The sequence below is a fragment of the Diplotaxodon limnothrissa genome, linkage group LG10 (assembly GCF_057381915.1).
Source record: "Diplotaxodon limnothrissa isolate DT_005_m linkage group LG10, D_limnothrissa_male_GT1.1, whole genome shotgun sequence".
NCBI lineage: Eukaryota > Metazoa > Chordata > Actinopteri > Cichliformes > Cichlidae > Diplotaxodon > Diplotaxodon limnothrissa.
The window spans coordinates 24,310,150-24,436,154 of NC_140605.1; the positions used below are offsets into that span (position 1 = coordinate 24,310,150).

Consider the following 126,005-nt stretch of genomic DNA (forward strand, 5'->3'; position numbering starts at 1 on the left):
ATGTTTTCCTTGTTTCTTTTGGGGATGCTTTTACATTTAGTTTAATTAATGTGTTTACCATAAATGACTATTTTAAGTGTCTTATGCAATCTCATTCTTCAGGCTGATGAAAGAGGTGATGATCAATAAGCAGCATTATACATTCATGCTAAAAAAAAAAAAGAGCACTACAGATGTGCTGTTTGCTTTGAGTGTTGATGGAGAAGAATAGAGAAGGTCAGACTGACCTTCACAGTGTTTTTGTGGATTTAGAGAAAGTATATCACACGGTGCAAACAGACTAACTGTGATATTGCATAAGAAAAACAGTAGCGGAAGAGAAGTGTGTGAGGGTGGTACAGGACATGTATGAGGACAGCGGTGAGATGTACAGTAGGAGTAACAGATAGGTTCAAGGTCTGGATGGGATTAAATCAGGGATCTGCTCTGAGGCCCTTCTTGTTTGAGGTGGTGATGGACAGAGTGTCAGATGAGGTCAGGTATGCAATCGTAATGAACTGTGATGTTAACAAACAACACTCTGATCTATAATGGGGGTAGAGAGCAGGTGGAAGACAACATGGAGAGGTGGAGGCATGCTCTGGAGAGAGGAGGAATGAAAGTCGGAATGAGAGGGGCGCAGGTGTAACGAGGAAGCCACCAGGAGCAGAGGTTTCAGTAAATCTAGAGGTGACCGGCCGTTTGCCCTGGCTGCACCAGAGTTGTGGAATAATCTTCCGATTGTGATCCGGGCATCCGATTCTATCCAATCTTTTAGATCACGGTTAAAAGCCTATTTGTTTAATCTCGCTTTTCCGGCTTGTTAATGCTCATACCTGATTCTTAGACTTACTCTACTTTTCTTTATACATATTTTTTATGGCTTGTGCTTTTACTATGTTTTTACTCGATATGCATTTTATACTACCCCTGTGTATTAGTGGCAATGACCTGTGAGTATATTTGATACTTTGCTGAGGCCTTATAATACTCATGTTACTTTTCTGTCTTTTATGTTAAGCACTTTGGTATACCGCTGATTTTTAAATGTGCTCTATAAATAAAGTTTGTTGTTGTCGTTGTTGTTGTTTTGAGGACAGAAGAATATGAAAACCTGGGGTTAACGATCCAAAGTGACACACAGTGACGAAGAGAGAGCAGGCAGTGTGAAGATGAGTACTGGGGTGATTTGTTACATAAGAGAGCAGCAAGAGCAAAAGGGATGGTTTACAAGATGGTAGTGAGATTTGCAATAATGGTTTGGAGATGGTGACACTGACAAAAAAAAAAAAAAAAAAAAAAAAAGGAGGCAGAGCTGGAGGTGGCAGAATTGAAGGCATTAAAGCCCCTTTTCCATTAGTACCTACTCAGATTGACTCGGTACATTTCGCTATGGTTTTCAGGTTTTTTGGGGGGTTTTTTTAACCATTAGGTCATAGTACCTGGTACTAGGTACTTTTTTTTTAATTACAAGCGATATTAATTTCATACAATATGCTGCTGGTACTTTCTCCTATTAGATTAGTGGTGCCTCCTTTGTAAATGCAACGATCTGTGTCATGTGTTTTATCTGTTTGACTGAGTGCATATCAAACATGTCTGAGCATGCTGTAGAGTACCATATGTGAGTTTATTCAAGTGAAAGGGAAATTATATGCATATGTGCATGTCTAGGTGGACCCTGTGTCTCAGCAAGCCACTGGTACACTGGCTCCAGTCTCTGGCAGCTGTCTCTCTGTGTCCCTGTTTCCAGTGACAAGGTGGTTCCTTGTGTCATATCATCGTAATGCCTCAGTGCTCTGACACCAGTCTTCTGGCTCAGCTCTGCACACTGAGACTGGGTAGATCTCCCCAAAGAAGGAAAGCGTTCCAGAGATTAAAAAAAAAAAGAAAAAAAAAAAGAGGAATGCCTATTTTCGCACCAGACCTGGGAGATGTTGAATGTGCATCTCCAGCTCTGCATGTGTGAATTTGCATGGTTGAATGTATGTGCTCTCTCCTGTATCATCCCTCCAGTATTTTGGCATAGCTGTCTCAGAAGCTCACTGCTCACAGTGGGATAAGCCAGAAAAGAAAGGAATTCACTTCTATTTCTATACTATCTTTCCCAAGGGCATACTGATATAATGAATACATCATTCTGTTATCTGGAGTGAGCAGTATACTTGCCAAATGATTTCAGGGAAGTTTCACATTAAAAAACATGTGCAGTCCTCCTTTTGTACACTTAAGTAGTTTATCTGTGGTCCTCTGAATTTCGGCTAAAGAGCAGCACTATGTCAAGGTCATCCTTACTGGTTGTGCGCATGTGCGCGTGATGAGACAAAAAGTCTTTCTGAAAGTGAAGTCATATCAAGGCTCATTTACTGATAAAACAACTGAGGGATTAGCTTATTCTTTGCTCAGACAAAGGTGTGACTTACACTTTCTCCCTCAACTTCCTATTAAAGTGTATCCAGGGAAGAAGGCATTATAGATTTACTGAATTTGCATGTGCATGTAATGTTCACTCCACTCCACATTCAAGGTTGTACGTCCCCTCAGAAAAAAAAGCAAAAGAAGAAAAATCATGATCCCAGCCCATACATTTTTTGGCTTTTTATTTGATATTCAATTTGAACACTTTAATTTTGCTCAGTGCCTCACACGATCAGAATACTGCAGCCTCTTCTTTACATGGTCAGTTTACTATGAAATTGTTTCTTTTTCTACCTCTCTAAACTTTTCTGCAAAATACAGAACTTATCTTGTGACACAGAATTTCTATTTACATACAAATTAAATTTTGATGAAAGCTTTTAAAAGTAAAATAGTCATCTGGTAGGGAGAAGGCAGTGGATGATGGGGTAAACCTCAGAGAAACTGGCCCTCTGGGAGGGAGAAGACTAGAGACTGGGACATCATGCAATTCATCAGTGACTGAGAATGCTGTGATCCGTAGCAGCCACCAGCATGCTAATGTTCTTCCCTTGACTGGATATGTCACTCTTTTTCCTGATGTTAGTGCATGAGGTGCTACCTTAATCTCATATAACAGATGTTTAGAGGACAGCTATAGAATTTAACTTTCTTCGTGGCATTGATAAACAAAGTTGTCACTTGAATCATCAAGGTTGCACGAGAGCTTATTCAAAAAAACAATTCTCACTATTTGGCTAATCACAACCTTTAGCTAGCTGAGATATAAAACACAGTAGTCTTAGAAATGGCAGTGTTTCACTCCACTAAGCTTAAATGCTAAGATTGTCATCGTCTGGGTTCAGTGTCTGCTTTGCTATCATGGCAAATTGGCCTTCGTGTTTTGGTCTCATCTATCTGCTCCTTGGCTCACCAGTCGTTCTTCTGGTTTCTCTCCCACCACGCAAGTGCTAAATACTCACCTGCCTTTTTTTTCTGCTCGACACCTCTGCTCAGTACCCTGGAATTAGCAAAGCTCGGACATCTCACCTGCCTGCCCTCCTGCTAACACTTACCTCCAGATCACTGCAAAAGAGAGAAAAGGTCAGAAAACTTGGTTCACTCACTTCACCTCCCACCTTGACACACCTGGTTTCCCTCCACCCCGGAGTTTCCTGCTCTCTGCTTTCCAGGTAAGCATTATCTCAAGAAAAGACTTACCTTCCTTTCAGTATTCAATGCCTGACAATAACCCTCCTCTCCCTCTGCTGTAGCACCTGAAACGCTTATTTCCTGCGATGCCTTAATGATTAAGATTTGTGAGTTTAGTAAAGCCTTTTTGGCCTTCTAACAAAGATCCAAATGTTTCCTTGTAGAAGAAACACTAAAACCACTGATTTTTCAATTCAGAGACCTGACATGCACCAGCCTTTTCTCCCCGTTTCCCTTCCTTGAGAATGAACAGCCACTCTTCCACTGAGACCTTTTCTTATGAGGCTTTGGGGAATAGTAGATTGATGAAGAGCCAGGTGCATCTCTCAGGTCCTGTGTTCTTAAGGCTTGCTACTTCTACTTTTGCCCTCCACTTGTCCTGTTTCCTCAAATATTTAAGGACAGACTGCACATTATGCTGAGCAATATGTATTTGGTTAATAGCTCTTTAGAAATCACCTTGTTGGTTAAAAAATAAAATAAAATCATCAAACTGCAAATTTAGCTCAACAAATAGGGACAAATTATCTGTGCGCCTAAAGATGCCATTTAAAATTCTTATGGGGAGACACAACACTGGGTCATCCTTTGAGTTGGTTGCTTTCTCTATGCTAGAATTATTCATGGGTCAGTGTTAGGTGGCATAATAAACAAAGAAATGGTCAGGTACAAGGATTGCACTGGAAATTAGTGAAAAAGGAGGCAATGTCCAAAGAACACCTTCAATAGATCTTTAGAAAGTCTGAAGATCAACTGCTTTAAAAAGTCTGGTTTGAAAACTCACATTAATTAAACAGCTGAAACAAAGTAACCTTTTCTGGATTTTCTTTTCTTTACCGTGGAAGTATACTGTAGAGGAATTTTCACCAGATTGCTTATTTCCAGCTCTAGTCAAGTTCAGCCGAGGCTGACAAACTCAAATGTTACACAAGACATTACATGCTGAACACTGTGATTATAACTGCTTGAAGAGCACTTGAAACTGTCCACACTTGACATCTGCCACTCTCCTATTTTGGTGTGATCCCGTTTCCCCCATGAGTACAAAAAGTAATCTTGTAATACATGCAAGTCTACATACACACCCATTTACACCCTTGTTTTCAGTGTAGTCATGCCTTGTGAGTGCTCAAGAAAAACAATGAAACATTTTCAATGTGTTTCTTGTCACCTGATCCAGTTCCACTGCTACTTGAAGCTTTTCCTTAAACCAAGCTGAATCTGCTCTTCTTACCTACTTACACGACTTAAGATCTCTTGAGATGCCAGTTAGATAAAGCTGAAGTCTCTAAATGCATTTCCATGTCAAATGAGTCCCTGCACAGTCTTTCCTCTCAAGACCCTCTTGAATTAAAGAACTTATTCAAATCAAACTATACACAACATTGAGTAACATTCACAGACGCTAGTGCTAGTTTATTGCAATTACTGTCATGTTTCGGCTGTGTGCAGGCAGGAGAAGGACACAAACGCAAAAATCACCACACAGGAATTAAACCCAAAAACCTGCTTTATTGCAGAATGGCAAAATATAACAAAGCTAAACTGGGACATGGATAACTAACACACAGGGAAACACAGCCATGAGGGAGATCGCAAGACTGACAAAAAGAAACACAGGGCTGAAATATACTGAGGGATAACGAGGGAATGAGACACAGAAGGAGAGCACAGCTGGGAGTAATCAGGCTGGACGAGACAAGGGAAGCAAAACTAGAAACACTGACATGAGACACGGACCTTCAAAGTAAAACAGGAAACACACTGACTGAACTCTAGACATGTAAACTTAACAGCAACTGGGGAGACAGAACATAGGAGCCTGAAACATGGTACAGAAAGGCACAGTAGACACAACATGGAACACAGGGAAGCCATATTACAAAACCTAAGAAATAAACCTATGATAACCATAACTGAAACCTAGGGAAATAACAAACACAGTACAACAAAGGACTCAAAACATAAACCATAATATAAAAACACAAGAACTCAAAAAGCTGGGTCAGAAAGACCCAGAACCGTGACAATTACACTTGTTGGGTTAAAGAGCCGGTGTGGGCTGGGTCATGGGCCAGTGGTTAACCCAGGGGTGGGCAATCTCAGTCCACGAGGACCGGTGTCCCTGCAGGTTTTAGATGTGTCCTCGAACCAACACAGCTGATTTAAATGGTTAAATTAGCTCCTCAACATGTCCTGAAGTTCTCCAGAGGCCTGGTAACGAACTAATCATGTGATTCAGGTGTGTTGGCCCAAGGGGAGATCTAAAACCTGCAGGGACACCGGCCCTCGTGGACTGAGATTGCCCACTCCTGGGTTAACCCCACAGCAAGCTACTTCCTGGTTTGATTCTCCAGGTTGGCTTGGGCATATCTGTTTGGAGATTAAAAAGTCTCACTGTGCATGTATGTTTTTTTCTCTTTTTACTCTGGTTTACTCCCACAATTAAAACACATGCATGTTAGGCTAATTCTAAATTGGCCATGTATTTGAGGTAAAATGTGTATAAATGTATGTGTGTGGTTAAATGTGACTTGTAATCTAAAGAATAAGTGTTTTTAAGACTAGAGAATTGCTGTATAAATGCAAGTGTGTTTTACTTTGATTTCGATTAGAATTTTTTGTGACTGCATGTTCCAAATTGGTATTCTATTCAAGTCTAGGTAAGACATTCAAAATGCAGAGGGCGAACACAGGGCAGGATTTATGAGAATTTGCCACATTTTGCATCACTCGTTTACTCAAATGCTTGGCAATTATGTGACTAGTAGGAGCGTTATAAAACAGTGCAAGTGTTTTTGCCTCGAGCAACAAATCCTACACATTTCATTGAGATTCTGCACAGATGATGGTATTATTGCTTTTTTGCGTATGACTAATCAGCGTAAACAAAGCAACACAACACAGAATGCACCATGCTGAGAACTTTGTGCAGAAAATAAATATGCAAACATGAGAATTAATAACAGTTTACCAATTTTTAGACTAATCAAACAAAATATCAGCTTCATTTTTTTTAATTTCTGCAAAAGGAATCAACTTTATTTGCTAAGGACCACAATGTTCAGTACAAACATTTATTGGCTTGGATACATTTTTTACTTAATTTGACGTAAATCATTGATTGAGTGAATACAGGAATAGATCCCCTTAATTACCGTAGGGTAAATGTATGAACTCTTACTTTTTGGCCAACTTATCGTGACTGTATGAAACATATGGCATGTAACTTTTTACCAAAAGATTTTAATAAATAGTAGCCTTGAAATTGATAGGTTTCTCATCTAATAAGGTCATACATAAGCTACAGCATGACCTTATCCATGTGTTATTCGTGCCCACACCTTAACAAACCCAGATGTCTACCTTATTCAGTTGTATGGATCTAGAGTAAATAAGAAGGGAGGGGGGTAATCAGATTGTTCAGCTTTTCCTATTAAGTGATAAGAAGGCCATCTACTGACAGGTCTGCATTTTCAGAGACTTCCCATTGACAAATAAAACATGGTAAATCCAATTTCTCTTGACTGAATTGTTCTTCATCAAAGGCAGCCCAGAGGTGAGGGCTATATAGTAGAATGTCTAATGACGTGTGGACCCAATCAGTCCATTTCTGCATCTGCTTTTCTCAACAAACTAAATAGAGTGGGGCTTTCATTTCCCATCTGCACTCAACGTATTGTGTTAACATCTCAAGAAAATAAAGGAATTACAAGTAAACTCACTGTGAAACTGCATGCGCTATATGTATATGCGCCGAAAAGTGCTATATAAATGCAATCCATTATTATTATTATTATTATTATTATGTACAGGAAATACAAAAACTGAATTACTTACATGGCACAAACTGGGACTCGGTCAGTTAGAGGGGAAATAAATATCCAAGGTAGAGCCACCATTCCTCTTGCACTTCCTTTGGACAAGACATTTTCTGAAGACATCAACAAATACTCTCCATACAGAGTTAAAAAATATTCTGGCCCTGAGTGAAGTTCAGTGGATAGAGGGCGTCGTCTCTTGTTTTGGGATTTTATTAGCATTTTAGCTTGAGTTGGACAGTATACATGTCGTTTCTCCAGTTCTGCTGCACTTTCCAACCATTCATTCGTCCATCCATCCAGTTTCTTCCACTTATCCATCTCCAGATTGTGTGGGACCTGAATGACCCAGAATCACAACAAAGCATGTCATAGGCATGCCGGCCCACTGTGTACATTTTACACTTTGCCTCTCCAAAGCGTGAAATGTATGGATGCAGAAGTTACATTAAGCTGGAGTACCAGCAGTGGGGGATTTCAAGCCAACATGCAAATAATCATTGTATTCTGACACCAGATTGCTCTATGAAAAACTGTCAACGTTGGGCATGTGTACAGTTTTATCAGTTTACTGAACTGGGTATTACGCAGTGTTCAGCAATACCAAGCATGAACAAAATATGCCGTGCATTTGGAATATGCAATAACAAAAGAAATCATTAACAATTTAGTAGTGAAAGCCAATACCTCGGAAGTACACTGTTTGTTTCTATTCAGAGGATTTATTCATAAAATGATTTTAGCAATCTGTCAAAACAAAGTTTATGAGTGAGTACATAACAGTGAGCATACAAGTATGTTACAAGATTAGTAACACTGAACATCATTCCACATGCCCTAACTTTCCTGTTGCTCTTGAATACCACAATGTTATGCTCCAAACTCCTCATACACATGTCTAGACACCAGACATGTGTACAGATATTCTGGCATATGGCCTGGGTTGGAATTGGTCCCCATACATGTGATCAGTGTAGCAGTTGACAATCTGACGGGGATCTTGACCATGCCAGGACATTTTTCCAATTAAATGCTTAAATGCTGGATACTTTGCTTTTCTTAACTGGACTGAAAGTATAGCTTTATTTGTAATCTACAAACAGCAGATTAAAGACGTACAAGAATAAATCATAGGAATTAACCAAATGGGCCTTGTATTTTATTGGGCATTAGCTAGCACCATGCAAAAATACATACAAAGGTTTTCTATAGTTTTTTCTTCTATGCTTTTTTACTGATTTTTATGTTTGTTGTCCTTTAGTGGACATACTGAATTTAAGGTGTGCAGCACTGACAGTGTTCAAAATTATTAATGATAAATAGGATGCTAAGAATACAGCTGTGGCTTTGCAGGCAGCAGATGTGACTTGACTTTGGGCTGAAGGACTCATCCTTGAATTTAAGGTCACTAGCCCCTGTTGGTCTGTCGGCCTTAATCGCCTTCCACATTAGCATGTTGGCACTGCTGGAGCTCGATCGCCAGCCCACGCTCCTTATGCGTTCTGGCCCTTGTTCAATCACACATGTCAGATTCAAACCAACTTTAAATTAGTTGTCTTACAAGTGGAGGAGAAGCACACCAACCCTGCTTAATCAGTGTTATAAGTGAGAACATTGGTAATTGATCGATTCCTTATTCTCTCATTACAGGCTTTTCTATGGGGGAGAAAGTAGAGCTACATCAGCTAGAGATAGGTATATCCATTACAGCCACACTTTGCACAATTTTCACTTAATTTTCTTCAGAACTTAATTTAGTCTTTCTGGTGTAATTGTCTGTCTTTAAATTGCATCCATATGGGTGGTCTCAATTTAAAAGGTGTGACTTTGTGCAACCAACAGAAATTAAGCTAGAAAGTGATATGTGTATAATGGAATTAAGTCTCCCTAGGGTCTTGGGCTATGCATTTTGTGACATGTAACTTATTTTGAGAGTTTCTTGAGAATTCATTTGCAAATGCTGTTTTATACCTCCACACATTACTTGGCATTGATTTTGACAGTCTCAATGTATTTTAGCCCCCATATGGCTGTCTCACCATCTGCTGCATTCCAGCTCTCTAATTCAGCCTACATACATCCACCTGTCAAACGTGCACAGGCTTAGACAGGCTTCCTAATTCATTCACATATGGTTTAATTCCTTCTAAATTATTTTTAAGATAGTGTGGAGAAATTAAGCCATTGCACTAATGCAATGGCTACATTAAATACTACATGTTACATGTATGTTGTTATGTTTTGCTTTAATTTGGGGTCTTAGAAAGAAATTCTCCACACTATGCTCACGTCTGTGCACACGCTGAACGGTATGCAATTGCATGTTTCAGCGTGTAATATAGGGCACACTTTGTGTGTTTTAATGAATGTTTTACATGATTACGTATCCTTGTGTTGTATTAAAATTTTCACTAATAAGCTATAGTTCCTGTCATACCAATAATGATCCAAAAACAATGTCTCAGTTTCTTTTCTATAAGCATGACTGAGTTTGTGTTTGCAAAGTGCCACCAACAAAATACACACAAAACATATTTATGCAATGCACATTCTTATACGTGAAAATTAATCTGAATAATTTGGTTCAAATACTTTTTGAACATTTAACATTCAGCATACTTTAACCACATGGTTGAGATGAACGTCAAGCATTGCATCTCCTCTTTGACCTCTCAGACAAGAGTAGAGTTTAGTCAACTTCAAATAAAATAATGTATAATTATTATTTTAGATTTGCAGAGTTCGAGGAGTTTTAAAACCAGCTGTTTTTTTTTAAATAAGTTCAGAGTATAAATTTAGATCTGTGTGGAATAGATTAGAAATGTGTGCAGACTGCACAGAAGGTATTGTTAAATCCTACTGTCAAAAGATTACCAATTTAAAAAAAACAGACTGCAGATGAAGTGTATACAGAGGGGTAAGCAGCCAGTTATGAATGCAGTACTGACAGATATTTAAAGGTATTAAAAGTTTTATGTGCTTCAGTAAAACTTTGGATTGTACATATGTACAGACAAAAGGCAGAAATTCAGCTCTTATATTATTATTTTTTTATTTAGGAAAAGTAAGATTCAACAAGAACTAATTCTTGCAACCTGGCAATAATGGATAAAATCTGTATGTGTTAATGTGGTTTTCTTACCACTTATTTCTGTCTAGAGCAGGGGTGTCAAACATAAGGCTTGGGGGCCATAATCAGCCTGGCAAAGCCTGTCTGCCCCAGTGGATAGCTTTGGAAAACATGAAGGACGGCATAAATCTCTGGGCCTAACTGCACCAAAGTAGCTAAGTAATAGATGTTAAATGACTGAAAGGTCTGTGTTTTTCACTGTCTACTATACAAATAGTGGTTTAAAAAAAAGTAAATTTTCATAAATACGAGAGACTGGGCAGTGAGCTACCAGAACTTCTTTTGTAATTTTACATATTCATCATGTAGAAAAACAGAGAAGTGCTGTTGAAATTGCACTTTTATTTCTTATATTAAGATAACCCAGGAATTAAATGTGCAGTTAAACATCTTTACCCTGACACAAAGTGGACTTTCACTAATCCTGCCCACTCAAAATTAAAGTGTATGTGGCCCTCAATGTAAAATGAGTTCGACATCCCTGATCTAGTGTACTTGTTTACTCCGTAATCGCAAAGATTTTATCACTGTGTTCATAGCAGAGATTCATTTAAATGTCAATGAGGACATCCTGTGACAGTAAAACATAAATGGCCAATAATAATGTGCAATGGCGTGCACTTTTCCTTGAATGCTTACAACATGCAGGGTGTGCTAAAGTCTAGAGCTCAGTGTGTGTGATTAAAGTTAACTGTCAGGCTCTGATATAATAAGCAATGTCAATATGGGATGCATGGAAGCATCAATGTTCCCTGTAGAGAACCAATTAGATGGAAGCCTTGGGAATGCTCGGAGCCATACGTTGGCTTGCCAGCATGTAACAGGCCAAACTTGGGAGGCGGGGCTTTTACTTTCAACACACACACACAAGAACACACACAGTCACAATGCACAAACACTTGGAGAGAAAATGCCCATGTACGCAATGCACACACAGATATATATAAAAATAATAATTTGCATACACAAATTGCCATTTTTAATCCAGCTGCTTTCAAATAGCAATTTGAAATGAATCACATCTGCGCGATGTTCTTCTCATCTCTATATTTTTGATGTTTGGAAGGTGCTTCTAAGGTCAAGAGCACTCAAGAAACAAAGTATTCAGTCTACAGTTGTGTTAGAAGCTGGAATCTAAATGAAGGCTGGAGAAAAAGGAAATTAATCAAACTAAGCTTGCTTTATTTTCCTCAGTACTCGGTATTTCCTCTTGAAAAGCTCAAAGTTCAATGTTACAGGAATACTTTGTATGCACTATGCCTTACAACAAAACAAACATTAACTGTTCAGTATGGCAAACATTTGTTGGGGGTACTTGTGTTTCATCATACTGTTTGATTAAATATGTGGCCATCAGCACTGGCTTCAATCACACACAGGTCCACAAAGCCACATAAGTTACCACCAATCTGTGCTTCAAACAATCCATTCAAAGGATCGATCACAGGTTTCTCTGTTTTTCTCTTAAGTTCCCCACGATTTAACACCACTTAGCTCAGTTTTGTAGATGTACACACATGTTAAAAGACATTACACAGCATTGTCTTTCATGCAGTTGATTTGTCGTGGGCTGGTAATTAGTCAAGCAGGTGGGAAGTCGTTAAGGAACAGACGCTCTGTTCTCACCAGAGGGAAAAAAGCAGGAGCAAAAGAAGATGCTGATAGATAGATAGATAGATAGATAGATAGATAGATAGATAGATAGATAGATAGATAGATAGATAGATAGATAGATAGATAGATAGATAGATAGATAGATAGATAGATAGATAGATAGATAGATAGATAGATAGATAGATAGATAGATGGATGGATGGATGGATGGATGGATGGATGGATGGATGTATGTATGTTTTGGAAACTGCATTTATTGAGAAACTATCAAGACAGTGGTAAGTGCTTTTTTGTAATCTAAAAAGAAACATAGCTGTTCAGGACAAAATGAATGTGAAGAGCATAATCATCTCGTGCAACAGAATTCAGCCCGGGGACCAGTCATATTTTTTTCATGATTACCTAATCTGGGATGGCCTTTCAAGGAAACCCATGCTACACTTGTCCAAGGTTTACTTACTAAATATAACACATCTTACTTCCCCATGGATTTAAATATTCATAGATTTTGAGGGCAACATGGAGACATCAGAACAAGTTGTAAATAACATCTTTTGTATTTTTTATGGAAAACACAGAACAGAATGAGTATTTTCTTTTTGCATTGGAAAACTGCTGTGATGGGGTTATTAAGAGCAGTGGCAATGAATCTAAATGATAAAAAACAAAACGGCTACAATAAAGCACACAAAGTTAGAAACACAGATTTTCTACCTCAGGGTAGATTTATAGCCCTCTGTAGAGGGCATGGGGCTGTGTGCTGCCAGGATATGGAGACTGGCTTGCTTAGCCTGACATAAGCAACATAGATGGCTGGTTGAACCTTCACAGGACCAGCAGTGAATCCTTCTTAGAGCTGCACGCCCTATAGAGCCTGCAGCTGATAGCCATGAGCCAGCACTGAATGTGAATCAGTTTACCTCACTGACATTTCCTTCCTGTGCAACATGCTGCAGGCACTAAGGGAGATAACGCTAACTCACATTGATCCTCCATTTCAGCTCTTTTGTTCGCTGATTACTGGTGAGGCTTGTGGCCACAGGCTGTTCCAATGCAGAGGCCCAATGTCAGGTCTGACTTAGAGCAAGGCAACAAAAACATATTATGCACAGGGTTTCTCATATATGCCTGAGCATAGTTAATATCTAATGTTGCTCTAGACATGAAGGAGGCTGAAGGCAATTTGCCACTGAGGTTCCATGAATCACCATTATACACAGAACTTTGCATGAGCATTGTCAGATGCCATTGTCATATGTCTCCCAAAATGGCCAGCAGTGAATAAGATCTTGCACTGGGATACAGCTGAATAGAAAGGTCATACAGAGAAACGCAAAAAGCTCATAGATGTTATAGTCTTTCACTTACACCGAAAAGAAAATACTTCTGTTGGCTGGACTATATTATTATTTATGAAGAGTATATTTAGATTTTGCTGTTAAAAGGAGATTGCACAGGTGTGCTATGAAGAAGGGTGCTGTTCACGTTAATGATGTTGATTTATTTGAGGGAGCAATGTGAGATCCGTCTTTGCTCTCTTTGTATTTAATTGCAGTACTTTCTCAGACTGAACAATAACCATTTCAAATGTTAATGACCTCTGAAATGGTCCAACCACAGCCATTCTTACATTTTGAAGACAGTGAGGAATAAGAGGTTGATGTATTAGGGTGATTTAGTTCAGCTTTGTGTCTCTTTTAGGTCTTCCTACAGTTACCAAAATGGGAACATTTTAAAGCATTTTTAACCATGAAAAACAAGAAATGACCAACATATTAAGAGTCTTAACTGATAAAACTCAAGTCAAAGCATTTTTGACTTGAGTCCAATATCACAAATTTGCCTGTTTGACAGTTTCTAAAGCCTTTAGCTTCATATCGTGTCACAGCAGGCTGTTTTAAACAACCAAATAAACCTTTTTATCTGCCCAGCAACAGTAGCAGAGGCAGAAACCAGCTGATGGGCAAATGGGCAAATGTGCTAATATGTGGCCGTAGAGTTGTTCACTTCAGTTTGATGTTTTTTGAAATCGAAACAGATTTTACACCAAGATAAATAATGGCAGATTAATACCAATATTGCTCAAGCCTGTTGGATGTGTAAGACAAGCTAACTAACTAATATTTTCACAGTAATCAATCAATTAAATGATTGCCTGTATTCATTTCTTTGTGTAGCCTCTACGTGACCAACAAACTTTATGAGCTCATCAAATTTGTTAAAAAAGATATTAGGAACAAAATATGTCAATAAAATTAGGTTTCTCTTAGCATTACTACATTTCAAGTTCCCCTAAACCAAGAACAGAGCAAAATATTTGAGAAGGTGATTATGTCTCTCTCTTTTCTGCCTTGGGAATCAAATAGGACACAAGGAGATTTAGCTAGAGGGGAATTTAATCTTCCAGAGAATGCTCTCAAACTATCGCTTAACTCGCTTTAGGGTCAGACGAGGAGATGGGACCTGTGAATTGAATTTTGCCATTGCTTGTTTTTCTAGGCAGGACAGTTGAATGTCATGTTGCTCAGAGCTGTGTTTTCACTTCATCGTCCCCGAGCTTTCAGAAAAACACTTTGCTGATGAAGCAGGTGATACTCTCTGATACCTCAAAGCAAATCCAACATCAGTTTTCCATTACACTGAATAGAATTCATGAATAAATGTTTTTCAATCTGCAAACTATTTTTGTAATACCCGTCTCCAGCCTATGTCCGTGACACACCAAGAGAAAATAATTATAATGGCTCAAAAGAAAGTGAGAAAAATCTTTAATTGAGCAAAAGTGCTCTTACATTAGTGCAATTAAACTTCTGGTATAAAAAATAAAAATACTTTAGTAAAGTACAGGGTACTTTTGGTGACTTTCTCAGCACTGCTAATAGCAGGCATTCTTGCCGTACCAATACCCAGAAAAATATCAGTACATTTTATGATACCACAGGGAAGCATTTGACCTGCGAGAACAGACATAATGGTGAAGAATGAAAGTTCAAATTTGTTCATTTTTAACAATTTTGTTAAAATTGTTCATTTTCAATCAATATTCCCAATTATAAATTAAATTCAGCAAAATAAATATTTAATATTAAGTTTGGAGGTTTTACATATTTTGGAAATTAAAGTTGCGTAAAACATGAAAGGCAGAATTTAATGTAAGTCATTTCATTTCAGATTATTAAGGTAAAATATATTTTAGGACATACTTAATGAACAAGGGGTACAACAAGTGATGCAATACCTACCAAAATAATGTAATTATTGTAAAAGAAGAACATTATGGAAAAGTTAAAAATAAACTTTGGATAAAGTGTTGTATTAATTATGCTAAAATTTAGAAGATGTAAAAAACAGCACTCACTGTGATAGATTGAACTGATCACTGCCTGCATTTTAAAACTGACCTCACAGCTGGCTGCAGTACAACAAAATAAGAAACACATCTGCCTGCACCATTGCTCTCGCCCACCAATCGCGCTGCTCTGCCTCGATCTGCAGCTCTTTACATCCTCAGCTGTGCTCTTTAGACCTGAAACCATCTGATTCAATTGCTTGGCTCCAGATTTCACTTCACCACACTATGGACACATAGTAGAAACTTCACCTATCGTTCCGTCACTGCTCTGCACAGCAAGCAACCCACCAGGACCCTCACGTGTCCGTTATCCTAGCTGGATCGTAGCTGCTAGCCGCTATGCTAATGATAGCAGATGGCTAAATTGCTAAATCTGGTAATTGTAAATAGTAAACAGTAAGGTTAATATTTATGATAATCGTTTAAAACTTCAGTGTTATTGAAACAATTTTACAAATTTTGCCTAAATTGTTTTGACTTCAGCTGTTAGTGAGGGGAGGAGCTGGGTCTGTGTGCAGTGATGCAGCAAAGCTGTGTGTCAGATGTAGTCGCTAATGCTACAAATGAGCATCTTAAAACCCTCATAAAAGTTTTGGAAAGTGTAAACGAAGAACCTTAGTACTGAACTGTGATTTTAAAAGTGAAAGGAACTCCACAGACTAATGTACAAATAATTAAATAAAACTTAAAGTGCCTACTAAATGTTTCAGAGGTGTGCTATAATAGCAGAAAACGAATAACTGAATAATTTCTACAGAAAAGCATCAGCAACTGTTTTGGTAATCACTTAATTGCCAGCTTACATCTGATATTTAAACCTTTTCCTCTGTGATCTTTCACAGCTTTTATCTGTTTTCTGTCTGTCTAGGCACAGCAGATTGAAGAGCAAATGATTAATCAAGAAAGTAAAGAACGGGCCTGTTAATATTCAGAATAACATTTAGCTGTATCTCTGATCAGCTAATCTCTGAGCTCAGTGAACTCTGGCAAATCTCACTGCTAAATTGTGATAAACTGAATAGACTGCGTACAGAGGTCAGACCAAGGTGAAAATCAGGTGCTTTATACATGCAGATAAATGCCAGCTATACATATGTATTAAGGCATAATGGGATCAATGTGGTAGTGGTGACAGTGCAAGTTTGATGACTGCTTGCTGTTTGAGAGATTTCACAGCAGCTGTATCCATAGCAACTGAGTGGTAAAGACTGCCTATCTTTCTGGTCCTTTTATGCAGCCTCACGGTGCTCTACCCTTTTAAATTCACATTGCCATGCCGGGCAGTCAACTTCAGCATAGTCTAAAATCATAGTCTGTCAACATTTAGGTTTAGGAAGTCATTCTCTATCATGCAGCCTTTTTTGTTTGTCTGGTTTCTCTTTTATGTTTACTTTGATGTCCATTCAAATCTTTTTGCCCATCATTTGTTCATTTGATATGCAGCCCACATCATTTAGAACCAAGCTCTGAGCACTTCATTGCGTGCCTCATTGCATACTGCAACACACAGTCCCATTGCTTGATCCCAATGCTTGTCAGCTACAAAACCTCAAGAGACTCTCCTGGGCCTTTGTTATATCCACCTTCTATGTCAGACGCAGCTCTCATCGCAATCTGTCTCTTAAGATGCGTCATGACAGCATCTTCTGTCTGCTCTGGACAATGTTCCCTGTGATGTGAGAGTGAAGGATGTGGAGAGGTGCCAGAATAAAGAAGTAGAGAGGAAGATGATGTGAGACAGCAGATACAGACAGACAGAGATGATGCTTTTGTGTGAGATCTCAGCCCTCTATCCATTAAAAAACGTGAAGTGGAAAAGTGGTGAACATCACAAAGGCTGTATGTGAGACCCGTACATGTCCATGCAGAAAGAAGTTTTTTGGGGAAAAAAGACATTTTTCATTCTCTTTGGGAGAGAAACCTTATGTTCTTTTTATTCCACCGAGGTTTCATTTGATGAAATTGGTGAGTTATTGGACTTACCATCACGTTATCAATCTTACTTTGCTGGTTAAAGCTTTTGGGCCCTACTCTCTCACAAGTGACAAGAATACATAAACACAACTTTGCCATAAAGACGGAAAGACTATAGCTTTCCAACGATAGTTACATAAATTGATTTATATTTTTTGTTACTACAACTTTGTAACTACTATAACTAAATTGCAGACAGAAACAGTAAATGTGAAGAAAGAAAATCCTGGATTGCTGTCTTATTTTACTATTTACTGGATCACACTACAATACCAAATAAAAGCAAAACATAAGTGTACAGATTTGTAGACCCAGCCACAGTGATCAGTTTGGTGATTAAAACTTTGAATAAATACACAATAATTACAATAAGTGGTTCTTATTTCACTTATACTGAGGCAGCAGCACAAATAATGGCCCGTAATTAAAGGGATAAGCCTGGGTCACAAAACTCTGAGATAGCCTGATCTGACACACTGTGCTGACTGACTACTGATTGACAATTAGTGTAATGCCAAATCCACATGTACATGGATATTTTTAAATGTGGATTTTCTCCTTTTTTTAAAAAAATTATTTTCCATGTGAACATACAGAGGTAAAATTAATACTGACTTCAACTGAATTCAGCTAGCCAGGCAAAAGGCTACAATAACAAGATTCAATATGATATCAAAAAAAGAGATTAAGGCAGTCACCTCTCACATTGTTAAATGGGTGAAACTTTATAATAATCATAATCTAATAATCATAATCATCATTAATAAATAGCAAACTGTAAGTTAATGAACCTTTAGTTTTACTTTTGTCTGTTCTTAACAAACATTAAAATTATTAAACAATAAATATTAAAAAAAATATTACCATAAATGGTAAATATTGGCTTGAAATTAAGTCACGATGATCATCCATATAGTGTTCTTTGAAAACATGTTTCACTTTTTAGGGTGCTATATTTTTATTTTATTAGTTGTTAGTATTAATATTTATTTTCTTGAGTATTGAAATAGTAAAAATTGTTTGGGTTAAAATAGAATGGAGAGACCCTACTAGATGGCACTGCCCCTGGGATCACTGAGACACAAAAAACCCTCCACCACGGTAAGGATGCAATTGACTGAGGGGAGTAACTTTTCATTTAATAAAATTTATAAATGAAAAATTATACTAATTATCAGTAAAAAGTGTATACTGTTTTAGATCACTGATTAAAAACAAACAAACAAAAAAAAAAGATATATTCCAAATAAGTTGAGAAGTGTTTTTCTTCTTGCATATTATGTATGTCCATTCAGGGGCATTTCTCCTCACAGGTACAGAGAGCAGTACAGAGTAAACCTCTCTACAGAAAGCACTGTTACAAACATTGTGGATGATAAATACAGGATTACAGGATACATAAGATGAAATAGGAGCTATAGGGCAGATTTATAAACGCAGGATTATTGGGGGGAAAGGAGAAGGGTGACAGAAAGAGAAGAGATGTAAGACTTGGGGGGAGTGAAAAGAAGTGGATTCTTGTCAGAAAAGTAAGTAAAATAGTAAGAAAGAGAAAGTAAACAAATGGTAAGAGAAAAAAAGGGTCTAAAGATAAGTGATTAAGTTTAAACAAAAAAGAAAGGAAGGCAAAGATATTAGGAGACTGACATAACAAGATATCGTGGTTACTGAAAGAAAGATCATGAGATTCATTTACACGTAAGCACACAATTGTGCATTGGTGCAAGCACTGATCGATTTGACACTGGACACTGGCTGACATGTCATCAGGGCTGTAAAGCTAAAATGACTTTCATCACTTGCTTGAGGACACTAAGCAAAGGTAACCGATTAACCTTGGACTTTTCTATGCACATAGAATTTGTGACCATTATTCTGCCCTTAAATACGTGTCTTTGTCATCTACATTGTCATGCATATAAATACTCATAAAAGAAAGAGGTGCTCTTACAAAATCTGAAAATTCCAATGAGACAAGTTTAAGGTGAGAAATTGGGTTTAGGCAGTAATGTTATACATATTTTTCAGTCTGAAAATTTTCCTTCAGGGTTCTTTCATGGTTACAACAAGCTCAACATGTCAACAGCTGAAAACCAGGTCAGAACAAAGTTCAGTCGATATCATAAAGGGAAAGTATGGTTAGCATGTTCCCTACAGTCCCAATGGAAGATAAGCCCCAGTGTTAGAGCTCACAAAATACATGCAGTCGATAAAAGTTAAATGTCAGTTTTAAAAGCCTGTGTCTAACCTTAGACTATGTGTCTTTCTGTGTCTATATCTGCTCATCTACCAGCGTATTCCTTTGTGTATGTGGGTGTGTGTGTGTCTTTTTTCCCTAGGATGTGTGAATGGACTTGTCATGTTCTAGGTAGCCTCAAGTGAGCAAGCCAAGACACGGGTCTTAGTTTTTCCTTTTTTATTTTTTATTTTTCTCTGTGATTCGCCCCAGTGGCTGGTGAAAAGGGTGACATGAGCTGTCACGATCCTTTCCATCACTGCACACACACCTCCAGAATATCTCAAACACAATCTAAGGAATATAAAGTCACAGACAGGGTCATCCTCACAACACAAGGATGTGTGTCTCAACATACAGACGTAACGTTCACACATTGGCAGGAGCTATGTGTTACGGTGTGTGAAGACATCAGCAGACAAATGCAGATACCGTACAGCCACATACAAGCCATTTGGGGCCACAGGTGACTGAGGGAGATAAAATTAGAACACAAGTAAAACGTAGACAGTGAGGCTGCTGACTGACAGTTGGTCGTCATTCTCAAGGCATTGAAAACTGTCATTTTGTCAAACCACTGGTGTCTCATTTCTATACAGATGATGTGTTATTTGGCACTTTGATTCACAGCAGTGGTGACACCAATTACGACCACTTCACTGCATATGGGTGGTTGGTCAGCACCTCTAGTGTCCCATTTGAATACACTGGGTAATCTTAAGCGTAATTTAACTAACACCCACCCCACTGTTGGGACCCAAGTCAGTTTGCTGAACTCTGATCTCAGCCTTCCTCACCAAGCATCAATCTATTAGCGAGGGCACCCATTAAATCCTTTAACTTTTTTATAGTATCTACCATGTCTTGATAGTTGTTGTTTTTTCTTCTTTATTAGACAAGCCACATCCTAGTGAACCCAGGAATCAGATCTGAATGGAACATCACCAGTTTTGTAAGCAACCCTTGAATGTAAAGCCCACTTTCATTTAATTCTACTGGTCTGACTAAACATAAGTCCATCTTGTTTCGACATTAATGAGTTCAGCAAGGCTCTCAGAAAGCCTGATGGCCTTACCTGATGTTTCTTAGCATTGCATTACCATTCAGAATGATGTATTTATAAATGCACGCATTGAGGGTAAACCTTTTTCACTTAAATTACTATGCCAAGTTGAACATTTACTATATTTGTTTATTGCAAGCAGTAAATGTACTGCTTGTTAGAAATAGTACAGATGTGTACTCTCTGTGGAGTCATTTTACTACATAGTTCAGAAAACGTGACATCCATTGACACAGCTTGATTGTGTTTTCAAATGTATAAAGGCCTCCTAAAGAACAGGCAGAAACAGTGTCTCAGAGAAAGAGGCTGGCTTATGCTGTTGTTGTGTATAATTAACTAGTTTGTGATTATTTTTCATTATTTATTTTGTGTGTGTGTGTGTGTGTGTGTGTGTGTGTGTGTGTGTGTGTGTTAGAGGCAGGTGTTTAAATTTAAAGTGAGAACAAATTAATCAAGAGTAAAAAAATAAATGGTCGTCCAGGAACTTCATTTGTGGTGTTTTCTTCCAAAGCCTTCACACTTCTCTTACATGCACAAATTATTTGCTCATCTGCTATTTTGACTTGCATGTTATCTTTTTTTCCTCCCATCCTCCTTCAGTGGCCGCAGCAGATGGCCGCCCCTCCCTGAGCCTGGTTCTGCTGGAGCTTTCTTCCTGTTAAAAGGGAGGTCTTCCTTCCCAGTGTCGCCAAGTGCTTGCTCAAAGGGGGTTGTTTTATTGTGATTTGGTGTTACATGAGTAAAATTGAATGGAAATTAAGCATATCTATAATCTCCTAGCTTTTAAAGAGCAACAGACATGTGTAGAGATTAGTTATGACCAGTGATGGAAATAACAGCATTACAAGTAACGGCATTACTTTTTTCAGTAACGAGTAATCTAATTACTTTTTCTATCGTTACAATGCCGTTACTGTTACTAACAAGAAAACGCGGCATTTTTTGAAGAAGTAACTAGTAACTATAATTAATTACTTTTTCAAAGTAACTTGCCCAACACTGAGTAATCTCTACAGATTAGTTATGAATACCGCTAAGAGGTATTAAATCATTAACAGTTGCATCCATTTTCTGTGCTTTATGTGTACACCGTATGTATTTTACAGAGTTGGCATTAAAATATTTCAGTTATTTTTAAAGGAAATTGTCCTTTTAGTGCATGGAACTTGATTTGACCCCCTTTATACACCCAATATCACAGCAAAACATGTAATAGACACGTTGGTCCACCATGGCCATTTCACACTCTGCCTCTCCAAAACATGAAATGGACACGCATGCAGAAGTTGCATTTACCAGTTGGGGGAGATAATATATTTAAAACCACGATTGTCCTCACACAGTGTGCAAAAAACATATCTAGTACATTCCAGTGTCCTTGATTACTGGAAAGGATTACGTTAGGTGGCTATTTACGTGTAAATGTGTTAATAATGTCTGTTTAAACACTTTCCCGTGATTATTTTTATGTTGTCTTGAAATAAAATATCGCCCTCTGCTCTTACTGTAGATTACTGCAAATTTTGCATGCGTGTCTATATCCCACTTTGACTGTGTGTCTATTACATGTTTTGCCACGACACTAGGTTGTTTTATATATGATGATGAGGATTTTAAACCATCAGATCGATTCCATCTAGCATCTCTGATTAGTGAGTTTACAGGATAAAAAGTCTTATAAACTTGCTTTAATGAGATATTTGTTTCAAGTAAGAAATATTTGCATACACCTAACATTTGATGCAGCAAAGTGAATAGAAATTAAATAGCTTAAACAATACAAAATGATAACCGAAAACATTGAACTCAAATCCCCTTACATGCACCGACACGTTTCCTCAGTGTCCTCTACTTTTCCTGCTTTTTACCTTTTTCAAACTTTTTTTTGTACCCTGAAATACATCCGAGGCACTCAGCTGTCATGCAGCTTGTTCTTTTGTGACTTTCAGGGTTTACTGCAAAGTTGCCAAGTCAGAAGGTACACACACTGTCAAACTTTACAACTTTAAATAGCACTTGTCCTTCTCAGCCTCCAAGTTTATTTACTTTAATGGAACAAAATTAAGAAATGCAGATAACATCCAACCTTTTGCAAAAAAAAAGAAGAAGCTGTGAACATTTTGTGTAAAGTATCTATATGATTACTCAAACAAAACAGTATACTAGAAACATAGAGCTTATGAAGATGTGGGTGTGTTGTGCTCAGAATCTTTTGTTTCATGCAGGTTGACAGACCCTTAGGGAGACTGAGCTCAAAAGTACTCCACACAACCACAAAGGTACCAAAAATAGACACAGAACTGTTCCACCACTTTGGACAAAAGTTAAAAGTAACGGGCCCACCCCAAGATTGTGTTACAATTAAAACAGTCAAGTATCAGTCCAGTTTTGCCAGTTTTCTTTCATTTTTTCTTCTTCCAGGACCTCCCAGCAAATTACTTCACCCATGACAGAATGCATGTGAAATCTTTGCCAGTTTTTACCAATTAAAAAATGATATCATTTTTGCATGCATTTCAATTAACTTTCTGGGCATAGTGATACAAAGTGCAGGACTCCAACACAGAACATCTGTCCTGCTTTCCCCCACTGATGTCAGTATTGAATGCACTTGTAAGGGACCTCAGTGCCACAAAGACTCAGTAATGCCCTGCTGAGGACAGTCCCTCTGCGGTCACATGGAAAAAGCAAGAACCCATTGTCAGTGCAAAGGAACTTTATAGCCCCAGATAAAGACGGAACATTGGCAGAATTCCAGCAACAAAAAAGCAGGAGATAGGGAAGCTGTAGAGGGAGTGTTTCATTTAGAAAGTAAGAAAGAAGGAAGGAAAGAAAGAAAGAGGGGGGAAAGGAAGCAAAATCTTACATGTCTTCTATCTTGAAGTAGGTCGCATACACAGTGCAACATTTGTCATAAGTGACAGCCCTATTAATCGTGGGAGGGGCAATATAAATGCCCAGTAGCTTTACTCTCCAGGTAGGTTGTCCCACTGGATGTCAGGGCTCCAACCTCTACCTGTGTTCTCTCCACCTTACTTCTCTTCTTGTCCTTGTTTGTTAAGCCAGTTGACACTAACTCGCCTAACCAGTGATAAAACAGTGTTGTGCCTACACATAACAGACAGCTTAGCAAAGAACCAGTTTTATTTTTAGGCACTTTGTCACTAGCAGCTATCACAAAAACACATAATTCGTTCCATGTCTTTAGATGACTGTGCAAAAAATGCCAAAGGGATATGGAACGTAAAGTTTAACAGGCAGGAAATAGTATTTTTGCATCAACAAGGTGATACCAACACACATGGATAGGCCTTTCCAGAGCCTTAACCTCAACTTTGTTGAAGCAGTGGGGGATCATTTTGACACCGAATGCATCAAAGAGAAGCCAACATCCAAGCAAGAGCTTTGGAATGTCTATTAAGAAGCCTGGAGACCTATTCCTGAAGATTACGTAAAGAAATTGCAAAAAGACTTGACTTACAGAGTTTACTTTCAATCTTGGTAGAATTGTAAATACCCTGTCTTTCCCTTAGATACTGTATTTCCACTGCACCTATTTCCCATTCTCCTAAATATAAAGAAATGAGGAGTGACTCAAGACTGTTATACACAGTACTGTATATGCAATTTATCTGTCAGCATTTTGCAATGTTAAAAGCTTGTATTTAAAAGTAATTCTGTCAAGGTAGCTTTTTGTTACTTTGACAGTTTACAAGCTCGGCTTGAACGTGTGGAGGTTTTTCTGAAGTTTGCTCTTTGACTCAAGTCTGTCTCTGTTTAGTGGAGAAACTGATGCATCACATGTTAGCTTGGAGCAAGGACCAAAGGGCAAAGTAAATAGCATCCAGTAGAAGGACAGACGAAGAACTGTTGTGCCAGCTATAAATCACAAGTTATTGTGCTGAAAGTATATGTTGAGTGATACCCACAGAAGGTTATCCAATGGCCCTGTTCAAAACTGGAGGGGGATGTAACCCGCTTAGTTTCACAGTTTCTGCAACAGCATTTTACACTGTTACTATAAAGATCCAAACCACAACAATGCAATTTATTCTGTGATATAACACTTTTCACAACTCTCCCACTGCACACGTGCGTATGTAGGTGAACGTGCGAAGGGTTTGCCCATCAGTGCTGTTGATAGTGTTACATATTTCAGTCATATTCCTCTGTCATATATCTGGGTGTCTTTGAGACCCAAGATAAGGAGGGATTTATGAAGGGAGCCCTCTGCTAAGTCAAGGTGAACACTGAAGATATGAGCTTTCTCCATGTGAATATATGAGAGTGTGTGTTTGATTCAGTGTTTGCAGGAGGAGCTCAAATTTATGACAGAATCTGAATATGTGTGCACCATATGCATACATGTCTAGATGATGATGATGTGTGTGTTTGATTTGTTATTGTGTAGTTTATGGTGACATAGTATTCTAAACCATCTTTACTCTGTAAAATCCCATTGAAGGATTTGATACCTTAAGGTACCTGAAATCCATCTTTTCAGAATATCTCCATAATTATATTCTTACTTTTTTTTCCTTACCAACTTAATCCTTTTCACGGTCACCTCACGTAAAGCTTTTCCCTAAAAGCATTTGGCAGAAGGCAGAAAGATTCAAGTGTTTCCATGCTAATGGACCAAATTTTTGCATAACTTATCAGACGGAAGAGCACTCGTAATTTGCTCATTTAATTTATGGACATCGTTCCTATTGCTTATATTCTACTCATCCTTGAGGTTAAGGATGAGTAGAATATAAGTAACAGAGCTTTAGGTGCATGTGGTTTAAAACACATGCACAAAATAACCGAACATGATTGTTGTTTCCAAGCATGAAAAAGGAATCAGATTTTTAGTTATGTAATGGAGCAATGTCTATACCAGAGGAGAATCATTTCAATTAATAATACTCTCTATCTGATGAATGATTATATTAATGAGGTATGGCCTTTTTTATTTTTAATTTCTTAGTAGTATGTAAAGGATCATTAAAGAGTTTGAGACTCACTAACTTTGTCATTTTATATAAATTAGTTTATAATTTGTTTGCCTTCAGACAACCTCAACTTCACCAGCTCACTGTAACATAAACATAAATAGATTCTTATAACTGACCCTGGATCAAAAAGCTCCAGAGAAAGATATAATACTCCAGGTCATCGCAGGTTCTACTCACACTGGTAGTAAGCTTTGATCATTTTGTTAGGGCTACTGGTTATCTGTGAATCTGTGAATGACATAATACCAAACGTGTTTTTCGTTTGTCCATTAGATGCGTGTCTTTCATGTTGAAAAAAATCCATAAAAATAGGATGAATTAAGTATTTATCATCTTATTTGTTTTCTTATTTTAAATACAGATCAAATGGGCTTTTAGAATCTTTTAGGTAGTCATTTTGTATTCAAAGCAATCAATGTTTCCCCAGTCTGGTAGCTCTTTTCATCAGCAAACCTTAATAAATCTGCTGCACACCACCTGGATATGAAACAAAGTTTGTCAAAAATTGTTGTACTTAATTGATGAATTATCCGTCCATCCATTTTCTTCAGCTTATCCAGGGCCAAGGAGCAGGGCCAGCACCCTAAGCAGAGAAGCCCAGACCTCCCTCTCTCTAGCAACCTCCTCCAGATTATCCATGGAAACACCAAGGTGTTTGAAGGCTAGCTGAGAGATATAATCTCTCCAGCGTGTCCTGGGTCTCCCTCAGGGCCTCCACCCAGTGGGATATGCCTGGAACACCTCACCCAGGAGGTGCTCAGGAAGCATCCTTGTCAGATTCCTGAGCCACCTCAACTGGCTCTTTTTGATGTGGAGGAGTAGCGGCTCTTCTCTGAGCTCCTCTCGGATGGGCAAAGTCTTCACTCTATATCTAAGGGAGAGGCTAGCCACCCTTCAGAGAACGCTCATTTCCACTGCTTGTATCTGCGATATTGCTCTCGGTCATTACCCAAAGATAGTGCCCATAGTTGAGGCTAGGGCCGTAGATTGACTGGTAAATCTCTCTTCACCACGACAGACACTGGTCGCATCACTGCAGCCGTGACAACAATCCCTATGTCGATCTCTTGCTCCCTTCTTCAAGACCCCCAGATACCTCAGTAAATCGCCTCCTTATCGTGGTAGAGTGGGTTGTCTGTCCCAGTGATCCCAGGGGTTATGTTGTTGGGAGTCTCCTGGCAAATTGGTCAGGGTGAGGGACCAGACAAAAAGTGATTCAAAAGATGCAGAAGAATCGAAAAATCTAGGGAGCAGTTCCCCATGCCAATGATAGGGTTACCAGGGCTGGAGCCAGGCCTGTGGAGGGTGTCTGAGGGTGGTCGGGCCTCAGCCCGTGGGGCCTAGCTGCGCACAGCACGAAAAAGGCACACAGGCTCATCTTCCCGTAGAGATTTGGGGTTTTGTAGAGTTATGGTACACTTACAGGGTCATGTAGATGTTTCAAGTATTTTAATGATCGTATGTATTTACAATGTTTCAGTTTTGCCAGTTTTAGCAAAAGTCATATATTATGTGTTAGCAGTGAGGTAACTTTTGAAGGATAGCAGTGGAGACAATGGTGCAGGGGAAAGCAGTGTCTATGATGTATGTCACTCCTTACTGGGCGGCCCTCTAGCACAGCTACCCACTCACTGGCATCCTGCTGTCTGAAGAGGATCAGCCTGCACAGCACACAATGACTCCTGTCCCCTTTCATTTTGTTATTTCATTGAAAATTCTTTTTTTAAGTTTTGCTCAGAGCTCTCAGAGCCCTTGTTTTTTTGTCACATAACTTTCTTGTCTTGTCTTTTTGTTGTTGCTGTTGTTGCTTTTTACTGCCTCCTTTCTCTCAGACAGAAATTTACCTTTTACTTACATTCTTCAACACTCAGTCCCAGTCACAAGAGCCTCTCTGCATAGATATAAGATTATAGGATGTTTTGTGACATGCTTAGTCTGACAGTAACTATTTAAAGCTAACCCTCCCCAAATAAGTATTTTTAGTAATAGTTTTTAACCACAGCAGTGGTTTGATTATTGTGCAGTGGGTGCACTGGGATGTTCCGACACCATGAGGGTAGAGGGTGTCGATGACCATCTACACATGAGTAAAGTTGGGTGTGTTCACCACTGTGTTCCCCTATTCTCCACATTCCTGTCTCTCTTAATTTCACAGTGTAACTATGGCAAAATAATAAAAATAAAATACAGATACAAATAAAGCTGTCTGGCTAAACTATATTAAGAGTGAGTCACTACTACAAAAATATCTTAATTATATAATCAAAATTATTTCCAAGATCAACACAGTAGCTTCTGGGCATTGGTGCTCCTATGATTTGCAATTACGAATGAACACGAATGACTGTTACCTTATTGTTGGGGTCAAATTTTACCCATTTTGACACTTGAAAATTATAAAAATGTTATTATTTCACCATGAAATTAAATAACCTTTCCTAAACTAATCCAAAACAGGATTAGTTTGAACAGGTTCTGTTGATCATGTATTAAATTGATTGATAAACAGATCTGGCCTGTATTTTTTTAGATTAGTTTTCAGTGTGACAGATGTGAAACTTTACCTGCCACGTTTATGTTTATTTTCATGGATCATTATGGTTATGTTTCCATGTCTTAGGTAAAACAGGACATGTTATTGTGCAATAGTCGATGGTTTTCTCTAGAAACATTAATTAAAGATTAATCATCTATTTGTTAACGTTGGCTACAGTTTCATATGTACTAAATAGATCTGTAGTTGAAAACTCAGATTCTTATTATGGTCTGGGTCACCACTTACCTAGACCATACTGCAAATGCATTGAATTGACTGATAATAACAGAAATCTGAATCTCTGAATCTTAAGATATGACATATGAATAGTTAATCAATCTGTAAATATAGCTAAACTTTGCATGTTTTAGCTGTTTAGTTGCACTTTACTCAAAATGTGAGGCAGCATATATCCCCAAAACTAAATCGCTATACCACTTTTATTAGAAGATTCTGTAGGGGTTTTTTCCCCAGTGTCCGTTTGTGAAAAATATTCAAACCATTTTTATTCGAGTGGCAAAATGCAATTTTCATCAGGAAATGGGGATAAGAAAAGAACACTGCCACCGTGGGAGTATAGTATAAATGGGTCTCCCACACATACTGAGCTTCTTCAACAATTTGGTCAATGCTTTCTGTGCTAAAAGGTACCCCTGTGCATTCCTGCATTCTTTAAACTATCTGGCTGTGGGGACACTACTTGTGTTAATAATGGTCATGCTTCCAGCCAATGATTATAGTTTTTAGGTCCTTTTTAAGCAATTGTAGCCTTGCTCTCTCCAATAGCTATCATCCTCACTTTTCCTTATTGCTTCTGTTTAATTATGAGCAGCCATACAGCCATGTAGCATAATTAAACAGAAAGATGCCTGCAAACAAGTGCAAAGTGCACATTGCATATGCCAACCACCAACAAAAACCTTCCCCACCACCACAAGAGCATATGGCGGCGTAATAACTGAATCTACACCATTTAATTCTCATGAGTGATGGAAATATGTTTTGCAAAAGTATCATATTTGCAGGAATTCAATTCATCTTTATGTATAGTCCCTCATGAAACTCAAAAGTAATTGAACATTCTCCAAAGAGATGACGACGTATGTGAAGAAAGCCATCATTAGGTTGAAAAATTAAATAAACGCGTTTGAAAAATAGCAGAAAAAAATAACTTCGGGAGAAGCAATTTCAGTTGAAGTACTGGTAGGCAAATTCAAGATCTCGGTCTTTTCTTTTTATATCTTTTTGAGTTAATGTGTGACTTCGGTTGTTTAAATTTGTGTTATCAGCCTGCTACTGTAAAGCATGGAAATTCCTTGAAAGCCTTAAAGTGATTATGGAAATCTTATTTTTACCACAGTCTATTGATTTGTCTGCTGACTCTCAATGGACTTTTCAATATATTTAAAACAATGACCAATCTAGAGCTGTGATGCAGCAGGTGGAAGTTTGACATTAGAATAAACTGTTAGATGTTCCTTTGAATGTTTTCTTGGATATTCTTCAGGCTTACAACATTAAACATTTACTCCTTCATTTACTTTATTCATTTATTTATAGCATGACGCTCTCTGTTCTCATGAAGTGCTACACAATCCCGTCACGTGGCGACTCTGATTAGATACAACTCCGTGCTGTGTTTATGTGTGTAAACATTGTGATTGTGAACATTTCATCTGACTTACTACTTAACCTCCTTCAAGATAAGTCAGTACGTTTGTCTAAATTGACCCACCAGCTTTCCCAGTCCTTGTTTGTAATTATGTGGACAGTGACAAGAGGAAAAAGAGGCACTGAAAACTGTAACAACAAATCAAGCCAAGGTGATTATTAGCAAGCAACACAAAAGTTTTCTTTTTTTTCTCTGTTTAGGTTCTCTCTCTCTTGCACACATTTTCTGTTTATCTCTCTCTCCCGATCTCTTTCTGTGCTTCTATCAAGTTAGATACTGTTTGAATGATCACGTTCCCTGGCATGAGAGTGCTATGTAATTAACCTATGAGATTCTTGCTTTTGCAACGTGCTTCCTGCCTGCCTCAGAGGCCTAGTCTGGTGGATTATTACTGCCATCTTCTGGGGGGGAAAGTATTTAATATGAATATCCCTGCAGCAAACAGAAAAATGTGACAGAGGAAGGAGCTGACAAGTTTTTTTCTGAGATCATGGATAGCCGAGTCAAAAGAGACCAACAGGTAACTATGCAAAATGCAGTTTCTGTCCCTCTCTGTCCTATATCGCTACAGAAGCAACTACAGCCTGAGAAAATTTGATGGGGCCACCATGAAAAAAAGAAAGAAATTCACCAGTTCTTGAATGTAACCACAAGCCCCTAAAATCAAACATTTATACACACATCTATTACAAATAAAATAAAAGGCATCAGCTGGTTTCAGTTATTTACTTATTCAGCAAAAAGACAAAACCAATAATGAACCAATCCCGCTAACACATACTGTAAGCCACTGCTCTTCTATAGACTTTAGCAGCTGGATAAAAATAGCACATCAGTTAGCTTTACTCAGTTGTAGCTATAGATTCATAATAATCACTCTTCTTTCTCGTGGTTCTTGAAGCTGCTTAAAATACATCTCCTCACCTTGCTCATCAAGATGAGATATTCTATTTCAGCTGCAAACTGAACATCATGGGCAGGTAGACCCAAATAAAACAAAGCCTTTTGCAGGTTTATGTCACTCCACCTGCATCTCTTTAAGCATTTACTGCATGAGCCCAACAACACATTTTTCCATAGATTTTTTGTTTTTCACTGATACATGATGGGACGGCTTTCTTAATATCACATCTCTCTTTTAAAACAGAGTATTATCCCAACAGGGTTTCAGTGTATAATATTCACAGACACACATTGTCTTGCAACCATCATATCTGTGAAATGGTTTATGTTGCAACTTGGGGATACAATAGTACTTTTTTTCCCTTTGCCCTGTTACACAGGTGTATTAGTATCAATTTCTCTCTAATTATGTGTGCAGTAGGAGCCTACTAATGCTAATTATACACTGAAGCTACATTAAAGGAGTTTTATCTTGGAAGCGTGATGTAAAAATACTGTAATTATAGATAATGTGGGCGTAATTAGGTACCTCTTAATGAACAGACTTCAAGTGAGATGTTGTTTAGATGAGAGCAGGCATTAGATAGGAACTTACTTGAAATGTATTGTCCTCACTTACACAAATCAATTTCACCTATGCGAGTTTGGAACAACAATATTGGACGTGAAAATAAGGGTTATCTGGGCTGTCTGCTCATCAATGCAACCTCACAGAGCAGGCTAATCAACCCAGTGGCTTCTCTGTCTGTGTCTGCCACATTTAACACCTGGGATCTGCTTTCTCATAAACACAATATGTTTCTCAATTTCTTTTTGAAATAGAATTTCTAAGTACTGCTAAGTGCCGAACACGAAATTTGTGAGGGTTGTGTGATTGCTCTTCCTGCATGGCTGTTTTCAGCCGGTGCAAGTCTTGGAAAGTTTTATATAAAAGGAGAGACCCTGAATCAAACTCTCTCTAAGAAATCTCTCCTTTTTTTAGTCCCCAGCTGGGATCAGATAATGAGAGACTGACTTCCAGGTTTTTTTTGCTCTCTCTTCATTCATTTTTTTCCTACTCGGCCCCATCTTGTGCTGCCTACCTTTGCCTTCTTCCCGATCAAAGCAAAGGGATGTGATTCAGACATCTTTCTTGCTGTGCCTGATATTCTCTCCCTCCTCCGCAATGATCTATCAATCACAGAACCGTGTCTTGATGCATACGTCGCTGGACGTGGCCTGTGAGACGTCCATCCTCTTGGCCTATCACATTCTGTTGTTGTGTCCACTCATGCACAGTTCAAAGGCTCCAGTCTGAGCCTTTGAGCTTTCCCTTCCTCGCCAGTGAGCTAGTTTTACTTTGTCATCTGTGACTTCAACTTTTCTGTCCTTCACATCTTTTATTTGCTGTGTCACGGGCTGTGTTAGTTCTCTGAGAATGAAGGTTTTGAAGCAACATGAAGTAAATTTAGGTGTCAACTGACTATTTGTTTCAGCACAAGTGCTACTACATGGCTACCTTTTGGTAAATTTTTACTTCACCAGACAGCTTCATTAGAAAATAAAGAGACAGACAGACGCTGGTGAGTTTTTAAAGAGTCTATGGCTCCTTCCACTGTACTTTGATAAGATTTTTGCAACCATATGGTGTAGTGTAGTGTCCCACAGGCTCTGTGCATACACCGCATTATATGATTACATTTGTAGAATAACACTGCAACCATATCATGTAAGGACGCACCTTTGAGGTAGCCGAGGCTTAAGATTTCAGTCACATTCAGTCTCTTGCTCCATTGTCTCACTGCTTGTTACGGCTTGTGAAAATTCACAAGACAGATGAAAAACATAGATGGACATCTGTATATGCTGAAATGTCCTGTCTGGCTAAATGCTGTTGGTTTGTTCCCTACAGATATGGGCAGACTTCAGTTCAATGCCCTTTCAAACATAGGAAATGCTTTTAATAGAACAAATTATTAAGACTTTGGTGCCCCCTGTCTGCTGCCACCAGCACCATCAAGTTTATCCCACACCCTACAGCGCTCTGTTTGTCTGCTCAGGCTGGCTAAATACCCGCTCCCCAAGTCCCATGAATATGTTTACAAATCGACAGAGCCAAGTTGGTGTGACTGGGCCGCTGTGTTGCGAAAGCTGATTTAGACCCTCAAAGCTGTTCCAGGCCATAAACAGACCACAGAGTCTTTTCACAAGCCTGCTTTTGTGAGATGTTCTTTCTACCTAAGCAGCAAAGAGGTGCTAAAGAAATCAAATGAAAGAGTAAGAGTCAGGCTCATGCACATTAACCGCTCACCGTGTAAAAGGTAAAATATTGCTGCATTCTTTTAGTACTTTGTCTGCCAACACTTCTCAGTTGCAGTGCCTTCAACCTTCACAGGGAATAGCCTGGCTGTATGCTTTTTCTTTACAGATGACAGCGGCCTGAATGTCATTTGATGCAGGCCTGGCAGCGTGCTGAAGGGAACTGGAGGGAGAGGGAGGGAGGGTCAGGAGAATTAGAATGTATTTCAGGTCTAAAGCAAGTGCTGCATTGCTGCAACTCGTATCTCAGGGATGGAGGGAGTTCTAGGGGGAGGCGAGCGGAGGAGAGAAGGTGGGAGGAGGAGGAGGAGAAGGGTTTTGCAGTGAACTGTTGCTAGGAAACACTTGTGGCATCTCTTCTCTGTCTCCTTGAAATGCCAGAACTAACTGACAGAGAAGCAGGAGTGAAATGTCAGTTCTGTCCTCCCAGGAGTTTGAAGAATGTGATACATGTTTTTATTTAAGCAGCCATGTTTATCAAAGGGTTTTCACTGAGTCAACACCAGCCTTTCTTTCATGTTTGAGATGCAGATAGGCTAGCTGGAATTTCTGCTGCTTCATTCTCATTTTCTATTTGCCCAGTCGAGTGTCTTTGCTATTTCTCTCACTTCCCTGTGTTTTTTTTTCACTTGTTCCCTCCCTCACTCGCTCAGTCTTGAGCACTACCACTTCAGCTCTAATTATTCTCTCCTTTTCTGTTCCCTTGTCTTTTATTAGTCTCCCTAATTCCCTCTCTTCTTTTTCAAATTCCAAGCCATATGGTCTATCAGTGTAATCCTCTGCCCAGATATTTGATTATCAAAGCTGTCTGGCTGCAAAAGGCTCAACTCTTTACCGGCTGCTATTGAATCCATTCCTCTGCTCTCAGTAAATTGTAAATTCAGAGAGAGCAACCAGCTGACCACAATACATCAGTAGAGAAAAATACACTTGGACGTACATACAGAGATATAGCCCTTCATTTTTGAAATTAATTTTGATTGGTTGCTGCAACGAAAGAACCACACATTTATCTCTGTGACTCATTTAAACAGATGTTTGAGTTGTACATCTGTTAACTCAATTACTAATTATTTATTATGAATCAACTCTAAATTCATCACAGCAAGGCCTATTCTGAGGGCTTTTATTAGTTTTTGTAAGTGCAGTAACCACATTTTGGGCATTCCCAGTTACTCAAGACAGAACACTTAGCTCCTTTCTTTGGCTAGAATACAATGTGTGTAACCTCAATTAAACCCTTTTTTCTCATCTCTGGCTTTCCCATTCTCTATTCTGCACAAAGCAATGTCTAAAATAGCCTACATTCACGTGTTTATCCATCCATCATTCATCCATGTACGTCTTTTTCACTCTCCCGGAGGGAGAGGAAGAAATTCATCATTGATTAACTTCCATTGCCTCGCGGAGGCAAATTATGCAATGAAAGATGCCAGTCTCACGGTATGAATATAATAATTTTTCTTTCTCCTTTTTTTCTTTTTTCTTCGTTGTTGTTGTCTCATTAAGCTTGACACAACAGTCAAGCACCTGCTGACTGCACCACATATACTAATGAGTTTATTGGAGGGGTGTAATTGGAGCCATGCTAGGAGTCAGAGTTCAGTGCAACTATGCATAACCTAATAGTGCCAGCGGTTGTTCCCACTACTGTGAAATTGGCAAAACAGTATAAACTTTATTTCTTGGAGACAATAAAAAGAACTTTAAAACAACATTTTTTAAATATTATAAGCATTTCATTGTTATATCACCTGTTGTATATTTAGATTAGCCATAACAGCTGGTGCTTTTCCCAAGTTACTATTTACTGTCTAATACATAAAATGAGTTTTTAACTGAAAGTTCTCAAGTAGATTTAATGTTTACTGAAGCCAAGCTGTGTGTGTGTGTGTGTGTGTGTGTGTGTGTGTGTGTGTGTCCTAATCTTTAGCTTTTAGTGTAGCAGTAGAAAGTAAGTAAACTTGAGCTTTTTGAGCCAGTAAAAGGGTATGCTTTCTAGCAGCCAATGTCAATATTGACAGTTGGGGGATGTCCTGTGGCTCAGGCGTGTAGCTTCCACAGCAGGCTGGTTTTCCAACAGTCCCTTCTTTGTGTTCCTTCCCACTGAGCTGGGAGCCACTCTTCAGCATCTGCACATGACTGGTAAGTCTAGTTCAATTTTCTATCTCTAAAAAGTCTCAGTATTATTCCATCATTTCCGTGTGTTCCTTTGAGATTTGAGACAGATTTCCTAGTATTATATTTTTAAAAAACCAAAACCCAAGCTATATTTTTAACTTTTTTTATTGAAGGATTTAGCCAGATAGTTGATATTGATACAAAGATTACATTTATCGGACACTTGTTTGATTAGATTAAAAACATTTTCTGTTGTTCATTCATCATTCTACAGAGTTTTTTTTTTCTGACCTGATGATGGGAAGACTGTTTAGGATCTGTGTCATATCTGCGCTCTTATTATGCTGTACGTAAGTCACTTTCGTATAAAATTGCCACCTGCAAAATGCACACTATTCTAGCGTGCATCATAGTGTATGGAATATGTCTGGGATATATTAGTAATTGTATTAAGTAGATCATACAGAAATGGACACGTGCATTCCCACAAAATACTTGAATCCACATGCTAAAAGTATGCATTAGGGTACATAGGACACAAATTTTCATTCAGCAGTGTAATAAGATTCCCATTATGGAAACAATAAATGGTGCATAAACATCTGCTTGGCCCTGCAAATTACCATGAACTGAGCCCTATTAGGAGACTGTAAACTCCTGTAAACATGAACCTTGGGGGGTTCGAGCCTATTGCCAGAGAGACTATGAGTTGGCGCAAGTGGATGACACATTTAAAGCATGACTGAGTGCTTAATGCAACATTACATCATTGCATCTAACTAAAAAGCTTAAGGCACAGTAACTCTGGGGGATTGCTGAGCGACATGAAAATGAGACAGCCATCTTTCTACTGAGATGAAAATGATTCGTGCACCACAGTGGACACAACCCTGCAGTTCCATGAGAGGTATCCAGTCAAGTGGAGTTAATGGAAATGTGCTTGCCAATCAGTGCTGTGTCTGTCTTTGCATGTGTTCATCTCTTCAGGTTAACTGTTAGTACCTTAACTGTTAACAGCCTAACACTGCAGCTGCTTTAAAATGTAGTAGAAGCCTGGCAATACATAAACAAACATTTAGTAAAACTGCAGCAAACCTTTAATGCTATCTAATTTTGCTGAGGCAAAAGGCACACTTGCACATGTCAAAAAAATTTGGTCTTTTCTAATTTAGTTCACATGCTGAGGAAAATTGCTTTTCCATGCCACAGCCACAACCATTCTGCCCACTCATTAAGGCCTTCTAGTGATAAGCAGCTTCTTTCAATCACTGAGCCCAATGTGTGTTCTTGTGCCAGGGCAGTGTGATTGAAATATTTTATGTGCTTCTGAGGTTAATGAAGATCAAAGACTCATGCCTGGGCAGGATAATTAGTATGCTGTCAGAATTAAACATACTATGAATAACTGAACTATGACTCTGTCTGTCTATATAGACAAGTAACACCATTCAACCCTGAAAAAAGGCGTCCTACAGTGTGTTAAGACTTACTTGGTGACTTTATTAACTAATCAAGAAAATGCAAGAAAAGTTTTTCCCTTAATACCTAAAAACTGCAATTTTGAAGGTGATCCTTTTAAAATAGTGTTTTTTTGTGGGGTCATTTTGAAGCAAACATCTATGTGAAGTATGACAGAATGTAACTGGTATCCCTAATATCTAAATCTAGTTGTAATATAAATAAACAGTCCAGTGAAAAAGTATTTATCCCCCTTCATGATTTCTTCTTTTTTTGCCATAGTTGTCACTCTTATGTGTTTCGTATCATCAAGCAAATTTTAATATTAGACAAAGGTACAAAACAGTGGATTGGACCGAACAGGTTTGAGCTGTGAAGTGATGTGAAAGACATTGTGGATTTAATCTGGGCAGTAGTCAGATGGGACTACAGGTGGGACCGAGGGTGAATGGGAGTCTGAAGAAGAGGGGAAGGTGGGGAGCTGGAGGACTTATTTCCCGCTAAGCATTCCCTAAGAGAGACTTTATTTCCCAAGCCAAGGAACTGATGATGCAAATAAGTGGAAGGATGGTTTTATTCTCTGAGGTGGAATCAGAGGTGGAGAATTAATGGGACATTGTGTCAGGCTTTAAATTATGGGAGCCAGGTCTGTAAGTGATGGTTAGGCTGAATCTGGTAAAAAGCAAAAGTTTAGATGTTTGGTGGTCTGAAGGTAATGGGGGTTGTCATGGTCGGTAAATACAACAAAGAGATGCTCAGCTTGCTCCATCCAGTGTCTCCGTTCTTTGAGGACTAACTTGATGGCCAGCAGTTCATGGGCGCCAACAATGCACTGAGTGAATTTTGCCATTTTTCTGTTGAAATAAGACAACTCCTACCTCAGAATCTGACGCGTCCACTTCCACAATGAACTGCTGAGATGGGTCTGGTTGAATAAGAACAAGGCCATGGCAAAGAGTTTCACTGGAAGGCAAACTTTGGAGAAGTCAGTAATAGACAAGGAGGTTTTCCTTAGGTCATGGATAGAGTGGCAACATTCAAAAAGCATTAGAGCTCTTCTCTCCATTAACATACAGCTTCTCCAGAAGGCATTGGAGGAGCTGCTGGACTTACAGTGTTCTGAGATGGACTTTAAAAATCAAATTGTCATCCAGGTAAACAAGAATAAAACAAAGAAAATCACATTTCAGAAAGTCACAGAGAATGTCATTGACAAGCATTTGGAAAACAGTAGGACCATTGGTAAGACCAAAGGGCATTACCAGGTATAAGAAGTGTCACAGGTGAGTACTGAAGGCTGTTTTCCTTAATGCACAACAGACAGTGTTGGGAAGGTTACTTTTAAAATGTATTCCGTTACAGAATACAGAATACATGCCCCAAAATGTATTCTGTAACGTATTCCGTTACGTTACTCAATGAGAGTAACGTATTCTGAATACTTTGGATTACTTAATATATTATCGTGCTTTTTACAACAACGTGAATGTACTATTGCTGTGTGATTTATTACTATTACTGAAGGTCCGCGACTCCGAACTGTAGTAAAGGGACCTCTGACTAATACGGCGGGGTCCCTGTCGGCTCGTAGCCGAAAAATAGCTTTACTTTGTTGTGTGGGTCAATTTTTCTTGCGAGAGACAGAGAGAGGCGTTGAAAGACTGCTCCAACGGAACTTATTGTTTTCGGAGGAAAACACGAACACGGTGTACAGTCGAGTCTTAATAGCTTACTTACAACTGGGCTCGTCAGGCACTCTTCTTGGCTGCAGTGGTTATTATTATATTTACATGCTTCCAGCTCCCGTTTTTCCTCGACGACAACTCGTACCTTTCCACTCGCCTTTTTCTCCCTCCTCGCGCTCACAGACACATAACGTGTATGGCAGTCCATTCTCCCTGCAACACGGACTACACTGCCCATGATGCTACATTCTTTAGAGCTATGCTTGTAGCATTCTGCCTGTTAGCTTAGCACAACAACAACAACGAAAAGGCGCTCTCTCACCCAGGAAACACACAGTCGCAGAAAGAGAGAGAGAGCGTCGCCCTGTAACCATGGCAACCGTAACGCTGCCGCCTGGAACGAAAGAACGTAGCTGTCAAACAAAACCCAAACAGTCCTGACCCGCGACAAAATGAAACAGGAAAGTACCGCAGTGTAATCCAGTTATTTCAACAAAGTAACTGTATTCTGAATACCACCTTTTTAAACGGTAACTGTAACGGAATACAGTTACTCATATTTTGTATTCTAAATACGTAACGGCGGTACATGTATTCCGTTACTCCCCAACACTGACAACAGATGTTATGCATTATGGAGATCCAGCTTGGAAAAAAAAACTGTAGCCCACTGCAGGAGTTCAAAGGCAGATAAAAGGAGCAGTAATGGTACTTATTTTGTGCAAATCTCTGAAATCAATGCAAGAATGGAGAGTTTTCTCTTTCTTCTCGACAAAGAGGAAGCATGCGCCAAAAGGAGAAGAAGACGGATGAATACTTCCATCTACAAGAGAGTCCATGATGTACTTTTCCATTGCTTCACATTCTAGTTTAGTTAAACTGTAGAGTCAACTAGTGGGCAGTGAGGCTTCTGGAAGTAAATCTGTAAAACAATCAAAAGGATGGTGAGGAGGGAGAAAGAAAGCTGGATCGTTTCCGAACACTTCTGCTAAATCATGGTACACTTCAGGAACAGATTATAGGTTAGGTGGTTCAGACTGAGGAGAGAGATTTGGAGGTGAGGCATACTTTAGGCAGTTTTGGTGACACCGTGGACTCCAGCTTGAGATACTTTGCAGCCCCGGTCTATATTGCAATTATGAGTTTTGAGCGACTCTGAATTGGATAAGCAGATGCAAATGGATGTAGCAAAAATGCAAAAAAAAAAAAAAGTAGAAATCAGGAAGGGAGCATATACTTTTTCACAGACTGTAAGTGGTATTAACTGAACAGAAAGAAAATCTGCTGCTTCATATTCCAAATACTGCATAACTCATTCCAAATATCAGTCTCAGAAAAGTTTGATTTAATCCTTCAACCTGGAAATTTTCTAGCCATTCTCTTTTTTAATCCTTTCTCCATTACACTCTTAACTCTAACTCTCATTTCATTTCATCTCTCCCAAGATGTGGTGTTAAGTGGCGCTTTAGAACATGGAGAGAGAAAAAAGGAACAAATTCAAAGCCCTGACAAGAACAGCAGCAGACTCAAGGTGAAGGGAAATTTCACAAGTTCTAATGACAGGAGGCCAAAGGCTGTGACTCCAGGAAAGAAAGTCAAATCAGGAAGCAAGAGAGTGTTCATGGGACCTAGAAGTGACATCAGCTGCACTAGATTGGGAGGCATCTGCCAGCCAGTCCGTTACATCTGCCAAGACCGATACCTCAAAGACAAGTGTTCAGGGGCCAAGACGCGCCAGTGCTGCATGCCAGGTATGATAGAAATATGCATCTGCCCATATCGAAATGTTACAATAACACAAACCTCCTGCAAACTTCTTCAGATGGTCACAAACACACAGCTCATTCTTTTTTTCTGCCAAGAAGGAATTAAAATGGATTTGCAGAGTTTTTTTCAAGTCTGACTCATGAAAACGTTATTGTGGGAGTGAGGCTGTATGTGTGGGTAACACAAAACTGATGGAGAAGACATCAGTAAATGACATTTGAATAGTGCCTTTCTGCTGTAATTGGCCTTATTTCCACATGAATAGAGCATGAGTCACAGTCAGTGGATGTTAAAACATATTTTTAAAAATATCGTCTTTATGCTTGGCCTTTTGGCGTGCAGTGCTGCAGCTTTTAATATGGTGCCTATTTTGGAAGGAGAAGTATTATCTAACCTATTTCATTTTACCTCTCTCTGTAGTCCAAGCCTGGAGCATGCTTTGTGCCGGTCACCACAACAGAGTGAGGGCTTGTGATGCGTACGGCTGTGGAGCTTTTAACTCCCAAAGGTGACTAATCCTGATCAGATCTTTATCTCAGAGCCCACAGAGGATTACTCATACTGCAACATGCAGACGCTGATACTGCCCCATGTCTAGTTTTGTATAGTATCCAAGCCTGATCCCTACAATGACAAAGCACATTTTTACCAAACCACTTGGAATTAATGATGAGTGAAGCTTTGTCTGGGTAGAAGGCTGACTTTCTGTAGACAAAGATGATGTCCAAATAACTAATCAGACATTTTTGTTCTGGCCAGATTAAGATGACTAATTGAATCTAGCCTTTTCTGATGGCAAACTAATGCCAGTCTCCTCTGTCACATGTCTTTTTACAGAGGTAATGGCCTTTATAAAGCAGTGGACCTTGTATGTGATGACTATTCGATCATCAACACAATATTTTCAGGCTCTCTGGCCGGTCCAGTGAGTCGGAAAGACCCAGCTGGTTATCAGTTTGATGGAGTCAAACTCCTCAGTGATGGTAAGAGGGACAAGATGCTAGCACAATACCTGAAAGTTAGCAAAGCAAGGAAAATTACAGTGTTTTTAAAACTGTAGATGTGAGTCTCAATCAAAATAAACAGGACAAAGACTTTGCAGGTCTTTACCGATTCCTGTACCAGATAAAGACCTATTTCAGTAGATATTTAGCACATCATTAGGATGAATCAGTGACTGCATGAATAGCTGTACCCAAACATACGTCAAATCATCCAGTACTTGTCTAAATATTTCAGTTGGAACCAAAGTGGCAGACCAGTCAAATGGCCTACCAGAATATCATTCAAAGACCCATGTTGTTAGTATGGCCATAAGTCGGTGTGCAAGTCTGTTTCAATTTCTAAAAAATTCAATTTAGAAGTCCATTGAGATATTTTTATAACTGAAAATAAGCATAAACCAGGTTTAATTAAATCCTTGTAACCTTGTAGTGTTGCCTGTGAATTCCTTTAATCTACTGTATAGTTCCATGGCTAGGGCAAAGGCGAGGCCATGCTATTATGGTAGAGGCATTGCATGAGAATGAAAAGGAATGATTTAAAGGGATTAGTTAAGGTGCTGAAACGCGAGCGGAGACTGCATTGACCTCCTGATAGCCCCTAAGATCGGGGTCTATGTGAAACCCCACTAAAGGCTGTTCATGAGTAATGACCCCCCATAAGGGCCATCATTAGAGAAAAAAGGGAATGCATCTGTGTATGTGCCTAAAATACCCATGTATTCCTTTGCGGTGTATACCTATTTGTATGTGTATATGTGCTCATGCGTGGTAATGTGTTTTGAGACCATCCTGAGCTGATAAGGTGCTGGAATGATGAGTAAACATCATTAGTCCTCATTCTGCCTCTCACCTTATAATTGAAGTGTATTATCAGAAGAACACATGTACTGTCAGCTCCTTTCATCTCCGGGTAAAGCACAGACATGATTAGACATCACAGAGACACATTACCTCACCGTGATGCCCACATTAATGCTGAGACACTGATCATTAAGTGCTTTTAAGATTTAATGATGTTGGTGAGTTTGCTGTAGAACTACTTTTAGGTTGTTTGTTTCTAGGTTGGTGGATGGTAAAGGCGAGATCTAAGGTTTTTTTTAGGGTCTTGAGCCTGCATTTGTAACATTTGTAAACGCTGGAAGAGGATTTTAGCTGCACAAGTGAACTATTCATATGCCAACGATAAAGTGAATGCTAAACCCACCTTACCACAGCTATATCCTTCAGCCAAACTAGGGAAATAAGCTAACAGGGTAAAACCACAAGTTGAAAGTCTTGGAGTTTCAGGCACGAGCTTATTACCAAGCCAACCTTCTTCCATCTTGGGAATATTGCCAAAATCCACCCTTTGCTCAGTCCGAAAAACTTGTTCATGCACTCATCTCTTTTAGTTTGGATTACTACAATGCACTTTTTTTCTGGTCTGCAACTTAATCAGAATTCTGTTGCAAGCTTAGTAACTAAAATGCATAACAGAGGGCACTAGTTTTATTAGAGCTACACTGGCTTCCCAATTCTACAGACTTGATTTAAAAATGCTCTCACTTATATAAAATCAAAAAGCCAGACTCACACTCTTATCCCCCACACCCATCTGTCAGATATCCAATACTCCTCACAGAGAAAAACTGGAAATACAGCCATTTTGCTCTCAATTTCTGGATCAGACTGCTGGAAAACATTAAGGAAGCAAACTCTACAAATAACTAGAGTTAACAAGCTCAAAATGAGGCCGTCACATTCATACAGAGCATTTTCCTCATCAGTTTCATATGATTTACATGTGATTGATAGCAAGTTATAAAACAGTAAACTCAAACTCTTTGGTGTGTAGTCAATAAGCACTTTATTCAGCTGAGTTAGCTTAAGTCATTGATTTGTCTGAGCATTTTTTTAAGGGTGATATTAAGGAATTAATGCCCACAAAATAATTGATTTATATTTGTTTTGGTCCCATTTAGTACACTGCGTGAAGATCTTCAACATCCGTCCTTATCGTTACTCCGGCCCGGTAACTCAAGGAGAGGCCTTGGGCTATTTACTGCCACTGCAAGAACAGTTCCCTGGCATCACATCACACCTGGAGCTGCAAATGTGTGATGGTACTGATCCTTCACCCTTCATATAAACCTTTATTTCCATGTGTTATACAACTGAGGCACCATGCGTCCTTGTCTTTTTTACGTGGTGCATGCCCCTGCACATAAAATCCCTAATGCTAATAAGAATTTATATAGACTTATTTGCTTTCCGATTTCTTACTATGAGCAACTTTTACTTGGCTACTCTGACACTTTTTGTAAGTGTTAATTCTTCTTATTCTCTATTATAGCCATAAAAAAATGTTGGTCTGTATTTTTACAATAACTTAACAAAGATGCATTGTATTGTTTTTCTTACAATAACACTTATTTAAAACACATTTCTACAAACTTGTGATGACCAGCGTTACTATACTTGATAACTGTCTGTCTCCATTTCTCAGTTTTTACAACCATTTAAATTTTTTGTAATACTTTATATCGAATACAAACAAAAGGATGTTTTCTAAAAAGTTACGAGTCATATGTTTAACATTTTCCTTCTCCTTTTCTGTGAAAAATGTCCCATCTCACATCCCATCACTCATAACCGTGACTTTATTTTTCAACAATGGAATAAATATAAAGTTTCATTTCTTCTTTTGTCTGAAGTGCTTTCTATTTCAAAGTTAAAAATGAGGCTGTCAAATATTTTCCCCATCTTAAAAATAGCAAGTTTATTCAACACAAACTTTATTCAATTTTTTTAAATTATATTACCAATATCTTCCATCATATTCATCTGATATCTACAGATGGGGAGATTTCCACATGTACAGTACTAATGTAATGAGTATGGCACACCAAAAGATGGAGCTATTTTAAAACAAACCTGACACTGGCCCTCAGCAGTCATCCTGGTGACATATCAGCAAAGAAATGTTGACCGTAACTGCAAGTATTCTGAGTTTGTACAAATCTAAATACTAAACAATAAACCATAGAGTGATAGTGTTGTGTTACCAGGATGGAAAAATAAATATTAACACATTTCCAGTTTACTAATCACATCATCTTATGACTAATAATCACATCGAGACACAGGATATCACTTCATGTTTTAAAGTCTGATGTGTGCGTGTTAAGGCATTTCCCACTAACATATGACTCATTCAAGCATTTAAGAGTTTCTACCTTTGCATTAACAACTTGTTGGTGATTTCCAAAGAGCAGTTAAAACATGGCCTCCCCATGTTTTACACCTTCTCTGTACCTGCTGACAAGGATTTCATACAAAAGTGTTCAGTTTAGGTTCATAATGCCATAAGGCCTGCTACCACTGGTTTTCAGAGTAATTCTTGTGTTATTTGGCATCCCTCAGCCTTTTCTCCCCCGGTGCTCTTTCTCACCCTTCCACTGAGATCATTTCTTGTGAGACCTCTGCAGACAGTAGATGTATCAAGTGAGGGCCGGATGGATTTCCCACGACCTGTGTCAGGTCTTTTATGGATTTCTTTCTTTTTTCCCCCCTGTTTCCTAAAGACATAACTTTCAGACACTCAAGTCTAGATATTTCTAGGCCTAACACTTCAATTTTGTGTTATCTTTGGCAATTTTCAGAGATTTAACTAAAGAAATGGAAGAAAATTATGTTTTGCTAGTAACTAAGTGTCTTAAAAATACAATTTAAGGGGGGGGGTTGCTAAGTTTAGTGTTATATATAGACAGCACTGGTTCATCCCAAGAGTGCCTATCTCTTTGATGATTGACTCAAGACTTTTGCACAGCACTGTATATCTGAACGATGTCCTCTGTAGTTTGTAGTTAGCATATGAGTTGAAAAGTAAGCTCAGACTCAAGCCATCTGATTCAGACATCTGCAGCTCAGCTGTACGCACAGTGAGACAACATCCACTCTTAACTGTCATTTAAATTGCATCAGTGTTATTATATTGCTAATGGAGAGCGGTTGGTCGCAAAGAAGGCGAACATTCAAAGTTGCGACAGAGAATTGAAATAAATAGAATTCCAATTTAGTGAGAAATGGGCAAAGTTCGCTCTCCTTAAGTGCTCTTGAGCACGCAGTTTTTGAGTGCTGTCATATTGATTAAAGCCTAACATCTAGCTCTAAGTGTGCAGACTGAAGCCCGAGTGTTCCTGCAGACTGTGGTTTTGCTCTGAAGCTGGAGGGTTGGTCCACGAAGCGTCCCAGTTGCTCAAATGGGAGTAGGCGAGCTGGGATAGGCTGGGAGTTTGGTCGGGGCAGTCAGCGGGTCGGGACAAGGCATGAGAAAGGGGGGGAAAGGAAGAACCGATTATTAACTTCTGGCTTGCGAGAGTCTGAATGTTGGACAGGAAATTTTGACGTGGGCAGCTTTACGGGGAGAAAAAAAAGGCATTTGTTCAGATCGATCCCAGCCATTCGGATGACAAAGAAGCGTCGCAGTGTAAACTTTTTCAGCCGGGTGTGATCGCTCGAAAAAAAACCCGACAGGGATATCTGCTTTTTTTTCAACGGATCCGTAAAAAGAAGGGGACATCATGCCACGGCGCACCGTGCAAGAAGTAACTGTTCAAGATGTCCAGAAGCGGAGGAATCCGAACAAACACTACGTAAGCCTTTTGTGTAATTACCACAACCGTGTGATTTGTTGCGTGAAATGTGCAACAGATCGCGGATATTCCGCAGTCTCCCCCTTTGTCCTGTTGGGAAAAGTAAAAAACAAAGAGAGTGTCAAATTACAGCTGACCAAATCAGCCGAAACGGTCAAGCAGACTTTATTAGAATATGATTTCTGAAAACTTCAGGTCATGCTCAGACTATTTAAATCTGTTGGGATCTTTATTCTTAAGACCAGTAACGACCGACATCAAGATTTACGCTGTTATATTTCAGCAACCTGTACAGTGACCCAAAGTCAAAAGCTCTTGTGTTGTTATCGTTTTTCAGATTGTTTTTGACCTAATAAAATGCTCATTTAAAAAAGACGTGAGGATATCATTAAGAAGCATTCGAGTGGCCGACTCACGTGACCTATGACCCCTTTTCTCAGTGTGCATTTTTTTTAAGTGACTCCCAGAATCACATGCATGTGACCGTAGCCATTGCAGCACCTTACCACTGAAGCCTGCAATGGTGGAAGAGCCCAAGAAACATAATATACAGTCAGCCCAGTCCCCTAACTATCCACACTGGCTAGTTGCCACTGGTAACCAGGAAGTAGGCTATGACTAACATTGTAGGCTATGACAAGTATGCTATGACTGTGTCAGATATTGTCATTTTTTTTATTACTATTTTTAAAAATATATATATTTTTAGTTTAGAGAGTTGTGTGTTTCTTTTCCAGTCAACAGTTGGCGAAAGGGAGGGAAAGAAGACGAAGAACTTGGGAATAATTTTCTTTTCTTAATAACCAGACCTTGTGTGGGAGATGAGAATGTCATCAGGACAAAGCCTCTTTTTTTCATAGACAGTAGAGCTTTTATTAGTGACTAGTGAGAGCTAAATGTGGGTGTATTTGCCTGCAATCCTGCACTTAGTATAAAGTCACACATATGACATCACTTGGTGTAGTTGGCCAGAGAAAGAGAGAGAGTCGCAGCCAAGGCCTTAGCAGGTGTTTGTGTTAGTTCCGTGTACATGTTGTGTCACTGTGTGTGTGTGTGTGTGTGTACTTGTATGCATCCATATGGGTGTGCAAATTTAAACCGGGGGCTGAAGGACCAGCAGACCTTGTACCGCTGTGAGTGTTAGTGGTCAAGGGCGCAGAGTTCTTGTGGTCCTGTGTCTTTTCCATCTGTTCGTTCAGTCTCTGGTGTACTGTTATTTTATGCCTTTTCTCTCTTACACAGATCTCAAGGTTCCGGGAAATTTAAAGTCTCAGGTCTGAACATGTAGCTTGAATAGCAAAAAGCTGCGTAAGGCTTGTCTGCTCACCAGAGTTCAGTATATCCTATAGAATTTCTAACACAAAGCTCTAATTCTTAAGAGATATCTGCAAATATCTAATGGCTGAAGTTTTTTTTTTGAACTTGGAACTTTAATTAGGAGGGTTAGTTATGTTTTTTTGTATCAGCTCCTGTTTCCTATGAGTTGTTGCAAATTAGTTTGGATAACAAATATTTCTTAATTAGTTTTATCTGCAGCAAGGACACAACAGGATATCTTTGCACTGATTAGTTTTTCTTCTCATTGATGAGTAATTTAATTCTAGTAGTTGGTCAGACAGAACCTGAACTAGTCTTTTTGGGGAATCTTCTTTTGTTTAATGAAGATGGCCTTGCTGCTTGTCTGTATAGCTCCCGTAGTTGATCAGTCCATCGTAATATCGGATTCGAGTCCACCGAAAAAAGAGAATGAGGCCTGAAAGGGTCTGGGATTGGGGCCAGCAGCATTTAGCCAAACACAGCAAGCCGCAAGGGTGTTTCCAATCACCTCCCTGCGTCTCCCCTTTCATTCTTTAAAGAACCAAATCAAAATCTGCTGCTGTCCTAGGGCTGGGCGATATGACCCAAAATTCATATCTCGATATTTTTTAGCTGCATGGCGATATAAGATATATATCTCAATATTTTTTTTTAAAAAGCCATAAGTTAAGAACAAAAAGAGAGTTCTTAGTCACACTGTGTCCCAGATGTCACACGGGCATTTTCTTTACATACAGCGTAGATGTAGATGAAGAAATTACTCATAAATAAATTATCAGCATTTATTAAATAATCATGGTCCATAAATAAAAGAAAACAATGTTGTTTTTGTGCATAACAAAAAGCTCACAATTGTGCAGTCAAAATGTAAACTAATAGACGCTGAGCATAATAACAAAGAGACAGATTTCACAGCTGCACCACGTCTCTGAACAGGTGCCATTTGTGGTCCTTATACACACACAGTACGGTAATATTACGTTGAAGCACAGTACGTATCACTCCGCGAGGCGGCTCCATCAAGCCGTGCAGCTCCGTAGCTTAGCAAAGTCATATTAAAACATTTTTTGACAGATTGCTGAGCGCTGTGCACCACATAAAATCGGTTCGCGGTCAGTAAGCACAACCAGAATTCATACATAAGGCGCACTGTCGAGTTTTGAGAAAATGAAAGGATTTTAGGCCGTGCAGCCCCTTCGGGCTGCATGTCGTTAGCGCGGTTAGCTCGCTAACACGTTGACGCCGTCCAGCCCCACGCACGGGGCGATCCGCGGTAACTCGCTAACGGAGATTTTCCGCTTTCATCTTGTCATTGCCTGCAGGTGAAGCTATGGGGGAGGCGGAGTTGTGTTCAGTGAAGGAGAGGCGAGGCCGAGTAACGTTTCGTAGAGACAAAAGTGGACGAAAGAGAGGCAAACCTGCGGCTCCACAACGTAACATAGACTATATCGATATAAACGATATTGTCACATCTTATATCTCGTATGAAAATATATCGATATTTTTAAAAAACTCGATATATCGCCCAGCCCTATGCTGTCCCCAAACTCTTGACATTATTTAAAGTGCATTATGATTTACTGTTTTAGATATATGTCTGATTGAAGTTGCAGCTGCACCTACACAGTCAACCTCTTTTTATCTAACCTAGTGCTGCCCATGTTAGAAAGGTAGCACAAACTTTGTGGGTTTTTTATGATTATTATTATTATTATTTCACTCTTCTGCATGTATACAATTATGACAAACAATTATGTTTTCTACAGCAGGAAGTGATGTAACTGCACTAGGAAGTGAAATCATATGATATCCTTGTTCTTTTCATGTGAACGGATGATGACATTGGGGGCTTTTCATTAGCATGACTCCTGACTTCCCGCACTCAAGTCTGTCTTAGCTCCTCCCAGCTATGGCATGTGGTAGATGTGATGGAGGAAAGGAGAAGTTGGTGGTTTCAGGGTGTTTTAAGTGGAGCAATTTGCTCATAATGGATGGAAGTGTGGCATTTAAATGTCACGACACAAGACTGGAGACTTCTGTGTAGGATGCACCTGTATTTCCTTTTGCAAGGTTTCTCTGAAAGCCTCCTCTTTCTTTATCTCCTTGAGGTGCATTTAAGGGACCGGAGAGCAATTCTTGGGTCGCTGGAGGCAGTGGGATGTGGGGAAGCATATGTTACAGTAATGAAAACCACTCAGTGACAGCTGCGTGATGCTGCCAGAGAAATGGGATGTCTGCTATATGCAGCCCTCTCGAGGATTCATAACACTCCCAAATAATGGTAGTGACTGAAGAGTGATGCCCCAAGGGCTTTAGTTTTTCACAATAATAGCTGTGCATTAGTTTCAATGTTATTTTCCTTTATTTTGCTTTGCCAGGTTTACATCATCAAAGTGTCCTGGAGCGATGGCAGTACAGAAGCCATTTACAGACGCTACAGCAAGTTCTTTGACCTGCAGGTGAGTGAGCCACTAACTGTGTGCGTGTGTGTCGTCATTTTTGAGTTTCTTTTAATAGTTTTAAATGTGTTCTTTCACTTTTGTCGTTTTGGGGGACTTTTTTTTTTGTTTTGTGCTAGCGGACAAGTGCACAGGGCAGGAAAGGCATGGAAGCACTGTCTCAGTCATACAAGACTAGTACTTGTAGCCAGCCTCTCCCTGCTCCACCCTTATAACCCTGGTAATTATATTGTGCGAGACGATTCGGAAAATTCCAGTGAAGTTAATAGAGGACAGTGATGAATGCGACTGTGGCACTGATGACCACAGAAATGTCTGAATCATTCTCAGACGTCATGGTGATGGTGCACGCTGCACAATGAGGGAGTCTTATTAGTATCCTAGTTTCCTTTTGTCTTTTTGAAGGTAATGGATCTGAGGGAGGTGGTGGTGGTGGGGGGGGGGGGGGGCGGCCCTGGCTGCATCAGACACCAGAACATGGACTCCAGGAAATTCAGAAAGGCAATTACTTTTAATGAGCATGTAGTCAATTTCGAAAAGGCGTACTGTCGGCCCTAATTGGATTAAATTCCTTTTAATTGATTAAGATGGTCAATGCATGGGTAATGAAGTACAGAACTATAGTGCCTCACTGAGTTTTCTGAGGCTGCGTGTGTAGCATTTAACATATGGATGTGAAGTATTCATTTCATTCATTTGACTTGACCCCTAGTAAAGCTGCTAATAGAACCATTATCCATTAATTTTGTTTAATCCATACCACCTTTCTGTTGTTGACACAGTATAAAAGCATGGATAAATATGAGCATAATATTACAGATAATGTCGAAAGGCTGCTCTTTAAACATCATCTGTATTGTATAAATGACTGTATATATGTTAGTTGCATTACAGTTGTGTAATTGGTCAACTACTACACACAACAGGCAACACTTTATTTATAACTCAGACTGTATCAGATCAGTGTTTTAGAATAAGAGCGTATAAGATGTGTTATACATAACAGATAATGGCTCATCTTTTGTATCTCTGTATGGTTTGGTACTAATATATAAAAGCCACATTAAAGTTTTGGCATTTCTTGGAGACAAGTAGAAAATTGTAATACTCTGAATATCATCAGTGTCACTATAAGTTTTATATGCAAATAAAGAGTCACCAAGTGCAACTGCAATGGGTGATTCCAGCTTTTTAAAGTCACCATGCAGCATTTATTCCAAGTTTTCTTTGACCAAGTTTAAACTGTACATTTTGTCCACAGCTGCATCAGGTTACATGACCTGCTGTCATGCTCCATTTTATTGGGCTGACAGTTTTTTTTTATACAAATAAAATAAAAAGAAAAAAAGAAAAATGAGCTGCAGAATATTTCAATTTCTCTACCATCTGTTATAATTGCATTACTCTTTAATTACACCCCCAAAACACTAGTTGGTGGTGGTATTATTGGGATGCTGTGTGGAGTATCTTAGTGTAATTCTCAGTGTTACAATGCTGACTAAGCTAACCTTGTTGAAGTCGAATAGCTGAAATTACTATAACACAAAAAGAGAGCAGATTTGGAACAAGCTGGGTTTATACATGGTGGCAGTGCTATGAAAACAGCAGATGGTTGCCCCAGCAGATTACTCACTGCTGTGCAAGTGTCAGCATTAGCAACATTAGGAAGCCAATCAGTCCCAGCCCATCACATATTAACATGCATTGTGTTTTAAGGAAGAAAGGTCTCTGTGGGTATTAGTATGCTTTATATTGATTTCCATGATCACACGGTGTCGGTGTATTTGTATCAACTAAAGCAATCACACTAGCTGTTGTCTGCATTGCAGCGTCATGTTGCATAGCTGGAGAGGTGCATGTCAAGCTGCAGGACATGTTAATTAGATTTCCTTGAAATTGAATATATCCAGTGACCAGTTGTGGCTAATCAGCTGGCTTATTCTGATCACTAGCACACTGATACATCCCCCATGTGTCTGATATATTTTTATATTATGTTATCATTTTTCTGTAATCTGTCTAACAGGTTCCTTCATAATGTCTTTCATTATGTGGCTTTGGCTTGTCTTGTAATGCAGATATTAATACATCTCTGGTCATTCCACAGCCTTAGTGTTATGCAGGAAGTGCTAGTCACCACATCCTGTCAACATAACTGCCCTAAGCAGCTGATTCTCTTTCTGCAAACACAGCAGCATGTGCTTTTTGTGTGGCTGGCACAGACTTTGTTGATTTTGCTTCACTAAGGGCTGAAACAAGATATAAAAGCAGTTTTCTCTATTATAAATGTAAGTCTTTTGATGCATGCGCAAAATCAACAATAGCAAGGCTGTTATTTACATATTGAAAATAAAGAACAAATCTTAGGATTAACCATGCAGCAGTAACAAAATAGCAAGTATTTCTTGTTCCTGGCATTCTATCTTTGATCTGACAGATCAATAGCTCATTTCTCTAAGGAAGAGAATAGCTGAGCAAGAGCCAGATGTTCTTGTCACTGAGGATATTTCTGCTACTTTTTTTTTTTTTTGCACCATCTAGAAATGGAGAATTTTTCTGTTTAATTAACAGCTTTTTTAAATAGATTTTTAACCGTGTTCTCATCAGACAGATTCATCATACTCACAGTTTAAAAACATCAGCTGGGCTGTGACTTAAGCTATATTTACATTGAAAATTGTTACTCAGAGAAAATTAGAAGCCACAGAAAGCCTTTTTTTTTCACATACAGTAAACATCCTCTGTCTGGGTAACAAACACTGAGCATGTGCAAACAGTTACTCACTGAACAGACAGAGGTGTGCCTCCGACAGGAGAGAAAGGCACTTGTGCTGTTTTTGAGATTTTTTTTCCTCAGAAAAACAAGAGGGTAAAGTTGTTCCAAAAGTTAGTAGTTGGCAGTTGTTCCAGAAGTGAGAGGAAGGCCAGAAACGTCAAAAACATGTTTAAAACTAAAAATTCTGTTTATTCTATTTAAAATCATGAATTGACCTAAATTCAGTCCAATTGTAAGAAGCTTAACATTCAACCACGAAACTTAATGTTTGTGTTCGGGAATGCAAGTAAAGAACTTATAACGCATCTTAATCATAAATAACAATGTGCTTTACGCTTGTTTCTCCGCTTTTTGTAAAACATTACATTTGAAAATGTACAGATAATAACAGTTATTATGTTTTAGCATTAAACAAAACATTAAGCAAAACATCACTTAGAGTGTACTGTCTTGATCTTTGTCAGTTAGTGTGTCTGTGTGTGTCTTTGTGGAAAATATCATCCTGGATACACAATACAGTTTAGGGGCTTTTTTGTCTGTCTGTGGATACGTTTTTGTCAACATGATAGTGTCACAGCCATACAAGACACAATCTTGAAACATGACACATCTGCAGCTGAGCTCATGATCAGAGGGGGTGGGGGCACTGGGCCTGGTGTGAGCCCATCCCATGGTGGCTTCTAGTTTCTCTCTTTTTTTTTTTTCAGTGCATTCATCCTAGCAGCTTTTCAGTTTGCTTCCATGTCACAAAGAACAGTTTCCATTCTGCACACGTGTCCATCGAGCTCTACAGGCTTCCTGCATTCCCGCTCGCCTTGGATAGTGGATATATTTCTACTTTAAAGCTTAAGGGGGGAAGAAAAAGAAAACATTATTTGCTTATTCAGAGTTGCACAGCTGTCACATATTTTCCATCTGCAGTAATAAACTCAGCTTCTTGAAACGGGGGTTGGGGGGGGGGGGGGGCAGATTATTTGACTTTGTAATATGAAGTTGCCTCTTGCATTCATTTCACAAAGCAGCAACAATGTGATCATTTCTGTGTACTGTAACTATGGCGATATTTTTAATGTCCTCAACAGTTCATTTGAAAGAAGTAAACTGATGACCTGAGAGAATGAGATGGCTAAAACGAAAGAAGAAAAGTTTCATAAAAATGCTGAACTGAGTGTATCAGGATTATCTTGGGTAGATGAAAATAGACAGTTTTCATGTATATAGTCTATATAATCTTCCGGGATTCAGCTAAATGAATGCTAACAAAGCTATACCAAATGTTATCATATTTGTTAGCTTCATTATGTTCTTGTGCAGATTCATCATTCTTGAGAATGGGAGAGGTTTCTTTAGCAGCATGGCACAGATCTCCAGAAAGTGAAGCTTTGAAATGGGAGCTCTACTCTGAACTTTCACCCCCTGGCTTCTTGTCCACGTTGTTGTCTGCGAAATCACTATCTTTGTTCAGGATTACTCATTTTTGAAAAATGGCCTATTGTTAACTGCTGAAGAGATGACGAGCACAATTGAAACCATTTATTTTTCCCATGTCGTGCATGTTTTCACTTTATGCATTCGAGAAACTGAGGGATCAGAAACCAACAGATCCTCTGAAAATTGGTATTGCTGTAAATTATGAATGTTTATAAGGCATTATCTGAAATTTGTTATAATTTTTTTTTTAAATGAGACACATCATGGTGAACATTGCATTGATACTGCACATACCTTCTATTTTGCCCATTGCCATCTTGATGTTTTTGACAAGCAAGACGAGGATCTGAATGTGAAGCTGCATGTTCATTGAGTCAGTCACAAGTGATAGGAAGCAGAAGTTACAATCATCCTTTATATTGCTTATGGCTGAATGGTAAATGGTAAATGGCCTGCATTTGTATAGCGCTTTTCTAGTCCCTAAGGACCCCAAAGCGCTTCACACTACATTCAGTCATTCACCCATTCACACACACATTCACACACTGGCGATGGCAAGCTACATTGTAGCCACAGCTGCCCTGGGGCGCACTGACAGAGGCGAGGCTGCCGGACACTGGCGCCACCGGGCCCTCTGACCACCACCAGTAGGCAAACATGGGGTTAGTATCTTGCCCAAGGATATTTGGCATGCAGCCAGGAGGCAGCCTGGGATCGAACCACCGACCTTCTGATTAGTGGCTGACCTGCTCTGCCACCTGAGCTACAGCCACCCCTAAGGCTGAGAGTGCTAACAGTAGCCAGAGCAGGTCTGCTGGGTAAACTAAGCCATCACACATAGTTACCGCATAGTCATTACCCCAAGCATCTTTTTCTGCATTAGAGAACAAGTGTTTATCCGTTGGGATTCTTCATTCTTCATTTGCCAAGTTACTGTGTTAATATGCTTTCGTCTAATTACTTAGTATTAATTAGTCAGTGTTAGAGCTAATTACTATCGCATAATACCGTGGTTAACTTAAATACTTAAAAAAACACCAACAGGTTAAAGAACTCCACAAATGTGAATGGTAACAGTATGTTGCCATGAGAACAGTTTCCCCACAAAGGGTTAAAAAATGGTTTCAGGCTTAATTATGCAGTGAACTGAGTCAGAGAATGTCAGGACTATTGAGACAGGCAAAGAGAGCAACAATTGTTCATGGACCTTTTTCATGCTCAACAGTCTGGAGCTTCTTAGGTCTTTATTTGGTTTTTGATTAAATACTGGTGATGTGGTTTAAAGGGACATAGACAAGACAAATTACAGTCCCTTGAAACATTATGTGACTGTAAATCTGCAAGCAAATGCTGGATGAAATAACAGTGTTTAAAAGATTGCAGGATCATAATAGCCTGGGAATGTAGCATGTAGACAATGTAGAGTTCTGTTCAACTGAGACCTCAGAGCACTTGTGATGCTTGCAGCCGTTACTGGTGTGTTAGTTTACTATTAATATTATTATTATTATTAACAGGGAGTCTGATTTAATAGCTTAAGAGGAAGCCTGTTACACAGTGGTCTGGATCTTGCAAGATATATTGGCATGATTGTCTGATCTGAGGGGTTCGGGTGCAGAATAAGGCATTAAGACTTTGGAGCTACAAAGTGGGGCCATTTCATCTAATGATTTACAAGTAATCAATGAAAACTTAAATGCGTCTGTGTTGTGAATGGGACGGCAGTGTAATTCTGCTAGGACTGGAGTAATGCGTTATCTGTCTTGCTGGCTGCATTTAACTGAAATCCGTTAAATACATCAGTTAGGCACGTATGCAGTGAGTGGCAATAATCAGCAAACAGGAGAAAATGGTGCGGGGTTATGGATAGGATGTTCAAGTATGTCATTGAAGAGTATTGGTCTGACCTTGGAAATATTTCTAATCTGTACCAAAATGAACGTAAGATATGTTGTTTGGAGTCAAAGTGTAGACCAAGAGAGTCAAACTGTATTCAGTGTTTCCATTAAAGAGTTTCTTTACAGAATGTTTGCAGGATTTTTCCTTAAATTGTGGAGAATCATAATATTTTCTAAACACCTTTTATCAGGTGAAGAAGCACATAGATTTGGTTGGGGGTATTTTAGATTTTGAAATGAACTTTTAAGTAAATAAATGAATATATTCATTGTATTCCGAGTGCAGTGGAACAGGCACAGAAATAAAGTGCCTAATGTAGAATTTTGGACTTGCATATGTTTATCTATACAATACTAACACATGACTGAGATAAACTCCATAGCACATAACTGAAAAAACCACATTTTAGAAAGTTAAAACCATATGCAGCTTTCCTCTCCTCTGCCTTAGCCTGTCATCCTCACCCCTGTCGAGGATGGATATTTGATGTTGAGTGCATGATGTAAATGGTATGTTGAAGAGATGACTTGACTCGCTCCATATGCCTTTTCTTGTTTGACTGCCTCTGATTACAGAGCAGATACAAGTCTTAGAGTAGACACAGGGACTGGGGCGTGTCTGCACTCGCAGTCAGACACATGGGAACAATTACAGTGTGTGGGGTACTGGCTCCTCTCTGTTTCTCTGTCTCCTTCCCTCACTCTGTCTCTTTTGTCTATGTCAGGCCATCTTTTTGTTTATACAATCCTACTCAAGGTGGTACTGATTCACCGACTAAGCATCTGACTATTTGTCTTGTGATGCATTTCAAGAAAGTACGGAACTCCAGTAACTTGCTTGACTCATGTTCTCTTACTATTCCTGCTTTTGTAGATGAAAGGGATCATTTTTCGGTTCCTTTTATTCGTTTTCATCATATAAAATACAGATTTAGCTTTATTGAGTAAATTAGTTAAATTGCTGTAGCACAGTATTTTGATTTGTAATTAAGCTTGTATTTTATGAACCAGTTTTTGGACTGACCTTCTTGTGATTTCAGGTTTTAACTTAAGGAGAAAAAAAAGCTATAAGAATAGGCTGAGTTTCAGTAAGGTAAATATAAGACTGTTGAACTTCTTCGCTGCCACTGCTTTCTAGCCTTTTAAAAATCATGGCAAAGGAAATGTTCCACTATGTCAGCGGTGGTGCTCCTTAGCTACAGCTACAGCAACATGTGAAGTAGAGGGGGGAAAACCATACCATCTGCTCAGTACATTTATAATTATTGGCAGATCTGCATTTATTGGCCAAATTCCTTGTTGGAACTGCTGATTTGTTAAAAAAAAAAATCATCAGTTTCTCTTAACCACCCTCAGCTGTCCTGTGTATGTATCCTGCGTGTGTGAGAATGTAAAAACCTTACATGCTAATAACTTTGATTAATCATCGCGTTTCAGATGGAATTGCTGGACAAATTCCCAGTGGAGGGAGGCCAGAAAGACCCTAAGCGCCGGATCATTCCATTCCTGCCAGGTAAGAGTTGAACACACAGTCCCTCAACGACCAATCACAGAAAAAAAAGAAGTGGCACATAACTGGGCATTATTAGGAATAAATGGAGAATACACCATTTTTACAGGCCATCCCAATTAAACTTACCTGATTTAAATTTGTCTAATCTTCCCTTCAAGGCTGTCTTCTGAAGGCCTTGTGATCCACTTCTAGTGCTATTTTTAGAGTCCTTCCTGAAAATCCCATCATGACCACTTATTTTGGGTGCTCTGTGACTTCGTCATGGACCTCAAATGTGTGCAGACAGCAAAAATTTACTTTCATTCAGCAGTTTTCAGTTGAAAGGCCCACGTTTCCCAAACCACAGTGTATCAGGAAACCAGGGTCATGCTCATCATTTTGTTTGACATTCACTGGTTGTGCAGCGTGAATTTGTCCCTTTGTGTAAAGCTGAAGGTGTCGAGCTCTACTTCAATGTCCCGAGGCGTCCTTAGTCCATTAGTTTTCCATTTATGTCCTGACGAGTCTGGTCACGCAAACCTGTGTCAGTTCCTACCGGCCCTACTCAACCAGATTTGCTTCCCTGTCACTTTCTCCATAAAATCAAAATCACATTTAAGGATCGCTGTCTTGACATACTGACAGAGATTCAGCATGCAACACAGAGGTAAAGTGCAAAGGCACAGAATGAGATGTCCATAAAGTGATTGAGGGAAAAATCGGCCAGAATTAAATCAACAAAGTTTAGATTTTTAAGGGCTGATTCACACAGAGCGATTTAACCACAGCTCATGTGCTTATAATACGGAAAGGTTTTTGAACTCCTGTGTCGTGTCCTTGCTGCAGTGTCACGTCCTTGTATTATGTGTGCTCCCTTTGATCCTTCAACCAAACACACTGGGCAGCAATGACTTACTGATGATGACCTTTAAATGAACTGGAGGAAAGCCGAGTTAATCTTTTACACGTGCGCTTAGAAACCAACTAGAACAACCTGAAGCAAAGGTGTTGGGCATAAGCATATTGTTTCTGCCACTAAGCAAGAATATTTTAATGCATGTACTTTTTAAGCATTGGACTAAACCACATTATCCCAGCAAATGGCCTAAAGACACATTATACCATCTATGTGAATCAGTGCTGGAGCCTTTTAGAGAAACAGACTATTTGCCAGTGTTGCATGTATTTTTAACAGAAATCTGAATGTTATACTCCATATTCATTATGATAATCCCAACTCAGCTCCATCATTCTCCTGGCTGAATCATCATTGAGAGAACTGGCTAAAATATCTTCTTTTTAGTTTTCACTATTTTTTTTTTCTCAAATACAAATGGCAACAAAGTTTGTTTTGAAAAAGGGGCTTTGGGTGTACTTGACCAACTTTTGAGATCCTGCTGAAAGTAATCCTTTATGAAAGGAAGAAAATCCTTAATGTCAACCCCACCCACATCTCCCCCACCAGGCTTGGGATGTGTGGGGGTTAGGGTTTTTTTTTTTTTTTTCTTTAAATGCCCATGCAAGTCTGGAACTCATTGAGAGAATGCTCATACAAAAACACACACGCATTCACCCCGTTTGATGAAATCTAAGTAGGAAAGGAAGGAGAGGGAGATTTTTTTTTTTTTTTTAAAGATTGCTTTTCATACCATCCTTTTTACATCTAAGCACTGCATACTGATGCATTAAACATCTACATTGAACTCTGAGCGTGTGCTTCCTGTTTTTATTGCCTGAATAAATTTAGTGCCACTGAGGATGGCACTAAAGTGCTGCTTCTTTGGTGCTGCTAAGGCACCACAAGTAAAGGTCTGATTGGACTCATGGACATTTGCATGGGACGTCCTCTAGGAATGCTGCTGTGAAGCTGTTTGCATGCTATATGAAGGTTTTTATCCTGAGTGGCTGAATACATGGAGATTCAAATGAAGGCCCATTACTAGCATCAGATCGGACCTCTGTCTGAGAGGGATCCCAAGCAAACAGTCTTCTGAACTGCACAGTATTCATTGACAGCCAAGGGGAAATAAACCCTAAAACATTCACTTACAAAGCAAAAGTCTGGAAAAAAGACGGGGGCCAATCTCACAAGGTACGGAAGTGGTTTTCCCTTTCTGGTTTGGTTTGTTCAAGGCCCCAAGTTGTTTTTACTCCTTGGTATCTCTGCATCAGCAAAGTGGTTTGTCAGTAAGAGTACACACTGTAGAACTTGTGCTTTCTTCTCTTTGACAAGCATTGACAGCATTTTTACTCTGAGGTCAGATTTTGGCCTTTGGAAGGAATATGTTAGAAGTCCAATAAATACATAACTTTATGTATTTTTCATTTACGAAGTCAACTCTTTATCTTTAGATAGATGGTGCCATCTTGGTTTTGTAGATTGATTAATAAATGACATAAAGATAAAATGATACATTTGATGTGTTAATCCCACCATTCAGAGTCAGGTTGAAAAATAGTGAAAATAGTGAAAACCTGTGGAGGAATGTGCACCTGTGTAGTAATTACAACATAGGCGCAAATCAGTATTTCTTCTTATACTCCGTACACGCCTAGACGTTGTGTTATTTAAAACCTTAGTGGCCAAGTCATTTTGTACAAGCCCGATTTAATTACAAAACAAAAATAAGTCACAGAAATATCCTCAGTTTTCTTAGCAACTAAAGTGATATAAGCCATGTCCAAGCAAAGTCCAGAAAATTTCCATGTAGTATGAAAACACGTGGATTTAGAACATTTTCTTTCACGCCGTTGGTGTGCATAGGTAGAGAATAGTATTTATTTTTTAAAAATTAAAAATATATGCCTTTTTGCTGCTTACTTAATTTATTTTTTCCTCAAGACCGACCCTATTTTTACTAAGTCCCGACTGTAAAGTCAAGTAAAATCCGAATACGGTCTCGAGTACACAGTTTTGTCACAAGATCCCAAGTCCTTTTGTGTTTTGTGAAAGTATAAGCAGCTCAAAATCTCCCCAAAAAGGCTAATTGGGTTGGTGAATGTAGTCATTAAGATGTGAGGGATTCTGAGAACAGCTTTCTTTGGGTGAGGTAACAATAACCTCTCTATGTATGGCCATCTTAGCCTGCCTTTTTTCTCCATCTAGTTTGCTCAGTTTTCCCAGGAAACAAAAGCTGTTTGATACTTTTGGTCACTACTGACTCTGAGATTTGCCAAAATGTCCACCGTGCCTCAGCCATGGCTCCAGGGTAGCAGCATTCCACCCTGCCCAAATAAGCCCTTTTCATCGGCTGCATCCATGAGCTGCCGTGCATACAAAGTAGGCAGTGTTGAGTCAGTGCTTCTCTCCTGACCCCAGAGAGCTTTGGAAAACCTTCAAGAACACTTTCTTCTTGAGGAGTGATGAGGGGAGGAGAAGAAGAAAGAGACAGAAATAGAGAAGGAGAAGTGTGTCTGAGGGTTGACTTTCAAATCTCTTTAGTTTTTCAGTGCTGTCCCGACAGCGTCCCCTCGACTGCTCTGGCAAGAGCTTGCCAATGCCATAGAGATTCGGAATGTCTTCTCTAATTCTTCTTCTAGTTAATCTCACTTGTAACAGTCTCCCTTATGTAGTATGATCTTGTTGTCCTTTGCAGTGTGGTAAAATATTAAAGTCTACTGTTAATCAGACCACGCTCGTTGACACTAGATTTCATGTCTTTATTTATTGTTGCAATGCATTTATCTGCAGTATGGGAAACAGTAGTAGCATAATAGTTAACAGCCTTGGTAAACAAACATTATGGATGCATTGCTTATTGTACACATTTTTAAACTCTGCCCAAACACTGAACCTGTGGGATTCACCGAGAGAGATGAACACACCATTTTTAATGTAGACTAAAACTTACAACTGACCGTTGGCATTACAGCAAAAAAATTGCCAAAGTTACTATGCTGTGGCTATCTATTAATTATGTACAGCTTCCATACTGTCCTCATGGGCATGAATGTCGTGACAAATTTAGGATTTTTAATGAATTCTCTGAACTGTTCTTTCTTCAGAGTGGAATGATTTTACAACAAAAATTGGGTGGACAAGCTTGTGTTTATTTTGGACTTTCTCTAATCCACACAGGGTCAGAAAGAAACGTATATGCTCAAATATATACATACATTCACTTAAATCTTTTTAAAAAGTGGTACTATTCTACAATGTCTTTTAACTTGACTAGATCAACTAATTGTTAGTGATCTTGACTGACTATAGCTTGTAGCTTGTCTATGCCAACATAAAAAGGATTTGTTTGGCAGCACTCATTGGATTGACCAATGCTCACTACAATGGGGAAAGTCCAAGGAACTCTGTGAAGATCTAAGAAGAAATTGGAAAGTTCTAAACAACTGCGGATTCCAAGATCATCAGTCAAATCATTCAAACAATTATACATAAATACAAGGTATTTGGATATACAGTATTACCACTTTGCCAGGGTTGGGAAGGAGACCCAGGCTGTCTCTGATGAGAGGAAATTGGTTGGGATGTTTCAGAACAACTGAGGAACCACCAAGACTCAAGCCTGTTATGAACAAGAAACTGTTGGACAACCAATTTTCAATGAAATTCAAATTCACTGACAGAGGCGAGGCTGCCGGACACTGGCGCCACCGGGCCCTCTGACCACCACCAGTAGGCAACAGGTGAAGTGTCTTGCCCAAGGACACATCTGGTAATCATACCAAATCACAACAACAGTCGCCTAAAGACGCTTTAAATTGTAAGGTAAAGTTAAAGTAAAGAGCCTACAATCATACAGAGAAAACCCCAACAATCAGACGAACCCCCCTTTACTTATTATTCCCTGATGGTTAAATTAATATCCACACAAATCAATTTTCCTTTTAACTGACATCATCCGCAGGTTGTTTTTTTTGTTTTTTTTTATATTATAGTAAGCTTCACTGTCTTACTTTTGAGCTTCCTTTTATTGTGTTATTTATACAATATCCTGGGGGGGCTTCCCATTTGTTTTGTCTACCACCTGAGTCAGCTTGTAGGTTGTAGTGAGAGCAGGGATAGTTTGGTAGGGTGTGGAGGTTGTTTCTTTGAACGTTGGGTGTTGGTAGTTTTCTGTAAAATGTGCAAGATCTACTTTTTGTTTGGTGTGAAGTCACCACAAATATCTACTCCAGTCAGCAGTATACACTTGTACAACCTTTTATACTTCTGTCTCACCTTGGCCCTTCCTTTCATTATTACTTCTTTTCTTGAATGCTTCAGATTCACAGAACAAAGAGAAAAGTATTAGCATAAACAGTTTTAAGCTGCGTGGGTTAAAGAAGCAGCCACTTTTTTTTGTAACAATAGAGCTTTTATATATGGATGGATGGATGATGTGTCAGCAAGTCTGTTTCAAAAGCAAACACCAGGACTCCTTGATGGCGGTAATATTGTAATCTGTCACCTGCATTTAGGATCTCATTACATACACAACCTTTTGCCCTGCTATACTGTATTTTTTAATTAATATGTCTCAGTGTGTCTATTGTCAAATGAGAACGAAGAAAATATTCACTCTTAAGTTTTTCACATGCCTTTGAATAGAAAAGAGGGCTATTTGTAGCCCTTTCTTGTTATTGTTATGGTGAACTAGCTTGCCCGTGCCTGTGGTAATGCGTGCCTAGCGATAAGAATAAGGGAGCAGTGTTTAAACTGTCAAACGGGCACTCTTTGCCTGTCCTAAATCATTTATTAACTTGGAAAGGCCAGCTATTCACCCACCTCCTTAGCCTCCTCATTGTGCTGTCACTGTTATTGATGATGCGACTGTGTTGTGTCTGCATGCTAATTCACTAACTACATTTTGGGAAAAGCCACGGTTTTCACTGTCCTTCAGTCTACCTGCAAGTTTTTCTTTTAAGTCACTACTTAAAGAAATCAATCAAGGTTTTGTTTGGGTGGGGTTTTTTTTTGTTTTTGTTTGTTTCGTTTTTCAATATAGCTTTTGTGTATTTTATATGAACACTTGCTGTGGAAAAGATTAGAATTATTATTTTTTTCTAAGGTATATGCACATGTTAACTTGACGTATGTAAAGGTAGGTTGCAGTATTTAAGTTCCTAAATCTGATTTTCCTTGTTTGTTCCAGGAAAGATTCTGTTTAGGAGGAGCCACATCAGGGATGTGGCAATGAAAAGGCTAAGACCTATTAATGAATACTGCAGGGTGAGTATTCGTTATGCAATTCTCTACTTATGCTAAGCATCAACATATATACGTTATAAAATGCATTTGTCAAGAGAAAAGAAACCACAATCTGTGTACATTACATCACAGCTAGCTGGGTTCCCCCCCCGTTTTTTTTTTTTTTCCATCACATTCAGGCCCATTTTTAGTCGTCCAAACACATGCTTATATTAAGTAAAGTCAAGCTTGTAGTCAAACTACAGCATTTGCATAACAGAAAGATTTATACGTTCACTTTGTTGCAGCTTTATGAATAATGCTGCTGCCCTTGCGATCTAAATTGGCACTGTGCGGTGTGTGGCATGCTAAACATCCCGGAGCAAGTCTTTGTGACCGCAGGCATCCACTCTGCCGATGTGTTCTAAAAGGTCCCCAGGTGCTCTGTTGTAGACTCTGACCTTCCTGCAAAAAGAAACACGCCAAAGGAGAATTTTTCTCAAGGGATAGATGTGTATAAGGGGGGAAAAAAGTTTCTATGTAGCTAAATGAGAAGAGAAGGCCTTATGACCCCCTAGAGCAAGACAATTGATGAATGTTGCCAGGGTGCAAGCATGCTGTAATGTATGTGTGTGTGTGTGTGTGTGTGTGTGTGTGTGTGTGTGTGTGTGTGTGTGGTGTCTGTTTTGTCATTTTGAAATACCGCAGCTCATTCCATAAGTGAAAAAAAGGATGATGCAAAACTTGTGCCTTGTCCAACCCATTACATTGCTTTTTACCAGAGAGATTATTATTCACTTAACCTCAAGAAAAGGAAAATCATGCAACTCTACATTCTCAAGCTCCACTGCAGATGAGGTTAAACCGTATAACTGCCAACAGCTAGCAAGTAATTGCTTCATTTCAACAGGAACGCAACCACCACAGCCTATATAAAATAATCATGATTGATGCTCATCTTTTTAGCCTCTGAAGTAAAGTCGAATAGCAGTTTAAAGACTTTCATCTTTCTCAGTGAGGTGCTTTTTTATGGATACATATCTACAAGGCAGATATCTTCTGGAGTTGTGGTGGTTGCCACAGGCAAAGCATTTTCCCGTTGCTGAGCTAGCTCCAGTCAGCATATCCACACAACCACGGGCTATGTTTTTGTTAAATTTTACAGGCGTGACTTGGGGCTTTAAAACATGCACAAACATTTCCTTATGTCTCTCTCTACGAAGGAAACTTTGCTTCTGACTTAGCCTGTACTCGCGCTTTTACGATTTTCAGCTGCCTTATATTTTAATTGCTTTACTTCTCTTACTCCATCAAGACCCTTGTGAAACCATTACGGAAAAAAAATTGCTTCCTAAGGTGGAACTGACTGGTCACTTCTTCACCAGTAAAAACGGCAATTCTTCAGGCCTGAGAGTAAAGCTTTTATGTATGATGAACAATGCAGAGGACCGAAGGGGCTCTGTGTCATCAGGGGTTAAAGGAATGTGCAGCTGGTAGGCAACATCTTTAACCACTTATGTGAACAATAAAGGTAGGGGAGGAAAGGGTAGAGTTGCTGGTTCATGTCTGAGGGTGTGGGTGTTTTATGGGAACGGCTGAGACAATTTCAGTGGAATTGCCACAGTCAAATTTGAAGTTGTGCAAATGTATGAAAAGCCATAAAATATACCTGCTTAGCATTATTGGTTTAAGGATGCCTGCCTTTAAAATGTTTCAGTGCATATAAGCTTTGCTAAAGTTATGTTTAAAGACAGAAGGGAAGCAGAGTGAGACTTAATGTGGTCCAGGAGTGACTGTGGCTCAGGAGGTAGAGAAGGGCATCTACTAACTGGAAGGTTGATGGTCCAATCCCCAGCTGCTCCAGTCTGCATGCCCAAAGGGTCCTTGGGTAATTGCTCTTGATGCGTTCATCAGAGTGTGAATGTTAGCAACACTGACTTGCAGTGAAAAGCACTAAATAAGAGTCAGTCCCTTTACCATATTGCTTTTAAATTCAAGCAATATGGTATCTGTGTCCAACACATTTGTTAGTGATTTAAAACATCCATCAGTCCTTTGGCAGTATCATACATGTCAGAGCTAAGCACTGCCAGCGAAGAAGTTATCGCAGTAGCGGTAAAAACAAGTCAAAACTTTACTGGAGGATCAAAAATGGCATTTCATCCACCCCCACATGACAAGGTACAACTTTGTTGTTCTTACAGAAGAGCTGAGTCATCTCTTCTGTTGTACAGCTGAGGCTTTGTACTGACTCATTTCAAATTTCCCTGGTTATGAAACCTTGTTTTTCATATTGGGAAGCAAAGTTGGATGAAAGGTTGGATTAAAAAAATAGAAAAAAAGAGATCACTGGGAAGGTCAAATAGCTGATAAAAAACAATCACATAAAACGTCTCTTTAGAGATTTATTTAGACCTCGCTTATACTGTGGAACAGTACAAAAATCACTTATGCAGATAACATGAGCATCAAGATTTTTTTTAACATATGGCTAAGATGCCCTTTATTCTAATTAAACATTCACTATATGTATGTACATGTGAGAGCATACTATACACTGACCCACACTGCCACAGTGTATTGTACCTTCTGAGAGGTTGGTCTTGCATTTCCATTATATATTTTTCCTTGGAGAATACACACAAACACGCACAGACAGACACACACACGCGTGCAATTACGTTAATGCTGCCTTCTATAAAGAACACCCATAAAGTCCATTTGCCGTAATGTACCCTGAGCCTCCCTCTTGTCTCCTCCCTGGGGAGAATTGTAATGAGCGGTCAAGCCACATGCTCACACGTGGATGGAAATAAATCTAAGGATTGCATCCTCTGCAGCAGGCAGAGATTTTGCACTCTGACCTCAGTTACGGCTCAACATCCTGGGCTGCATGACTAAACGTTGTGTGGGTCCTCTGAAAGTCTTAACAACACAAGATTTTTTTTGAAGCCTAATAGTTTCGAAGCCTAATATTTACCATGAATCAGCAAACAGGAATGAGGACACAAATCTCATCTTTTCTTTAACACAAACATATGACAAGGAAAACATAGTGCATGGGACAAGGACACTCTGGTTACGTCTTTGGCTTCCATTCCACATCCGTCAGTCCTGACGTTACATCAGCACGTGTCAGAGAGTCCAGGAGCTAGGCTGTGCTTCCTGGAAGGACAAAGCTGAAACACTTAGGAGTATTAAAATTAGAGGTAGAGACCAGAAGAGGAATCTTGATGGGTAGCACTGAGCTGATCTTGCCAGCAAATGGAGGAGTTGCATATTTTCTTCATAGCTAAGAGGGATAGTCTCCACAAGGTCATTGATGGGAGTTGTTTTTTTTCTTCTGGTTTGCCACATCAAGCTGGTGAGGTGATTATTCGTTCTCCTGCTCCCCCTTTAGAGGGTTGATTGAGAGCAAGTGGAAAACAGCCAGATAAAAAAATTAATAGCTGCGCATGAGTAATGACTAATAAAGAAAACTGAATGTGGATGTTTGTCTTTTATCTGTTGTCAGGACTCATCTCTCTGCTGCCGGTGATCCTAAAAAGAGGAATAAAGATTTTACCAAAAAATAAAGAATGGAAGATTGTGATTTTGGGATTTTTTTAATACAGCTTTTGTTCTTTCTATTGGAAACCAAGCGTTGCAGGGTAAAATAAGTATGAGAACAGACATAAAAACTTGAGGCCAGGTCAAATGAACACCGTTTTTATCCTCTGGTTGACCTCCCTGTGCACTGAAGTGATTATGCGTGTCAGTTTGTGTGTTTAAGTTTCCTGAAATCTTTGTGCACGCAGGCCCTCATTCAGCTGCCAGTCTACATCTCCCAGTGCGAGGAGGTCAGAGTGTTTTTTGAGACCAGACCTGAAGACCTCAACCCACCCAAGGAGTGAGAAGCACACATGTACCCAAACACACCCTCACATATCTCCTTAACTATTAAAAACCCTTCCTCTTGTATACAATGGTAAATCATTGTTCCACTGGCTCATGGTATGCCATGTCCTGCGAGATCTGCTGGTAATGAACATTCATTATACTCTCTAATGAATATGATTTCATACTCCCGCTCAGCCTTCTGTTGGGGTTTTCTAGCAGAAACACACTTAATAGGTCCTGTTTTTAAAGCTGAGCTTGCATTTTTGCTGGAGCGGAGTGCGGACACCAGCCTCTACACAGCTGAGTCCACATAGTTTCTTGATAATCTCACTCTCAACACATTAGCGCAATATCCAGCACTAAAAGTAACGCAACTGTGTCGTTATTAAGCTTACATTTAGGGCTGTAGGGGTTATGGATGGCTGCCTTCAGCCAAACCGTAGACCCTAGAGATGTTTTATTTAATTAATAAATTTTGCTAACAGCTGCAGAAAGGCAGCGTAGTCATGTCCTCTCCGTCGAAACATCTTGACGTGTGTTGTCAGCTGTTAGGAAATCCACTAGATAAGGCCTGTGACTATATTTATGTATAAACCTATCACATCCTGATGTTTTATAAATGCCATAATGCCATTCAGGAGTGGCATGCACTGAGTGAGCAGCTGGGGGTTCACGCCCAAGGACAATTAACAGGACAAGAAGCTGTTATGAAGATTGAATGTGAAATGAGCTCCTGCAACAGCCTGCCATGTTGTCATATATAATGCGGACAGATTTAATCTTCCTTTGAAGTCTGCTGTGTGCTGCCGTCAAGTACTTTACTGGGGCCAGGCTTTAGGAAGACTGCTTGATTATATTTACTTCACTCTTTTGACAAGATGAGCCACTTTCAGTATAAAATGTGATGAACGTTAGCTAAATAACTGGAATTTAAAACAGCCCTAACTTGTGTGTACGTACTCTTACTTTAAATAGTGAATTCAAGTAAATTTGTGGGGGGAAAAGATCTCTCCCAAAACTGGAATTATCACAAGGATTTGGGTGTTATTTTCCACATGCAGCCCCTCTGTATGAAGAGTTTGCATTTGTGTTCTCTGATACTGGAAAACTTTTCACTCTATTGGTGGTATCAGGATAGCAGATCATGGCAACTGTAAGCTGATACCAAACAAAAAGTGTGTCTAAAAGTTTCCGAAGCCTGTCGGTGGAATATGAATCTATATTTATAAGTTATGACACCCAGTCCGCACTCTTGTTTGTTCTCACACATCTCCACATCTTTTTTTCCCCCTTTCTTACCTCGGGGAAGGTTGCCAAGGACCCATACTTCCCTACTCCTCATACAAAGCCCCAAGCATGTATCAGTAGAGACGGGGGAGAGAGAGGGAGATGTGATTCCTTGAGGCAGATGAATATAGGAAGGACCTTGGTTTGTCTTTATTGAAATTGGATTACTGCTTTCTGCTAGTGCAGCCTGTTGCTTGGCTGACTGACAACAAGGCTGCTGTACAGCAACTGTAGGAGAAGATTTATCATGGCCTATAAATCTACTGCAACGAGTAAGACATGTTATACTTTCTTCTTAAGAGCAGCAGAGAGGAGAGGAAAGGAGAGGACATGAGAACTCAATTGTAAAGAGGAAGTAGATGGTCAGTGAGTAAAAAGGAAGAAAGAAGTACAGAAGAGGAAGTGTTGCAAGAAGAAGGCAAGGAAAAGGAAAGAAAATGCAAGGAAGATCGTTATAGAAAAAAAGGACGTCATATAACCTAATCCAGAGAGAAGATTAGGCACAGGGAGGGATGGAGCGATTTTCTGTGAGCAGTTGTTTACTGTAAAGTTTAGTTTGAGGTTTCAAAACTTCTTCACCTTTATTCTCTGTATGAAAACAAAGTATACACATGCAGTGCACGCGCAGATTCATGTGTTGTAGTCCATTTAGTCGGTCGCCCTGAGTATTTCTTATTATAATACCCTAATTGGCAAGCTTGGGGGTAAACATTCACAGAGATGAGGTCTCTGCAATTAACAGTTCTATCAATCCAATAATCCTTTATGTGGCTGAGAGCATTGACGTTGATGCAGAGAAATGGACACAGAGTGGCTGCCAAGGAAAACAATCAAGGGAGATAAAGCAGTAGGTTGAGCAGACGTGGAAGATGTGAGATGGAAAAAAGGAAGGCACTGGTAGGCTATAAAGTAAGGGTGCGACATTTAGATAACGAGGGACAAACAGAGCAAATGCTGAGCATTAGCCACCAGTGACTTTTTGAGGCATCTGGCCATTGAATCAGTTCCTGACTCTTGCTGTGGAGTGATGGTCTATTTATCTGGATAATGTCTAAACCAGACACAGCAGATGCTGTATTGAATTTAACATCAGCCCGGATTTTCGGGATCAGCTATCTCAAAGCTTTTTATTCACATTAGCCTGCGTTGCAGACATGGATCTGTTTTCTCCTGCGTGACAGTTTGTAGATCTGATGGGTAAAGAGCCTTTCTTTTTCTCTTGTATTTAATTCCTCCAGCAGTACACGTGTTAAATGATAGTGAGATTAAGTAGAAATGAATAATTGGGGATGCTGTTCTATTGCTGTTGATGTTTGTTCTTAAGTTATTTAAGTGGGACCTTCATGAGTTTGTGAATTATGTTAAATATTATTAGTATGCTGGTTCCATTCCATTTTGGTATGTATGGTGTGGTCATGTAATGTTTTCTTTTCTTTAACAGGGAACCCATTGGGAAGAAGAAATCAGGTGAGATAGCTTTGATTGTGTATTTGAAATGAAAGGTAGGTTAGTTAATCATGAGAATCTTGGCTTTTCTCTGATAAACTATGTATTGAAAGGAATAAAAGCAAGTCTTCAGTAATTACCTCTGTGTCATATGATAGGACGTTATCTCCATCTAGTGGTCACAGGTTGAACAAACCAAAACAATGACTTTATTAGAAGACATTCCTTCTATACTGATGTTACAGTACTGTTGAACCAAGAAACAAACATTGTCCTTCTCTGTTCCTCTTTATATATACTCTGTATCCCCTCAGTTCATCTTTTATTCTTAATTTTGCATCCATGTTATCTTTTTCAGTTTTCTTCTCCATTCATTTTCCTTTCCCTCAGGGTTTGTGGAGAGAGCAACTACTTTCCTAAAGCGAGGTAGTAAACACACTGTCATGCTTGGTCGTGCTGTGTGTGTAACCCCAGTGGGTCGTTAGTGGCCTGTCCCCCCTCTCCTTCCCTGGCCTGGGCAGGTGGGATGTGGCTCTGTTGAGGCTTGGGGCTTGCATTGGTTCTGTTAATGATAAATTGTTGGTGATTGACTTTTGGAACTGGTGTGGGTCATATCTCAGCTCTATTTATATATGTTGTGTTGGTACAGGGTAGTAAAGTTATGCTCTACTATGAATGCATGACCCTGTATAGTAAGCTTGGTTATGCTAACAGCAATACATTGAATCAGGGAGTTAGAAATAGAAAAATTATATTTTAATCACTAGATTTAAAGATGCATTGAAATGTAAAGGATCGAAGAAGTTGATATTATAAAGGAATCCTTTAAAATTTATACCAGTATGTTTCAGGATGCCATTGTCATTAATTAAGAAATTACAATTAATAAATTTGTCATTTACATTTTTAAATATGGCTCTGTTTCAAATATATCAAATATTATGTTTAAGGTGAGCTAATTACGCTAACCGACTTAAATTGGTTTAGCTAGTGGCGCCATAGTGTAGTGATTTACAAATTTGCCAGAGATCTTTGGTTTGATCCTGGGAGGAAAAAAAAAGGTTTGAGGTTTTGTTTGGAAAGGCATCTGGAGTAAAAAATGTGGAACTCAAACACACAATGACTAAGGGAATAGTTGAAAATAGCTTGTGTTAAAAATGACTAGTGTTCCTCCAGTTCTGCTTTAGAGAAATTTGCATTACTAATATTCAAATCTTTAACTAGCATAATGGAGAAATTGCAGATTAAGCAGTACTAAATTTGGCTTTAATCAGATTATTTTCTTAGCTAGCTGCTGCTCACTGAAGGAGGCTAATGTTAACGTATTTTTAAGCTGCCCGATCAAGAAAATCTATTTTGTAATTACTGTACATACTTAATGTTATTATTATTTTGTTATTTTAAATCTGAACTTTTTGTGTGCCATAAACGCATTACTTTAGAATGTGTTTGATAGCACCTTCAGTGATTAGCATGCTGCAATTTATGCTAATGTCCCTTCATCGTGCATTTTATCAGTCAGCCAAGTTTTAGTGTGTGCATTTTTACACAACAAACGTCAATAGAAAAAGCAGAGTTGTTAGAGTTTTTATTTATACATTTTTTTAACAGTGATTATATTGTGAGCCCTCGTTTGTTACTTTATTTTTTTAGTGATGTAGCGCTAACATTGGTGGTGGGTCTTAATGATGCTGGTTTGTTTCTATAGACATGTCACAGTCATGGTGAGAAATAAATTAACCATCTACGCTTTTCAATCCATCCCCTTCACTCCCATTCTCCAAATCTTCCTTTATTTCTCTCTCAGCTCGTTGTTTCCCCTCACGCTCCTTTCCAATCACGTACACTGCCTCCTCCGTCTGGACTCTGAGGGAATCTCAGTAATGTACATAAGCCCCCTCTAACAAAAATCTTTTTACTTAATAGCTTTTGCACAAATTGCGACCTTGGAATTATTCTTGGCATTTCATCAAAAGGCAGTTTTTTTTCCTCCCACTTAGCCTAAAATTGAATTCTGGCTGTTTTGTAAAGGCCTGCTTAAATTGGGTTTTAGTGAAGTTATTCAAAGCCCATATAAAGTCTGACATTTTAAAAGGTCATATTACATTTGGTCAATGAAATGCAAAACCTTTAAAGGTCAATACCTTAAACCCACACTGATGCAATCTTATAATTCCAAGTTCATGGACAGTCCTTTGATATTATGCACATATGAACAGAGCTCTTCAGCGAAGAACAAAAGATATTGAGTGGAGGCTTTTCTCGCATTATTGAGATTTCATTCGTGACTCCCCTAAGAAAGATCAAAGAAGATGTGCTAAACTTCTGTTATGATTTTTTTTTTTTATTCTTCCCTTAATAGGAGACTCCTCCTCAGCAGACCCTCTTGTACTCGACCAGTATGTGGCAGTAACAGACTATGAGAAGCAGGAGAGCTCTGAGATAAGCCTGCATGTGGGGCAGGTGGTGGAGGTCATTGAGAAAAATGAGTCTGGCAAGTTTCATACAGAATTAGAACATATATTCTGTACATTTCTCTGATGTTTTCATTGTGGCAGATTGCTGCTTTCACTGTTCAGCTAACCTGTTACGTTAAGTGTTGATGTGGAACTATGCAATTACTTGAAACATTATGGGGGTTTGTGGGATTGTTGCTACTGCTGGACTTGGTCTGTTGCCAGCTATTAAGGTTGAGTTAAATAGGTTTGCTAAAAATACTCAAGAGAAATAGCAGTTGATATATTAATAAAAATATATATTTTAAAAACCTCAGAGTATGCCAGTAATGTCATCTTGTTTTGTAAATCATAGCTATTTATTAACTTTTTAAATTAATTAATCAAATTACTAAAACAAATAGTCATTCAAATATCGGAATATCCGCAATGGTAACATGTACACCCAAGAACAGCGGTCCCCAACCTTTTTTGCGCCACGGACCGGTTTATGTCCGACAATATTTTTACGGACTGGCTTTTAAGGTATCACGGATAAATACAACAAAATAAAACCAGTACTGGTACCAAAAAAAGATTTATTCATAACATACAGGAAAAGAACCAGGGAAGCCAAGTTAAGGATAAAAACATTTAAAAAATAACGATAAAAACCCCGAAAACCATAAATTTCACACCCGAGCCTCAACTCTCTCGTACCAAACAACGCCTGGGGGTTGGGGACCGCTGCCCAAGAAGATTAATAGTAATGCATAATAAAAGAATAATTGTAATACATCACATAAACTATAGGTTACGCATACTTAAAAAAAAAAAAGCAACATATGGTGGTGCTTTGCAACAATCCCAGCAACAAGTCAAATATCAGTCGTGCGTTTTACTGACGCATATAATCCCTTAACTGAATAAGCATTGCATGAGGTGCAGTATCTTGTATATCAGTTTTGTTTTGTTTTTCCTGCCTGTTTAGGGTGGTGGTTTGTGAGTTCAGAAGATGCTCAGGGCTGGGTCCCTGCCACCTGCCTTGAGGCCCAGGATGACCCTGATGACTTCAGTCTTCCAGGAGAAGAAGGTACATCAAGCTTTACATTTGGGTGCTACTGTTTAGATTCAATGTTACCACAAGGAAAGGTTTAGGGTGCAGTGCAGAAGTGCAGAATACACCACGTCAGAGGCACATCTTTTGTTACACACCGTTTAACTCCTGTAACTCACTCAGTACTCTGTTGATGGTTAATAAGCAAACCTATTTTGTCAGACTGACTTTTGAGTTGAAGACTGTTGCTGCTAAGACTCTGTGTGTGTTTTGCATTCTAGAGAATTGGCAAAAGAAAATCCAAAAGGATCAGTAGAAAAAAATTACAATTTCATTGCCAAAGCCCTGGTAAGGATATGCTAAAGAAAGGAATATTGTACAGTAAATGACAGGATCTCAAAATAGGGTGCTCTGCCAATATGCAAATTATAGATCTTAAAAGCCTGAGATGTATGAGGTGGCTGGCTGCCCTATCAAAGTCTGGAGAGTTTGTTTGATTCAAACATTCACAGAATTTATTCCGTAAGAGAACAATACAAAATCAACAAACAGCATTATGCTAATCAGCATTCAATTTAAAATGCCACATTAATAAGAAAAATTTTAAAACACCCCAGAGATCCCTATTAACCATTAGATGAAGGAACTATTTGTCAGTTCAAGTAAATAAAAATACCAATTATTTCCCCATAGATCCATCAATACCGAAAGTGTTTTAGGATGAAAATATCCTCCAGATTGCATTTGTAATGTTCACTTCCTATTTTGCCCCAATTACTGTGCTGGGATGTCAGTGCCACGGAGATTCTGGTCACTGCCAAGGCATATGGGTCGTCGCAGAACTTTAGGGGATCTATTCAGCACAGGCTTTGGGCAAGGTGGAGCGCACGCCTTTCTTTTCCCCCTATAATGAATATATGCGTGTGTGTGTGTGTGTGTGTGTGTGTGTGTGTGTGTGTACACACGCATATAAAACTGTGTGCATGTTTGTCCATGTGTGCGCATGAAGAAATGTTGCATGAGTGACCTCAGCATGTAAATAAATCCTCGCATGCAAAGTGAACTGCATATTTGTGTATAAATGTATTTGTTATAAATAATATATATGATAAAAATATATATTTATTTATATATCAAATAAACGACTAGAACAATTTAACCAGCATTAATAAACGCGTGATTGTTCACTGTGTGTAGTATGTAATAGTAGTAGAAATGGTGTTGACAATAGACAAGGCTGTGTTTGATGTTGTAACAAGTTTGTCCTGTGTGTGCGTTTTTGTGTCTTACATTTTCACTCCACAAGATGTTGCTCAAGCCTTGCCTCACTAGATAAGTTATAACAGGTAAAACTAATGTGTGCCTATAGCAACCACAGTATCTCATCTGAAATCTCAATATTAAATTGCTGAGCAGTTTCTGTTAATCAGAAAGAAGTTCCTGTCGTTTTTGCCCTAACAAGAATCTTTGCCAACTTTGTGGGGAAAAAAAGGATGATAGTCTGTGTCTGGTGTTTTTGAAGTTTTGGTCAGAAGCAAAATTCCTCATTTCCTTCTGTGTTCAGTCTTAAAAAGAGAAGGTTTAATTTAAAGTCTGTTGAGGAAAAAGTTGGTCTCAAAAGGCAGCTCAACATCCAACCACCCAGTGCTTGCTTCTGCGTAAATATGTGAAGTTAGAGCTTGTTGTGCCAGTCGTTAGCAGTGGCACAACAAGCTCCACTTTCAGCTTTGTTGGCAGTGTGTCACTGGCAACACACTTTTACTTGGAGATCACACCCATTAACCTATGTCGACTGCCAGTACTGCCATTAGAGGCGAGTGGGAATAACAAAGATGGCATTCACTCCTATTAAATCCTTTTGAACGCTTTATTTTATTTTAGACTGGTTGCATTATTACTTGAATTAATTTTTTTAAAATGCTGTAACTTTTACTGTCATCTTTGATTCAGTTTCACATTGAGAAAAGTTAAAAAAAAACAAAAAAAAAACAGATCCAGGTAATGGAAATCCCAGACAGTTGACTCTTTTCCAGTCACTTGGTTAAGTGACAAAATGTTTCATCCACTGAAAACGCTGCATCCAGATGACCAGAATCAGCTCTCTGGGGATAAATACTTTAGGCCATTGTAGTTTAAGTGTGTCATTATGTGCTATACGTACCCAGCCTACATTATGCGTTTATTTGTGGCACCCTAACTGTGAACTGATAACGTGTTCTGATACACGTAACAATATTTCCTTTTTCCACGTTCAGAAGAGAAGTATTCAGTGATTTACCCGTACTCGGCCAGAGACCAGGATGAGATCGACCTGGAGAAAGGCATGATTGTTGAGGTTATTCAGAAGAACTTGGAAGGCTGGTGGAAGATCAGGTAGCAACAGCCACATTTTTGTAATACAGTGCAATATGTTCAAATACTTCTTAGTACATTGTTGATAATGGTGGTAATAGGAATGAAAATGCTAATGCATGTTACTGTACAGACTGCAGGAAGGTCCAATTTTTTTGTTTTCGTCCAGCTTTATGTTCATTATATATCAGCCACTAACTGTCCATCTCTCCTCCATTTAGGTACCAAGGCCGTGAGGGCTGGGCCCCAGCGTCCTACCTGAAGAAGGCTGACATGCAGAAGCAGTCAGCAGGCGCTCCTCCTCATGCCAGTACAAATGACCTAGATGGGCTTTCTAAACAAATCCAGCAAAACAACGCCGCTAGAGAAAACCGAGAGAATAGCCAGAAGGAAAACAGGCTCTCGGTTTTCTCTGAGAACAACAAAATCAGTAAGTGAATTTAACAAAACAGTGCCTCTGAGATTTAGTTTTAAAATATTAAAGCAACCAAAGCATGCAAAAGCTTTGCAAAGATAAGCTTGCACACAAGTGACTAAAACCTTTTTTCTGGCAAAGCAACAATGTGCCAAATAATACAGTTTTACCTAATGACAGTCAAAATATTTATTGTGCCAGTGGAGAAAACCTGAATGGAGACGTGTAACAATTTCCCAGAACACATATTGCTAGTTTTCAGTTGGGCTGCGAGCTACTAGTGTGATTTTGTTTTGTTTTTTGCAGAAGTGGGATCAAGACACAGACCTCCTCCACGCAGAGATCTCACCATTGTAAGAATATACCCAGTGGTGATTCTGTATATCTGAAGATAGCTTTCAGTGGCTTAATAAATAAATAAGGTTTTCACCAGTGCAACCTTTATGTGTGCCCTCTCACATCCCACAGCCACGTGGTACAAACTTACCCAAGCCACCCGTCGCTCCCCAAGTTGAGGAAGAGTTCTACACCATAGCAGACTTTCAGACCACCATCCCTGATGGAATCAGCTTCCAAGCTGGAGTCAAAGTTGAGGTGGGTTAGACACAGCCTAAAGTTTTGCTCCTCTGAATTAAGAAAAATGGTTTTTCACTAACATTTGGTTTAAACTACATTGATACATTCTAGGTGATTGAAAAGAATGCAAGTGGTTGGTGGTACATCCAGATCGATGACAAAGAAGGCTGGGCACCTGCCACTTTTATTGACAAGTACAAGAAGACCAGCAATGCCTTGCGACCCAATTTCCTCGCCCCGTTGCCCAATGAGATGGAGAAGCTGAGGCTGGAGGATGGTGGTTGTTCGAATGTTTCAGGTACAGATGACAACTGGTCCAAGCCTTTACCAGATGAGCCAAATGCAGCCTCTGAGTCCTCTACGCGCCCTAAGCTCAGAGATTGGAAGTCCAATGCCAGCAAGGGGCCCTCTTTCTCTGGGCCTTTGCCCCCAGCCCCAACTGCACCTCCCGCTGAGGAGAAACCTGCTCTGCCGCCTCGAAGAGAGTCTATTAATAAGAGCTTTGAATTGGAGGTAGCAGAGAAATCGAGGTCAGATAACTCCAAACCTTTGCCTCCAAAACCCCCAGCTCCTGGGGTCATCGTGCCACTGGTTACACCTAAACCTCCCCCCTTCAAATCAGACAAACCCCCAGAGACCAAGAAAGATGAAAAGAGCAAAGCTCTTCACCTTCGAAATGAGATGGGTCTTGAATGTGGCCACAAGATCTCTGCCAAAGAGGTGAAGAAGTTTAATCTGAAACCTGTGCCTAAACAGCCACCAAAACCCAAGCCAGAATCACAGGAGGAGAAAACCGAGGCACCGGGCCCAGCTGTGTTTATGAAGGCAAAGCCAGTGGTCCGACCTAAACCCGTTACAGCTGCCAAGCCAGATCCCCCAGGGGAGAACAAAGTAGACATCACCAACTTGAGAAGCAAGTTGAGACCATCTAAGCCGGCAGATGCTAGCTCAACAGAGGTGAACCATCAGAATGACGCCTCGCCAGCAGTAAATAGTTCCCACACAAGTTCACCCCCTAGCTCTCCTCCAGTGAGCATCCCACCTCTGAATAACGGTAAGTATTCTAATGAGCCAAAACTTCCACCAAAACACATCAGTGGTCATGGCCAGGAGAGCTCATCGCCTCTTGCAAAACCAGCAGTGCCTCCCCACAAGGAACCCCCTCAGAGACCGCCGGCCACGGTTCCAAAAAGACCACCCCCTCCAAAGAAAACTGATCCATCAAGTCCAACTGAACTTAAATCTCCACCAACTCTTAAAGAAACCCAGGACGTTCCCAAGGCTGGACCACCACAGCTCAGCAGACCACCTCCCCCAAAACCCAAAGGGTTTCAGGCACCAGCAAGCAAAGAGAAGGAAGAGCCCAAGGTGAATAAAGTCCCAATTCCTCCAAAGCCCCAGCTGAAGCCTGGGCCACCCAAGGATAGGCTTCCACCTTTACTCAAGGAGCCCAGCAAGGATGAGCTGTATCTTGCTGTGGCAGACTTTGAAGGGGATGAGCAAACATCCAGCTTCAAGGTGGGCACAGTGTTTGAGGTTCTGGAAAAAAACAGCAGTGGCTGGTGGTTCTGTAAAAACGTAGGAGAAGAAGTCGAGAGCTGGATCCCCTCGAATTACCTGAGCAAGAAACCTTAGGAAGTAAATGTGCTCGCACACATCGCCATATGAACATATAAGTAACTTAATGATCTAAATGAACAAGATCTCACTAATTTCTTGCTACTTAGCCTGTTTTTTTTTTTTTTTTTTTAATTTATAGGTACATTTTTTTTATTGACACATTTTGTTTTGTTTCATTTTTATACAAATATTTTACCTACCAACTGAACCAGCAATAACACATGACCTTGTTGGGTTTTGTAATGTTTACTTTTTTTGTTTTATGTCAACTATATATGAAATCTTAGGTTAAAAAAAAAAAAAAAGTATCTTGCCTTTGCTGCCGTATGTTAGTCACCGTGTCAGTCTCGCCATTTCTCGGGCTAGAAACTAGAAGAGCAGTAAATGTATCTACACCCTTGCCTTTTAATATATGGTGCCTCAATATTATATGCGAAGTGCTTCAGCGCTTATTAAATGGTATGCAATGGTAGACATAGTCCTTGTTGGAGTCTTGGAGTCATTTTACTATAAAATCAAGAATCGCATTATACATTGCAAGAGTACAGAGTAGACGTTTAAATTAACTCACTGGGAGAGTTCATTGACTACATCTGAACTTTCAAGCGCTAATAGTTGGTTATCTCTTTGCCCAGTGCTGTTTGTTACCTTGGAGACGTGCATATTAGCGTTTCCGTGTTGTATTGCTTTTATTCTGACTGCATAATTAATGTTGCAACGAATTGTAACAGATGTGCACTTTCAGTCATTTCAGCTGAAGTTTAAGGTTTGCACACACTGAAAGAAAGGGGAGAATGCCACGGTGCATTTAGTTTTATAAGCCATTTTCAGACTGCTTTCTTTATTTGTGTTATCCTCACTGTAGCAAAGAGGCTATATTATCCAAACTGAGAAGGCAAGAAGGGTCTATATATCAAAGTATTTTAACATAACTGTTCTCAGAGCCATCAGTGGGATTTGCAAAATGTGAACGGCAGAGCACATCTGCCTATCTGACATAGCAATTGAATACCTACAGTCATTTGTGCAATGATTTACAGTATTGTAAATGTACAATCTGTTCGTAACCGAAGTGTGGTGCTCCGATAACAAAGTATGACCGTTGTATAAGAATAATGTTTTACATTGACGCTTGACTGGTCTCAAGTATGGTCGGTGAAACAAATTATTTTTTATTGTACAGAAATGAGTCATATCTTAACTATTGTCACTTTTTTTTGATGTTCCATCTATTTTATCCCCCTCTGTGCTGATCAAAGGGTTAGAAGAAGAAAGTTTCAAGAAGGTATTTGGTTGTTGATTTGGTTGATGATAGGATTTAAGTAATTAAGGAAAGGTTTGGGGAAACAACTGGCTGGTAATCTAACAATTGGTCCATATCTCAAGTGTTTACAAAGTACCAATTGTCTGACACTAAAAAAATAAATCTGTTCATAGTTATGAAGATAATTAGACAAGGCTGCAAGCTTTATAACACTAATTCTGTTCTGCTTGTAGTTGCTATAATGTTATACCATCTTCCAATCATACCAAAGTATGTTACCAACTTTAAAAAAAAAAAATCCTAAAGTGAAATCCTAAAGGGAAAGGACAGAAGTACAATGCAAGGCAAGTGTATAGGGGTTATTTCAGTATTGTAAACTGTTTACCTTTTTGCTATGTGTTTTCATTACAGTGTATCTGCTTTTGCTTTAAGTCAATAAAAGTTTTGTGATTTTTCACTTCAGATGCCCCACTGCTTCCACTCAGTGTTTAGCGTTTGATTTATTTGGGTTGTAGTTCCTTCAGAACTGCTTAAATTCTTCATTGCACAAATTCTCAGAGATTTTGATCTGTGTCGACATGGTAACATCAGTCATACTTCAGATTTGTCAGCTTCACATCTGTGATGTGAATCTCCCATCGCAAAATGCCATCTACTGATTTGAGATCTGGTGATTGTCGAGGGATTTTCCTGTTCAAGAAACCCTCACCACTATGTGTCAGACAGTATGGATCCATGATTTTGTGGTGTTTAGACCAAGTTTTGTAGCATAATTGAGACTTACAGCAGACAATGTTCCTTCAATCTTCTAAATCTGTGTGAATTGTAGCCTCAGTTTTCTGTTTTCAGCTGGTGTGCTCTTCTGCTGCAGTAACCTATTTGTTTCAAGGTTACATGTCTGAGCTACTGTTGCTCTATCAGCTCAAAGGAGTCTGGCCATTCTCTCACCTCTGGCATCAGCTGGGCATTTTCTCCCAGAGTACTGCCGCTCACTGGATATTGTCCTCTGTCCACTCTGTAAATGCTAGAGATGGTTGCATGGGAGATTATATGCTACCATGTGATTGGCTAATTAAACATTTGGATTTACAAGCAATTGAACATTTGTATCCAATGAAGTGCGTGGTGAGTGTAACAAACTGGAATGTTCTCGCTTCAGTTCCTCCAGCTTTAGCACTGCTGCAATGAATGACTGAATTTGCTATACTATCTAACATAAGTTACATAAAAACATCCTGTATATAGTCACACTCCTGCGTTCTCCACAATACTTTTTTAATAACCTTTCCTTGTGTGTGTGTTTATATATAGAGGAGTTGACACTGGATTTTTAATCCCACAAATCTTTTTTTAACCAACTGTTTAACAAAAAAAAAAAAAATTATATCATCTGACAGTCTTGATGCGTTTTCCAGTAGAACAGGTGGTATCATGTTACAAAGAATCTCCACAACAATCCAGCAATTATAAAATCTGCATTTATTTACAACAGTGGTTCCTTCTGAAAAAAAATTTATTCATACAGTCCCTCCACACAAATAATGTTATGTAAACTAAGGCAGAGAGTCAGAGATACAGAGCCAGTAAACTGTAAGAAAAGAATTGTAAATGTAAATACTTCTGATATAAGAGAGATTAAGCTGTACCTGATTGTGGACCTGATTCAGTGTAAATCTGCAGGCCAACTGCAGTTAGCTGATGCAAACTGCTCCAATAAAACCACTCCTCACTCAAGAAATGATGATTTTGAGCTGCAAACTTTAAGTAGAAAATTAAACAGCTAGAGGCATCTTACAGCAGACTGAATTGTTGCATCCCCTTAAAATGATGTGAAGAACTATTGTGTAAAAACCTAAATTATTGCTATTGAATACCTAAAAATTATAAAATGGTTAAATCACTCTTAACCAAAGGCTTTTATTCACCTCCCAAAAAAAGTTAACATATATATTTTTGGGTTTAAGCTCTTCATGTTATTCTTGCTCTCAGTGCAAAGGAAGGCAAAGTTTAAGAAAAATAAACCTCTGTAAGCTTAGCAAAAACATATAATATTGCACATTGGTTAGCATTTACTGCATGTTGCATAACAATTCAAATTTAACTCCCCTCTATAACATCCTGAAAGAAAAACAAAAAAACCCCAAAAAAACCAAACAGCTCTGGCTTTGTCAGTTCCCATCCAGTGTGACTGATTTCTACAGTAATGATACAACAGAAAAAAATAACTGAGCAATACTGAAAAAAAAACAAAACTTGAGTTCCCTTATTAGTTAACAACGAAATCTTAAAAGAAACCATTAAATTCAAAGATACATTGCATTCAGCCTTATCCCTCATTTAAAACAAAAAAGACACAAAATCATCACATCCTTCATTCCATGATTAAAAGACAAAGTAAATCAAAACTATATAGGGGTAAGCTGTATAATGTTCTTTGAGTAAAAATAAATAAAGGCAAACTTTGGCAGCAAAGGCAAAGTAAGGCACAGAGAACAGGAAATAAAAAAAAAAAAAAAAAAAAAGATTCAGTAAATCAAAACATTTCTAGAGGAGTTTTTGGTCTTATTTGAAAGATAACCTTGAAAAATTAAGGTAAGCAAGTACTCATTTACTAGGTCGTTAATATTTATAGCATTCCTTGTTATCATGGAAAAAATGATCTCTGGCTGGGTGCTTTGGAAAAAAACAAAAAACCTGTTGCCTAATCATAAGGTGGTTTTTCTGAATATTTAATCATTAAAACAGATAATTTGGTATCTTCAGCTCACCCCAATAAATGGCCTTTGTATCACATTATTGAGAAATCTGAAGCATGCTTGAAAAGAAAAAGAAAGCAAACACTGTATGGGAGTAGATATTATGTCAGGGTGTCTAATGACGCACATCAGAACATGAATAAAAACATAAATATTTACTAAAACAATAAAGAAACCTAATGGAAGGATCAGTATTCTGCCATTACTGGTAAAGCAAGAGAAAAAAAAAGAAGGCCAGCAGGCAATGGTACCAGTGGGTGTGTATACATTAGTGGGCAGAAGATAATATTGTGTAATGTCACAGCATCTGTTCTCATGTGGTAGTCTCATCTTGATACGGCATAAATTTGGAGACTCTGTTGGGAGAACTGGGGTTTGGACAGTCGGAACTCTCACTCATCCTGAAGAAAGCCTCCTGCTCCTTTTTCCTGGCATTCAGTTCATCTTCAAGGGCCTGGGAATGTAAAATGCACAAGTTTACCTCACAAAGATGTAAACTTTTGCAATGTGAACAAAGTAGAAAACAGAGCACTAAAATCATGAATTATTTGATATATCAACGTTCCTGTTATATGATTGGGAAAGCAGTTATTACATTGTGTCTTGTACATTTAAGTACTTAACTACTACTTTGCTTATTGAATTGCATGGCTACAGCAAAATATGTTATAAGAATGAGCCTGGAACCAGAAAAGTGGAGCTCAGAATGAAAACACTCTCAAAACACCCGAGCAAAAATACCGTAACCATAAATGTTTTACAATTGTTTGCATTTATTACAACTTTAGTAAGAAAAAGGGCATTTTTTTATCTTTATCTCAATTCACACCGAGCACATTTCAGTGTGTTTTTGATGAAAATTCCCAGTAAGCCTGCTCTTAAAAATATAGAAATTACTATGATGATAGTATTTTGGGAGTATCTGAGCCACAAAATAGACTCCAATACATTTTTGTTTGTAAGAAATTGTGAGTGGAGACAACATACCTTCTTTTTGGGCTTCAGTTGTTCCCTCCAGTCCTTCATCATATAATTGTGTTGCTCATCCAACATTTTGAGCCTCTGAGTCTCATTCTCAATCAACAGGTGACATTTTTCATTCTGCAGCAGAAAATGTGCTTGTTAAGCAATGTGGGCTAGTTATTATGTTCATTAAGTGTCCTCTATATTCTTTGGAAAAAAAAAAAAACTACAAATAGATTTGTAATAAAAATGTTTTATTAAATTTGCCCTCACTCACCTGTAGCTGCAGCAGCTCTCTGATATTGCTTTCACACTGACCAGTCATCTCCCTCATCTGGTTCTCGTGCTTCTGCTGCTGATGCAGCCTCTCCGCCTTCTGCCGCTTCTCCTCCTGCTGAGAAAACTGGAGAGCCACGCATGGAGAAAGTTAATAAATAGTTAACTGAATGTGTGAATATGGAGTAAGAAAGCCCCTCTGTCTCACCAGTTTGATCTTCTCCTTGTCCTCTGCAGCACTGCCCGATGAGGTAATGCGAAGGCTCTTTTTGAACATGGTCATTCGAGTCTTTGACTCACTGCGCTGAATCTTAGGCAGTCGGCTCTTCTCCAGCTGCTGGTTAGTTTTCAGGATCTCAACCATTCGCTGATTGTAACTCTGCATCTGTTCCTTTTCCTGCAGGAAAAAACAACAACACAGAATTGGTTAACTTGATTTTGTCATGTAATCATGATTTAGGTGTTACCAAGTTGTGTGTGCAAACTTATTGTGGCAAGATGATATCCACTAGTGTACCTTCTCATGCTTTTTGAGAAGCTGATGCCTCTGGAGGAAGTACTGATCTTTCATCTGCTGCTTCACCAACTGATGTTTCTCATAAAGGTTCTTCTGCTCCATGTCCCACATCGTATTTTCACGCTCTAATCAAATTTAAAAAGTTGACACTGAATGAAATCAAATGGTAACTACAGCAAGGATGGGATAAACACAAAATGAAGAAAACAAAGCTGAAATTGTTACTGTGATTCTGTTTGCTTTACGGATGTTGTACCTCTGATTAGGCTTTGCTTCTTGTTAAGACAATCCCTCTCCAGGTCTGCAATCTCTCTCTTGTTGTTGGAAATGATATTCCTCAGTGTGATGTGCAGATAGTTTTTCTGAGCTACAAGGAATTTCTCTTCCTAAACAAAGGAGAAGGAGGAGAAATTGAGGAGTGGGTGAATAATCAGACAAAAATCAGCAGTTTCATGCAGGTGCCGTTTCCCTTCAAACAATCTACACATGCCAATTACCAGAAGCCTGCAACCAACATAACTCAACTGAGAAGCATGCCATCAGTGTTTACATCTAGTCTATTTCCTGGTAGATGTATACTTCTATTTGCAGTGATAAAGTTGGTTAGTAGTTTGATAGCAAAAGAATAGTTCTTAGATATAGCAGCCATTTAACCAGGTTCATTGTTTCTGAAAAAGGAGCTTTCTCCAGTGCATTCAACATATTTTTTATGATCACGTCACAATTGTAAATATTTCCAAAACTGAGCAACTTGCACCACCAAAGCAATATAGACTGAAAAATAATACTAAATTTAAGAGTTTAAAAAAAATAAATTTGTTTTAACTGAGCTGTAATTATGCATCAAAATGGCACAAATGACCTAGCATCATACCTCTGACATCTTCATTTCTTGGAAGGAATTCATCTTCTGTTTTAAGGTTTCTTTACGCTGACTTCTGGGCAGCTTATCAACAGATTGTTTTACCTAAAAAGAAAATACACTTCAGTAATTAAACCTCAGACATCAGAACTTCAGAAAGGTATACAAAAATCAACACAGCTGTGCAGTCGCCGAGGTTGAGCACTGAAAGCTTCCTTTGACTTGCACCCTTTCTTTATGTCCTATTGAGATCAAGTGGGCTTAAATAAAGGCAAGAATATGTGAAATAATTACTGGTTATTTTGCTTAGGTGCACACACACACACACACACACACACACACACACACACTTTACCTCCTTTTTCTTTAGTTTTATTTGGTCCAGGAATTTGTGATAGTCTCGTTCCTGTTCTGCTTTGATACGCCTGGTTTCTTCTTTCAGTTTAACTTTGTGTTCTTCCTCCATTTTCTCAATTGCCTGCTTCTGGTTCCTCTCCAGATTCTCCAGCTCTGTATCAAAGTGCTTCTTCTTGGTCTAGGACACACCAACAGGAGATATGCACATTATAATTTTAGCTGATGGCAAACAAGGAAAATGTTCCTAGTTCAAAAGTTTATTGCAACTGAAACCATCCCGATTTCAGAGTGTTTTGCATATTTGTCACACTTACATGTTTCAGATCGTCAAACAAATTTTAATATTAGATAAAGATAAGCCAAGTAAATACAAAATGCAGGTTTTAAAGGATTTCATTCATTTATTAAGGGAGAAAAGTTATCCAAACCTGCCTGGTCCTGTGTGAAAAAGTAAAAAAGTAATTGCCCTTTGACCTTCTTAAATCATGATTAACTGTGATTAACCACATTTTTTGGAAAATACTCTGGAGTGACGAGACAAAAGGTTTGAGTTCCATTACATCTGGCATAAAACCAACAAAGCATTTTACATCCTACCAACAGTAATATATGATTATAGTGTGACGGTCTGGGGCCGTTTTGCTGCCTCAGGACTTGGAAGACTTGCTGTGGTAAACAGAACCAGAATGAATTCTGCCGTCTACCAAAACATCCTGAAGGAGCATGTGTGGCCATCTGTTTGTGACCTCAAACTGAAGCACACTTGGGTTCTGCAGCAGAACAATGATCCAAAACACACCAGCAAGTCCACTTCTGAATGGCTTAGGAAAAACAAAAAGCTTGTTTTTCTTGAAGACTTTGTTGTGGTCTTGTCAAATTTCTGGTCTGAATCCGATTGAGATGCTGTGGCACGACCTTTAAAAGGAGGTTCATGCTCAAAAACCGCAATGTGGCAAAATTACAACAATTCTGCAAAGGTGATTACTCCACAGTACTGTAAAAGACTCACTGCTAGTTATTGGAAATGCTTGATTTTTGTTGTTGATGCTAAGGGTGGCTCAACAGTTATTAGGTTTAGTAAACAATCACTTCCCCCCCCCCCACACAGGGCCATGTAGGTTTGCATTTTTCCCCCTTAATAATAAAACACCTTCATTTAGAAACTTCATTTTGTGCTTTCATATGGTATATTTGTCTACTATTTAAATTTGTTTGATGACCTGAAACATTTAAGTGTGACAAAAATACATACGACCATAGAATTAATGCAACAACTGTCTGACTAAGTTTTAGCTAAAGACGAAAATGCTGTTGTTAAAGCTGTTAGAGTAATGTGACTCACATTCATCTCCTGGTCAAAACGTCTTTGTATTTGTTCCCTTTGTGTTTCGAGTTTGGCATTCAGAGCAGCCAGGGCTCGCTGCTCTTCCTTCTGCAACAGACGGAGCTCGCGCAGCTCCTGCCGCCTACAAAAAAAACAAAACAAATGTATGTATGTATGTAGCTAAGGACACCTAAAATAAATGAAACTATGTCAGGTAAGATCTACTATAACTGGTAGCAAAATAACACAAGTGCTTAAATTACAGGTTAGAACTTTATCACAGGTTAGATCAGGCCACGGCAGCAGAAAAGTAATGAATAAGAGAGTAGAATAAATTGAGCTTACTTTATAATAAAAACAATGTTTATGCTGGCAGACCACTAACAACACTCTGAATGGTGCAAACCCAATGGAAGCAAAAGAAGATGCAATTTTTGTTCAGCACCGAGTTTCTGAAGATTATTTTCACCAAATTTAAACTAAGAATGATATCGAAATATTACTGCAGCCATAGGTGCAATATCATAGTCCCACCACTAGATGGCAGGAGTAAAACACAGGAACTCACTATGCTTCAGAGGAAGTACAGAAATCAGTTGTTTCAAATGCCAAATACAGATCACCTGAACTTTGACTTAACGAATAAGTAATTTCAGAAATTAAATTTTCCTCTCAGACCAGAGACCAAATTACACTTTTTCCAATAACAGTTCTAATCTCAAGGGACTAAATTCCCAAAGAGCAGGATGACTTAAATAGTAAGAACTAAAACATAAAACAAAAATAAATAAGTCCCAATCCAGTGTTCACTGTGTCCTGAGAACACAAGAGTCCATGCCTCTCATTTAGAGTGAATGAAAAATGGCTTAGCTACCAGGGAATAATAAGATCACCCACATACCTGAGGAATCTCATCTCCTCATCTTTCTTCTCATCGTCACTGATGATCTTGGAGGTGGTCACACTCACCTCCACACCGTCAACAACAAACTTTCTGGTCCGCCTCAGAGTCTTATCTGAAAAGTTCTGATAGGTAGACAAAAACACAGAAAAGCCTGGTTTTAAACTCAGAATTGAACCTTTTTTCATGTACTTTGAGTTTAAATGCTGTTTTTTTAGTAGTTAAAAGGTCAGTACTACCAGATTCTTTCACTTCCATAGCATAATTAGACTCTCGCAATAGACAGGTTTTCTTTTTGTGTGTGAAAAACAATTTGCAACTTTACTTGTAAAATCTCTGTGCTTATATCAGCCGCAATATAATTTAGTCACAGAGTTGTTTTGTGACTCTTGTGTACTGTGACTGTAAGGAACTACAAACACCCCAATATCGCCCCCCCCCCCCAAAAAAAAATCTTCAGATCACTCACAGAAACTATTTTCATGCAAATTCCTACGAATTAACTTCAAATATTTCAAATGTGTCAAGGTTCATCTGTAGTGTAGTCTTTATCTGTTAAAGGAGAGGCTGAGTAAGTATGTATGACAGTGTGTATGTTTACATGGCACTAATATCCTGTATGGCAGGTTCTACTGTAACAAGAAGCAAGATGCTGATCCGTTAGCATAATGGAGAGCGCCATGGAGGTAGTAACAACATCGTATACCAAATATGGCACCATGTGACTTGACTTCTCAACCTTCTTCAACAAGAATACTGGTTAAAGGCCTTCTTTATCCAGACTTGTGGATCTTCACATTGTCCGAAAGGACATTTCTAGACATTCACCCACAGAGCAGATGACCTTTTTCTTAGCCAACGAAGGTTTGTTCAAGTTTGCTCTAGCTCAAAAAGCACAAATCAGGCAGTTCAACCAAACAATGTGCGATGATGTAAACACACATTTCCTTTCAGTCAGTGCATGAGCCATAGCGTATTGTAATTGCAATGCAAAACTGTCACGGTTAACTGGAGCATGTGTAACTGAGAAGTTACGCCTTCTTTGTCCCCTGTCCAAGTCATCCTCCAGGGACAATATTTGCAAAATGATATGAAAGGGTTTACTCAGCAAACACTGGGAAGTTCTGAATGTCGTCACTTCCTGGTGTATAAATAGTTCATATATAAAAAGAGGAGATGAGACCAGAGAACTAAAGAGAGCGTGAACGCAAGACAGAAGGTATGAAGACAGTAAGAGAAAATCCCAATACTCTCAAAGTTATTTGTGCTTCAATTAAAATAAAAATGAATACAAAACTAAAACAAAAAGCTAATGACAGTTTTGCTTTCACTGTTACATAGTGAATAAGAAGTTATCGCAACTCTTCCTCTTGAGAGAATGATACAGATCTGCCTTGAAATTAAAAAAAAAGAATGATTTTATTACAAAAAGTAAATCAGAATTATTTTATGTAAACAATTAAGTTTGTTTTATCTTTTAATGTAACAGGGACTTTCTTGTTTGAAGTACTTGTCTTAGATGTAGGCGAGCAGTTTTTTTTTTGTTTGCTTTTTGTATTGTCGGCTTATTTCTGGTCTTTTCTCCATTTTGTTCGAAGAAAACAAAACAATTGGCTGAAGATTTTAAAAAAGAAAAAAAAGAGTAAATATATTAGCACAAAAGGACCCTAGGAAGGTGTTCCCCACTCAGAGGGAATTATTTTGGTTTGCACAAACTGCTGTTCGCCATAACAAAGCTTCCCCATGAAGCCAACACAGCTGAGCAAACACGCTCCATATGAATCTGTGTGAGGCTCCTGTCATAGCTGGCAGCTACCGGATGCTAATGTTGCACTGCTCAGTACTGTTGAATCATTTTCTGCGTAACTGACACACTAACGATGACAATAAGTCTATGTGCTTGTGTGTTCTGGTGTGTTATTAATCGCCCATTTACACCAAGATGAAAGGATATATATTCATCACTCTGCATTTCAGCTGTGGCGTTTATGTTTGAGTTCATCTGTGACTGTGCTGACTCCCTGTCACTCTTCATTCACACAAAAACAAAAAGAGTAAACAAACAAAAGAAAAAACACATGTAGCTCTCACACACACCCCATGGATTTATAAGTGCATGTGCACACTGATGTTTGCACTCATTCTCTCATGCAGAAACATAGAAATCATATTAAAAAAACAACAAAAAAACCCCAAGAAAATAATAAAAAGAAAAAAGCTTATAGGCAGACTCGTCTGGTAAATAATCTATTATTTAAAAAAAAAAAACCCTGACATGTCGAACAGCCATGACTCCACACCCAGTTAATAGGATTTTAATCATGGTCAGTCCATAAGCCTCCAGAAGCAACTCACTGACAATGGGCTGCATAGAAATTTCCACTCACAATAGTGAATGCTGAACTGTGCCCACACAAAGGCCACCACTGGTCTAGATGAACTGAAAGTGTTGCATATTTGGCTTCTCTTTCCCAACGTCTAGCCTCCCAATCGTCTCACTTACAAGGACTGTCAGACATGGATTTGGTGATTCTTAAGCAGAGACAACCTAATATCCTTTTTCAAGCTGGTAAATCAAATAAATAGTCATTTTGGAGATGCCCCAATATGCTTTGTCACCAATTCAGTCCAAACTTGAGAAATAAATCCCAGCAAACCTCACAGTCAATAAAAAAAGTTACTTAAGTCCTCATGAATGTAAAACTTTGAGTTTCCCTAAGTGCAATGTGCGTGCAAACCTAATGGGAGACAGGCAATATTCTGTGTCAAACTCCCACACCCTAAAACGACACAATGCTGTTTCAGTTCCGCTATGAGTGCAAAGAAACACTTCTTTTTTTCCCCCCAGGAGGGGTTTTCCTACAGAGCTGCCCTCTGTACATCTTTAACACTTGAGCACTGGTTTTGCCATAAAGATATGTTCTGCAAAAACACTTTAGAGAATGAGGGATCTATCTTCTCTGACCATTCCTTTCTGGCATTTTAAAAAGTTTGAGTAAATGAATCATATGAAAATTCCTTTAAGTACAGAAAGCTTTGATCTGTGTTGGCTCACCCGTGCACTAATGGATGTGTTCTCCCTGTGGACAGACAAATCCATGCTCTCAGATGCCATGCTGCCTGAATAGGACAACTGCTCAATAATCCCTCCATTGAGATAAGATGAACCAGGATCAGCGTTTGCTCCCATTGGTTTCTTCTCAGGGGAATCCTCTATTAGGCTGCCGTTTGCTACCTGGGTGGGAGCAGAGGAAGATGCAGGCGAAGGTACAGGAATCGAAACACCACTTGAAGTTGGCAATTCTCCATTAGCTGGGATCTTGGGGACCTCTGGTTCTGTTGAACCTATAAAGTTTATCGTACATTCCTCAGATCTCTCAGATTCCATATCAAAGAGAGATGGTGGCTGTTCTGTCTCTGGGGTGTCTCCGGCAACCTAGAACAATGATTTTAGTATTAATACTAAAAATAAATAAATAATCCCACTTCATAAATATACACGAGCAGAACAACTTTCAAAAAATACCTTTTCCTCCTCAAGTGTGGGTGTACTCTTCCCATCCTCAATACCAGAGTCTGAGAAGGTAGTCTTGGTTGAGGACTCACTCTCAGATTTCTCAGACTCTGATTTCTCAAGGATTTCACCCATTTTGTCTCCCACCTCATCTGGATCTTTCTTATGGACATTCTGCCGTGGCAGGGGTACAGGGACTGCCATGGTGGAGCCTGGTTCTTCCTCTGTTGATGTATCTGGCTGGTTCAGCTTCCTGGGGAATGGTACTGGTGCAGGTGAAGAAGGTGTGGTAGGGCTTGGGGTGTCCGGGGGCTGGTCACCTTCCAAACTGGTCTGACTAGTCTGGCATGGCTCCTTGGCTGAGGACTAAAGGAACAGAGAAGTGCTGTTAGGCACTGGTGTGACAAAACATTTCATGTTCGTAAGACATTAAGTCATGGGTGGTCTCCAAAATGTTAATGTTTTCAACCTTTGCTTCTGGTCCAAACACTAATGGGGAAAAAAAACATTCAGGCCGTCCACCTTTTTGCTAAGTAACTTCAATCTTTGCTTTAGTATGAATGCAGTCATTCCTGTTTTATACTTGCACATTGCTACTTTTAAGTGTGGCTTAGATAGCTATCTAATCTGCAATGGCGAGGTAATAATTACAGAGGTGAAAAACCTGCGTAAGTCAGGACAGACTGCCAGGACCTGAGAGTTAATGGCATTATCATTATCATTGCTATTATGAAAATCTTGATGCAAAATAATTCAGTGTGCACTCTTTCATTTTTGCATACAGCAGTGCGTTAAATGTATTTTATTATGCAGACAAAGCTGCACTTTACGGTGTCAAAAGTATGTGAAACACCTGCAAATATGCTGCAAAACCAAAACCCAAGACTAACAATCTTAGATAAATTATATTACTGCAGTTAGCATGTACACAGGTAAGGGAATTACATCTCAGAAGCACCCTATCAAATCAGACTAGGAAAGAATTAACTGATTATGCAGCTCAAAGAAAGCAAAAAACAAAAAAACGCCAATCATTTAAATGATATAAATTAATTTTTTAAAAAAGAAAATTGCCATGCAACACTCATCAACATTAACCAGAAATAACGTAATGTTTATGTGCAAAAAGAAGATATTGCACAACTATGTATAACTGCACAGTCATATCTCAGACATGTGAGACAAGAATTCTATATATGTGCACATCTCTAATCAGCAGCTCTGTATCAGGAACAGTCTCTTCTCCCTCAGGTCAAAACAAAACAAAAACCTGTCTTGATGACTCACAGCTTCACTAATGTCTAAGCAAACATCACTTTCTCACTTTGTGAGATATATATAGAAAAAGAGAAACTGTCTGGTTACTGCTTGTTTCGAAGTCAGCAATTTGTTACTGTATGTGTGAAAATGTTCCTGCCTGCAAATGAGAGGGAGCTTTATTTGTGCTTTCTTAAAAGAGATAATAAAGTAACTAATGATTTTATCAAAAAAAAAAAAAAAAAAACCAGCTGGCGTCATACACAGAGAAATAATAACACAAAGTAAGATTTTAAGCAAACCATCTCGTTCAAGTACCATGAAATGTGGACCAGTGTACTTTGGCAGCATTTTAAAGGGTGGTCACACAGATCATTGATTTGATTTAGTTACTTTATATAAAGATAGCTGATTCATCACACCTGCTTTTAAATAACTTTCCTTTCAATGATTAATGTACAACAAGGTGCATAAAGAAGACCTCCTACAGAAAGCTATTCCAAATACCTGTCCAGGTAAGACACTGTTCAATTGTCTAGATGAGAGTGTTTACTGTTCCACCATTTTCCACCAATTTGCACCATCAGTATACTAGAGTCACCCAAATAAAATAAAATAAAATAAAATAAAAAGACCCTTGAATGCCACAACATGTACAATAAGGAAGTACAATGTAAAAGGCCATTTGTCTTCATAGAGAAAGGACAAAAATGTATGAAAACATTTGTCTGATTACAGCATTTGTAAGAGTATTTCAAGGATCCTATAAAGACCTGCTATTGCTATGTAGAAATCCCCATGTTTTTGATTAAGGGCCAGAGTATCTTGGCTGAACAATAAGCAACCTAAAATAATTTACTCCTTTAGGGATTATGAGGCAATAGCTGTTTCTACAGGCCAAAAGCAGCACCTATATTTAACCATGTGCGGGTGTGGGTGAATGCCTGTTTTCCGTCTTCTGTTCCTTTGTTTGTGCTCAGGGCAGGCAGCAAACTGCACTTTCATCCTATGTTTCTGTCTAATCTCCAGTTCTCTGTGAATTCATGAATGACTTCAGTGGAATAAACCATCAATCCTTCTGCAGAAAGGCTATATTTAGCAAAATATGCTTTAAGAGGAGGTCAACGAGTCAGGACTACAAACGTGAGGCTCGGTGGTTAAGAAGGAACCTACGTGCTGGGGAACACATGCAGGTAAATGCACGCCTTTTTGTCATTTTGTGTGCAAGTTGCAACTTAATTACACAGTCTGGACACTGAAATTAAGGGTAATTTCCATCTCACTGTGTGGTCTGACAGGAAAATGAGGAACGTCACAGAAATGCATTTACTTGTAAAGTCAATACCACTTCTACGTCAAAATGCATCCATTTTCTGTGCCATTATTATGTTTTTAATTTAAATCACAACATTAATAAATTAAACCAATTGAATGGAAGAGCATGGACTGCCCACTCTTGTTTTCGAAACACCAAAATAAAAAGGACAATGATAATGAACAGGTTTGGTACCACAGTAAGGTCCATGCCCTCGTCTTCCTCTCCTTCCTCTCTATTGTCTTCAATTTCCTCCATGACTTCAGCCTTGACCTCAGCCACCAGCTCTCTCAGCGGACGGTTGGTCGTCACCGATTTCACAAAAGGGTGCTGTAGATAGGAGAAGAGACAGTTATTAAGGCTGATCAGAAATTTATTTTAGGGATAAATACTATAAACACTACGCATTTAGTTATTGCCTAAGAGTGAGGCTGACTAAAAGGCTTACAACCATGAAGCAATATTTGCACAAAACACAAGAACAGTATTTTCCACAGGTTTAAATAATTAGCAGATGACACCATTCTGCAACATCTCAACTTTCAATGATATCAATTTCTTTTCAAATAATCTGTAAAACTTTAAAATACAAAATGATGGATCAAGTGAAATAAAATTCTGGTGCTTAAAAACGATACACTAAATGGAACCGGAGTAGAAGACAAGACAACATACTTTCACTGCTGGGAAACTCTATCTGACACCTGCCAGTTCCTGCGCAGCATTAACAATGGGAACATCACAATACAACTCTCCACTTGAGGCAACAGTTTATTCTAACAGAATGCACCTAAAATAGCAACCAGTCTTCAACTCTACTATGTCTAAAAAGAAAATGCATGTTTCCCCGTGCTTCAAGTAAGGCAATAAGAACGCTGTAACAGGAATATAAAAAAGGCAAATTAAAAGTTGAGTGCTGCAAGGATAAAAAGCTGATCATCTATTATTTAGATGCTTTGCACTCCTGTGTAATTTAACTGGAACAGCTGACAAAGGGGAAAAGTCTGCAAGGGGTGCTGGACCATGAAGTGTGTAGAAGTCAGTGTGTGTTGTGAGCCTCCACAGTTGTAGGTTCAGGAGCTTGCTTGTCCTTGAGGACAGCATTACGCTTGAGTTTTAAGCTTCTCCAATGACAAATAACAGTCAGCTATTGCCTAATGAGATGTACACAAATGAGTGCCATTTGACTATTTGTGAGGCAAAATATGAATGCATGGATAAGTTGTATGCTTAAATGCATAGTGTCTACATTTGGATGTCATGATTCTTTCTATGTCAGCCCATTTTATGGCATCAATTGACAACATGAGCAACATAAGATAGAGTTTTTAAATCAAACTATTGCTGCACAGCCAGCCCTTTTTGATTTAGTGATTTTTGTAAGAAGAACATCAACATGACTGATGCAGCAACGCTGGTTAATTAAAGACAAACTTCAACTGAAATGGCTCCGATTTCAGCAACCACACGGCCACATCCTCTGTAATCAGCCAACAGATTTATCTTAAAGCCATGTAAACCTGTGGCGTAAACAAGGTCACATGAACATATGGTGATGGCAGTGAATGCTTCAATAATAATTCAGTTTGTCATGTTTGGTAGAGGCAGTGCTGCAATAAATGCATGTTTAAAAGTGAAAGGAGCTAAAATAAACTCAACTTCTGTTTCCACTATCTCAATTCGAAAATTGCAGAGAGAGGCTTTTTGGAAGTAAAATTTCAGACATGTTTTAGATTTACATTAAGCCTAAGCAAGGTGAAACATTGGAGAAAAGAGTTTTAATGTGAGAAGCACTACATTAGAATTACTCCAATTCTGAGAGAAAATAAGGCATCTTATTCTTTTGACATGTTACACATCCAACAAGGTATTTAAGGCTGGGAACTGGCAACTAATTTCATAATCAACTCATGGTTGTTGCTTTCTAATTAAATTAGAGAACTATGAGAAATGTCCAGTTACAAATTCATGAAACCCACAGAAATATCAAAACATCTTTATATCAACTGCTTTAACTAAGAATCCAAAATTTCTGATTTAAAAATGTTTCTCAAATGTTAACAAAATCAAAACTAACTTATAAAGCCATAAAAATGACTTGAAATAAATTCCATTATGTCAATTATCTAATCATTGTTGCTTTAGTAAAGCTCTTTATTTCATTTGAATGCCTACTGAAGATTATAAAAGATATTTTTCTCCCATTGCCATAGAACTTATGAGGAATGAGTATGAGTAGCTAGTAACTAAAAAAGTAGGAGTAACTGTAGCGTCAAGCACCTACAGCAGTAAACCTCTGAGAAATCTGCTTTAAGCTGTATAATCCAATAAATTATACCAGACCTCCCATACTCCAGGTAAACACATCCTCACTGAGGCAAAACACAGGGCAAAAAGACTAAGTGTTAGCACTGGTGCCTTGTTACACAGATATAGATGTGTATCAGTGGATATATGCACCATTTTATAGGTTTCGCATTGCTTTAGACAGAGAGGGGGGAGATTTGGTGCGCATGGCTTTGTATAAAGATTAAATGTGCACAATATGGACCATTAGGTGACTAGAAGAGAAACCTGCAAAAAGGTCAGGTGTACATGCACAGGAATAAAAATAAAGTGTATGCTTTTGTCCCTCCATCTTTATGGACAGTTTTAGATCTTGAATGATGTAAATTTAACTAGTTATAAAATTTTCATTTTTGAAGGAGGGTTTGGCAGTTAAGACGGTTTTTAGGGTTAGGACTTTGATAAGTTAAGTTAGGGGTAAGAATTTTACTGGGCAAGGTGCAATTTTGGTACTCAACTGACTTGACTTTTATTAACCCAAATTTAGTACTTTAGGACAGATTTCTGTCTCAAAGAAGTTGTTTGCAGAATTAGAAGATTACACTTTTGTTTAAGATATACTCTATGAAGTTTAGACAACCAAGATTAACTCAAAGTTCAAAATGTGCTACATTGTTCTACTTCAGAAATGTTTATATGCTTTCCAGGGCAGCTCTGCCAAAAACATCATAAAAACCCTGCACATGAGAAACTATGGGAGGAGACGCTGGATTCAATATAATACTAGTCATCCAGACGGTCTCCCGGCCAGCCACACACCCACAGTGACTGATACTGTGTCATGTTTTTTTGTATACATTCCTTACAGCCGCATATGTGGGACAGACGCAGAGTAATTATGGCAAAAAAAGGGAAGAGGTTAAAAAGATGTTTATAACCAATTCTTGTTTCCTGTGAAAAGCTTAGTGACAAAGACTTTGCAAAGCTTTATTTTTATATCCCTTATTTAGTCTATCCAGCACCAGGGATATTTTTTCTGACTTTTTTATTCACCTGTATTTTTCCACATCTGCTCACTTCACCCTAAAGCCTGTAACATATCTGACGGTAACTGCCGGCAAAGTGACATGATGCAACATCCATCACAAAGCCTCAATCTGACCACGCCCACAAGTGCCTACAGCTGTTAGGAGGCAGTGGACATGATAAACATCTAAAACTTGCAGCACAGCACCAAAAACTGGGCCGCGCCTGTCTCTTTCCCTCCCCACTAGAGAACACATGGAGAATTCCCTGCAGGCCTGACTAGGGTTTTCATCTTTGCCTCGCTCTAATTGGCCAAAGGTGGCAAACTCAAGTTAATCCTGGCACACCATTGGCTGAGAGCAGGAATGTAAATAGCTGGCAGCTCCTCAGCTATGGGATGCAGACAGGAAACTGTGGCTCTGAATTTTAATAGACATTGCTCTTGTTCTGTAATCCACACCCTGCTCATGGCTTTGCTCATTCTACTGGCTCTGAAATCTAGAGTCTGATTGAAGCTCGTCTTTAGATATTTGCATTTCATTGCCACAACTTAGAATTACCATATGATGATGCCTTTAATAATCAAACAGCTGCTTAGAACCATGTCTGCCCAGGATCATATGTATAGTGAAGTCTATAAAAGGCATCAAATAAGCTTGCTGACGAATACAAAATATGGTCAGAATCTGAATTCTGTTTCTGAGATGAATAATGTCGAAAACATTTTTGTAGGGTAATATTTTTTTTTGAGGGTAGGGTGGGGGCATTCGCGAAGAGGCCAAAGCTTCTTATTTCTTTTGTCCTTCCCATCTAAACCTTCAAGGATATTTTATGATAGTGTCTTTATTCAGGATCCTTTACCATTACATTTTGGCTACTGCACATTTTCTACCTAATAATTTTTCACTTTTACACTATCAATTTCTTATAAAGCGTTTCATTTTCACCTGCATGCCTGTGCCCGCCATGGAACACCAACCTGGCACAGATCACTGTATTCAGGTCTTAAAATAGAAGATTAAACTGATCTGTGTGTGTGTGTGTGTGTGTGTGTGTGTCAGTACAAGACAAAGACAGAGTATGATGTTCCATTGTATGTCAAAGTGCAGCACTGTATAATATTCACTACTATTCAGTTACACACAGCATCAAGCCTACCTCCAACATTTGAGCTGCAGTTGGGCGAGTCTCTGGGTTTTTATCCAAACATTTCCGCAGGAAGTCATTAAATGCCTGTGACCTTGAGTAAATAAAAGAGAAAAGAAGTAGTGAAGTGAAGAAACAGTTAAAACAAAAAAATAATTTTAAGTAACATTTCCAACCATTTTAGACCATCTTTGTACGCAGCTTTGTTGTGCAAAAAAAAAAAAAAGGTCTCAGCAGGAACAATGAATCAGCGGCCCTTTCTAAATCTCCCTCTACCTGATAACTTCACTTTCACAGTAATAAATTCACTGCTACAGCGCATTTAATCTCATTAAAGAAAAGGTAGAAAAAAATTACAGTTTGGCACTCATTTAAGTGCAGCCTCTGCTGGAAAATGGTTGGCATGTGGAAAAAGGGAAGGACAATTTGATGCATGACTGTCTAGAGCAGATTACAGTATACCAAGTGTGCAAAGTACTTGGAAGTGATTGAAATTAAATGACTTGTTGAAATCTAGACAGGGAAATAAAAGTCCCCGTTGACTCCACTTGCCATTTTCTATCGTGTAGCTTATGAATCATGGAGGCAGGTTTCAAACTCCCCACTTTCTGGTTAACAAATTCCTCTTCGCAGCCTGTACATATTATGCTAGACGGTTGCAGGCCAAATGTGCAACAGCTGAATTCAGATTCTCACCATTTCTTTGGCTGCTCCAGGCTAGGAGGCTCAGACTTTGCGATCTTTAATAGCACCCTCATGGGATTGAGCTCGTGGTGTGGGGGTTCAATCTGCGCAAGCTCGATCAGAGTGATTCCCAAAGACCAGATGTCGGCCTTGTAGTCATATGGTGCATCCTTCATTGTCTCACACATGACCACCTCTGGAGCCATCCTGAGACAGATAAATAAGGTTAAACATTAAAGATTGTGGCATGCAAACTCCTCCACAAACGCATCACATGGTTCAGCACATAAATACTCTGTTGACTAAAAACATGGGTTAAAAAAATAAATAAATAAAATAACAAGTAAAGAATCTAAAATAACCATCAAGATGTAATTAAGTAATAACACATACATAAATGTAATATAAATAAGATACAAATTTTGACTAAGTGTAGTCAAAAAAGTAGCATTTTAGATTAAGTTTTTTTCCCTGATCCGATCAGGACTGTACACAGTTATGATTTAATTGAGCTGGGATGGTGGGGATGAATGATAACCTGTTCTAGTAAATGTTTAACTGTCATATTGGTATAAAGGAAGGCTCAATGGAACAAGGTTCGCTGGGAATCATTTCTAATTTGGAGGAGCACTATTTGACAAGAATGAAGGATTGTAATGAATACTGACTGTATGCACAGTATCATTTTCTCTCAGGTATTAAGTGCTGTGAGCAGTCAAAAAGGGTTGACCCACTAATTTTAAAGTTCATAGATGATATCTTCACAAGTGCTATGTATATGAATTATATTAAAGTAAACATTTAATATAGTTGTTTTGCATAACAGTAATAGATTTACAGATAATGTTGCAAATCAGGGAGCAGGATTGTTATATGATAATATGGGATTTAGAAAAAGTAGAGTGTAATTTATATAGTCATTGAAGGCATTGAATGTAGCGTACTAAGCCAACCCCCCGCCCCCAGTGTTGCTGACTGAAACTGTAAACTTACCAGTATGGTGTTCCAATGAAAGAATCTCTTCTTTGCAACGTTTTGGTATTTTTTGCAGACACACCAAAGTCAGCTGCATGAAAAAAGAAAAACGAAAAGAAAAGTCACGTGATGGAGGAAAGACGTTCACTAGCATTTCACAGAAGGAAGGAATGAAACCAATTCAAAAACTTCCGGCTTTTTTTTTTTTTTTTTCCACAACCACGCCCATGAGGTAGACAAATACTTTTTAGCTTGTAAAGCCATCCTGACTGTGTGATCTTTGGAGTTACAAATCCAGAAACAGTAAATTTATAGCAGTCCTATTTCCTTAAAAAAGTTGCCAGATTTCCAGATTACAGGGGTCTTGTTTTCACTTTAGTTTTTTCCTCCCGCCTGTCAGAAGGAATATCATGTGTACCATGCCGGGGTTAGAGAAGTGCTTGGCAGTAGCGCTTAGATTTTGCACACAAGGCAGCAGGGTCACATCTTCAATTACAAACTGGCATGTTCTATTATGGGTTCTTAAATGACTTTTGGTTTTGTAGACTACAATTCAAAATCTTTGGCTTCACTGTCAAATGCATCACTTGAAACAGTCTGAGCTTTTGCAGCAAGGATTTCTACATCTCAGAGACATTGAAATTAAGCAGTCCTTTTATTTTACATTGAATAAGAGTTAACACTATGTTTTTGGTAAAAACAACACAAAACAGATTAAATAGTTGTTCATTACCTACAACAGGGCTCTCATTATGTTCTACACTTCCAGGAACTAGTGCACAATAGCAGGTTTTAGCAGGAGTCCCAAAAGAACAGAAGTAATGTTAGTGGCAACCTCTATGCTTTTATCTTTTACCACTTCAATTATGCCCATTAGTCAGAGTTTATACTCATCAAATTCGAGGGTCTAAGTGTCAGATGCTGCTTGCTGCCTCTTGAAGCCAATTTCTGAGTTTTTCCTTTGTTCCCGCTGCCGCATGTCTACTACATTAGGGTCCAAGATTAACATCACTAATTCAGTATTCGACAAAATATGTAATATGCTCATCTTCCATTACAGTGCTGAACAATGTTTTCTTTGCATAACATTTTGATAGCAAAATGAAGTAGACCATTGACTTTAGAATTTATTATGACCCAAATAATTATTACATGAGATCACATTGACCTTTAAACGTCAAATTCTAATCAGTTGATCCCTGGGTCTAAGCCTATTTTAAAGACACGTCTCAAGGATTTCCTGATGAGAATAAAATTACAAAATTGTGATGGGAGACAGATGTAATCACTGACTCACAAGCCCTCACTGTTCACAGGTTATCATCATCATCAAAAACTGAATTGAAATCCACTGAGAACGACAAATGTGACGTTGTGTTTGAGAAAAATCTGTGTGAAGGTCATCACTGTAGCAAGTCACTTTAAATTCTGACCAGTACTGTAGGGAGTTGTAGCGATTCTTGTGAATTGACGGACAAACGATGGATACAACAACATGGCATAACCGGATTGGCAAATCGTATAGGCTAAAAATAATGTTTCCTTCATGACGATAGCAGGAAGGCATGATACCTCTGATCCAATATTCATTTGCTTTTGTTTTTATCGTTACCTGGATACAGCAACAGGAATTATGAGCAATTTTTTTTTGCCATCATCAACAATTCTTGGCACTGGTCACAACTGCTGTAAATAAGTTCGTAAAAATCATTAAAGACTTTTTTTAATCCAAAAAAGAACTGCATGAATGCTTCATGAAGATCAGACATTTTAGCTGACCTCAAAGATAGTTTAATTGCTGTCTTGTTTGAATTAACATGTATTTAGATAAGTTTGAAGACCGTAAATGAGTCCATGTCATGACATAATGGGTTTACAGAGGCAACTCCCAGTGATTATAGGCAACTGTGGTGGAGCTGGAGAAGAATGTAAGCAGGAAAGATTCTTGGCATGCAGCTTAATGAGCACACTTTTTGACAAAAATGTGTCATATGAATTTCTTTTTTTTTTGGTCTTAGCTCAGTAAAAATGATCAGAGAGTCAATCAGAGTAAAGAAGGTAAAACATCACGCCACAAACAGTTATCTAAAGTTTCATATCTGAGGATCCTAAATGTTATGCAATCATTTAGACAATTCAGCACTTGCTTACCTGGCACTTAGACAAAGCACTGCACTAGAACACAACACTTCAATCTAAAACAAACTAGAGTGTGGATCCAACTTTTGTCGTCCAGCCATAAAATTTGAAGAATGTGAGGAACGCTTCAAAAAGCCAATAAATGAATAAAAATATGCAATGTTCTCAGATCACAGTTTTCCCACACAGTGCTTGCGATTCGCTGACAGCAGCAAAGGAGGAGTGCAGGACCTCTTACTGTGCATGTTATGTGTGGCATGCATTTATGTCAAAGAAACAATGAACCTAAAGATTAGCCAAGACCCCAGAAATAACCTTCAATAATCAATGTGAATGATACATTAATCTGGGAATTAGTCCCACAATAATTAATTTAGCAGTAAAATGCAACAGTTGAAATTCACAAATGTTTTTTAAGAGGTTAAAAAACTGCTCGAGTCAAATAAGAAAAGCAACCAATACTTTGTATTAGTCTGTACTATATTTTCTGCCTGAATATCAAATAAAATCTCAGTTTTCAAAACAGTACTGCAGTTTTCTGACTGTTCATACAAATGTGGTTGCAAAAACAAAACATCATTTTGTCCACCTTGATGCCTCTATAATAAAAAAAATGATCAATGCATTACACTCTGCTAGAAATGAAAAACCTGAACATCACAACATCTAAAACTAAACACTTACCCAGTTTGATGTCACCATCCAGCATTAGGAGGATGTTACCAGCCTTCAGGTCTCTGTGGATGATCTTCAATCCATGGAGGTAGTCTAGCGCCTCCAACATCTGGCGACAAACTACCTGAATCTGGGGCTCTGTCAGCCCCCGATCCAACTCTGATATGGGCAGGAGAGGAGGAGAGGTTAGAGCAACAGAGACGGAACACTGCATCCTTGTAATTCATACAATCATGGCAAAATAGAGTACAGAGCTACCGTGTGAGCTCCATGAGAAAAAAAAAACAACACTAAACCCACCATAGCAGATCAGGTAGTATTACCCGATAAGTAATCCCAGATTAGAAAAACCTTCACACATCCAAGATAATCCTGCCCTGTAGACTTCGTTTCATCTCTGTCTGTGTTTGGTTAGCTGCAGATGGGGTGCAGGCAGTTACGAGGATGTGGATTACCCAGTGAAAACACCAGGGGGATTTCCCACACAGGAGGACTCCACTATGTCTGACTGTTTCAAGGCTTCAAGGTCAAATTAATAAAGCTGTAGTATGATGCTGTTTTTCAGGATTTTCTGCCTGATAAATTTGAGATTTTTAAATACATATACGGTCATGAAAGCTAAGAACTAATTTTGACTTAAAAATTTTTTTTAAAAAGACAAAAAAATAAAAACACTCTGAGGTTTGGAAACCAACTGTTGTTGTAAAGGAAAAAGATTTTTAAATGAAAATACAGAGACAGAATGGCCTACCTAGCATGGCGGCATCCACAGCGCCTCCAGGGCAGAACTCAATCATGATCTGGGGGGGGAAGAGAAACTGGTGTTAAACTTAACCCAGGAATTATAAGTAATAAAACTGAAAGCTGAAAAACAGTCAGTGAAAGTCTGTGTTTCATGAGTTTGAACTTAGCTGTTGATGAAGCTTTTAATGTGTCTGTGATAGCAGAGACATCAATATACTTTAAGATGAAGGATTTTCAGTGGGACATAAAAGCAGAAAATCTAAATTTATATCAGAAGTGTGTCCTTCCTGTTAAATTATGTCATCACTACCTGTAGAGGAAAAACTGCCAAACACACATCAGTTCAGCAGTAAAGTAAAAGAAAAGGCAGATGGAGGAGGTAAAAACTGAAGAGGTTTCCTAAATGGAGTCTTATTAGCCATGTCCTCAAACACACCTATTAGATAGAAAACCATAGTAAGATTGAACTTCTTTCACAGCACATACTTCATTTATAATTATGTTTTGATTCCAAAATTGAACTCTTGGTACTACGAAGCATACCTGCTGTGTGATCTCATTTTATTTTTTACAATCATCAGTCTTTCTTGCTATGACAACACTGCCAAAGCATCAGCCAGGCGCTGGACAAGGCGTGGAGTTTCAGCCCAGACAAACCCGCACAATGAACGACAAATACCAAAAGGTGAAACCACACCATTGCACGTCTGACGGTATGAAACTATGCATACCTCTGTGTACACGCGGTCACGTGAAGGCGCACATACTTTGCAAAGAATCAGAATATGAGGGCTGCCATTCTTGGCATTGAACACCAGGTGGAACAATGCTCTTCTGTCACGCTGACAAACTTCATTAGTTTGGGCTCTGCCATGTGTCATCAGCGATCTTCCATTTTGCTTAGTCTGTTTAAAAGTTAGTCTCATATCAGATTTTTAGTTTTTTTAAATAAACAGCTGAAAGACTGTCTGGCCTGTGTATGACGCATGTTTCCAGCTTTTATATCTTTGAACTAGATCGAAGTTTTACCACGTGTTTAAGTTGTTTTACAGTAGCTAAAAACCTGTTTTAAGATTCCACAGTTTGATCAACAAAGAAGAAACAGAAATCTAACATAGGTCAGGTTTAGCATTTTATTCTTCAAGTAAGAAGATTATTAAGGAAAAAAGAGTTTCGCACACACTTCAAAAATTAACATTTCCTGTTGATATGCATCCTTCCACCATTATGATCTGTAAAAGTTAAATAAGAACAGAATGTATTATTTTAAAATGTGTACCAACTGATGTGCAGTTTCTTCCCATCAATATTATCAGTATATATACACTCTGAAAATATTTTGTTTATTCTACATATTCTCAACACTACAGAGGGTGGTTAATCACACCTTTTATTACAAACCACATCCCTGTTCCTGCTCACCACTGCCCATTTTTTTCCACTTCTGTTTAAAAACCACTCTCCAAGTTAAACGAACTGCACTTTAGTGGTAGCACAAAGCGCTGGCCAAACTAAACAGCTGTACATTACTCGGCTGTGACAGAGGCAACTGGTTTGTGTAGTCATCAGTGTGTCTGCAGCAAAGATTTGTTCTCGCTGCGTGAAAGAATCTTGGATGATGTGTGATGCTGTGGGTAAAGAATGCGCTCCAACTGGTCAAGCTGCATGATATTCATAACCACTGTGGGCTGAACACACACATACACTCAGTGTCCCTGTGTATTTGAGTCAGAGTGAGACTTTAAAAAAAAAATAAAAAAAACTAAACAATAACCCAGTGTACTTCATCCCCTGTTTAAAGATATATCTCACATTTTACTCTAAAGGGGTGATTTTTTATCTTCAAGTGTCTTAAAAAGCATTAGGACAATTTATGAGTGTCTTTTTCTTCCGAGTACAGCTGGACACAACTTGATAAAGTCTACAAACCCCTAAAAGCTTTAAAATAAATGGAGCAGGCTTAGCTGACACCGCAGTGTTCCTCCAGTTCGCCACTCTGTACCTTCACAGTGATTTCTTACCTCAATTTAACAGACGGCAAAGGAAAGTAAAAGGCTATTTGCCAGCAAAAAAAATGTTATACAATCGAGGATAACTAAACCTTCAAAAACGCAGGCAAGGTGGTGTAAAAAAAACAAAACAAAAAAAAAACAAACCCAAAAACCCTTAGAAAGTCTTCTTTCTTTGTCAAACTGTACAGCGCTTGACTAGAGTAATGCACTTACAATTTCTCACTGTATCTAGGACTAGGTACTGTTCAATGACCTATTTAAGATTATATATAATATTATGAATTCAATATAATCCAGGCCTACAGACTGTGGGTGATCTTGATTCCCTCAACTTAGCCATAAGCCTGTCTTAATGGGCAAAACTTGAAGAGTGTAGTGGCATTTAGGCTGCACCCGGTCCACACACAAAAAAAAAAAAAAAAAAAAGACTTGACCCATTACCCACTTTAAGCCTACCTCATGAGTTTCTGACCACTGACACATTTGACAGCGCCAAGTTGCACATGCCTAAAGTAACACAGATTTTTGTAGTATTAGACCGTTTAGACATAGAGCACTCATTAGGGGGAAAAAAAAAAAGAAAAAAAGAAAATTTGCATAGCTAACTATGAGTAATACTAAGGGATAATGTACTTTTACATGCTAAATGATATGAAATATTCTCTTAGCTGTTTAAATCCTCTCTTCTCCTGCGTCTTTCTTTGCCTCTCCCTGTTTGTTCTTCTCGGTGCTGACATCAGCCCCGTTTTTCTCACGCTGTGGGCCAGACTGCCTTGCTAACCTCCAGACCAGATTGGAACAAACAGCCTCTCACTGTCTTCTCTCTTTGTGGTAGAAAGCAGAGCGGGTGGGTCGTCACTGGAATGCACTGACTTACACTGCCCAGTCCACCCAATTGGAGGTAACCAGGGCCTGACCACCAGTAACTACTGGGCTAATTGTTGTGCTTACAGCAATGAGGTGTAGAAACTTTTCCAGATTGTGCTCTTGTAAAGACTAATTACAGACAACCAGTTGTCACTTCAGTGACAATCTTTAACACAGATACTTTACATACATTTTAAAAACATTTCCAATACTTTTAAGACACTGAGTGTAATTATGTGTTAGACAGAGAAACACATTAGTTACTGGAGACAGCTCAGAATTCACATGACAAACAAGGCCTGTTACTCTGAAGCCACAAAACACAGGAAACATGTGGTCTGAAAGCAACAGGCAGAGAGGTATGTACATTTAACTTATCAAGCTAACCTAACAGTTGCACAGGGTCCAGCTTTGACTCATGGGCAATGTTCAACCCCCTCCACATTTTATTTAGGTCAACTACTAAATTCATTGTTGGTTTAATGCATGTATGCAATAAAGCATAATTACATTGTGTTTAGCAATTTTTAGTACATTAATTCTTTATTAAAACATGAGTTTGGCTTTGTTGCGTTACACCTCTGGTAAAGTTTTGACTGATCAGCAGTTCATTAAGTGTTAACTTGAATTTTAATAGCTTACGAGTTCTGTCATGCTTGATTTAAGGCTTACAATTCTAATGCTTAATAATTAACTGAAAACTAACAGAAGAGTCACAAACATGCCAAACTAAACATCTACATTTTGCACTTCTAGTAACCGCAATAATCTTTATCTTTAACACTGCCTTGTAATTCTTCAAATATTTAAAATCATGCCCTGACGTGAGGTCACCATTTGTCTTGGCCAGATAGAGTGGGAGATTACAGAGGGAGTTGAAAAGTTTACACTTGACCCAGTGTATGTGTGAGAAGAAGGAATGATTCAAGAGCAGGGGAAACATAGCTGAGATTAATCCTCATTCTTGTAGTATCATCAGGGTCATTTCTGATGCATTATGTCAGCCAGGGGTTCTTCTGTCATTCCTATTTAGGCAATAGACTCTTCTTATCACTATTTTTACAACAAATCTTGCATACGGAGGAGAAATATACTCAAGATAAAACTGTTGCAATAAAAACAGTTGTCACAGAGTGAAACGGAACATCCCACCAGCCGTTCAACATGCACAGTGAAAATATTTGTTTTGACCCTCTTCACTGACTGTTGAGGTTTGTGTGTCATGGCTTTTTTGGGTCCTGGTTATGAGTGGTTTTGAGAGGAAGACGACTGAAGTTCCTTTAGTGCATTATGCACCAATCTAATTTCAGCCTAAAATCATTGAAAAAGGTCGAATTTATTTAATTGCTTTGTTTTGTTTTTCTCCATCCAGATCATGTTAAAATGTGTAAAGATAGTGTGTCAGTGTTTGTGGTTAACCTCTTTGACAATGTTCAGCCAAAGAAAAATAAAACAAAGAGCCAGAGGGCAGCAAGTCTGTGGTTTGTCTGATTTGCTCATTCAGATTTCAGCATTACCTACCCAGAGTTTATTCTCATAATAGAAAGCATCAAGCAGCTTGACAATGTAGCGGTGGTCACATTTAGCCAAGATGTCAATCTCGACTATGTAATCTTCCAACTCTTCCTCAGATTTGGTCTCGATCACTTTGGCAGCAGCCAGAACTCCTGTCTCCTTGTTTCTGGCCTGTGAAAGGAAAACAGATCAATGTTAAATGAAACATGCATGAGTAATGGCAGACCTTTTTTTTAACTCAGTTTCCTCCCGTTTTTGTGCTCAAAGACTTTCAAAGCAAAAGTAACCAACCCTGTGAATTTAAGTGTTTCAGGTCTCCAGAGAGACCAATTTTTATCATTTAGTTATACAGAAAACATCAACAGTGCGGGAGGTTATTGCCAACATTTAATTTTTCATGGCCCATATAACAGGGAAAAATAAATAAATACACAGTATGACCAATGTTAAGATTAAGGGCCACATTTACAGTTCAAAGGCCCCCTTTTTGTTTGAAAATCTACAGTTGGTGATTAACTAAAGAGGTGCAGTGTCATGGCGTAGTCAGAGGTATTTTTCCAGCTAGCCATAATTAATACAAAATGTGTTGGTAGATGATTCTGTACATTTTCCACAGTACTTAAAATCATACAAATGTGAATTTTGCAACGTGCAATTTACAGTAAAATGTGCTAGGGGCGCATCTCATTTTGAGCCTCATGTGACTGTGATAGTTTCCCGTAAGAGTGGTAATTTATTTGGAATGTCAGGCGGTGAAATTATCAAAATGAGCTCATAATTGACAAAGATGGATGGCTCAAAGCTCGGAGCTCGGTGCTAAAGCATTAGCTCCGTCCTTAAATGAGTCTCTCAATGAGTTCTCACTCTGAGTTTCTAGAGACAGAACAATGCCTGAGATTAGGCACACAGCACAGGAACATCTAATGATAAATGAGGTTTGGCTTGGACGGTCTCAGTCGTTGTGTCCTTGGGCAAGACACTTCACCCGTTGCCTACTGGTGGTGGTCAGAGGGCCCGGTGGCGCCAGTGTCCGGCAGCCTCGCCTCTGTCAGTGGGGCCCAGGGTGGCTGTGGCTACAATGTAGCTTGCCATCACCAGTGTGTGAATGTGTGTGTGAATGGGTGGATGACTGGATGTGTAAAGCGCTTTGGGGTCCTTAGGGACTAGAAAAGCGCTATACAAATACAGGCCATTTACCATTTTTATAACCCTCCTTTGGATAAATGCTGGACTCCACCTGAGTTGTCAGTTTTATGCAGAGATAAGATGAGATGCTCAACAGCGAATTCTAACAGTAGAGTTTCTTATATCAAAAACATATTGATTCTCCTTCTCCAGTTGCCTCTCTTTTATTTGAATTACAGTTTCCAGAGAGAAACACATGTGTAAAACCTGAGCATACACTATATTATCTTACTCACTACCTTGTCAAGTCTGCTCATTTTTGGCAAAACTAATTTGCTCTGCTCTTGGTAGACTGCATTAATAATCTTTTTAAATGAACTAGCTGCATTTATAAATTAGTACGTAACTTTCCACTCCCATCAATGCACTGGGGAATCATGGTAACATGCCCTGCATAGTTTATCTGGCACCAAGAGTCTCAAGTCTTAGTTTGTTCAAAAGAGATAACTTTGATCACAATCTGTGCTGGACTTTATTGTCCATGCTGTAGCCAAACGGAAGAAGACACTCCAAGATCCACACGACAGCAATTAAAATGCTGACTAACATTTACAGGCAAAACTGGAAAGGAAGCTCCACACCCTCCCCTGAGCAACTGAAGAGTCAGAGGAACTGAAAAGAAGAAAATGCCACTTTAGCCAAACCCATCACACGCATAGACAAAGAATTCCTCATCGCTCTGAGTGGTAAAGAGAAGAAAATAAAGCAACAAAACATTCAAACGGTAGAGTGACTCAAACAGCATCAAACACATGACGCTCTCTCGTGTATGAGGCAGGCTTTTTTCAATGTGTTTCTACAGTCAGAAGTAAATATTCACTCCAATCATTGTTAGTGTTCAACTGGAGACAAATGAAGACTTAAAGTGAAGTCAACAACAAATAGCTAAAGGCGGGGTCATCTGCTACACCTCATTTAAACCTGCCCTAAAAAAATATCAATTCAATTTCTTTGCTGTAAAAATCTAATATCTAGGAAGTGATGGTTTCATCACGATCATGAATGTTGTCTGATTAATATGGTCAATGCATGTGCATATAATGAGCACAAGTGTTTGATTTTATGACTAAATAAGGAAAAAACAAAGAAAAAGAAACAACTGCCTATCCTGGTGAAATCTGGACCCTGTTGTGGTCTACATCCACCCAGTGGCCTGCAGAAACAGACTATATTAAGTCTGGTATCTGAATCCTTCATGGTTTACAGAGGCTGTGGGAAAACATCTGAACAAACACATGAGGTTCACAGCGACACATCCTCATCGCAGTACTCCTTGGACTATGCGCGTTTACCTAACAGAGCTCCGGAGAAGTTAAACTTTCACCAGCAGATTAACCTAAAGTGTGACTCAACAGGATGCGATCTCTTGCCATCAAACAATCAGTCTGTTAACAAGTCTCAACAGTAAACACAGACACCAAACTCTTGCAACTGCTTTGCTAACATTACAGCTCTCTGCAATAGCGCTGTATCAGCTTCAACAAAGTCACCATCTGGGGTCAGATTTCCAAAGAAATGCATGTTTTGACAAGCTAACAATTCCAACTACATGTCTGTGGAAAGCACATCTGACACACACAGTCAACACTGTGTGGGTAACCTTATTTTTAGTACAACAGATTTTTTTTTTTTTAAGTTCTTAACTTCCTTGTACAAAATGAAACTCTCCAGACACTTAAGAAATTCGAAACAAGATATTTTATTCTCATTTAGTACAATTCTTCCTTGTCAGACCTGCCTTCCTTGTTAAGTAAAAGGTAACTTGAATTCCAGAAGGTTTATTGGAGTTCTAGTTACTAGCAGAGTGTAAAGTAAAATGATTCAGAGAAAGGTTAAACTTACACACTCCTTAAGCATTTTTTTAATCCATCTAGTCCAACTATTACCCATGTTGGGATATTTAAAATTCCAATATTTCCTTTTTTCAGATATTTGCAACTTCCCTGTTGGCAACACAAATGGAATATGTGTTTGGAATATCCCAACACACAACAATATCGCAAACACGACAACAGGGTAGACAAGAACAGTCGGGCAAAGCATAACCGAGTGAGCAAATAGCTAAACATGACAAATGTTAGGGGAGTCGGTGGAGTTTTTATGTGTTTGAAAGAAAAAGAATACAAATATTGACGAATACATTGAAACATTTAATGTTTAAGTCGAATATCCATATCAATCGTTTAATTAAAAAATAAAAAATAAAATCATACATCAGACAGACTCTGCTCAGAAAGGCCCGTCTCTCATGCACACATGCGGGCATGCACGCACGCACATACACACCCCTTTACATCTCAGTGGGAGCAAGGCAGAGGAATGTGCCTCTGGGCTTCAGCTGGTTGGGGGTAGACTCAATGGGCAGACTGAGAGAAGTGAGTGTCCTGCAGTTATGTGGTCCTTTTTGTGTGGAGTGAGGAATGCATTACGTCAATGAGGATCCTCAAGCATGGTATATAAACACAAACGTGTTTATATATGCACCTTACCATCTGTATACATTCCACTAAAAGGAACAAACATCAAATCTCAAAGGACAAGCTGAATTTCTGGAAACTAGCACCACATCAGTGCACAAGTGTACGCAGTCATATGTGCACGTTTTGGTGTATAAATGGTAATGTGCTTATTGCACCCAACTAAAAAATTGAAAATGTTTTCCACCACATCATCCCATATAAGAAGGATTGTACCTTTTTTTGCACTTTATGCAAGAAATATGACAACATTTTCTAACTTGTAACAGTTTTCCAACTTGCAACTCCTACACAACTCATCTGTTATAGAGCAGATGACACACACACTGATATCAGCTGGCCCAGGGGCCACCTACAGCATTCTTAACATGTTCACTCATGACATAACTAAAGTTCCTCCACTTTTTAAAAAGCATACTCGGGCACCAGATGTTAAAGTTGAATAGGGAAAAATATCACGCTTTATTGAAAACATAAATATCTAATTTATTACATAACGACGGCACACCCACAACCCCTTAAGGAGAAGAAATATAGTCAACTTGATACTGTAGCTGTTGCCATCCCACGAGACAACACTGTTTCAAACCCGATGACTCTTTACTTCCTCTGACTCTACTCCAGAGGAGAACAAATGTCTTAGGCTTTGTTTTGGTCTGGTTTCCATGGTTTCTACCTAAAGAACTTGTTTCTTGTCTGTCCTCATGGTTCAAAGCTCTCTGTCCGTTTTACCATTTGCTCTTGTGGCATTTCAACAGACGGCCTAAGCATTTGTTCACTTTGAATTTTGTAAATTCTGAAAATATCTGATTAAACCACACATCAACTAACAGACTACAGAATGCTGAGTTATTAACCTGGACCACAGACTTATAATTTGGGCTGTTGGGCAATTAAATACTGTCATTATTTAATCTGCAGATTAATTTGGTCTATTAAAAACCAAAGAGTTGCCAAAAAATATTTCATTTACTCCAACATTGCATAACTCCAAAGATTGCAACAGAGTTACCATTTGTGAGCCTGTTGCTATCAAATTCTTAGCATTCAGATTAGAAAAATTATTATTTCCCTATCAAAATAGTTTCTGGCAACCTTTAGATCAATAATATCTCAGAGACTGTGAAAAGAAAACATTTCTTCTGCATCTTTTCATTTTCTTTATGTTTTTTTAATCAATCATCCACCAGCCTACTATCAGAGTGCCTCTGTACCCATCTTTCTGAAGGTGATTTAAGTCTCTCATATGGTTTTCAGTCTACTTAATGTAACACATGTGCAATAAACCCAGTCCATCCTCCTCACTTTGTACGCGAAGCTGTAAATATGAAATGTGTCTGCCAAACCTGCCTGACTTAGTTTTCCCATACTACTTTCTGAAGCTCCTGCTAGACAAAAGAATTAGAAAGGGGCAAGGACAGATGTTACTGTCCTGTGTGTCCACCTCCACACATACTGTAGGTACTGATAGACTAAGTAAACATAAACATACAAAAGCACACACTTCCAGTCTCCTGTGTTTGTGTGGCAGTCTTTTCAAAGTTAATCAGGACTGGAAGCAATAATGTTAAATATCCTGTGTTGACTAAAGTATTAATGATTAATGTGGATGTTTTGATTCAAAAGCACATGCCTGGATAATACAGCAGCTAAAACCCTAATCTCAACCTTAAAAATAAACTTAGATTAACGTTTTCGTCATTTTTAAAATGTATCTTTGTTATTGTTAAGAACATTAAAAAAAAAACCTAATTAAGTGACATGTCAAGGGACGAGGTGACCTTATGTGACTGATTACACAGAGAACTTTCTCTGGGGTCACTCACCTACAGGCTGAACAGGCATTAAACACATACAGCTCCCTTCAGGAGAATGTGTGCACGGTAGACCTTTGTCCCTTTATAAACCTGTGAACCGCCTCGCCCCTACAGGCCCTTCCCACATGTCTGCGAGCAAGAATGTGGTTCTTAGCTCACATATATAACTCACACCTCTTATTGAGATGCAAAGTATGGCACAAGCAGCACATGTTAAACAGCTACATGTAGGATGTTGACTTATTTATCTCTTGTTCTGTGATGGCCGTCTCAAGTGCCAAGTGGAACATTTGAGTATTTCTGGTTAGTCAGGCAACAGTGTCAAAATCAAAGGTGTCATTACTGCTGGGGATACCTTTGACTCACTTTTTGTAGTCCTAATTTCCTTTTTATTGCCTCTGCCACCTTCACATTTCCAGTATGAATCAGTAAGAAAATGCTTCTAAAGTGGGCTTGACACTCGCTTAAAGGTGGGAAAGAAATGAGCTGATCAAAATAATTAAAGCTCGCCTGAGTCACCTTTTGCTATTGTTTGCGTACAGCAATTAGACCTTATAGGAAGTAGAAGTGACTGAATAGTGCATTTGCCTGGATTCATCCACCCAGTCAAGTCACCAGCTCTCCTATCTTCTTGGTAAAGGTTGTTGTTCGCAGCTTTTGAGAAGGGCCCAAGCCACTATCTTGGAGCCCCCCATCCCCAAGCTCCCTACACTTTAGGCCAAACTGACAAACCACTACAGAGTAATGGATTGTGTTTTTTGTGATAAAAAAAATAGAAAATACTGATTGGGTGTAAAGGTCAACAGTATAAATGGTTTATGTGGAAGTATGTTACCCAGTAAAGTATGAAAACTAATGTAGTCATCATCTTTTATTTACTGGATATGATGCATTCATGTGACATAGTAAAAATGTTCTTCCAAAAAAAAAAAAAAAAAAAAAAAAAAAAAAGGCACAAGGAAGCATACCTATAACTCTCACATGACATATTTTTAACAGGAAAGGAAATTACTAATTTGCCACTGCTACTGTTTATTAGGTTTTTTAAGTTCCAAGACAGTAAAGGTGAATGATAAAAAGCCTTCAGTGTGGTTGTCACTGCTCCTAAGAGCAGAGCTTCTCTGGGTCTAATCTCAAGAAGAAAGTAAAGTAAGAGAAGAAGAAAAGTGACTAAAATGTTTCAAGGCTGCGTAGCCAGTGCTTACCTTTCACCTAGACATGTGAATGGCTCTGCAAACCCAATCATTATGGCTAACCCCTACCTTAAAAAAAATAGATTAAAGACATGAATGTAGCTATGGCTCTATTGTGAAATACCAGAAGCTCTTACAGCGAAACGCATCAGTGAAGAACAAAGATTGTTTGACATATTTTCTTCTTTCAACGCCAGAGCATGACTCTTCCTCCTCTATCAAAACCACTGACTGTAAAGACAGCACAAATGTATGAATTTAGACTACTACTGGGACTACTGGGCAAAGGATACCTGACTGGAACAAATTTGTACAAAAACTGCCTAACAATGAAGCAATGGGCCTTTTCAGGATGTGAAAGTTGTGATCAACATTGCAACATGCCCCAAATTCAACCCCAAAGTCACAAAAACAAAACAGGTCAGGGAGGCAGGAAGTTATAACATACAATACCACAGACAGCCTTGGAAGAAAACCTGTAACACTTAATTCTTTAATCAGTGATACACCGGCCTTCAAACCTTGACTTTCATGACAAAGGAGTCAAACTTCCTGAGTGCAGACTAGAAGAAGCAAGCACCACACTGGAGGGTTTATACGGTCTTATTTAAAGCACACCACAAAACCAAGCTCGGGCAAGTACTGCATGATTACCAGATTAATCAGAAAAAGTGTACAAGTGACACAAATGTAGAAAATCTGATATAACTGAAAATTCTAAATCTTTCATTTTCTCGATTGCTAATGCTGTTCGAGTATGAACTCACACATATCAGAAATTATCATGTAGATCATTAACCTCAGACCTACAACTAGAAACACAGATCACGGCTTTTGTAAATGCCGATGACAATGTCATCACGAGGATAACAGGGACTCCAACCATTCTGAGCCCACACCCATCCAGCTGGGCTCTTATCAGTCACCGTGGGCCCAGCTGCTCCCTGAGATTAGACCCAGGGAAACCCTGCTCTCGGGAGCAGTGACGACAATGCCACTGAAGTCTTTTTAAACATTCGTCTTGGAGCCACTCTTGATAACTGTGAGCATTTCATATGAACCTTGCGGCTTTCCTTCACAAAAAGGAAGTTGCAACCTTTGCCCCCTCCTACTCACCATGTGAGTTTCTCTTTGACTTCACAGTAGATGGTAATCATATTTTAAGTGATTTTCTGCAAGTCTTACAAAAAAACTACATAGAAGAGAAATGTCTTGTTTTATGCCTTTAACCAGTCCAGGATTTCCCACAACATTTTGGCCCGGTGTATGACCACATTTCTCCAACCTAATGTGCATAAATAGAGTTTTTTAAAAGTTTCAAAGATGATCAGATCCGTTACATTAAGTACTGTGGCCTAAACACTTGGCCGACTACCGTACTCGTTTCGTTTTTGCCATAGTTGAGGCCACCTACACACTTTCTACTACACAACATCCAGGCTGAACACACTGTCAGACCAACAGGGACAAGATTCACTGCGCTTTTCATCCCACAAAGGGAATTTGACAGCGCGTAACCTTAAAGCCTGTGTGTGTCTATGGAAACATTTCACTAGCAGCAGCAGGCTAGTGTGCTCAGTGGCACGTGGCTCATTAATTAGTGAGAAGGGCTATACAACTCAATTGTTTCATGCCTCACTTGCAGCCACAACACCTTCATACACAAGCGCAAGACTCCTTCCAACAAGTGCAAACACGCACAGAGCAAAGACATCATCCTATGACACACTGAATCTGCAGGAAGTGGAATATGAAACTTGATTAGCCAGTGATGGTTTATAAAAAAAAAAAAAAAAAAAAGCCTACAGGGAGACAGAAGTGTCACAGTGTTGTGGGTGTGTGCATTACATTGCGAAACAAACCAGCAAGTAAAAGACTGATAACAAGCATCAAAATCCAATTTAGCATTTAACTAGTGCTAATAAAATTTAACTGCAATTTGAATCTAAACGTAGCACTGATTGCACACAGATTTTTTTTTTGTGGTCAAAACTAACTTACTGACAAGTAAAATGTGCTCTAAGGTTAAAGATATGTTTGGCCCTCGAGTGATAAATGCAGTGTTAGAAACATCGGCTTTCCATTTAGCTGCTCTATAATCCCATTTAACTGCTGCTGGACAGTGATACTTTAACCTCATTAACAGAGCACCAGAAGGTGTAAACAACAGCATGTTTGAGTACATGTTTGTATCTGTAGCGTCCTGTGATACTCAGACTCATTAACAAAATGAATATTCTGCATTCAGGTAATTTATGCATCAAAGTATCAACCAACACAAGTGCACGCTTGTACTTATAGCACTTGGATGACAGATATTTGCACAATATTTTGACCCTCAATCTCCAGCAATAAAAAAAGTTAGAAACACAGGCTTAAGTTTTATAGACAGTCATATTTTTTTTCCTAGCAGCCTTTCAATAATGGAAAAGTACAGTTTCACCTACAGGGAAGAATATATTCGATAACTGGGGGAGTATATTGCATTTTATGAGATCCTTCTTTCACACTGTTCCTGGGTTACAGCCATGCACACACATAGATTGATTTGTCCTTAGCACTACCCTTAAGCCTGGGAGTTGTTATTCTCCTGCTGGTGACATTAACCTTTGGAGAATCAGCCTGTGTGGAGCACTCGGTACTCTCTAGCAAAACTGCACAATTACACAAATCTGTCCTCAATCTCAAAGACCGAAACAAAAACAAAAAAAGCTCTACAAGCAGCGGTGTCCGACAAATGAAATTTATACTTTCTTCTCCTGCTGCCCATTGCACATCAACAGCCATCTTTTTTGTGACTCCTGCCCTCCCCCAAACAGTTTGACAAGTAGATGATCTCACAAGTGACAGGACACAGAGCCTCCTTCCCTCACGCCTGCTCTATCAAATACTTCTAACATCTGAAAGCATGTACAATTCACCACACAAGGCCTTTCCCTCCCACAGATGGGCCAATTATTCTGAGGTTTGGGAGCAGCGAGAGGAAGCCGTCTCCTGATGCAGTCCCACAGTTTCCTCTCTTGGCCATCGTCTGCTCTTGCTCTGCCTCCCTCCACTCCATCTGACAGCTGCAGGTGTGGAGCTGTCCTCCTCCAACCAACTGAAGGAGGAGAAACAGGAACCCAGGCAAATATAGTGTGGAAGGGACATTACATTTTGTAAGCTTGCCAGTTGTCTAAGTAGCACTTAATCACACTAGATGTACCAGCCACTTTCATTTGGCTTTAGCTTTAAACACTTTGGAGCTGAAGTGGACTGTGTGTACTTCTGCACTTAGAAACCTGAGTAATCCTTAAAACCTGAGTAATAAACAGCAGCTTATTAAAGGTTTCTTCAGATTTAAAGAACCTTGTACCAGGTCCCTGCCTTAGCATCTCAGGAAGAAAACTCAAAGCACTGTGCGTTTTCATAGTATGCTTCACTGTTAAGATAAATTATGCAACTTCACTTCTAGCTATAACTTGATCGCCATGTTACTATTTTCTTTTCATTAAATTGCATCCGTGGCAATAGCTTTGCTGGAATAGTGAGCATTATGGTGCTCTTCACACCCATTTCCCCACATGTATGTAAACTTTCCAGTAAAAACAAAAAAAAGAAAAGTCTAAACAAGGTGGGGTCCTCTGAAAAGACTGCGCTCTCTGTTCAGTGCAGAATTCTGCTTAAAGCATCACTTCTTCCACTGAGGCCCCTGATGTGTCAAAGACCTTCACTGTGCTCCACTGGGCTGTGTAGACACAGAAGGCCTGTGCCCCGCGTTGCAGAGGGCAGTGAATGTCTTACAGAGCCAGATTAAATATCTCCACTGAGTCAAAGTGCTGATGGTGGTGGTGCTGCTGGTGGTGGTGCTAAGGTGCTTTCACTGTCCCTGCAGGCTGACTCAACAGTGGAGTCACATCATGGCATTTTTCTAAATCCTCCACATGGCATACATAATTTCAACTGCATTCACACAAGTTCTGAGAGGTCAGACCTGAGAGAGAAAAGAAGAGAGGTGCATCGAGGAGCCACACAGAAGTAGTAGTCACCCATGCTGATTCTAAATATTTAGCAAAACTTTCACATGACAGCCAAAGTTAATGTAATGACTGCATGGGTCTGTTTAACATAAGAACTCTTGACCAGCAACATAGTTCAGATATCTGTCATATTACAGCAATGCTGGGATGGTTCAGCACCCACAGGTGAATGGAACTAGTCCACACCCAAAGGATGCAAGGCTTTAAAGTGTGTGACAGGTGGGGGAAAAATACACAGAAACACCCATTTGAAATGAAACTGGTATAAAGTATATATTAGGACGTTTACTACATTTTGTCAGAGTAAACTTAAGTAACTTTTTGATATTCAAGGAAGTTTTCATAAGCACAAACAGGCAACTTATCAACATTTCGAGAGGACTACTTCATTTGAGGACAAATGGGGTTCTTGGGGTTCTACAGCATTGTCAGACAACAGGTGCCTCGTGTCTTTTGAGAACACACTTACCTTGTAGACCTTTCCAAAAGCACCGTCGCCCAGCTCGCCAATAATTTCCCAAATGTCGTTGGGATTGACGTCCCGATTGACGTGCTCGTACTGTTTGGCTTTCTTTTTCATATCCATGGTGGGTAGACGAAATAGTTTACTGAATCTACTGAACGCCATTATTAACAATGTACTAACTTCAACTTTAAAAAGAAAAAAATAATTAAAAAAAAAAAACTGTCAACAGTCTTGAGCACGAGAGCACTAGGCACGCAGAAACGTGCAGTCCGCTAAAAAGAAAGTCTTATCTACCAATTTACAGCGTCACTTTCAGCGTCCTTGAGAGAAGAAAAAGAGAACTGGGCTGGTTCACAAAAAAAGAAGAAAAAGTTAATCTATTCCGTCCATTTCAGCCCGTGGGCTCTGTCGTGGAAACTTGGCGTAATCCAATTAACAGGCTGTGGTTAAGTGCTGGGCGCGCGGTGACCACCTGCTGCTACGAAGACACGATGGAATTGCTGCTCGCCTGTCTGGCTGGGCAACTTGTTGATTCAAAATAGCCCCACCTCGTTTCTGAACAGCGCTCGCGCTGCCGACATGGAAATGTAGGAAATGTAGTTCCTTGGGTAGAACGAGTCGGTTGATATACAGCGTCGAGGCGGTAAAACAGGACTTCATGTCCGGGTTGATGCTCGGCGTGCTCTCTGACAGCGGCGGCGTCTCCTTCAACTTCAACAGCTGTGCTGTATACCAAAGTATAACCCCTGTAAGAACATTTAGACTGCATGCATGAAGTTAGGACACCATTATATACAGATTTTGTCTTCTCGTTCTCCTGTTTAGGTGTTCTGTTTGCTTTTTAAAAATATATCATTAAAGGGCAAAAAAGAAAACAAATTTGGGTGATTTTTTATTACAGCTCGTTTACAGTTTTTAAAGCTCATTAATCAATATCAAAAAGAAAATGCACTGCTTTTCTTCTTACTTTCGTTTGTATTTCCTTTTAAGCTACATGCTGGTTAAACTTCACTCAACTGAAAAAGCAAGGCCACACCGCCCTCTAGTGGGAAAGTCATTGTTTTTCTGCGTAGTATGTGGGAAATTTGACGTCGGGAGAATGAAGAAAATGATGGTAATGGTAATGGTAAATGGCCTGCATTTGTATAGCGCTTTTCTAGTCCATAGGACCCCAAAGCGCTTTACACTACATTCAGTCATTCACCCATTCACACATGATGGACATATTATCAAGGAGACTTGTCGTCAATCCTGATATTTGTATAAATACGTAATTATATAAGTGGTGTCCGTGGGGCCCTTTCCCAAAAGAAAAATAATGTAATTTATTATTATTTCAACCTCTAATTCACTGCCATTATCTCATTTTCTCTGAAGATCCTATCACCTGACACATTTTCCATGACTTCACATTATCGTGTGAAAGACAATGTTTACAACATGGTAGTGTGAACTGTTATAATGTAAGCTTGGAGACGGTGGCACTGATAAAAAGAGAAGAGGTGGACTTGGAGGTGGCAATCTGACACACAGCCAGCCGTCCACATCAAACAGAATATCAGGGAGGTTATCTATGTTTCTGAAAATGACCTTCCATGACAACTGAGTAAGATTGTTTTAAAGATTATTGTATGAGTATTGTAAAATTTCTTTGAGTGTTGAAATATCGGTGAGAAATAAAACAAGTAATATATATAAAAACGTGTAAACATGCATGGAAATGCAATATTTAAGGCAAAAACAGAGTGTGTATAATTCTAACAAGCTTAAAAGTCAGTATTTTATTCATGAACTCTCTTAGCCAGACTTTCTACTAATTTCTTTAAATGGTCTTCAGGATTAGTTCTCCATGCTTCTCGCAGGACATTCAAAGCTCTTCCTTGGATATTGGCTCTCTTCTGCTCTGTTCTCTGTCCCACACAGCTTCAATAATGTTCAGGCTTGGGCTTTGGGGAGACCAATCCATGACTGATGTGTGTACCATTGTGTGTTTTTCCATCCATGTATGCTTTTACTGCAATGGCAGTGCATTTGGAATCATGTTGAAAAATTAAACCTCTCTTGAAACCTAGTCATCTTCTTTTTTATTTGCATGGCTAGAGACATAAGGAGAATACATTTTTGGACAACTCAACTGATTTAACTTCTATTCTTAGGAAGCCAGCTTGCATCTTCTTCTTTCAGCGGCTCCCTTTAGGGGTTGCCACAGCAGATCATCTGCCTCTATCTCGCCCTGTCCCATCCTCTTCTGTCACACCAACCCTCTGAATGTCCTAGAATACCAGCTTGTATATTAGGTACAAGAAAATGTGTCTTATACTTAAAAGTATAAGAACTAAATCACCAGTTCTGAATAAATCAGCTTGTTTCACACAGTAGATAAAACAGAGGGATGTTTGTTTCAAAAATGTAATGACTTATGAAGTGAAAAAGACCGGTGCACTGTCTTACTGGGGCACAAATGATATTTTCCTGCTATGGCAAATGAAAATGACGGTTGCAGATACCTCACAATCCTTACTGTTGCGTGTCATGTGTTCCAGTTTTGACTGTATTTAAAACATGTAAGGCACAAAAGAATTACTGTGATATTTCCATCGTAAGATGCAATAAAGCTTACTGCTGGATCATGCTGGAGCTTACTTTTAATACCAAACCTTATATTGTGTTGCAAAGTCCATTTTACACATTGGGAACATATAAAAGCAGAACAGTCACACCTCAGCGTCAATTTAGTAGCTTGTTTGTGGCTATTACAGATGTTTTTAAAGACGACAAAAGCAAGATAGAAGTGTCTTGGCTGACAGATCTTTTACTTGTCTGTTACTGTTACTTAAGCGCTGCCCTAATACAGTCAGTATGACCTCCACTATGCACTATGCAATATGCTTATCTGGCACCCTGTGTGTGAAAAAACCCCTGCAAGAAATATAATGAATGCTGTCTTTTATCACATTTGGCAGATCAAAGGTACTCAGAAGGCTCAGTTTTAATTTGCTTCCATAGGGGTTTAACTCATTAGTCAGCATTAAAAGTTTTTGCATACTTATTCAAACAACTGTCTATCAACCAAACATGTGACTCTATTCATTCTATAAGAAGCCTGTGTAATATTAAAAAAAATAATGCATCTTATTCTGTAAAATATTTTGCTTTATCATCTAGTTGGTAATAAATGTCATTACAAAGAGAATGCATGCTTATAACATCAGAATCACAATATGGTTTACTGAGGTGATCTCATACTCATGTCTTCCAGGTTTTTTTTTTTTTCTGTCATTACTTGAAGAAATAAAGAATGTCCACTGAGACTCTCGCTGTCTATCAACGTTCTCGGTGAGCAGCTTGAAATATTTCAGCATCCAGGATGTCAGCGCTCCAGGGCAGAGCAGTCAAAGGCTGTGAACACCAAGTCCTATGAAAACAAAACACACCATGGGACACCGGTGAGGGAGGTGTGAACATTTTAGCAGTGACTTGTTTTTCACTTGATAAATAATGTTTGTATATGCTTTATGTAAGCCACAGCAGAAGGTTACCTTTCTCTCTAATGTAAGTGAATTTACTCTGACCCTTCTCTGAGGCATTGTGGCCTCGGCTAGACGGGCAGATCAGTCATGTCAGGACACCAATAGCAGACCCAGATGGGTCTGACATCACAGATCAGGTGAGTGGGATCAAATGCTCACAGAGCACAGAAGGTTATTCATAATCTGCATCATAAACCCTGCTTAATCCTGCGAAATCACCAAGTGAGTGACCCAGTAAACAGCAGTTAGTTTGAATGCATCTCATCACTGTTAGCCTGTTTTCAGTTTATGAAACTATATCAGGTGCATGGGTGAGTTAAAACGCAGCTCAGTGACTACATATTCAATAAAAATCTGGTTTAATCAGAGCTATACGTTTGATCTTAACTATGAATTGTAATTTACTTTATGACGTTTCTAGAGTTTCCAGGCAAAAATGCACTACACCACACTTAAGTCCCACAAGATGGGATGTTAATATCTGATATATGATTGAGTATGGCACAGTTTACACTTATTTAGACAGCTTGTCTTGTCTTACCCCGTGGCATCTCTCTGACATGATGATGAAGAGCTGTCGCATAGTGACACCCAGCTTCCTTACGTCTCTGGTGTAAGCACAGCGGCGCTGTCGCAGGCCCTCCACCATTTGGAGGTAGGTGCTCATTTTGTACATCACACAACCATTCTGTCATGAGTAACAATTAGTGTCCCTGCGCATGATTTACTGCAGCTAAAGTTTGGAGTCAAAATACCACATAAGTGAGCGTCAAAAATGCAGGGACGGCCAGATTACTCAAAACAATGTGTGTAGATCATCGACAGAACGGAGAGCGCAGAAAACATTTTCTTTTCGGAATGTTATATGGCAAAAATCATGCCATTTTATTATTCTTTTTTAATAATAAAGACATACTTACATGAACATCAATGTAGAGATTTGGCATGTGTGCCATGCAGTAACTCTGGATGAAAAGAATGACAGCTATCAAGTCTCACAGATTTTACAACCTTTCCTGACTTTCCATGATTTCTTTGAAATTATGTTTCTCGTGTCACTAAAGCCAGCTGAAATAATATACAATTATGTATGTAAAGTACAGAATCTTTATTATTTACAAGTTTTTAAACAGTTAGAATAGTTATAAAATACCACTTAAGTGTAAAGTAAAATAAAAAATTACCAAGCTGACTTACAGTCTCTGGGTCCCTTTTCAAATCTGCTGCCCACTGGGTGAGGTCCCGGGCCATGCTCAGCACCTTAGTATAGCATGTTGGAGGGTAGAAAGGGTAGCTCAATATCAGCGGCATCAAAGATGAGATAAACAACACGTGTTTAAAGATCGCCATGACTCACTGACACCTTGTGTACCAGCAGAGCTTTGGTTTGGTTGTGTGACCAACGCTCACATGGAGCCACGTATGCATCTGGATGGATTTTAACACACCCTTTGTTTACTCCAAAATAACTGTGAAGGAATGACAGGGGAAGATCCTTTGTGATGCAATAACGCAGATTTGCATGCATTGTGTGCATTTGAGTTCAGCATCGATTCTCCTCTTCTAATGGATACAAATTTAAAATAAAGTAAAAGATACAACTTTGAAGTTGTATCTGCATTACTGCTCAGTAGCTAGAAAATATTTTTTTTTATTGTTATATATGAATCTTTAGAAACTGTTTTTTTTCACTGACAGTGATAACTGTTGGGAAATGAACTACAGATTCTGATTATGTGTAGCATTTGGTAAGTGTTCTCTCCACCACAGATGATACATTTTCATACACTTTTTTATGTCAACAATTTTTATTTGTATAATACATACAAACTGTGAAGCTAACTGCACACTATGAATTTTCCAACTCAGCATAGAGTACTTTTCGCATTAAATTGGCGCATGTCTTAGTCTGTATATATGTTTTTAATATCTTCTATGCAGGAGGAGAGGAGTCCAGATAGTTTAGATGTTGAATATCCCAATGAAGGCATTGAATTAGTTTTCCATTAATGGCTGGAGCATCAGCTTCACAATGCTTTTTACTAATTGCCTCATCAGAACTAAACTAAAATACCAAATAAACAAATGAATAAGTAAAGAAGAAACATAGCAAACTCTTCTTTAACAAGCTAATGTAAGAGCTAGTGATGGACTTAAAAAAATCACTATATATTACTGGTTAATTTAGAAAAAAAAGCATTTGTTTATGAATATGGGAACAAGTGGTTGTTAATGTCATGTGTGGTCATACCAAATAGCTTCACTGCAACAACTATCAATTTTCAAAATGTAAAGCAGATGAGTTGTACACTTTTTTTAAAGCTGGCATTTTCTCCCCCCCTTTCTCACTGTCCCTCTCCCCTTCTGTTTTTCCTTTCCTTCCTCTTTCTTTCTCCCTTTCCTATCTCTCACTCATGTCTGTCCCGTCTGTAACATCTGAAAATAAAATATAATAAATAATAAAAACAAAGATCGACCAAATGGACCAATACGGCAATGCCACGATGATCCATTTGGCAAAGTAAATCCATTGGGTATCCTTGTTGGTCTTCAGACAACAATTCTGATGGCTAAAGAACCAAATGGGACAGGCGGAAAAAAAAAAAAAAAAAAAAAAGCTGGCATATAACAGTTACTTAGCCTAGCCTTGCCAACTACCCTTGCTGTATAAAGTTTGACTGCAGTTAGGCAACAATCTCATTTTTATCCATTAGATGGGGCTAATTTCACAGACTTGTAGGCTCTATAGTTTCTGCATAAAAGTTCTGCAAAAAAAAAAAAAAAAATCACCACTCCTCTATTCAAATCTGTATCCAGTATAAATGGGCATAACAATGACAGCTTCCCTTTTCCAAATAAAAATCTCCCATTTTCACTTACAAAACTGGGAAAACAGGGACGCATTTTATGACCTCAGGCATGTTATGTAGCTTGACTTCATCTCTGCCCCTGTGTGATCTGAGCCTGCCGTTATTCATCACATCTAAAAAACATGTAAACTTCCCAATGCTGTCAAATGCCCAATAAGGGACTGGCCTGGTTTTGAATGATATCTGCTCCCACTTCATAGCGTGGGGCGATCTTGTCAGTAAGATGGATGACCAACTCTGAGCATCTTAGCATGACGGGCATAAAGAGGAAGTGCAATGTAAGCATGTCTTGCATGCCCCAGTCCCACTACTCAGCCATTCTCCTCTCGACCTTGGCTTGCTCAATTAGCAGGGGGAGGCAGGAAATAGTGCAGTCCTGACTATGGATGGATGTGTTTTACAGTTAGTAGTTAATGGCTGCAAATGTTAATATATAATCAGTGGCTGCACTAAAGAACTATGGCCAAAAGGAAATCCAACTGCATTGCAGTAAGCAACATACTTCACATATTTAATGAAGATCATCATCTACATCATCATGTATAGGTAAAGATGTAGGTCTCTGCATAATTATATATTATAAAATGTGGAAAGACTGTCACTACCTATGTGTCTGTTCTCACAGGTAGGCAATAAGAAAACTTATAACGCTT

The 126,005-nt window shown here is 38.9% G+C and overlaps 4 protein-coding genes across 5 annotated transcripts; 2 read left to right on the top strand and 2 right to left on the bottom strand.

The window, feature by feature from the left end:
• Window positions 1-35,584: 35,584 nt before the first annotated feature.
• LOC146624507 (leukocyte cell-derived chemotaxin-2) lies at window positions 35,585-43,350 on the top strand. The gene is made up of 5 exons (XM_085363985.1): window positions 35,585-35,654; window positions 39,897-40,202; window positions 40,639-40,726; window positions 41,056-41,201; window positions 43,184-43,350. Exons 1-5 carry the CDS (start codon window positions 35,603-35,605, stop codon window positions 43,348-43,350), a joined length of 759 nt encoding a protein of 252 aa, XP_085220111.1. The 5' UTR covers window positions 35,585-35,602.
• A 2,233-nt stretch (window positions 43,351-45,583) lies between these two features.
• sh3pxd2b (SH3 and PX domains 2B) lies at window positions 45,584-78,480 on the top strand. Of its 2 annotated transcripts, XM_085364632.1 has the most exons (14): window positions 45,584-45,856; window positions 49,552-49,632; window positions 57,175-57,250; window positions 63,319-63,395; window positions 67,151-67,242; window positions 69,961-69,986; window positions 70,356-70,391; window positions 72,328-72,459; window positions 73,392-73,493; window positions 75,713-75,830; window positions 76,031-76,239; window positions 76,531-76,577; window positions 76,693-76,818; window positions 76,912-78,480. In XM_085364632.1, exons 1-14 carry the CDS (start codon window positions 45,785-45,787, stop codon window positions 78,433-78,435), a joined length of 2,718 nt encoding a protein of 905 aa, XP_085220758.1. In that variant the 5' UTR covers window positions 45,584-45,784; the 3' UTR covers window positions 78,436-78,480. The 2 variants fall into 2 exon arrangements, with proteins under 2 accessions (XP_085220758.1, XP_085220759.1); XM_085364633.1 differs by lacking the exon at window positions 70,356-70,391.
• Window positions 78,481-82,256: 3,776 nt separating this feature from the next.
• Window positions 82,257-119,447, bottom strand: stk10 (serine/threonine kinase 10). The gene is made up of 20 exons (XM_085364634.1): window positions 118,956-119,447; window positions 107,802-107,966; window positions 103,409-103,457; window positions 102,667-102,816; window positions 99,862-99,934; window positions 98,881-99,075; window positions 98,197-98,278; window positions 93,922-94,056; window positions 91,167-91,520; window positions 90,696-91,076; window positions 87,641-87,765; window positions 86,758-86,881; window positions 85,414-85,593; window positions 85,071-85,163; window positions 84,453-84,582; window positions 84,197-84,321; window positions 83,888-84,076; window positions 83,681-83,806; window positions 83,428-83,541; window positions 82,257-82,894 (listed from the first exon to the last, which is right to left on the bottom strand). Exons 1-20 carry the CDS (start codon window positions 119,112-119,114, stop codon window positions 82,754-82,756), a joined length of 3,090 nt encoding a protein of 1,029 aa, XP_085220760.1. The 5' UTR covers window positions 119,115-119,447; the 3' UTR covers window positions 82,257-82,753.
• A 2,875-nt stretch (window positions 119,448-122,322) lies between these two features.
• On the bottom strand, window positions 122,323-123,832 carry cytl1 (cytokine like 1). The gene is made up of 4 exons (XM_085363986.1): window positions 123,680-123,832; window positions 123,403-123,447; window positions 123,024-123,170; window positions 122,323-122,367 (listed from the first exon to the last, which is right to left on the bottom strand). The coding sequence occupies exons 1-4, from the start codon at window positions 123,830-123,832 to the stop codon at window positions 122,323-122,325; spliced, it is 390 nt and encodes a 129-aa protein (XP_085220112.1).
• Between the last annotated feature and the right edge of the window lie 2,173 nt (window positions 123,833-126,005).

Coding starts and splice junctions, on each gene's coding strand:
- cytl1 (XM_085363986.1), bottom strand. CDS start 123,832: ATGGCGATCTTTAAACACGTGTTGTTTATCTCATCTTTGATGCCGCTG. Junction 123,171..123,402: donor ATCTCTACATTGATGTTCAT/GTAAGTATGTCT, acceptor TACTCATGACAG/AATGGTTGTGTGATGTACAA. Junction 122,368..123,023: donor TGTCAGAGAGATGCCACGGG/GTAAGACAAGAC, acceptor TTGTTTTCATAG/GACTTGGTGTTCACAGCCTT.
- sh3pxd2b (XM_085364632.1), top strand. CDS start 45,785: ATGCCACGGCGCACCGTGCAAGAAGTAACTGTTCAAGATGTCCAGAAG. Junction 57,251..63,318: donor GATCATTCCATTCCTGCCAG/GTAAGAGTTGAA, acceptor TGTTTGTTCCAG/GAAAGATTCTGTTTAGGAGG. Junction 72,460..73,391: donor CATTGAGAAAAATGAGTCTG/GCAAGTTTCATA, acceptor CTGCCTGTTTAG/GGTGGTGGTTTGTGAGTTCA.
- stk10 (XM_085364634.1), bottom strand. CDS start 119,114: ATGGCGTTCAGTAGATTCAGTAAACTATTTCGTCTACCCACCATGGAT. Junction 99,076..99,861: donor TTCATTGGAACACCATACTG/GTAAGTTTACAG, acceptor TATCTGTCTCAG/GATGGCTCCAGAGGTGGTCA. Junction 84,077..84,196: donor TTCTCAAAAAGCATGAGAAG/GTACACTAGTGG, acceptor TTTTTCCTGCAG/GAAAAGGAACAGATGCAGAG.
- LOC146624507 (XM_085363985.1), top strand. CDS start 35,603: ATGATGGGAAGACTGTTTAGGATCTGTGTCATATCTGCGCTCTTATTA. Junction 35,655..39,896: donor ATCTGCGCTCTTATTATGCT/GTACGTAAGTCA, acceptor ATCTCTCCCAAG/ATGTGGTGTTAAGTGGCGCT. Junction 41,202..43,183: donor AGTCAAACTCCTCAGTGATG/GTAAGAGGGACA, acceptor GGTCCCATTTAG/TACACTGCGTGAAGATCTTC.